Raw genomic sequence first — 144,179 nt, forward strand, 5'->3', positions numbered from 1 at the left:
AACTAATATACATTTCTCTTTCCTCTACCTATGAAGAACTAATAATACCTTGAGATTGAGTCGTTCAATAATGTTTCTTTCCTCATGTTCATTTGGCATATTTTGTGGCCAAATAAATGGAGTCTTAAAAAGTATATGTTCATTTCTTAATCTTGAAATGATATCAATTTTGATTATTGAAAAAAGACTCCCACCAAACTGAATTAGCAATATCAAAGTAATCATATGTATCTCTAATAGATTTTTTAATTTCTTACAAGCATTCAGAATAATTTATATCTCTCTTATGCCTTCGTGCATTATGGATTTCAGCAACTCCTTGTAATAACAATATATTTGATGCAAATATTGAATGATCTAGAATGAACTTCAAAAATGTTAAACCTGATGACGACCCCCATTCTGCAGCAATTGAATACTTCTTGCCCCATATAAGTGTTTTCCCACCAATTTTTTTGATACGAAATTAATGTTGGAAGCTAATTTCATTAAGTTGTTCAATGTATTTCTCCTCACCATGTGATCCTAGAATAAGCCTTCACATGTCAATATTTTCTTCCAACATATGAAAAATAGCCTATGGAATGTATGATTTCCTAATACATTCAATTAATGATGGTAGGCTCTCAACATCCTTCCTCCTCAATGTTACTGAAAAACAATTGAACATCTTATCAATATGGTCATGAGTGTGCCCAACAAGAAGGAAACCACCCTTTACCTTTTGAAAATTTTCCAATTCAACAAACATGTTTAGATATCCAAAAACAATTTGATTTTTGTTTTTACAACTAGTGTTATCTAATTGCATATACAAAACTTAAGGAAGATTACCAAACCAATGAGAAATCACATCATGAATTATGGTTATGGTCATATTTGCATCATAATAAATATTTGGAGTTGTGAAGTAAACCTTTGGCCACATTTTCCCATTAAATTCCATACAACCAACAAAGTGAAACTGAATTAAATTATCCTCCTATAAAAAAAATGTGTTCGAACAAAACGTGGTAGAAGTGTTTTCTTATGGTCCATACCATCAATTATCAAACCCAAATATTTAATTGGATTATCATAACACTTCTTTTGATGCTTATGCAACCTTTTCCTTTCACTTGTTTGTTGATTGTGATGCTCAAGTGCTTTGACAATGGAATCTGCACATAACATAAAAGAAACCTATTAATAAATTCATTTTCATATTTGATAACTATCCAATTTTTAAAAATAATGTTATGAATACATACTTCTTTCTACCCATTGAAATTTATCCATTTTTTATTTAAGAGAAGCACACATATTGCATACCTCCATCCTTGTCTTCTTAGGAATACAAACATTGTTCTTTCCTCCATATCCTCGTAAAATATGAATATGTATTAAAATTACCATCTTCTTCAACACCTTCTGCGTATTCTTTGTATAGTTTGTAGATTTCTCATCTTGAGCAATTATCTGGAATATGTATTGTGTCTTTATTTGGCATACACTCTCCATGCTTTCAAAATAAGTCTTTCATCCATGACATTGCAGCATTTGCTAATGGCCCAATCTCTTGTCTATAACGTACTTTTGAGTTAAATGTGGGATGTTTTTCAATATTGTTTGGATTATTGATAGACAAAAATTACAAATTGAATGAAACATTTTGAAAGCTTTACTATAGAGCAATAAATTCCCAATATGATAATCATAACCTGCCAATGTAGATTGCATGCACCTCACTAAATATGAATTTTGTGTTTTTTTATTCATTGACAAATATCTCTTCCTTTTCTCTAATGTAAACTTGAAATCCATATGTTTCAAGCAATCCTTTTGACAACATTGACTTGAAATCAAATCACTGATAGAACTTATTCTCGTGAGATATTGTTTCCTATGCCTTGTATAATTGGAATATCTTGGATTGATATGAAAAGGTCTAGTCTTACTCCTAGATACAATATTTTCTTGCAACGTCTCCATCATTTCATTATCTTCTCTATAAGAATTTCCATCATCATTAGGAGGAATATTATCCTCACTATGATCATTTTGAACTTAGTTAGAAAATTTGATACCATCATTGCTTGGAAAATATTCATTACCATCCTCACTTGCAGGATATTCTTCACTATCATCATATGTGCTTTTTAAATCCTCCCTTGGAGGAAATTCTTCACCATCTTCATCCGTGCTTTTGAAATCCTCGCTCGAAAGAAAATATTCACCATCTTCATATCTTCCATTTAAATCCTCACTCGGAGGAAATCCTTCACCATCATCATTTGTGCTTTATAATCCTCGCTAGGAGGAAATCCATCATCGTCATCAGTGCTTTTGAAATCCTCACTCGGAAGAAATTTTTCACCATCCTCATTTCTTCCATTGAAATCCTCAATCGGAGGAAATCCTTCACCATCATTATCTATGCTTATGTAATTCTTGCTTTGAGGAAATCCATCATCATCGCCATCAATGCTTTTGAAATCCTCGCTTGAGGGAAATTCTTCACTATCCTCATTTCTTCCATTAAGATCCTTGCTCGGAGGAAATCCTTCACCATCATCGTCTATGCTTTTGAAATCCTCGCTTGGAAGAAATTCATCACCATTATTGATGCCTTTGAAATCCTTGTTTGGAGGAAATACTTCACCATCCTCAATTGTGCTTTTGAAATCCCCGCTTGGAGGAAATCCATCATCATCTTTGATGCTTTTGAAATCTTTTCTCGGAGGAAATTCGTCACCATCCTCATTTATTATGTTGAAATCGCCACTCAAAGGAAATCCTTCACTGTCATCATCCATGCTTTTGTAATCCTTGCTCGAAGAAAATCCATCATCATCAACATTGCTTTTGAAATCCTCGCTTGGAGGAAATTCATCATCATCGTTTGTGCCTTTCAAATCATTGCTTGGAGGAAATCCTTCACCATCATCATTTGTGCTTCTGAAATCCTTGCTTGGATGAAATTCATCATCATTGTTTCTTCATTTCAAATCATTTCTTGGAGGAAATACTTCACCATCATCATTTGTGCTTTTGAAATATTCACCTGGAGGAAATTCATCATTATCCTTTGTGCCTTTCAAATCATTTCTTGGAGGAAATCCTTCACCATCATCATCTGTGTTTTTGAAATCCTCACTTGGAGGAAATATATCATCATCCTTTGTGCCTTTCAAATCATTGCTTGGAAGAAATCCTTCACCATCCTCATATGTGATTTTGAAATCCTCGCCTGGAGAAAATTTATCATCACCATGAACGCCTTCGATATCCTGACTCGGAGAAAATGCATTATCCTCATTTATGCCTCTAAAATTATCATTTGGAGGAAATTATTCATCTTCCCCTTCGTCAGTGGTGCTCTCATAATCCTCAGGATTAGGACTAAGTGGAAAATTGATTCTCTATTCACGGTGAAATAATTTATATTATATTCATCAATATGAATAGAGTTGTTACATGAGGAAGTTGTAGAAAGAGAAACTTCACTATCAAAAGAATCCACGACCTTTCACAGAAGATGTTGAATGACACAAATGCACTCTCTCCCAATGACAATTTATAACTTAGAGAATGAAAATTTCCTTCCAAATTTTCCCCCTAAAAACTTCACTCGAAAAAAATCACTCCAAAGTCCCCCGCCCCCCCCCCCCCACCACCACCACCAAAAACTTTTGGCAAAACAATTTCCCTCCAAAAAATTCATTTGCAAAATTTCCCCTCCAAAATTTATTTGAAAGCATTCTACTAAAATTATGTCTTGAAAATTTTGACCCTACATTTTATTCAAAATTTCCACACAAATTTTCTTTAAGAGTTTTCCTTCAAAAATAAAATAAATATTTTATTTAAATTATCTAACATTAACCAAGTAAGTAAGTTAATTTTATAATTTATATTTTATCTTTTATCCCACATTTAACAAAAGTTAATCTAAACCTATAATATTAACTATATATTAATTTTTCTTAATTTTAATTTTAATCCCACATTTAAGAAACGTTAAAGTAATCTCACAATCTTCGTTATATAATAACTTTCATTGTTTCTATTTCTCACATCACATCAAATCTTCTAGAGTATTCATTAAAAAGATTAGAGCGATTTTGCAGAGGAATTACATTATCATTGTGAAGACATTCAATGGGAGATTTTCACATTTCAAAGGTTAGTTTTCCTTTTATTTTGACCATTTAAAGAGGAATATGGGGGAAATATGTTGTTTTAATGTTTTTATGCTGAAAAATAATTTTCTTTTTTTTCGAAAATATTTTTTTAACATCATATTTTAGGGGGAAAAGAAAAAAAATATCACATTTTTCAAATGTTTATAGGGAAAAATACCAAACAACTCATATTTGTAACATTTTTAGGAGACAAAATTAAGAAAAATTACATTTTTAACAGCTTTGAAAAGGAAAAACCAGTTTTCCAAAAAAAAAATTGAAAAAAAAAACATTTTTTTTCAATTTTTTTTATTCACTTCGAGGGGTGGCTCAATTCGTTAATTCGAAATTTGTGAAATCGTTCAAATGATATATTAAAATATTAAAAAAAAACGAAAAAATATAGTCAGTCGGCGCCAACACAGCATCCACCAACTGGGCCCCTGGCAGCCGAGTGTGGAAGGTCGATTCCAAGAATAAGCCCTCCGGTTTTTTCTAATTAAAACATAATTGATATATTTGTTTTATTTATTTTTAATTTTTTTAAATTTATAAAGTTTTGCATTTTTTATTTTACTATTTGATTTTTATTTTTTTAATTGCTTAATTTTTATTTGTTATTTTTTAATTTTTATTCACATTGATGTTTCTTTTTTTTATTATAGTTTTATGATTTGTATTTCAAGTTTTTGTTTTTGTTTTAATTTTTTTATGTTGTATTTATTTTCCATTTGCATTTTCTTGGACGTTATAATGTTTTCTTATGAACTTTACTTTAAAAAACAATTACTAACATAATTACAATTTTTTTAATTCATGGTGTAAAGAATTTTTATTTATTTTGTGATATAACAATGGTAAAATTTTCTATGAGAATAAATATAAACTTAAAATTTTTTTTATTAAGAAAATGACATCATAGAAAGTATATGTCAATATTTCTAGATCAAGGCGAGCAATTACAGCATCTAAAGTTGCAGTTAGACCCTGTATGAATACTCTTGAACGAAACCAAACTAAGACACGTGGTAAAATTCAAGCAACTAGCCTTAAAATTCATCGAAGACTGTTTTAGAATGGAAGATGGCACGATAAATAAATAAAATGAAACATACATGGTATGTTAAAGATAGACAAAGAAACAAAGATATATATATTGTGGTCGAATGGAATATGGTGGAAATTATGAGGTGATGGCAGATAAGTAAATAAAACGAAATATACGTGGTATGTTAATGATAGACAAATCAACGAAGATGTACAAATATATCTATATTGTGGTTGGATTGAATATGGTGGGATTTATGAAGTGATGGGCAAAGTAAGAGACATATTTTTGGTGTCGAATATAGATATTGTTTATGTTCTTGTAGAACTTCCCAAAACACGTGAGAAGGTTAGATATTGTTTTTTTAAGTCAAATATGACAAGTCAAAATATTATATAGAGATGTGTAATGCAATCATAATCGACATTGCAAATAACATTGTAAGTCTTTTTATTTATATTTATGTGTTATGCATTATTGTAAATATCATTAAATCTTTTACAATGATATTATCATTGACATATTATATTTTGTTTGATAAGATTTTTCTAAGAGTCTTTCAATTATGTTGGAGGGAATATATTATACAGAGTCAAATAATATGATCAACAATTTCCACAGAAAGATAACAGAAGTAGCTTGGAAAAAGAAACTAAAAACAATAGTTCCTTAAACTACAAGAATACATACAGGGGATCAAGAAAGAATTGCTAAAATGCATCAATATGGTAAACTACAAGAATACATACAGGGGATCAAGAAAGAATTGCTAAAATGCATCAATCTGGTAAAGCTAGACATGTTACTTTCAAAGATGTGGAAGTTGATGCTAAAAAATATGTTTCCATTAGTGACAATGAGATTAGAAATCATGTTGAAAAGGAGAAAAATTATAAAAGACAAAAAAGATGAATGCACATAGATGTCTCTCTTCGAGTTGATGACGAGGAAATTGTTTATTTGGTAGAAAAATTGTTAACTGATAGGAGGAAGAAATCAAAAGTTGGTCATTCTGAAAAAATCATGGGTACCAATGTAGATCATAGTGAAAGCTCTAAAGGCAACAGGGAAATCATAACACCATTTGCTAATTTAGAGGATATCATTATTAAAATAAAACAAAATGTTATTTGAAATTAGTGGACGAAGAGAAACTTACTTGATGGCGGTCATGCATTTGTAGATTTTTACTTGTAGATTCATAAGCTTATGTGATATGCTAAAACATAAGACAATAATCTACTCTACTCATCAACGGAAACCAAAATTTATCGATGAAAACACTAAGAAGAAAAGGAAGAATTTCAATCACACTTAACACAATATTTTTCTAGGGAAAGCAACTACTCAAAACCCCGACTATCTATATTGCATTAGCCAGAAGATCTGAGAAGAAAACACAATGCTTGTTCAACTTGAACAATTCCTGCACAAGTACAATATATCTCTTCGCTTCCTAGGCAAGCCTTGGATGAAAACAATATGCTATGCTCAACCTTGAGCTCAAGTATTTTTTATCCTCTACCTGATTGACTTCCTTTGGCCAATACTTCAAATTCCTAGCCTTCCAAGCCCCTACTTCCTTGCCAAATTCCTGAAAGAATTATACCAAATTCAATTGGGAAATTCTCTCTCCATAATTATGCAATCCATCCATAGGCCCTCAACTAATTTCATGCAGCATTTGTACGACTTGAAAAATTATACAACTGATAGTACAATGTCCCTGAACTCTAATCTCAACAGGTTCTTCCTCTGAACTGACATGCATGAGTTATTTTTGAGTGAATTTCCAGTTAACTGGTAGAGCAGTGAATTTGCACTGGTTCTTTTCCCCACTACTAGACCTCCTACTAGTTCCTCCAATTGTTAGAACTAATTTAACTGAATTTAACTCAGTTAAACTGAATTAAATAATTACAACTCAATCATAACTCAACCTGGACCCCTAAAATTTAGTGATCACTCTACATGACTCTAGATAGACTTCCAACTCGAATTTGTTGAGCCAACTATGTCAAATTAATTTAGTTAACTATTATAAGTTGCTATGAGAAGACAAATTAAATTAGAATTTCTAGATGTTATTTTTAACATTTTTTGTTGCTATTTTCAACACTCCCTCTCAACAAGAAAGTAATTCAACTCTATCACAATCTTGTACATTTGGAATGTTCTGCATGCAACACTTCTCTCTAGTGTTGTTGGCTTTATTTTCTTTGCTTACTAATGTAAATTCCTCTTCCAGTTCTTTAGAAGAAGTCCCATCTCTGGTGTTCTGTCGAAACTCTTCTTGTACCAAGTTGGACCACAACCGCTCCCACTCGAGTAGCTTCTGCCTCCCATTAACTGAGTCCTGATAATTGTTCCAACTCTTGGGAAGTCCTAGAAGTGTTAAAATCACCAGAGCATCTTTGGAAATAGTAATCCCGGCACTTCCAAGCTCATCCCGAGATTGGGTGAACTTGATCAAGTACTTCATAATAGAGTCGCACTTCTCCATCTTGATCTTCCTAAGTTTATTCTTCAGTGCCAGCTTCCTGTGGTCACTACTATTCTGAAATAGGTTCATCAATGCCTTCCACATTGCAAATGGAGTTTCCTTACCATGTAAATTCGAGACAATATGATCTCGAACTCCTTCTAAGATAATCCTTCTTGATTTTGCCACACAGTTTCTCCATTCAGCGAGATCTTTAGCATCAAATGTTGGAGGCTTCGGAATATCATGATCTATGAATTCCTTGAGCTCATTATCTTCCAGCATTGCCTCCATCCTTCCCTTCCAAGCTATGTAATTCGAACTACCCTCCAGGGCATACTCAAGTCTCAAACAGTAGAATGACACACTGTTGACTATGAAGTATGAACCTACAAATTCGATTTCACCTGGACAACAAACTTGAATTCTCCTCTTCTATAATTCCTTCAACTTTGATACCATGTAGATTTTTACTTGTAGATTCAACATCCTATGTGATATGCTAAAACATAAGAGAATAATCTATTTTATTCATCTGAGGAAGCCAAAATTGATCAATGAAAACACTAAGCAGAAAAGGAATAATTTCAATCGCACATAACAAAATATTTTTATGGTGGAAGAAATTGCTCAAAACCCTAACTATATATATTGCATTAACCAGAAGACTTGAGAACAAAATACAATGTTTTTTCAACCCGAACAATTCCTGCACAAGTACAATCTATCTCTCTACTTCCTATGCAAGCCTTGGATGAATACAATATGCTCTGCTCAACCTTGAGCTCAACTTGCACAAGTATTTTCTATCATCTGCCTGATTGACTACCTTTGGCTAATACTTAGCCAAATTCCTAGCCTTCCAAGCCCCTACTTCCTAATGCAATTCATGAGAGAATTAGACCATATTTAATTGGGAAATTCTATCTCCATAACTGTGTAATCCATCCATAGGCCTTCAACTGATTGCATGCACCATTTGTACAACTCGGAAAATTATACAACTGATAGTACATTGTCCCTGAACTCTAATCTCAACTAGGTCTTCCTCTAAACTGATATGCATGAGTTATTTTTTAGTGAGTTTTCAGTTAACTGGTGGAGTAGTAAAGCCACACCGGTGTTTGTCCCCACTACTAGACCTCCTACTAGTTCCTCCAACTGTTAGAACTAGTTTAACTAGATTTAACTCAGTTAAACTGAATTAAATAATTACAACTCAATCAGAACTCAACCTGGGCCCATAAAATTTAGGGATCACTCTACATGACTTTAGATAGACTTCCAACTCGAATTTACTAAGCCAACTAAGTCAAATTAACTTAGTTAACTATTACAAGTTGCTATGAAAATATAATTTCGATTTAATTCTTAATTTAATTCAAGGATAAATTAAATTAGAATTTCTAGATGTTATTTTTAACATTTTTTGTTATTATTCAACAACATTTCATCTTAATGTCAGTCAATTCTATAAGCCAAATGAAGGACAATATAAATATCAAATTAGAAATCCACACCACCTGCATGTTCATAACTTGAAAAATTAATGAGGTACAATCTATATGCATATGTGGTTGATTACATGGTTCTTGTTGATCTAATAGAAATTCCCAACAAAAAGGAATTTGATAAGACAATATGTTTTGAATTCAAATATTATGTAATTGGAGGGAACCATCGTGCAAAGGCTAGAAGACAATTGATGGAGGAAAATCTCAATAACTCGCTTTCTAAAACGGTGAAATGTATCATTTATGTGTGTTTAATAGATATAGAAGCAAAGTTATTGGCATGAGATCATAATACAGATAATGAGTATAGAATGTCTATGAATTTCATCCAAAGGGTCAGATTTATTCATAGTGAATTTGAAAAAAATAGTGGTGGGGATAAGGTAAATGTTTCTCCAAATTTTCGGAAACAATGTTGCATGGAAATAGGTTATCAAGTTGAGGAAAAAATCAATGCAAAAGGTGGCAAAGTAAATTCAGACCTATTCAAAGGTATAGATAACATTTTCCAGTTGGCATTTATAATTGGAGATATATGGGATTTGATTGATGAGATTTTCAATATGTCGGAGAATATTCGCATAAAAAATCATAACGTTAAAAAGTCTAAACCCTTAATATGTACCAACAATAAGACAGGTCCTGAAATTAAAAAGATTTCAAATGACATGATTATCACACCTTAGAGAGAAATGCAAAGAGTGAAGGATGACAGACTTATCAAATCAATATTATCTCTTGCAAAGTTAGGTGAATTATCATTGGACGAAATGTGCAAGGAGTTTCAAAAGTAAGTTTGTTGAATTATTTTTACTTATTTTTGGATTATAATTTTCTTTTAAATATAACATATTGTTGTTGGTAGTCTTTATGTTATATATATATATATAAAAACATTTTTTTACTTTATTTATTTAGACATAAGGTTTATATGAAAATACAAGAACATATGGTTAAAATGTTGAATGAAGAGAGTTGGAAAGATGTTGTACTCAACTATCCAGACTCAAGTTTTACAACAACATTAAAAGATTTTTATATTGCATTCAAAAAGGTATGTTGATTTATACATTCATTTTATTCATATATAAACTATTTTTATTTTATTACTTATACATATATTTGTTTATTTCATTAAATATGTCAAAGAATGATGTAGATACAGTATTGAATAGTTTCAAAACTTTTATTGAAAAAATTAAGTTGGAAAGGCAGAGAAAGCAATGTCTTCAAAATGTTGAACTTGATCCTCGTCTTAATCATTACATTTGGAATGGTCTCGACACTGTCCAATATCAAATAATACTAGGTAATTGTGAAGACATTGCAAATTTCATACCTAAAAGAGAATATTCTCTAGTTATTGTATATAATATTCAAGTCATCATTTCAATTTCTCAAAGATTGGATATGATGGCGAGCCTTATAGTTATCAAGCTTTTAATAAAGTGGTTACGGGATTTCAAGAAGTCATAGCATCACCACTTTTGAGATTTGTGACATTTCATTCGGATACAAAATTTGCAATGATATTATCAAGCTCCAAGGGAAAAGTAAACTCAATGATGCAACTTACATGGTAAGACATTGAAATTGTGTGTTTGATTAATGTTTAAAAAATGTATTTATGTACAAGTTAATTTTATTTTTATTATTTCGTGTTAGAGACAAAAATCAAATCTTATTGGTTGTGGAGATGAGCCAATTATAAGTGATTATGAGTTCATTCATGTTGAATCTTGGACAAAAGATGATAGGTATAAGTCTTTTCTTCTTAATCTAGTAGATGAAAAGGGTCATAGCTAAGTATTGGTTCATGATGTTGTTGTAAGAAAACTAACATATGAATATAAAGATTTAAAAAGAGAGATAGTTAACATTTATCAAAAACCACAAGCATTGATTAACTATCGTATAAATTTCTGTTCAAATGAAGGAGATTGGGTTTTGGATTTGTTCTCAGGTTCAGGTAAGTTTTAATATATATTGAATTTTAATATTTTCTTTTTTAATTTTTGTGTGTTTATACTAATTTACTTATTATTTCTTTTGTACATGATGATTAGGTATAACACTAGCATGTTGCCTACAAAAAGGAATAAATCGCATAGTTAGTGAAAAAGACTCATTACAATGCAGTTGTATTCAGCAAAGAGTTAATGTTATTCAATTTCTTCTAGATGCAATGCAAGAAGTTGGTTTGAGGAAAGGAGATTTTGATGAATCACGTGTGGCAAATAAGACAAAGGAATCTCAACCACCGTTAGATGGAATGATTGGAAATGGATACTTTGGAAGATTTGCAGACATCAAAGATCCATCAAAAGAGGAAAATGACCAAACTAAAGCACATAATATTATGGAAGAACACAATAATGACGTTGTGGAAGATGATGAGGATGGATTCTATGATATTGTTGATTAAATTTAAGTTATGTTTGCAAATCAAATTCAATTTTGAGAACTATTCATTAGTTATACTTGTAATGATTTGACTTTGAGATTTTATGATAAGAATGAGTATTCACATTAGAAGAAATTACAGCGTAAAAGTGGCCTCCAAAAGAAAAATCAAGAAATTAATAAAAATGCCATGTAGACAATTTTTTATCTATGTACTACAATATTTATTAGCACGAGATTTAATACTTTTTTAATATACTATTTTTAATTTTTAATTTTATCAAAATCCCTCAATAGATGACATTTTTATTAAAATAACTCTCTCACATGTGTGTGTGTGTGTGTGTATTACTATTTTATATTTAACTATATATTTTATTTTTTTGTCAGAATCCGGTAATTTGTTCTTTTTAGAATATGTTTTTTACTACTTAACTATGTTTATATTTATATTTTATATTTAACTTTCTATATATATTTTATATTTAACTATTTTTGTTTGTTTGTTTTGGGCATGGTTACTAATGTCAAATGGGCCCACATTTTTAATTATAATTTTCACTAATATCAAGATTTCAATATTTACATATTTACATTGAATTAATATTTTTTTTGATATTCCAATTCATATGGGTAAGGTAGGTAAATAATATTAATAAAATATTTCACAAATATCCAAATTTATAATAAAATATTTCACTAATACCAAAATTAAAAAATTAAAAATTATTAAAGACATATACCACTTTTTAAATTTAAGGATTTTGATCGGTTTACATATTATGACATGGAAATTACATGAAAATTTCATGGGCACTTTTAGACTGAAATTTCCTTTAATGATTATTGTTGTTATATGCTTAATATTTGCATTATCTGCTTTTCACTTTAACTTTTACGTGAATCATTATTTTTTGACAAAAAGTTGTGAATATTATTATTATTTGACATAAAAATCATAAAAAAAATGTTATTTTCTAAACCTTTTTTGTTAAAATTTTTCCATAAAAATCATTTATTTGACATGTCATTTTTAGCCAAAAAAAAAAAATCAAAATGTGTATTTTTTTTATATTTATATTCAAAATGTATATTTTTTTGTTAAAGGTTTAAAATTATTGTTTTTTTAGTGACAACTATTTGAAGTATATTGAAATATTAATTAACGATACATAAATATAGGGAAAATCCTAACTTTAAAATATTGACTTTTTTTAAACTACGCAAAAAAAACAAAGATTCCATTACAAAAAATTGAAAACAAAAACAAGAAAACAAAAACCTAAAAAACAATTGAAAAAAAATTCACATGGAAGAAGAAGAAAACAACTACTTCAAAAATGTTAAATTTAAAAAATAATTATCCATACTTAATACATTAGACAATTTAAAGTGTCAAAAGTAAGCCCCCCTAAAAAAATGGTCGATGTTGCGTCAACGCTTTTCGAAATCAGCATGAAAAACACTAACATTTAAAAAAAAATGTTCATTAATAAAATTTGAAGTGTCAAAAATATGCTCCAAAAAAAAGTGTATTTCGAATAAACACTTTCAAAATCGAATGATTTTTTGCTACCTTTAAAAAAGTGAGAACTTGGTGAAGTTCTCATTTGATTAGTAACAGTGTTACTAATGTTCCTAACCAAAAACAATTTTTTGCATAGCGGAACTCATAAAACTAACAATCAGATCACGCACAATAAACACAATTCTTATTAGTCCTTCAACAAGAATCTAAGGCTATCATACAACAGAAAATGGCCCTCGAGGAAATTACATGTACAATAATTACCCTAGATCTAATCCAACGGATCAAGCCCTAGATCCATCCTCAACCTGGCTGATCTGGATCTAATTTGCTACTCTGTGCTCTTTCCTCTGACCTAGCACAACTTAAGTATCTCACTCATAGTAAACCTACAATATTACTCATGCAAATCTCTTGCTTACTTGAGAGAATCTCTCTCTCAATGTCCCATGCTCCCACATGTCTATGTGCCATGTTTGGCCCTCTCGACTCTCTTTCCAAGCCACAAGAATGAATCACTCACCCTTGTATTTATACTTTTCCAAAGGGTGCAATACCATGGGTCTATGGGTGCAAAGATCCATCACTTAACTCACTTTCCCCCTACGTGAGAATACTCTCGACGCTACTCTCAAAACATGAACACTCTCTCTTAACAATGGATGTATTCTCACAACACCACCTAATAGTGACTCTATCTTTGAACCTAGAACACATTTCCACCCTTGATCCACTACCACAACTACTCCATATGACACAGAAAAAATCCCCATTGTATGACAGGGACCCCTCTTCAAAGACATTATGCACCTAGAAGCGTTCCAGTCCTTAGGGTCTATTTTGCTATACAACAACACCCCCTCCCCCCCCCAATTTCAATTTTTTTTAAACTCTTAGTCTTAAAATGCTAAATAAGAAATGGGTCCCCTATAGAATATAAATAAAATCAATAAACTTTTGAATAAAATAAATTTTCCATAAAAGGTCATACAAAAATTTCTTCTAGAGTATTTAAGATCGTTCATCGCAAATCGCATTGCTTTTGAATCTGTGAACTTCCATTTGGAGAGCTTGTGATGCAATCAGACTTATAACAAAACCCTCATCACGAAGTTTTATCAAGATAAGCCATTTATACACACGATGTAATAAAACTATCGCATCTCGCGCAAACATAAATCCCACGGAATGACTTAAAGCGGCATTGAAACTTGGCGATGTGATAATACTATCGCAATCACATATCGCTAATTCATAGTGAAGCGCTCAAAAAACTCTATTGAAATCTCGCGATGCGATGAGACTATCACAATCACATATCACTCATTCATAAGGAAACATCCAATGCACCTTATTAAGGAATTTGCGATGCGATTTAATTATCGCATATCGCACTCTTGATAAAAGCAAATCCTAAATACATGCATTATAGAGATGGATTGATTGTAAAGAAATAGTGTGATTTGCCAAGTTTAAAACCTACCATTTCCCCAATGCCAGCTCAGCACTCATCGCAATCGCAACTATTCAATCAAACCATTTAAGAATGGTGCTTGAAGCTTTCGATTTGTGATACGCGATTATTATACAAATATTAAAATCAATTAATCGTTGATCGCAAATCGCAGAGTCTCGGCACCTATTCTGAAAAGGACCGTTACAAAGTTGTGATGCAACATATGGCTTCAACATTAAAGTTCACGTTGGAAGCTACGGTAAAACATTAAGGAGCAGTGATGGGTAAATCCTTTAAAGATTTCATCTGTGATAGCTAAGTACAATATAATATCTCATGCATCTAATGCGCTTAACTACGTTTTGTCTACAATTTGTATTATCTCTTCTCAAGTTTTCAACTGTTATGCTCCTCTTTCTCATTTTGCAGAGCTAACTGAGAATTACATAGTCAAGCAAGATGTCAAAGAAATCCCGAAAGGAAAAGGCCCCCGTTATAGTGGAAGAGGCACCAGTAAAATTGGCGTTAGTAGTAGACACTTGTCAAGGCCTCGGTAAAATCTCATGGGAGGGCATATATTCTTTACTCGAAGCAGAAAATCCAACAGAGATTGAGGAGGAAGCAACAGCTGATGCAACTGACCAAACGGAAAATACACTCAGTGATTTGGCCAGTTCCTTCCTCCATAGAATAGCAGCCCGTGCTAAAGTTTTGCCATACAATGATCTAGTGAGATGGATGATTGAAAGTATTAATATAACAGACAGAGCTTTCTATATAGCCGATGGGAGGATGTTTGGGACATTCAAGCCTGAAGATGTGAAGAATATCTATCACTTGTCGGATCCCCACCAGCACTACAACAAGGCATTTCTGGAAGCTTTTGCTAAGGAGAACAAGGTAGAGTCAGACCCTATCAAACAGTGGAGGCATTTTCCCAACAAGCATAAACATGAATCTTTTGGTATGTACTCCATGGACTCCTTGGCATATCCATTTTGTTATGTTGCTGCTATGATATGTAGGCTCTTTGGAACCCCTGACTCTACTAGATTTTCTATAGAGATGATTCCTTTGATGGAAGCAACAATCAACTACTTTATTATGGATTGGGAAACCATTCTATCAGATAAAATGGCCAGTCAAATATTAGAGTATAGAAGGAACAAATTTGTCACCACGAGAGTCGTGCCTCCATTTTATATGAGCACCTATATAATGGACACAATCTTTTTTAACTCTGACTATCCCATTCGAGGTTGGAAATGGACAATCCAAGACCCAACCCTCATTCATATTTATCATAAGGATTTATGGAAGTCTGACTATAAGAATCATATATATAGAATTTGCCATGGTTTTATTTTACCTATTCATCAAGCCATTTTTAACAAACCTGCTCCTCGAGTGTCTGACGAGGCGAGCATTGATTTAACTTCAATCGGCAGCTGGTTCGGGGAGGAAAATTTCACTTATATTAGGGTTTTTGGTAGTATTACAGACCCCCATGTCCTTCCACTCTATATTCCAGATAAGCTATTAGCTAGAGAAATAGCATACCAGATAGTGGAAAAGGGAATGACTAGAAACCTTAAAGACTCTAAAAAACAAGTATGGCCTTCATTTCCCCTCCGCTGTGGCACTTATACATTGCATGATTTTAAACATGCTGAGAAAGAGGCAGAGAAAACTAAGGATCTAGGTCTAGCAGTGATTCCTAAAAGACAGTATGATCCAAAAAAGGTCGCTTACAATTTCACCAGTCAGGTGAAAATTAGTAAATTTATACATGAGGAGGATGAGTTTGATGATTTATTCGCTTCAGCACAGCTATTCTCACAAGTAACTCATCTGGTACAATTCAAACTGGGAGCCGAAAATATGGATAAATTCCTTGAATACAAGACACGAAGGTTACAGAAATTGCCTCTAGATTTATTGAATACTACCCCTACTATTCAACAAACAGAGCACAGCAGGGAACTGACTGTTGAAGAGATTTCCAGGGAAGGGGAAACAATTGAAAAAACCAGTGAGCCCCTTAGCACAGATGTTAATATTGACCTCATCTTGATCAGAGAATGGGAGAAGTTTGATCAGCAGATCAAAATCCAGAGCGACCCCCAAAACATCATCTCATCAGCATCGCCCGCAACAAAACGGCCCATTGTTACTGGTAGTGAAATTAAAGGGACACGCAATACAGACATGGCTCAAAAAGAAGTTGAAATAATCCTTGAAAATCCTTCAAGAGAAATTACATTAAATATTGAGGAAATACCACCTTTGGATGTATTTTACAGCCCAAAGCACAGGGTTGTAGTCAAGAGACTGTAGGTTTTAACCCCGTACATAAATTACCTGCATATGAATTCTAAATCACAGAAAAATAAACAATGCCAGAGCATAACACATAAAACACATATACACAGAGATTTTCCCCTCGATCCCAAAACCGAGACTACCAGCTTGATTTTTCATTATATACCTTTCAATGTTACAATACATATTTATAAATGCCGAAGCATCCAAAACCATGGACCGAAAACCATAGGTAGGTTCGCCCAACCTAATATAGGGTCCAAAAAAAAATTTCCCGGGGCGCTGCCCCAAACCCCGTAGAGGGGGGCTACCCGCCCCCCCTCTAACCCCCCGGTTCACTACGTGGGTTAGTCGTGGAAAGAATATAGCACAACCCAACAATCTCCCACTTGTTGTTTTCTTTCCACAGGGGGCCACAGGAGAGCTTAGTCATTTTTCCAGCCCTGAAATGCCCATTGTTTCTCTACACCAAGAGAACTTCTCAGAGCTCACAGATTTTGTCAATGCATCTGCAGTATTCTTCAAAGTGTCCACCTTTACCAGCAACACCTTTTTGTCTTCTATCATATCCCTCACAAAGTGATACTGAACATCAATGTGCTTTGTCTTTGAATGATAAGCAGGGTTCTTTGCCAAGAAAATTTCACTTTGGCTGTCACAGTCTATTCTTATAGCTCCTTGTACTAACCCCATACTTGAACACAATCTCTGCAACCAAACTGCATCCTTGCTTGCATGAGTGGCTGCATGTATTCTGCCTTTGTAGTTGATAGTGCCACTACAGATTGCTTCTTACTCATCCAACTGACTGCACCTCCAAATAGGTTAAACACATACCCACTTGTAGATCTTCTATGATCCAGATCTCCAGCCCAGTCTGCATCAACAAAGCCATGAATATCCAACACTTTTTCCAATCCTGGTCTTCCTTGGTAGCACAAACCATAATCACTAGTGCCACGCAAATACCTGAAAACCCGCTTCACTGTTGTCCAGTGCTCCTTCCCTGGTTTTGACATAAACCTGCTCAATACTCCCACTGCATGTGCAATGTCTGGTCTAGTACAGACCATTGCATACATCAGGCTACCGACTGCACTTGCATATGGAATACGAGACATGTCCTCTTCCTCTTCTTGTGTCTTGGGACACTGTTCAGCAGATAACCTCACACCTACAGGAATAGGAACCTTCACCGGTTTACTATCCTGCATATTAAACCTCTGCAGTATTGTCTCGACATACTTCCTCTGGTTTAACCAAACCTTCCTCTTTGCCCGATCTCTTTTAATTTCCATGCCCAAAATATAGTTTGCAGCACCAAGATCTTTCATGTCGAATTTGGAGGACAATTGGGTCTTTAAATCCTGGATAATTTCTTTGTCATTTCCAACCAGCAACATATCATCCACATACAAGACCAAATAAATAACACGGTCACCAATTAATTTAAAATACACACAATGATCTGCTTTGCTTCTGGTGATGCCAAGTCCCCATATAAATGTATCAAATTTATAATACCACATCCTTGGTGACTGTTTTAACCCATACAGAGACTTCTTTAACTTGCATACCAGCTCTTTCTTACCCTTCACCGCAAAGCCTTCAGGTTGCTTCATGTAGGTTTCCTCTTCCAAATCCCCGTGAAGAAATGTTGTCTTCACATCCATCTGTTCTACCTCAAAATCAAAAGCAGCAGCAATAGATAAAAGTAATCTAATAGAAGTTATCTTGGCAACAGGAGAAAAAATATCACCAAAATCAATTCCCGGCACCTGGGAATAACCTTTTCCTACCAACCGAGCTTTGTATTTCTCCACCTTCCCTTCTGCATTTGTCTTCTTTTTGAACACCCATTTGCTACCAATGGGTTTCCTTCCAGCTGGCAACTCCACCAGATCCCAAGCCTCATTTTTATGCAAAGATGCCATTTCATCAACCATGGCCTCTTTCCAGAGTTTTCCATCCTCTGAATCTACTGCTTCCTTCACAATTCTGGGATCATCATCAGTAACAGACAAAGCAAAATTTGAACAAAAAGCAGAAGGACTATACATTTCTGGCTGCCTTCTTTCTCGAACTGATCTTCTCACAGCCGGAGTTTGTGGCTCTTCATCTTTTGATTCCTCCTCTGCTGCAGAGTCTGATTCTTCCTCCTTTAGTTCAAACTCTATCTTCTCAGGTTCCTTTGGTTGGACTTCATGTTTAATAACATCTTTCACCTCTCTGAACACCACATCTCGACTGTATACAACCTTCCTTGTTATTAGGTTCCAAAGCTTATAACCCTTTAAACCATCCTTATACCCAATAAAGATGCACTTTTCAGATTTACTATCCAACTTGGCTCGTTTCTCCTTTGGAACATGTACATATGCATCACATCCAAATACCCTCAGATGTGAAAGAGAGGGTTTCTTACCAGTCCATACTTCTTGTGGAGTCTTATTCTCCAACACTGATGAAGGTGACCTGTTGACCAAGTAACATGCAGTATCCACCGCCTCTACCCAGAATTCTTGTCCTAACCCGGTACCACTGAGCATGCTTCTTGCCCTTTCCATCAACGTCTTGTTCATTCTTTCTGCGACTCCATTTTGCTGAGGTGTATATGGAGTAGTCTTCTGCCATGCTATACCACACTTCTTACAGAATTCTTCAAATTCCTTGCTGCAAAACTCTCCACCATTATATGTCCTCAGCACCTTTATCTTCTTCTCTGTCTGATTTTCCACCAGAGCCTTAAATTCTTTAAACCTGTCAAAGACTTCAGATTTCTTCTTAAGGAAATATATCCATGTATTCCTTGAGAAGTCATCTATAAATGATACATAGTACACAGACTTACCCAGTGATGGAACTTTCACAGGTCCAAACACATCACTGTGCACAAACTCTAATATCTGTTTCGCCCTCTTAGCACCAGAGGGGAAACTCACCCGATTATGCTTCCCATATACACAATTTTCACAGAAATCAAAATCTGGAGAGCTATTACTCATACCTTCTACCATACCTTTACCATGAAGTATTCAAAGGCCCTTTTCTCCAATATGTCCAAGCCTTTGATGCCACAGCATGGTCTTCTCTCCAGAGACCACTAGATTTTCAACTCCACTTTCAGGAACCACAGAACTGTTGCACCCATCAACAACAGTGTTACCTTGCAGCTTGTACAGATTTCCAGTCCAAACTCCCCGCATCAATACCAGTGCTCCCCGAACCATCTTGCAAGTATCCTTCTCGAACACTGTTTTTACACCTGCATCATCCAACTTGCTTACAGAAATCAGATTTCTGGCCAATGCAGGAATATGCAGAACACCCGGGAGTGTTCTAACCCTTCCACCTTGCAACTTCAACTTTACTTTTCCTCGACCAATGATTCTAGCCTTCCTATCATCTCCTAAGAAGACATCACCACCATCGTATTTCTCATACTCACAGAACCACTCTCTATGGGGAGTGAAGTGAAAGGATGCACCTGAGTCAATCAGCCATGCCTCATGATCTACATTTGTACTTGAAGAAGCCAAGTACACATCCCCACCTTCATCTGAGGTGGTTTTCGCCTCTGCAGAAGGAGCATCATCAGATCCCTTTCCTTTATCAGGAGCAAATTTACAGTCCCTTTTGAAGTGCCCTTCCTTTCTGCATTTCCAGCACACCACCTTTACAGGTTTTCCTGGAGATTTAGATCTCCCTCTAGATTTAGATCTCCCACTCGATGACTTATTTTTGTTTCTATTCTGGGACCGTCCTCGTACAGACAAGGCATCACCATTCTGGCTCTCCATATTTTTCCGTCTCATCTCCTCCATCAGCAAGGCTGAGACTATTTCATCAAACTGCAAAGCAGTTGCATTGCTACCTATTGCAATAATCAGACTATCCCACGAATCTAGTAGAGAACACAACAAACTGATGCACTTATCTTCATCTGAAATTTTAATATCAACAGACGATAACTGACTTACCACAGTATTAAATGCGTTCAGATTCTCTGTCACCGAGTCTCCATCTTTCATCCTCAGGTTATACAGATTTTTCCGTAGGAACAGTTTATTCACCAGAGACTTAGATTGGTACAAAGTCCCTAACTTGTCCCACAAAGCCTTCGCCGTAGCTTCTCTTGATACATTCAGCAATACTGAATCTAAGACACACAATCGTATTGTGCTCTTTGCCTTCCGATCCAACTTCTTCCATTCTTCATCAGTCACTCCCGTTGGTTTAGTACCTAGATCTACCGCGATCCACTGATCTTTATCCACCAACAGATACTACATCTTGAGTTTCCACAACTCAAAACTCTGACCATTGAACTTCTCGATCTCTATCTTTCCACTACTCGCCATCTTCTTTCACCACCAGAATTGATCTCACAGATCTCCCACTGAACAGGGTCTACCACAGGCCCGAGTGAAACCCCTCAGCAACAAAGGCATCCCCTTGAAGCCAAAACAGCTCTGATACCAAATGTAGGCTTTAACCCCGTACAGAAATTACCTGCATATGAATTCTAAATCACAGAAAAATAAACAATGCGAGAGCATAACACATAAAACACATATACACAGAGATTTTCCCTTAGATCCCAAAACCGAGACCACCAGCTTGATTTTTCATTATATTCCTTTCAATGTTACAATACATATTTATACATGTCGAAGCATCCAATACCATGGACCGAAAACCATCACATCCAAAACCATGGACCGAAAACCATCACATCCAAAACCATGGACCGAAAACCATAGGTAGGTTCGCCCAACCTAATATAGGGTCCAAAAAAAAATTTCCCAGGGCGCTGCCCCAGACCCCGTAGAGGGGGGCTACCCGCCCCCCTCAAACCCCCCGCTGCACAATCGGCGCAACGAAGGGGGGGCTCCACCCCCCCCTCTAACCCCCCGGTTCACTACGTGGGTTAGTCGTGGAAAGAATATAACACAACCCAACAGAGACAAAGAAAAAAGAGGGAAATTGATCAGACATCATCCACAGCTCCTCAATCGGAATTCATGAATATAATATGGAAGGATTTAGAGGTCAATCCTTCTGAGGACTTAACTAAGTTGTCCCAATTTGTAGGGGCATATACAGTTGCCACAATTGATAAGGCTACTGAAGTTAATCTATTGATCAAAGAAAAAGATCAAAAGATTACTCAGCTTGAAGAGCAAACAGCACTAGAACAATATAAAATTCATCGGCTTGAGGAACAGTTGGAAGAAGAAAAGAAAAAGAATGAGTAGCTTAAAGTGCAATTAAACCTGGAGAAACAAAAGATTGACCAGCATGCCATCGAAAAACAACAACAGTTGTCCCAACAGCTCAAACAACTTCAATTGACACATCAACAAGGAATGAAAGCTAAAGAGGAGGAAATCTCACAGCTACAACTATATATAGAATAGTTCAGAGATAATCCTAAGGTCGAGGAATTTAAGAAGGAAGCCGTAGAAGAAAATAAGGCCTTATCGCAACAGCTCAATCTACTTTGTCATAAAATATCTCTTGTCGATCCATTGTGCATTATAACTACATCATTGATCGATCAAGCAGTGAATACCAGATTAGAGTTTGAGGACGCAGATGACAAGGTCACAAATTTCCTCTCCTGGCAAAGCACAGCGGAAGGCAGAGCTGCTAACTTACCAAAAATTCAAGAGTCACATAAAGAAATATTATTTGCGGAATGGAAAACACAGTTGATAAAAGCAAAAAGGGCTACTTCCAGAGCCAAGGCTACAATGAACAATGTTTTTTTTTTTTTCTATGTAAAATTAATTCTATTGAGTAGAAGAGAAAGTATTTACAGGGTGACCGAAGTCAGTACAATGCTCTGAAGAAGAGCCATCATTCCAAGAAAAACCAACAAAAGCCTCCCTCCAGAGGCGAAGAAACCCATAACTGAAAACAAAACCACCCATAGAGACCCATACATCCTAATCAAAACCAGGAGACCCGTTCATCAGCAGCCAGAAGAGACCCAGAACCCGGATAACTAAGAAGCAGTCGAGGATATCCAAAACTGGAACAAAAAGAAGGAGGATTACCTCCAGCAGAAGCATGCTACTCATCAGGCTGTTCCTCCACAATTCGAAACCATCCGAATTGCTGTTCATCTTCAGCAGGAGCGTTGAACTGAGCAGAGGGACCAGGATCGGCAGGTTGCATCTCCGTGTCCTGAATAGTTCTTCCTGGTTCCGCTTGTGTAGGCTGTGGCACCATACCAATGCCAAGCTAGAATGCAGGGGGAGGACCATCAGCAGCTCCCGAACCTCCGATATGATCAGCAGTGCCTCCCAATTGCGTGGTTTCATAAAACATCACCGTGATGTGAGCAGTGACTCGTGGCCGATGAAGCGAACTGTCGAAGGTAAAAATGGCAGACCCAGTTGTCGAGGGTGGCCCAGGAGGCAAATTGGTTGCTCGGCGCCTTCCTCGTCCGCTACGGGTGCTCGGATAGCGCCCAGTGAACAGCTCGCTGGTGGCCGGCGAGTCCGAATTGGATTCATTGGGGGCACGCCTGGGTTGGCCACGGCGGCAGCCCATTCTCTGTCAAAGGCGGGCCATAATAGGAGAGGCCTCAGACGGATATCCACCAGACACTACACTGTATCCTCGAAAGCCCACCGCGGTAGGAGAAGACTGAACGATCGCGCACCGAACAGAGTCAATGTCCCGGAGGTTCGAGCTGAGGGAGGAATATAACATAACAGAGGGAATGTCGCCCACCTTATGACTGAAAATCTTGGAGCCAGCGGGAGCGGAGAGGCTGTTTCCTGCGAAGTCCCCTCCCTCCTTTCCAAAACCTTTGCTCGAAACAGGACTAATGCACCCGAGACTCGAAGATAGAGGCCACTGCTCAGAGCTCGAACTCCGGCCAGTGTCCCAGAGAGAAATAGCATAAACCATACACACCAACTCTGCTTCAGGCGCAGAATTGACAGAGAGGACCCAGCCTAACACCTCACCTATCTGCCTCGCGCTTGCATTACCTTGCTCTTCCTTATAGTTGTCTTCCCTCCCTCGATTAACCCACACCATAACTGCCTCATTGATGAAGACCGCCATCGCTTGCAGCTCACAGCATGCGAGAGCCGATGCATTAACAACTGAACCTGCGGCACTTAACGGGAGTATGTGAAAGCCTACATGCCAGGCTGCCTTCCCCCGCTTTACATACCTCTTCATGTACAGGGTGGGCAGGTGTCGAGCCGCCTCCCACCACCCCTGTCCCATCACATTTATCACTTCCCTATTCACCCGCATCCGGGTACAATGAACAATGTAATTACGCTAGTAAATGATAATTTATATGGAGCAAATTTGATTTCCTATTATTCCCCAGGGAAGCTTCCAAAAGCGAAAGTCTTAGAAAATCAATGGAAGTAGGATTTGGCTACTAAAGATGAACAACTCAGCAGAGTACAGAGCCTTACTTGGGATGCTTATTGGTCCTTTTTAGTCAAGCCGCACAGTCAACAGATGACCATCAAATGCCTTGCCGACGTTGTTGATCGCATGGTTCCCGAGCTTTCAGATGCCACGTACACGGGACAGCTACACTCCAGGATGAGTCATCCTCCGGAAATTCAAAGCATGCTCTCAATTTTTCAGTTACAGGTTCAGGAGAAGAAATAGATACAATGAATCTTTTCAAAGGCAATTGCACTACTATTTTTGCAATTCAAATCCCAGATTTTAATGTTTTCAATTTCAACAACTCTAAGCGATTTTTGTTGACATTTTGTTTTAATTCTATGATATAAACCATTTCATGTTATTTAAGAAAGGGTCCTCAATTTGTACCAAAACAAGACTTGAGAATTTGCACTTTTGCACTTCTAAATTTATTTTTTTATGAGCAGTGGATCAAGGTTTCAGATTTTTGTGAAAGAACTTTTTCAAGACCTCCATTTTTGTATCTTCTGAAAGTTTCTCGAATAAAGAGGTGGAACTGGAATGTTATTTACTTAACAAGACTCAATCGCATGTGGTATTTCTATCACTGTTCTTTTGTCTTGATTTAATTAGCATTTCATTTAACTTGCTATTGTTGATGTATTCATACGCTTCAAGCAATTCTATATTGAGTCACTTTTGAATGGTTTAGAATTGTTAAAATAAGAGATATATGTCAGCAATATATATTATCATGTCATGCGATATGTTTTTATAATTACTTTTTTTAATTTCTTAAACAAAGTAATCATTATTTAAATGCATCTTTCTATAGATAAGAAAAATCATCTATATGATTGTTTGTCTACTAGGAATTATCAGAAATCGCATTGTTGTAAGATTACCTGGGTTATATAGGTATATTTGTATATTTTAGAGTCATAGATAAAACCACCTACCATCTTTGATATACATTTGAAAATTCATTCATTAAAACCACATTATTTGGAAACTGGTCCCATAATATCTAGTCGGAGCCACCATCCCAAACAGAAAAGGAGTTGTACTAAGGTCCGAACCGGGTGGTTATCCCCCAATGTTGGTTCTACGATTTTAGAGGCATCAACATTTTTGGCACTAGAAGGAGTGTTGAGATTTGCAACAAGAAATGCTAAAAATAGCACTGTTATAAATAGTCAGGCTATAAATAGCAGTTCAGCCATTGGAGATCTTAGCAACAATGGGTGAAAAGTGAAAGTGCTAAAAATAGATTTTCTAAAAATAGCATTTCGGGATCCCTTCTTATTTTAGTCAGTCCCTGGACTAAACATAGGAAGTAAAATTCGAATTTGATATTAACAGCAGTTTGAAAATTAATTAATTAATTCATCTTGAGTTAATTAGTTAAGGAAAATCAAACTTGAAGTCTATGTGAGGACATGCAACAGTTTCTCCTTTGATTGAGGGATTTATCCATTAGTTAAAGAGATAAGGATGAGTTGTAATTAGTTGGCTCAGTTAACTGAGTCAAGTCCAGTTAGATTAATTTAACAGATTGTTAAATTAATGAGAATTCAGTTAGTTAATGCTTGCATACATGTAACTACTGTATTTCATATAACTGAAGATTCGCTCATGGATAAATCATGCATGTCAGTTCAGTCAGAGACCCAGTTGAGATCAGATGGAGGGACAATGTACTATCAGTTGCTAGGATATTCCTTGGTGAATATTCCTTGCATGTAGAAGGAATATCATTCCCTGAGGATTATGCAATTGGACGTGAGGTTACAGTGAGTGTGATGAGGCCAATTCACACATCTGATATCATTGGACCCCAATCAAAACTGCGCAAGGAAATAGGAGGCTTGGAGGGCTTGAGGAAGACACATACTATGTCTATTCAATCTGTGAGCTGTATTGTTTGATTGCAGAGAGAGCAAGATAGCTTGAGAGTTGATTCTTTTTGTAACTTGAACAAGCTTTCCACTTGTATGATAATAGAGAGTTGGGGTTTTATGCTAGTGCTTTCCCCAGTGATATATCTTCTGTGTTATGGTTGATTACTTCTCATTCTCAGTTATATATGTTCATGCTTGATGATGCTCATATCTGTTTAAGCTTCCGCAAAGTTTATGGTAGAAGTAGATCTAGTATTATGCTTTAGGACATTACATATATCAGGAGATCTACAGTGAAATTTCTATATGGTATCGGAGCAAAGGTGATCAAGGAAGAACAGTATACAAGTAGGAGAAGTACGAAGTTTGGTTTCTGAATATTGAATTGAGTTCTTATCACATCTATTTCACCGATGGCGTTCAGTGGTTTAAGACTCGAAGATGCCCTTTATGGCAATTCGAATTATATAAATCAGAGCAAAGGTGATCAAGGAAGAACAGTATACAAGCAGGAGAAGTACGAAGTTTGGTTTCTGAATATTGAATTGAGTTCTTATCACATCTATTTCACAGATGGCGTTTTGTGGTTTAAGACTCGAATATTCCCTTGATGGCAATTTGAATTATATAGCCTGGAAGGATCTCATGGAGGCAGTATTAGAAGATAACGGCCTAAAGAACTTCATTGATCAAGAAGTCCAGAAGTCGACTGATGCTACTCAACTGGCGAAATAGAAAAAGTTTGTGGCTAGAGCAAGGAGAATCCTCCTGGAGGGAGTTCGAGATCACATTGTCTCGAGCCTCCATGGGAAGGAGACTCCATTTTCGATGTGGAAAACATTGAAAGATATTTATCGGAATAGCAGCGATCAGAGGAAGCTGGCTTTGCAAGATAAACTTCGAAAGATCAAGTGTGAAAAGGGCGACACAATCTCTACGTTCCTGAACAAGCTCACCACCTGCAAGGATGAGCTTACAAGCGTACGGGTCATGACAGCTAATGACGACATGGTGAGTCTAGCACTCCTCGGTCTTCCTAAGAGTTGGCATAGCTACCAGGACTCGGTTAATGGAATAGAGAAACTGCCAGATTGGGAACGACTTTGGTCAGATCTGATGCAGGAGGAGATAAGGCGAAGCACCAGGGATGGATCTTCATCAAAACAAGATGATGAAGAAAATCTAGCTTTAGCGAGTAAAGCTAAGAAAGGAAAAGGGAAAGCGTTCCAATCCAAATCTTCTCATGGTGGGAAGAAGGTTGACAAGTCGAAAGTGCGATGCTTTCATTGTCATGAAGTAGTCCATTATGCTATGAATTGTCCACAGAAGAAATCCAAGAAGGGTTCCTCAAAGGGATCTAATGGTGATGCACTAGCTTCACAATTTGAGGTGGATTTCTTGCTTATTGCATGCATCGTTTCATCCATGGTGGGATGTGTTTGGTACCTGGACAGTGGAGCTTCTTTCCACATGTCCGGTGACAAGAATCTTTTCAGTACATTGGAGGAGAAGGCTCTCCAGATGCAGATCGAGATGGGTGATGATGGAAAGTACTATGTCTCAAGTGAAGGTACAGTTGTGTTTTAGAGGGAGCATGGTGCTCCTCTCACCCTATCTGCTTTTAAGTATGTACCAGGTTTGAAAAAGAATATTGTGTCTGTTTCTATGCTAGAAGATAAAGACTATGATGTAGTCTTTAGTAAAGGAAAAGTTTTTTCTGAGGCATATCGGCACCGGACAAACCAAGAAAACATGGATTCAAGTAAAGAATCTCTACAAGTTGGAGGTAGATGACTGTGCTGCACTGAGTTCCAAAGAAGAGGTGGTGCAAAGCCAAGATGTTGGTGAGATATGGCATAGGAGATTGGGCCACTTGCATCACGGGGCCTTGAAGATCATGCAGCAAATTTCTACTGGCTTACACAAGGGAAAACTGGATCAAATAGATACATGCAAAGGATGCACCCTGGGTAAGTATGCGAAAGCTTCCTTTCAGGATCGGGATAGTAGAGCTGGAGCAATCCTGGAGCGAGTTCACTCAGATGTATGTGGACCATTCTCTACAGCCTCCACCGCTAAGCAAAGGTACTATGTTATTTTTATTGATGATTTTTCTCGTAGATGTTGGATCTACTTTATGCAAAAGAAGGATCAAACCTTCTTGAGGTTTTGTGAGTTTAAAGCCTTGGCAGAGAAAGAATCAGGAAAGAAAGTAAAAGCCTTACGTAGCGACAATGGTGGAGAGTATGTTTCCCAACAGTTTAAAGACTTCTGCGCTGCAGAAGGAATTAAACGGGAACTGACGGCACCTCATAACCCACAACAGAATGGGGTGGTCGAAAGGAAGAACAGATCTATTATGGGAGTAACTCAAGCGATGTTGCATGACCAAGGCCTACCACTTCATCTATGGGCTGAGGCATGCAATACAGCAGTGTACCTTCAGAACATAAGTCCTCATCGCATTTTGGGGATGAAGACACCTATGGAGGCTTTTTCGGGGAAGCGACCAAATGTGAGTCACTTCCAAATCTTTGGATCACCAGTTTTCTGTCATGTGACAAAATATGCTCGGAAGAAGCTAGACCCAACAGCTGAGTTGGGGATACTTGTGGGGTACACAGATACACCCCACAACTATCGTGTGTTTCTGCCTACCAGTCAGAGGACCGTAATGTGCAGGGATCTGAAGTTCGACAAGCAAAGAACCATGCAAGTGTCACTTGAGAGGGAGCTCAAGTTGCATGGTGATGAGGAACTTTTAGTTCCAAAGGAGGAGGAGCCTCCTGATGATGTGGATCAGCCACATGTAGAGGATCCAGTAGTGGAGACCACCACTCCTAGAGAGTCTTCCAGAGACGGGCGGAAACGCTCGCGGGAAGCTGACAGATTGATGCTAGATGCGAGAGAGAATGTGGGGCAACCATCCTCTCAACATAGACAAAGGAGATCTCCCGAGAGATACACTGGCTACATGACCCTGGTTGGGGAGTGTGTAGCAACCGAACCTTCTTCTTTTCAGGAAGCAGCGCAGCAACTAGTCTGGGTTGATGAAATGGTAGAAGAGTATGATTCTATCATACGGAACAATGTGTGGGATATTGTCCCTAGACCTGGGGATAAGTCAGTGGTTAGTTCCCGATGGCTTTACAAGGTAAAGCAGGCAGCTGATGGCAGTGTTGAGAAACACAAGCCAAGTTTTGTTGCCCGAGGTTTCTCACAGGTTGAGGGGATCGACTACGATGAGACCCTTGCTCCCGTAGCAAGGTACTCATCTATCAGACCGATGCTAGCTCTATCGGCTCAAATGGGTTGGAAGATCCATCAGATGGATGTGAAGACGGCGTTCCTCAATGGGAAGATTGAGGAAGAGGTATACATTGAGAAGCCTGAAGGATTTGAGACCTTCGATCGCGAGTCGCATGTTTTCCGACTCAAGCGAGCACTGTATGGGCTGAAGCAAGCACCCCGTGCTTGGTATACCAAGATCGACAGCTATTTCACCGGGTTGGGCTTCACCAAGAGTGAAGCAGATGCAAACCTTTACCACATCATGGTAGAAGGTAATCCATTAATTATTGTACTTTATGTAGATGATCTTATTTTGACAAGTGATGATCAGCTGATAAAATCTTGCAAGGAGGACCTTGCAAGAGAGTTTGAGATGAAGGACATGGGCCTCATGCACTACTTTCTAAGCATGGAAGTGTGGCAGAAAGATGGGGAAGTATTTGTGTCTCACGGCAAGTATGCCAATGAAATACTTAGGCGCTTTCACATGAAGAAGTGCAAACCCATGCAGACTCCTCTAGCTGGGAACTGGAGGAAGGAGGATGCTACTTCAGGTGAGGTAGTAGTTGCTACTATTTATCGGCAGCTGGTGGGTTCACTTATGTATTTGGTGAACACACGACCCGACTTATGCTTTACGGTGAACCAGCTGAGTCAAGCTATGGTTCAGCCTACCAAGCTGTTTTGGAAGGCAGCGAAGCATGTGCTGAGATATCTCAGAGGCACTACACAGTATGGATTATGGTACAGACGGACAGAGGGAGTGAAGCTGCAAGGCTTCATAGATGCGGATTGGGCAGGTAGTCCATCAAACCAGAAGAGCACTTCTGGAGGAATCTTCAACCTTGGTTCAGCTGCAGTTTCTTGGTATAACAGGAAACAGAGATCAGTTGCACTTAGCTCAGCAGAGGTTGAATACATGGCTGCCAGTCAGGCAGCATGCGAGGCCATTTGGATGCGGAAGATTCTAGTGGGATTGTTTGGTCAGATGATGGATCCTACAGTGATATACTGTGATAATCAAAGTTGCATAAAACTCTCTGAGAATCCAATGTTTCATGATAGGTCCAAGCATATAGATATCTGTTACCATCATCTACGGGACTGTGTGGTCAAGAGGATCATGATGTTGCAGTATGTTTCGACCGAGGAGCAGGATGCAGATATTTTGACTAAGGCATTGTCAAAATTCAATTTCGAGTTCCACAGAGACAAGATCGGGGTTACTGATAATCCCTTTCATGTTGAGAGGGAGTGTTGAGATTTGCAACAAGAAATGCTAAAAATAGTCGGGCTATAAATAGTAGTTTAGCCATTGCAGATCTTAGCAACAATGGGTGAAAAGTGAAAGTGCTAAAAATAGCTTTTCTAAAAATAGCATTTTGGGATCCCTTCTTATTTTAGTCAGTCCCTGGACTAAACATAGGAAGTAAAATTCAAATTTGATATTAACAGCAGTTTGAAAATTAATTAATTAATTCATCTTGAGTTAATTAGTTAAGGAAAATCAAACTTGAAGTCTATGTGAGGACATGCAACAGTTTCTCCTTTGATTGAGGGATTTATCCATCAGTTAAAGAGATAAGGATGAGTTGTAATATTGAGTTGTAATTAGTTGGCTCAGTTAACTGAGTCAAGTCCAGTTAGATTAATTTAACAGTTTGTTAAATTAATGAGAGTTCAGTTAGTTAATGCTTGCATACATGTAACTATTGTATTTCAGATAACTGGGGATTCACTCATGGATAACTCATGCATGTCAATTTAGTCAGAGACCCGGTTGAGATCAGATGGAGGGACAGTGTATTATCAGTTGCTAGGATATTCCTTGGTGAATATTCCTTGCATGCAGAAGGAATATTATTCCTTGAGGATTTTGCAGTTGGACATGAGGTTACAGTGAGTGTGATGAGGCCAATTCACACATCTGATATCACTGGACCCTAATCAAAACTGCGCAAGGAAATAGGAGGCTTGGAGGGCTTGAGGAAGACATATACTATGTCTATTCAGTCTGTGAGCTGTATTATTTGATTGCAGAGAGAGCATGATAGCTTGAGAGCCTATTCTTTTTGTAACTTGAACAAGATTTCCACTTGTCTGATAATACAGAGTTGGGGTTTTACGTTGGTGCTTTCCCTAGTGATATATCTTTTGTGTCATGGTTGATTACTTCTCATTCTCAGTTATATCTATTCATGCTTGATGATGCTCATATATGTTTAAGCTTTCGCAAAGTTTATGGTAGAAGTAGATCTAGTATTATGCTTTAGGATATTACATATATCAGGATATCTACAGTGAAATTTCTACAAGGAGGGCCAAACTGTGAATGGCGAGCAAATCCAAATCCATAGACCATTCTAAGAGTGTAACTCCCTCACCATCTCCTCCAACTTCTCCTTCGTATTCTAAATCTCCTATTTCTAAGCGAGAAGTTGAAAAGAAAAATACAACACCCATTATTGAAACCTTAAACACACCATACAATTCTTCTCTTGAACCCCCTGAAGTACAGTCTTTGATTCATAAACTCCAAGGGTTTTCGATATCCCAAGAACAGTCTGAGTTATCCCAAGGCAGTGTGACTTCACAATATATCCCATCACAGCCGCTTACCAGAGCACAGAGTGAAAAAATTGGTATTCCACCAGTTGAATTCCCTCTGCCAAGTCGAAAAAGGGCTAGGAAGACACCATCAGAATCTAACAGTGAGACTTTGTCCTCATCATCATCCATTCCATCTATACCACTGCAAAGTCATCCATCCATTTCCCAACTTCAGATCATAGTCCAAAAAGGTACAGGAACTTCAACATCCTCTACCCAATCACTTTCAACTGTCTCATCACCCTCTTCTATTATTAGCTCAACAATGGTGCATAATCAACCTCAACCAAGGCCATGGACCAATCCAGGAGCAATCAGAATGCCTGCATGTTTGAGCCAATTTCCAACTAATCCTGAAAAATGGTTACCAAAATTTAATCCTGACATCGGCCTGTTAGTAGAAGAACATATAAACAATTTCATGTTATCAATAAACTTGAATGGAGTAACGGAAGGAGATGTTGTTGTTAGATTATTTCCATACACTCTACAAGGAGCAGCAGGGTCATGGTACTTTTCATTACCACTAGGGTCCATCAATAGTTGGAATGCTTTTCAGGAGCAATTTCTAACTAAGTTTGGAGACAATAGGTCTACTGCCACTTTGATTAATGATCTCTCCAATCTGAAATTTGAATCAAAAGAACCCATCAAATACTTCAACTCACGCTTTAATAAGTTGTTGAATAAAATTCCTGCAACATCCCAGCCTAGTGAGGAAGTCAGAAATGAATGGTATATCTTTGCCTTGCCTTCAAACATAGCCATCTTCATTGATAGGGCTACTAAACCAACATTAGCAGAAAATATGAAGGAAGCGATCGCTATTGAAAAACGTATCCTCGCTTTGGAAAAGAAAAACACTCTCGAAGAGAGAAAATCCAAAAAAGTGACCTTTAGAGATGATTCAAAGAAGAAAGCAATCAAGGATCCATATGACATGGAAGGTTTACAAAAGGTTCTTAAAACTATGTCTAATGAAATGGTGGAAATCAAAAAGCAGGTGGTTGAAACTTCCACGAAGAAACCATTTAGGAACTTTAAAAGGAATTAGTCAACTAATCCTAAACTACCTAATGCTATATCTAATGTCGAATCTGATCTTGATGATGACGAAGATGAAGACAGTTTTATCAGCTGAAGAAACTGAAGAAGATGAAACAGTTGAATGTCATGGAATGTGGGACTTTATCTTACCCAATTCGGATAATGAGAGTGAACAGGAAGCTTTCCGAGTAAGTACCAGAAGAAAAGGTATAGTTGAGCCTAATCAGGTAGATTCTAAGAAGAAAAATTCAAGTCCTGTTACTAAAGACAAAGCTCCCACAAAGAAAACTCCAATTGCTCCTCTCCAAAATCAACCATCATCCTCCAATCCTCCCTCATCATCTAAAACGCTAGCAGTTTCAGAATCCATCGATTATAACATTGTGGAAGACATGAAGAAGACTCGAGCAAACATTTCTTTGCATGAACTTAGCAAGTTCAAACATCAACAAACGTTGCTGATTAAAGAATTAAATGCAGTACCTTCTTCTCCTCTTCCAACCAGTGTATTATCCAAGGCAGCTAAAGGATCAGGTAAGCCAAAATATGATAAGGTAGATGCTACTGATGTTGTTTTAGTTGGAGATAGGTAAAATTCTCATACTCCTCCTTTTCTCTTGACTTATGAGATCTATAATAGAAATTTGCATAACTGCTTGATAGATTCAGGGGCTTCATCAAATATAATGCCAGCCTCAGTTTGCTCCAAATTAAATATTGAGCCCCAGAAGTCTACAGTTCACATTGTTCATTTAGATCGAACTAAGGTACAAGTTTTAGGGGAGATAAATTCAATTACTATTAGATTAGCAACCGATCCCAGGGTAGTTCAAAGAATTGATATATTAATTGCTGACATCCCTGAGTTTTATGGTTTGATCCTTAGCAGAGATTGGTCCGAAAAACTTCACGGTTACATTTCGACTGATTGGTCTCACATGTGGCTCCCCTATAATGGGAAACCAAATCAAATTATAATAGATCGTGAAAAACATTTGACTCATACAGTAACTGAGTTTGAACAAGAAAATAAACCAGTAACCTTCAATAATAATATTCATGGAAACTATTCTTCTAAGTCATTTTTTGGGAATTTTAATGCTCAGTAGTCTCCTTTTCCTGTAAATAGTCTCATATCGCAAATTGAAAATTTTTCCCATGCTGATATATCAAAGTGTGTCAGTGTTGTTGATGAACTTGTAAATAAGCCTGTAAATAAGCCTTTGTTTTGGTCTTTGTATTTTGACGGATCAAAATCCAATGACGGTGCAGGAGCAGGATGCATTTTAGTTAGTCCAGGAGGAGAAAAAACGATGTTATCATGTAGATTAGAATTTGAGTGTATCAATAACACTGCAGAATGTGAGGCATTGATTCAAGGGCTCTATAAAGCAATAGGCCTAAATATCCAATATTTGAAAGTTTTTAGTGATTCTGAAATTGTCATTAAACAAGTAAGAAATACTATCCATTGTCTATCGGGTCATCTCAAACATTATCAATCACTTGTTTAAGATCTCATAACTCATTTTCTGGCATTTGACATTTCTCCTATTCCTAGATCACAGAATGCAACAGCCAATATTTTGGCTAATGTCGCTTCTAAACTCCTTCCATCTGAGGATTATAGTCCAGATAGATTTTCAATTGAATTAATATTTCGACCATCTATCCCAGATAATGTCACCAATTGGCATGTATTTAACCATGATGAAGACATCTTAAATTTCTTGACTTCTGGAGCATCTTATGACGAGCAAATTATTGATGAAAGCGATCATGATCTTCAGTTAAAACAAAGACTCAATGAAAATCCTATTCCTAAATCTATGGTCAAGCTCGAAGATCTTTATGATATTAAGGATAGATTCAAAAGGGTAACTAATTCAAAGCTTCAAAGTTCTACTTTAAGGTTTGAATTAATAAATCTTGGTACTAAAGCCAAACCCCAGAATATCAATCTAGGACTTGGGCTTTCATTAGAAGAGAGATTTGCTTTCATCAGGTTATTAAATAAATACAAAAATGTTTTCGCTTGGAATTACGAAGATATGAAAACTTATGATACCTCTATCATCCAACACACAATTCCAATGATTTCTGATGAGAAACCTGTACAACATAAGCTAAGGAAAATTCACCCAAACCTTGAAAGTCAAATCAAAGCAGAGTTGAATAAACTCCTTAAAGATAAAATAATCTTTCCTGTCATACATTCTAAATGGGTCTCAAACTTAGTACCTATAAGGAAAAAGAATGGTGATATTAGGATTTGTATATATTTTAGAAATCTTAACAAAGCATGTCAGAAAGACAATTTCCCATTGCCAACCATGGAACAGATACTTCAATCAGTAGCTGGCTCAGAGTTAATGTCTTTTCTTGATGGTTTTTCAGGATACAATCAGATACTAGTACATCCAGATGATAGACTAAAGACTACATTCCGGACTAAATGGGGAACATATGCTTATCAAAAAATGCCTTTTGGTTTGATAAATGCTGGAGCTACTTTCCAACGAGCCATGGATATAGCCTTCAAAGGTTTGATCAATCGGACAGTCGTTGTTTACTTAGATGACATAATTGTCTCTTCTAAGAAAAGGAGGAATCATCTGCATGATTTAAAACAGATCTTTGAATGTTGTAAAAGGTATGGGATTTCTTTAAATCCCAAGAAATCATTCTTCACTCTTAATGAAGGTAAACTCTTAGGGTTTATTGTATCCAAAGATGGCATATACATTGATCCAGACAAGATAAAAGAGATTTATGATATTCCTTTGCCACACAATAAGAAATCTATGCAATCATTTTTGGGACAGATAAATTTTGTGAAAAGATTTGTTCCTGACTTTTCTCATATAGTTTTACCCTTGCAATCTATGATTAAGAAAAATTCAGTTTTCAAATGGGGACATAACGAAAAAGAGGCTTTTGACTCGATCAAACAAGCAATCATTAATGCTCCTGCATTGAATACTTCGAATTTTTCTAGTCATTTTATTTTGTATACTTTGGCCACTGAAACATCTTATGTTGTTGTCTTAACACAGATCAATTATCAGCAAGTAGAAGCACCCATATCCTTTTTCAATTCTAATTTGCAAGGTGTTGAACTCAACTATTCCGAAGCTGAAAAACAGCTTTTCACTGTATTTAAATCTATCAAACACTTTAGACCATTTCTCCTAGAAACACACACAAAAGTAATAGTCCCATTCTCTGCAGTGAGGCAATTGCTAGTTCAAAGGGAAGTAGGAGAGAAGAGAGCTAAGTGGGTGACATCTTTACACGAGTATGATATTGATATTAAACCAGCGAAAATTGTTAGAGGACAAGGTTTTTGCAGGTTATTGGCAGGAGCTTCTAATATTCCAGACCATGAAGATTCAGACAATACTGCACAAATAAATGAGATAAGTATCAGTAATTCTCAATCACAATATGTTGATCTGATCTTTTAATTTAAAGAATGGATATGCTCCTCCTGAACTCAGTTACAAAAACAAACGTGCCTTGAGATTAAAATCCAAATACTTTGAAATCATTGACAATGTGTTATTCAGAAGAAATTATGATTCAATTTTAATAAGATGCCTTGAAAAAACTAAAGCGAAAATGGTTTTGCAGGAATTGCATGATGGCCCAACAAGTGGACATTTTGGAGGAGACACTACAGCTCACAAAATACTACATGCAGGATATTACTGGCCCACTTTGTTTAAATATGTCCATGACTACATAAAGAAATGCAAGATATGCCAAACTACTAGTGGAAGATAAAGGAAACCAGTCTTTCCTCTACAACCAGTAAACATTCAGCAACCATTTGAGCAGTGGGGGCTTGATATTATCGGAGAGATTGTTCCACATTCTTCCAAGAAACACAGATACATCCTCACTGCCACAGACTACTTCACAAAGTGGGTAGAAGCAATTCCACTAAAGGTAGCCAATTCTAATACAATTATTGAATTTATTGATCAATTCATCATTACAAGGTTTGGTTTACCTAACACGCTTATTTTTTATAATGCATCTTATTTTTCTGGGAATAGTATAGTTGAATTTTCTCTTAAGAGAGGTTTTAAGTTAAAGTACTCTACAAATTACTATCCTCAAGGTAATGGCTTAGCAGAGTCAACTAACAAGAATCTCATCAAGATTATTAAAAGAATTGTTGATCAAAATCAAAAGAATTGGCATAAATCTTTAATATTTGCATTATGGGCAGATCGCATAACTTAGAAGACCTCTATAGGTACTTCCCCTTTTAACATGGTATATGGGAAAGAAGTTGTGATACCTACAAATTTAGCACTCCCATCTCTAGCCCTAGTGCAATTTATTGAAGAAATCCCTTCCTCCTCTATCCACTTGAGGTTTGACCAAATCCTTAAATTGGATGAGGAAAGGGAAAAGGCTAAAATTACTCATGCTAAACATCATCAAGTCATTAAATCTTCTTTTGATACAACTTTTGCCAGGTCAAAAACATTACAGGTTGGTGATCTCGTTTTGAAATGGGACAAAGCACGTAAAGATAAAGGTAAGCATACCAAATTTCAGAAAATGTGGCTTGGACCATTTCAGATCGTTGAAAAGATAAGTTCATCAACGTTTCTACTGCAAGACTTATCAGGAAAGAAAGACTCTCTTCCTGTGAATGGGCTTATCTTAAAGAAATTCTTTTTCTAAGAAGGTAACCCCTTCTTATCTATACATATTCTTTATGCAAGCTAGTTTCTTTTAGGAAATAATGTTGTAAATAGTCTCCCATTCACTTTTCACTATTGAAAAGATCTTTGAAGAATTTTGTGAATATTTGCTTTCAAAAAATAGAGCCTTTCAAGGAAATGATTACAATTTTGGAAGTTAGATAAGAAATGAAACTCTAAGAAACTCTTTAAATTTGTGAAATCTTCCAAACCTTAAAAATACATTAAATCATTTTGAGTTTTATAAAGTTGAGAAAGGTTATCTAAGAAATTGGTAAAGACTTTCTCCAGCTAAGCATCCACAACTCTAGAATTGTCATCCATAAACTCTTAAGGAGTAAGTCAATCACCCCATCCACTAGGTTTATAGTTTTTTAAAATGTAATTCTAAAATATATCTGATATAAAAGATAAGAGGTCTCATTACGAGCCTGCTTACCATGATCATAGGGAACTAATTAAACTGACATTACCAATACTGCATATCAAACAGGGTAATGGCTTATAAGCATAAAACAAGGGGTCTCATTACGAGCTAGCTTGTTCAGTTCAATTACAACCGGTGAATGGAATTGTCATCATCTGGCTGCCAAACCAGGACAATGGTTTTAAAAAAAATATATATATCTTTTTGGATTTATCTTTCAAAATTTATACTCTTAGATGGATGGGACAATGAATGACTCATGGTTAAAAGGTAACCCTGCCGAGACTATAGATGTTCGCTAGTAGCAGAGGCACTACCTATGACAAAAGAGAAAATTTAAAAACTAAGTTGGAAGAGCCCCTTAATTTATCTTTAACAACCAATTGAAAGCTTGAAGAAACCAAAAAACATTTTTATTTTATCATAAGGATTTGTACAAGAAGTTGCAAAATTCATATATTTTTGTTCAGAGTAAATCTTTATCTAAACAATTCTTAAATAGTTGTTTTTTTCTTTAATTGATTCTACATAGGAAAGTTTTAAAATTTTCATTATTTTTTAGAGATGACTGGTTCTCCCAGTGAATCGCCAATTGTTGTGCTATACAACAACCCCCTTGCCCCGCCCCTCCCCCATTTCAATTTTTTTAAACTCTTAGTATTAAAATGATAAATAAGAAATGGGTCCCCTTTAGAATATAAATAAAAGCAATAAACTTTTGAATAAAATAAATTTTCCATAAAAGGTCATACAAAAATTGCTTTTAGAGTATTTAAGACCGTTCATCACAAATCGCATTGCTTTAGAACCCGTGAACTTCCATTTGGAGAGCTTGCGATGCGATCAGAGTTATAACAAAACCCTCATCACGAAGTTTTATCAAGATAAGCCATTTATACACACAATGTAATAAAACTATCGCATCTCGCACAAACATAAATCCCACGGAATGACTTAAAGTGGCATTGAAACTTGGCAATGCGATAATACTATCGCAATCGCATATCGCTGATTCATAGTGAAGCGCTCAAAAAACTCTATTGAAATCTCGCGATGCGATGAGACTATCGCAATCGCATATCGCTCATTCATAAGGAAACATCCAATGCACCTTATTAAGGAATTTGCGATGCAATTTAATTATCGCATATCACGCTCTCGATAAAAGCAAATCCTAAATACATGTGTTATAGAGATGGATTGATTGTAAAGAAATAGCATGATTTGCCAAGTTTAAAACCCGCCATTTCCCCAACGCCAGCTCAACACTCATCGCAATCACAACTATTCAATCAAACCGTTTAAGAATGGTGCTTGAAGCTTCCGATTTGCGATACGCGATTATTATACAAATATTAAAATCAATCAATCGCTGATCGCAAATCACAGAGTCTCGGCACCTATTCTGAAAAGGACCGTTACAAAGCTGCGACGCGACATATGGCTTCAGCATTAAAGTTCACGTTGGAAGTTACGGTAAAACATTAAGGAGCAGTTATGGGTAAATCCTTTAAAGATTTCATCCGTGACAGCTAAGTACAATATAATATCTCATGCATCTAATGCGCTTAACTACATTTTGTCTACAATTTGTCAAATCTCTTCTCAAGTTTTCGACTATTATGCTCCTCTTTCTCATTTTGCAGAGCTAACTGAGAATTACACAATCAAGCAAGATGTTGAAGAAATCTCGAAAGGCAAAGGCCCCCGTTATAGTGGAAGAGGCACCAATAAAATTGGCGTTAATTGCAGACACTACCTGTCAAGGCCTCGATAAAATCTCATGGGATGGCATATATTCTTTACTCGAAGCAGAAAATCCAATAGAGATTGAGGAGGAAGCAACAGCGGATGCAACTAACCAAACGGAAAATACACTCAATGATTTGGCCAGTTCCTTCCTCCATAGAATAGCAGCACGTGCTAAAGTTTTGCCATACAATGATCTAGTGAGATGGGTGATTGAAAGTATTAATATAACAGACAAAGCTTTCTATACAGCCGATGGGAGGATGTTCGGGACATTCAAGCCTGAAGATGTGAAGAAGATGTATCACTCACTGGATCCCTAGCAGCACTACAACAAGGCATTTCTGGAAGCTTTTGCTAAGGAGAACGAGGCAGAGTCAGACCCTATCAAACAATGGAGGCATTTTCCCAACAAGCATAAACATGAATCTTCTAGTATGTACTCCGTGGACTCCTTTGCATCTCCATATTGTTATGATGCTGTTATGATATGTAGGCTCTTTGGAACCTCGGACTCTACTAGATTTTCTATAGAGATAGTTCCTTTGATGGAAGCAGCAATCAACTCCTTTATTATGGATTGGGAAACCATTCTATCAGATAAAATGGCCAGTCAAATATTAGAGTATAGAAGGAATAGATTTGTCACCACCAGAGTGGTGCCTCCATTTTACATGAGTGCCTATATAATGGACACAATCTGTTTTAACTCTGACTATCCCATTCTAGGTTGAAAATGGACAGTCCAAGACCCAACCCCCATTCATATTTATCATAAGTATTTATGGAAGTCTGACTATAAGAATCATATATACAGAATTTGCCATGGTTTTATTTTACCTGTTCATCAAGCCATTTTTAACAAACCTGCTCCTCGGGTGTCTGATGAGGCGAGCATTGATTTAACTTCAATTAGTAGCTGGTTCGGGGAGGAAAATTTCACTTATATTAGGGTTTTTGGTAGTATTACAGACCCCCATGTCCTTACACTCTATATTATAGATAAGCTATTAGCTAGAGAAATAGCATACCAAATAGTGGAAAAGGGAATAACTAGAAACCTTAAAGACTCTAAAAAACAAGTATGGCCTTCATTTCCCCTTCAATGTGGCACTTATACATTGCATGATTTTAAACATGTTGAGAAAGAGGCAGAGAAAACTAAGGATCTGGGTCTAGCAGTGATTCCTAAAAGACAATGTGATCCAAAAAAGGTCGCTTACAATTTCACCAATCAGGTGAAAATTAGTAAATTTATATATGAGCAGGATGAGTTTGATGATTTATTCACTTCAGCACAGCTATTCTCACAAGTAACTCATCTGGTACAATTCAAATTGGGAGCCGAAAAGATGGATAAATTCATTGAATACAGGACACGGATGTTACAGACATTGCCTCTAGATTTATTGAATACTACCCCTACTATTCAGCAAACAGAGCACAGCGGGGAACAGACTGTTGAAGAGATTTCCGGGGAAGGGGAAACAATTGAAAAAACTAGTGAGCCCCTTAGCACAGATGTTAATATTGACCCCATCTTGATCAAAGAATGGGAGCAGTTTGATCAGCAGATCAAAAGCTAGAGCAACCCCCAAAACATCATCTCATCAGCATCGCCTGCAACAAAACAACGCATTGTTACTGGCAGTGCAATTGAAGGGACACCCAATACAGACATGGCTCAGAAAGAAGATGAAATAATCCCTGAAAATCCTTCAGGAGAAATTACATTAAATATTGAGGAAATACCACCTTTGGATGTATTTTACAGCCCAAAGCACAGGGTTGTAGTCAAGAGACAAAGGAAAAAGAGGAAAATTGATCAGACATCATCCACAGCTCCTCAATCAGAATTCATGAATGTAATATGGAAGGATTCAGAGGTCAATCCTTCTGAGGACTTAACTAAGTTGTCCCAATTTGCAGGGGCATATACAGCTGCCACAATTGATAAGGCTACTGAAGTTAATCTATTGATCAAAGAAAAAAATCAAAAGATTACTTAGCTTGAAGAGCAAACAGCAATAGAACAACAGAAAATTCATTGGCTTGAGGAATAGTTGGCAGAAGAAAAGCAAAAAAATGAGCAGCTTAAAGTGCAATTAAACCTGGAGAAACAAAAGATTGACCAGCATGCCATTGAAAAACAACGACAGTTGTCCCAACAGCTCGAACAACTTCAATTGACACATCAACAAGGAATGAAAGCTAAAGAGGAGGAAATCTCACAGCTACAACTATATATAGAACAGTTTAGAGATAATCCTAAGGTCGAGGACTTTAAGAAGGAAGCCCTAGAAGCAAATAAGACCTTATCGCAACAGCTCAATCTACTTTGTCATAAAATATCTCTTGTCGATCCATTGTGCATTATAACTACATCATTGATCGATCAAGCAGTCAATACCAAATTAGAGTTTGAGGACGCAGATGACAAGGTCACAAATTTCCTCTCCTGGCAAAGCACAGTGGAAGGCAGAGTTGCTAACTTACCAAAAATTCAAGAGTTGCATAAAGAAATATTATTTGCGGAATGGGAAACACAGCTGATAAAGGTAGAAAGGGCTACTTCCAGAGCTAGGGCTACAATGAACAATGTAATTGAGCTGGTAAATGATAATTTATATGGAGCAAATTTGATTTCCGATTGTTCCCCAGGGAAGCTTCCAAAAGCGAAAGTCTTAGAAAATCAATGGAAGCAGGATTTGGCTACTAAAGATGAACAACTCAGTGGAGTACAGAGCCTTACTTGGGATGCTTCTTGGTCCTTTTTAGTCAAGTCGCACAGTGAACATATGACCATCAAATGTCTTGTCGATGTTGTTGATCGCATGGTTCCCGAGCTTTCAGATGCCATGTACACGGGACAGCTACACTCCAAGACGGGTCATCCTTCGGAAATTCAAAGCATGCTCTCAATTTGTCAGTTACGGGTTCAGAAGAAGAAATAGATACGATGAATCTTTTCAAAGGCAATTGCACTACTATTTTTGCAATTCAAATCCCAGATTTTAATGTTTACAGTTTCAACAACTCTAAGCAATTTTTGTTGACAGTTTGTTTTAATTCTATTATATAAACCCTTTCATGTTATTGAAGAAAGGGTCCTCAATTTGTACAAAAACTAGACTTTAGAAGTTGCATTTTTGCACTTCTAAATTTTTCTTTTATGAGCAGTGGATCAAGGTTTCAAATTTTTGTGAAAGAACTTTTTCAAGACCTACATTTTTGTATCTTCTGAAAGTTTCTGGAATAAAGAGGTGGAACCGGAATGTTATTTACATATCAAGACTCAATCGCATGCGGTATTTCTATCACTGTTCTTTTGTCTTGATTTAATTAGAATTTCATTTAACTTGCTATTGTTGATGTATTCATACGCTTCAAGCAATTCTATATTGAGTCACTTTTGAATGGTTTAGAATTGTTAAAATCAGAGATATATGTCAACAATATATATTATCATGTCATGCGATATGTTTTTATAATTACTTTGTTTAATTTCTTAAACAAAGTAATCATTATTTAAATGCATCTTTCTATAGATAAGCAAATCATTTATATGATTGTTTGTCTTCTAAGAATTATCAGAAATCTCATTGTTGTATGTTGGGTCCCTATAATACTAGTGATTACCCCATTACTATTGTAGTTATACCCCTTATTTATATTGTTGTGCCCCTATTACCCCCATATTGTTATTTCTGTGCCCCATAGAATTCCTCTATTGTTATTTTTGTGGCTTTATATTATTAGTGTTAGGTCGGCTGGATTATATTGTGACTCCTTAGACTCCTATATATAGAAAGGAGGTTTTGTCATTTGTATCATCCAAGAATTGTTCATTTATGTAATGTAAAGGAGGTTGCCCCCTCGAAGAGGCTGAATTCTAAGGCGTTGATCTATCTTTTCTATCTTTTCTTGAGCTGGTTTCATAACATTTGGTATCAGAGCTTTGGATTCTAGGGTTTCGCTGCTCCAAACAGGTCATCGTGGCATTTTCGCTATAACTTTTTTTCTGTGACGTTTCAGAAGTCGCAAAAAAAACCCATTTGAGAAGAATTGGCGCTGAACCTTGGGTCCGAATTTCAGAGCTTTTCGCGCGATATTTTCGGAGATATGATCTGAGGAAGTTGGTCTTTTTGCAGACTCCTGAATTACATTCAAAACAGGTGACCTGGGGAAAATCGTCATAACTCTCTCTGAGGATCGGATTGAAATTTCGTAAGAAGGTACAGAAAGAGGACGGACTGTAGTTTCTTGTATGTGTGTTTCAGATTCAAAGGTTGAAACAGTGACTCGTGGCACGTCGTACAAGTTCGCTCTACTGAACCAGTCTAAAAGCAAGTCACTGTGGGAGATTTCACATAACTCTTCCTTGGAGAATCCAATTTGGCTCAGACTTGTGGCATTGGAAAGAGGACGCAGAAGGCTACTACAGGTAGCAATTTCAGAACTGGATGATCCGAAATTACAGAGATACATCAGATTCAATATCAGGCTTCTATAAAGTGAAAAAAGGTGTGTAGTTTTTTTTAATTTTTTATGTAAGCTTGGTTTAACGGAATTCAAAGGGCATAGTAAAGCATTATTATCGGTAACTGATGCCCCGAGGAAAGAAAATGCAAACACCTAGTAAGGAACCTGAAAGCTCTAGCATGACTCATGAAGAAGAGGAAGAAATGCTACATGATATATCAAAATTACAAGAACAAGTGCAACAAATGTCACGCTCACAAAAGCTAACAGAAGCTAAGATAAGTGGCGTGGAATCTAAGATAAATGGCGTGGAATCTAAGATAAAGGGCATGGAAGCTAAGATGGAGGATTCGATGGTAAATTTGAAGATAGATTTGAAGACAGACATGGAAGAATTGAAGAAATTGCTACAAGAAAGGGTCACTAATGGTGAAAAGGTAGTAAAGGAAACTCATGATGAGAACAAAAGAAATGTTAATCATGATTCCATAGACTCTAATGTTGGATCGAAGACTCACCATATTCCAAAAATCGATATGAGGAAGTTTGATGGCAAGGATCCCGCCACATGGATATTACAGATGGAGCAATTCTTCGATCTCAATAATGTGCAAAACACACAAAAGGTACGTATGGCAACTTTATATTTGGAACCAAATCAGTTTGTATGGTATCAATGGCTTTGTTCTCGTAAACAATTTATCACTTGGGCAATTTTTACGGAAGAATTGATAGCACATTATGAGGATACAAAAAGCAACACTTTTTTTAGCCAATTGATAAGTCTCAAACAAAAGGGTTCAATAATGGAGCACATTGAGGAGTTCCAAAAATTGAACATAAGGGTAAAAGATATTCCAGAGGAGCATAGGATTGATGTGTTCATAGGGTCTTTAAAGGATAATATCCAACATGATGTTCGCCTTTGGGAACCTGATTCATTAGAGAAGGCATTCAGGTTAGCAAGAAAAATGGAAAGCAAAATTATGGCAACTAGGAAGCATACCACTCACAACTATAAAGACGGAAGTGTTGTTGCCCATAGTCTTCCACAACCTACAAGGTTGACACCACAACAATTGGAAGAAAAAAGAGCAAAAGGGCTTTGTTACAATTGTGATAGCAAATACACAAAAGGTCATAAGTGTGCTGAGAAGAAATTATTCTACATAGATTGTGAAGAGGAAGAAGAAAAGGAGCAAGAAAGGTCAAAAGAAGAGGATATATTCCAGGAACAAAGCCTAGATGAAGAACAAATAAATCCGACCATATCTTGTAATGCATTGGCGGGAATTACCACTCCTCAAACCATCAAGATAGAAGGACAAATCAAGAAGAAAAAGGTAATAGTGTTGATTGATTCAGGAAGCACCCACAATTTTATTCATTGTAGGGTAGCAAAAGAATTGAATTGCTTCCTATATCCAGCACCAGAGTGTCAAGTGATGATTGCAAATGGAGGAACAATAAATTGCTCTGGAAAGTGCCATAATATCAAGCTATCCATGGGAGAATATGTATTGACTAGCCCAATGCTTTCCATTCCAATGGGAGGTGCTGATGTTGTACTAGGAGTCCAATGGCTACAATCCTTGGGTACAATAGCTTTTAATTTTCAAGAACTTTTCATCAAATTTTCTTGGAAGGAAAGGAAGTTGAATTAAGGGGTATTGCAGGGAAACCAGGAAAGATAATCAGCTCTAATGGTATGACAAAGCTTCTAAAAAAGGAGCAAAGAGGTGTAATTGCACAATTATGTTCGCTAGATGTTTCCACATTGGAATCATCTATTTCTCCAGATCTCCAAAAAGTCCTGGACAATCATTCCAAGGTATTTGAGACTCCCAAAGGTCTCCCACCTATGCGTGATCATGATCATGCTATTCATCTGATTCCAGGAAGTGTTCCTCCAAACATCAGGCCGTACAGATATCCCTATGTCCAAAAAAGTGAAATTGAACGTATGGTTGCAGAAATGCTAGAGGCTGGTATAATTCAACCGAGTCAAAGTTCTTTCTCAGCTCCAGTAGTATTGGTGCACAAGAAGGATGGATCATGGCGCATGTGTCCAGATTATAGGGAGCTCAACAAGCTCACTATTAAAGATAAGTTCCCCATTCCTGTCATTGATGAATTACTGGATGAATTGCATGGATCAATTTACTTCACCAAGTTGGATCTTCGTTCGGGATATCATCAAATCAGAATGAAGATTGAAGACATTCCGAAAACGGCATTTAGAACTCATGAGGGTCATTATGAATTTTTGGTCATGCCTTTTGGCCTTACCAATGCACCTTCAACATTTCAAGGTTTGATGAATTCAATTTTCAAACCATTCCTTAGAAAATTTGTGTTAGTATTTTTTGATGATATACTAATCTACAGCAAGTCTTGGAAGGATCATGTTGAACATGTTGACAGGGTGCTACAACTATTGGAGGAGAAACAATTATATGCAAAAAGATCCAAATGTTTCTTTGGAGTCCAGGAGGTGGAATATTTGGGTCATATTGTATCTCATGAAGGAGTTAAGGTAGACCCTAGCAAAATTAAAGCCATTAAGGAATGGAAAATCCCCACATCCATAAAGCATCTGCGAGGATTTCTTGGGTTGACAGGGTATTATCGCAAGTTTGTTAAGAATTATGGGAGAATAGCAGCACCTCTAACAACATTATTGAAGAAAGATTCATTTTCATGGACTCCGGAAGCAACAAAGGCCTTTGAACATCTTAAAGAGGCAATGTGCCAAGCACCGGTCTTAGCTACACCGGACTTCACAAAAACCTTTATTGTGGAATGTGATGCTTCAGGAAATGGAATTGGTGCTGTTCTAATGCAAGATGAAAGACCCATTGCTTTTGAAAGTCGTCCAATCAAGGGAAAGTTTTTAAGCAAAGCTATTTATGAGAAGGAAATGTTGGCAATACTCCATGCACTTAAGAAATGGCGACCCTACCTAATGGGAAGACACTTCAAGGTAAAAACGGATCATGATAGCCTTAAATACTTTTTAGAACAAAGATTATCCTCTGAAGAGCAACAAAAGTGGGTCACAAAGATGTTGGGTTATGACTTTGAAATCATCTACAAAAAAGGGAAGCAAAATGTGGTGGCAGATGCACTCTCAAGAAAGGATGAGGATGTGGAAGCATTGTTGTGTGCCATTTCTATTATCCAACCAGATTGGATAAACGAAGCAAGGGAGGAATGGAAGAATGACGAAGAAGTGTGGGCACTTATTCGAAAGCTACAACAAGATTCCAGTACTTCTGATACATTTAGCTGGCAAAATGATTCGTTATGGTACAAAGATCGCTTATACCTCTGTAAGAATTCCCAGCTAAAACAAAAGATTCTTATGGAATTGCACACTTCTCCCTTAGGAGGGCACTCAGGATTTTTAAAAACTTACCACAGGGTTAAGAAGGAATTTTTTTGGGATGGCCTTAAATCAGATATTCAAAAGTTTGTGGCGGAATGTTTGGTTTGCCAACAAAATAAAGTTGAAACAATTAAGACACCGGGTCTATTACAACCTTTATCCATTCCAAGCCAACGTTGGGAGGAGGTTTCAATGGATTTTATCACAGGTTTACCCAAGTCTGAGGGAAAGAGTGTCATCATGGTGGTAGTTGACAGACTTACCAAGTATGCACACTTTTGTGCATTATCACATCCATTTAAAGCCAGTACAGTTTCTACTGCATTTATGGAAACAGTTCAAAAGCTACATGGAAACCCAAAGATTATTGTAAGTGACAGAGATCCCATTTTCACTGGAAATTTTTGGACAGAATTATTTTCTTGTCTTGGTACTCAGTTAGCTCATAGCTCATCTTATCATCCTCAATCTGATGGGCAAACTGAGATAGTAAACAAATGTTTGGAAGGATATCTTCGTTGCTTTGTATCTGATAAACAGACACAATGGGTCAAATGGTTGCCTCTGGCTGAATGGTGGTATAACACTTCCTTCCATACAGCAACAAAAATGACCCCATTTATGGCACTTTATGGGTATCAACCACCATCCATCACATCATATTTAAGAGAAAATTCTAAGGTTCAGGCAGTGGAACATCACATCGAACATCAACAACAAGTCCTCCAACTCTTAAAGGATAACCTCGTGTTGGCACAAAATAGAATGAAACAACAGGCAGATCAACATCGCAGTGAAAGAAGTTTTGATGTAGGTGATTGGGTATTCCTACGGCTACAACCATATAAGCAAATGTCCCTAAAGCAAGCTAAGAAGGATAATAAATTATCACCAAAGTATTATGGTCCGTACAAGGTGTTGCAAAAGATTGGTACTATGGCATACAAATTGGAGCTTCCTGCAGCTTCTCGATTGCACCCAGTTTTCCATGTTTCATGTTTAAAGAAGGTTATAGGTGACAAGCTCCCAATTCAAACAATATTGCCAGAACTTGACGAGGAAGGAAAAATTATATTGGAACCGGAAGCAGTCACAGAAACAAGAACTCGACAGCTACGAAATCGATCAATTTCAGAGTATCTTATCAAGTGGAAGAACTTATCCGCTGAAGATTCCACATGGGAGGATGAGAATTTTATGCAGAAGTATCCAGAACTACTCAAGCGTTGAGGACAACACTTTTTTGAAGGAGAGGGGCATGTTGGGTCCCTATAATACTAGTGATTACCCCATTACTATTGTAGTTATACCCCTTATTTATATTGTTGTGCCCCTATTACCCCCATATTGTTATTTCTGTGCCCCATAGAATCCCTCTATTGTTATTTTTGTGGCTTTATATTATTATTGTTAGGTCGGCTGGATTATATTGTGACTCCTTAGACTCCTATATATAGAAAGGAGGTTTTGTCATTTGTATCATCCAAGAATTGTTCATTTATGTAATGTAAAGAAGGTTGCCCCCTCGAAGAGGCTGAATTCTAAGGCGTTGATCTATCTTTTCTATCTTTTCTTGAGCTGGTTTCATAACATTGTAAGATTACCCTAGTTATATAGGTATATTTGCATATTTTAGAGTCATAGATAAAACCACCTACCATCTTTGATATACATTTGAAAACATTCATTCATTAAAACCACATTAATGGGAAACTGGTCCCATAATATCCAGTCGGAGCCACCATCCCAAACGAAAAAGGAGTTGTACTAAGGTCCGGACCGACTGGTTATCCCCCAATGTTGGTGCTACGATTTTAGAGGCATCAACAGGGTCTTGCATGGCCATCTTGTACCATGACACAATCTTGGAAGACTACTCTCTTCCATTTGCATGGCCATTTTATACCATGATTTTCTTAACCTGGAGGTTGTCTTCCTTCAAATTGTTGACTCCCTCTAAGCCTATTGTCTCCCTCTAAAAACTAACTCCCTCCTAAACCTGCTCACTCCCTTTGAAGCCTAACTTCATCTGACTCTAGATCACGAGCCTTCTCAGCCCTCAAGGTCTACGGTTGAACTTCACTCCGAGTCTCTCTCTTGGATCTCCAATAGCTATCTTAGCCCTTTGACCATCTAGATCATGCCTTCTCAACCTAGTTCAACCAACTCCCTTGTCTTGGTTCTTCAAAAAACTGTTGCCTGCAACAGTTCCTACAACTCCCTCTCAAAGTTGTCATCTATGAAAGTCTCAAATCCCACCGCCCTTCTGAGAGACCAAGCTCTGATACCATGTTAGATTTTGGGCACTAAACTTAGTGCGCACACGCACACACTAGATCTAGTAACAATCTCAAATTAACTAATTAACCAAAATGCATTGATGTGCTAAACCAAAAACAATTTTTTACATAGCAGAACTCATAAAACCAACAATCAAATTATGCATAATAATCACAAAATTTCAACCCCAAAACACACAACTTATTAGTCCTTCAACAAGAACCTAGGGCTCTCGTACAAGGGAAAATGGTCTTCAAGGAAATTACATATACAATAATTACCCTGGATTTGATCTAAAGAATTAAGCCCTAGATCCATCCTTGATATGGTTGATTTGGATCTCCTTTGCCACTCCATGTTGTTTCCTCAAACCCGACACAAATGGGTATCTTACTCACAGCAAACCTACAATATTACTCATGCATAACTCTTGCTTAAGATAATCTCTCTCTCAATGTCTTGTGCTCCTGCACGTTTGTTTGTCCTGCTCGTCTCTCTTACCAAGCCATAAGAATGAATCACCCACCCTTGTACTTATACTTTCCAAAGGGTGCAAAGCCCCATCACTTAGCCCACTCACCCCACATGTGAGAATACTCTTGATGCTACTCAAAACATCAACATTGGTGATAAATAACAATCAACCCAAAAAACAAACATGGATAAAAGGGAAAAATAGAAAATGTTAAGTATGGGTTATCATGGACACACAACATCAACTATAGCTTCCTATTTGTGCCCCTCCTAGACAATGAAAAGAAAGGCCTCAAAGAAGGTCACACTAAACTAGAGGCAAGCGATAACCACCAAGGTGAAGCACGGGAACAAAAATACAACCAAAAGTGGTCAATCATTCAATTCAACCTATGATCCATGCTAGAATGACCTCAAATATTAAATGAAATCAAGTGTTTACAGATATGGTTAATGTACCTCATATTTGATGACCCACCTTTATCGAATAAGTAGGCTAGATGTAATAAAGCACTGATTGAGGCAAGGATGGGAGGCATCTGAGGCTAGCTATCTCTTGATCACCATAGAGTTGTTGGCTCACAAGCGAAAACAATAGGAGAAAAACAAAATCCTAGGGGTTATCCACTTGGGTGGGTAACAAGGACATCCCACTGTCTTGAGACTTGGTTCACACGTGAGATCATTTTCTTGAAAGACGCACCATGCAGAGAGAGGTAATTATATGGTTAATCTCTCATCACAAGGAGGAGCCCCATTCTCTAGCTCTACACTTGGAGATGGTTACCAGCTAACTGCAATGTTTTATTGTTGTTTGACTTGCCTATAGGAGTTAGTTACTTCAAAGATTTGTTGTATTTATCTCCTTAGATATTTTAGTGTATTGTCCTGGAAAAAAAAAGTTGATCTCAACAATCCATTGTTACCTTTAGTAAGGAAGCTGTTGAAAGAGATATTTTATAGTTATTCCTTGGAGAATTTGATGGATCTAGGTAAACAAATATGTATTTACTTTAAAAAAAAAAAGAGTTGAAACCTATATAAATATTTGCTCTCTCCACTTGTAAGGTGTGAGTTGAAAATGCTCCCAAGATTTAAAATAAAATTGCCTTTGTCTTCGCCTAAACTATTGTGGCAAGGATGTACAATTGTTGAATATGTGGTGGATGTTCTTGGTATATATCAGCAACTTTATTGCAAGTTTTAGATTATCAAAGTCAATTCAAAAAGCCATAGAAGAGAAACCTTGCCATGTTGAAACTTGAAAGAGGTCAAGTAGCCTTTGGCTTCTTTGTTCCTTTGTTCTAACGAGAAAAACTTATGCCCTAGACATCTTGAAAGTGAATGCAAAGCCACTTAAATCAATTTGGAAGTGGTGCGCATAGGAAGACCCTTTCCTTCGTTAATTTGTAATTATAATTGTTATAATTGCTGACCAAATTTGGACTGATTTGGAACATCTTCTTTTATAGCCCAATCAACTCCTAAAACTTTCATAAAATTTCCCTCTAAAGTTGCATACATGACCCAACTCCTAAATCTTTCATAAAATTTCCCTCTAAAGCTGCATACTTTACCCATTGCCAAACAAAATAAGGCATTGGTCTTCTATTTCAACCTTCACCGAAAAATATTTTTTAAAAAGCAAGTTTGTTTTCTATTTTGCAAGTTCCTTTGCTCCTACTTTGTCTACAACACCTTGAACTTAGTTAATCATAGGGGATCCCCCCAAGATAGAGTTCGTCTAGTCGAAAGAGAGAAACGCTAGGCTACCAAGGTGACGGTAGTTTGTCTAAGTCATCCTTGGGGTCTCGTAACTTGTGCTTAAAGGAATTGTTACGCCAAGGGAGAACCTAGCAGGTTAGACAGATTTTGACAATAATGAAGCATCGTAGTTGCTGGGTAAGATAGACTCATCAGACCAGGAATGAATTCGCTCAAGTTAGTATTGTATTTGCTGTGTGAAAACAAGGTAGCAGTGTGTTTGCTAAAATATGTTGCCAGCAGACGGAAATCAGATGTAGGTCATCACTAGAAAAATCAGTTCCCTAGGAGCATGAACATGCGCTGGGAGAGATTCCTAGAATAGAAGAGAGGAAAGCTGCACATGGATAATTTTGAATTTTGGAAATCGATTGGTGATGAATTTTGGAAATCGGTTGGTGAGTGTAACGTATTTTGGTTTCAATAATGGTCTGGTAGATCAGTTTTTAGTACTTACTGTGGTATTGGTCCTTAGACCTGATGACAGCTCAAGGATCTTGTGTTTGGGCTTTGCAATTCAAACACTAGGCAGTGAATGCTATAAAAAGACCAGAGTGTGGCTGGAAACATATGTTTGGCCACCCCTCTTTGGTTGAAGTTTGACTTGAGAGAATCTGTGTTGTAGTAGTAAATCTCCTAGGTGGTTTAAACTTTGGGGTAATCCAATTCAAAACTTGTCAAGATGGTTTGTTGTAAACTGGTTCAAACCTTCCTAACAAATGCAGGGTGATCAACATTTGTTTGGTTGTTGAGAGCTTTACGGAGCTCTCATTCGAATGGAGATAATGGAAGAACAAACAGCAAGCTCCATAATTAACGTTAAAACTTAATATATTATTTATTATGTGACCATAATATAACATGGAACAAATAATGTTAGGTTAGTTAGGTGGTTCAACCACCATAACTGTGTTATGGTATAATAAATGAGGTAATATGAGATGAGATAGGTGAGATAGATATGTTAAATAATTTTATTGATGTCCAATAAATGATAACAAAAATCAATCAATTGGACTCTACTTACATCAGATATAAGTACAATGTGGGAGTGTGAAAGCAACTCCTAGATCAATACTATCAGACGAGATAGGAGAGAGCAACACATGTATTCACTGAATGGGTAGCCTACCTTGGCCTGACCCTGTGGTGTATGCAGCATTATTAAATAATAGGTGTCTTTGATTATCATTTCCATTTCTAGTGTTCAATATGTAGCCTGTGCATCTATAAAATCTTATAGTTCCACCAAAATAGGAAAAACTTAATCACTAAGCACAATGGAAGCCAAAACCATTCCTACAACTTCCATATCATGACTTATAGCTTCATCGAAGACCTTCTGCGTAGTGTGGGGACATTTAATTAACAGTGGCATTACGAAAATAATGCAGGTTTAATAAATAGCAATACTTGGAAGTTGGAACTGAAAAATGAAATGCAGACACGTGAAGATACATCTATTTTGTAGAAACAGAACAAATTAATATGCATGACATAGAAACAGAACAAATTAATATGCATAACAATGAAAAAACTATGTAAATAGCTCATGTAAATAAAGAGAGTAACTTTCTTTAACTCCTGGCAATCCCTTATTCAGATATCATACCCACAAAATTCAGCAAACTAAAAATTCTATATGCTCACATTCAAGTATTACACACAAGAAACTGCAAAGAATGAACTTGCCTGACTAAACCACAGAACCTGCATTACTGATAGGATATTGTAGAGACGGAACAAATTCATATGGACGACATGGGAAAAACTATGTAAATAGCTCGTGTAAATAAAGAGAATAAAATTTCTTTACTCCTGGCAATCCCTTATTCAGATGGTAAACTCCCAAAATTAATATGCATGACAAGGGAAAAATTATGTAAATACCTCATGTAAATACCCATATTAAATGTAAATAGCTCATGTATATATCCAAATTAATATGCATGACATGGGAAAAACTATGTAAATAAGGCTGACATTAAATTAAAAATGTTAAATGTGAAACATTACCAACAACAACATGAAAATCATGTCTTCTTTCATACACACACACAACCACAACAACCAGTAATATAAACATTGATATTTTGTTTCATGTTGTCTTCACAGGATGTTTCACTCTTTCCCCATACAGTATACACTAGTTGCTTCTCCTCACACTCTATTTTGGTGTCTTCTCTGCATAACTTATCTTCTGCACTCAAATTTGTTCACGTGGGTCTCTTCTCCACATAGTTCTAACACTCATGGCTCTTCACAGTCCATGGCTCACACAGATCCTCCAATACACGCAGATTGGGTCTCTTCTCCTTATTCAGATGGTATACTCACAAAATAAATATGCATGACAAGGGAAAAAATATGTAAATACCCCATGTAAATACCCATATTAATATGCATGACATGGGAAAAACTATGTAAATAGCTCATGTATATATCCAAATTAATATGCATGACATGGGAAAAACTATGTAAATAGCTCATGTAAATAAAGATAGTAAAATTTCTTTACTCCTACCAATCCTTTATTCCTGATCGCAGACTAAAAGTTCTATATGCTTGCATTCAAGTGTTGCATACAAGAAACTGCAAAGCATGAATTTACCTGACTAAACTATAAATACTCCATTACTCATAGTATTCTGTATTGGATAACATAAAGTTCATGGAACCTTAATGGCAGCCCCAATGTTTGCACTGTATGGCTCAAAAAGGGGCAAATGACATTTTGGCCATGATTGTGGAATAAACCTATGGATGCATGAGACAACAAATATACAAAGCAACAAAAGAATGAAGAGAAAAATTGTACACGTTACTGCATCTAGTTTAAGATTCCCAATATATCTTATGTCAGGAATAGGCCAGTTTTGGCTTCTCAAACTCTCATCAGTTGACAAAGATTATGTAGCTTCTAGTAGAGCCACACCCAATGTCCACGTTATGCTCCCAGATCCAACAGTTATTTGCTCATCTTTTAAATGCAACCCATCTGTAAGGAGTGCTACTACATATGCTGCACGAAAACAATACTCTTCTACAAATGGCTGTGGAACTACACTTTTCTGAGCATCTTTCCATGTTTTTGAACAGAAATGCTCACCTTTCTCTAATATCTCATGATAGGTGGCAACAGAAGACAGATTATAAAATTTGTAGACAAAAAAGAATCCAGACAGTGCATAAAAACTCCCATCTGGTGGTGGATGATGCTTTTTAAGGGCACAAGGGTACTGCTCACAATTTGTAGCTACAGATGAATGTGACCATAAAGAGGCATTAACAGTGGATTTAGCCAGTGCTTGGCATTCTGCCCAGTCAGAGTCACCAACCAACTCAATCTCTGTTCCAGAAATTTCTTTCCTTGTAATCCTCCTACCATTTTGAAGACTTCCAGCTTGATGTGGATAACATTTAGAACAATGATATGATTGTCTGTAGCCAGCTTGCAAACACGGATGTTTTATCTGCCAATTCATTTGATTGTTGGAATAGTGCAGTTCTTCATGGCTCCTCTCTGAAAGCTTCTTGTGTAGGAGTATGACTGACTTCTCAAAGGAATCATTCAAACCATAAGCTGGAAGTGAATATGCATAAAGTTGGTGCTCCACTGACCCAATGTTTAACTTCACAGCATATTCACCTTTTGTCTCTTCCCCAGGTTCAAAAGTAACTTCCATTGAGGAACCACCTAAGTCAAGTGCACCAAAAGTTTTGTGCCCATGTGTATTACCTATCTTATCCATGTTGTAATTAAGAGCCACCCATCCATAATAGGCCTCTTCTACCCCACTAATAACCCTTACCCAGCTCCTCTGACACATAAATGGATATGACACCAATATTTCCCATGCCTTGTCCAAAATCCACTTTGCATCAGAAATTGGCAGTTTGCGGAGGCCAGCTGTAGCCAGAAGAAAAACAGGAATCTTTCTATGTGCATAAGAAGGAATATGTTTCTCTGCCCAATTCAGAAGAGGTTCTATGGAAACCCTCAATCCAGATTCATTGTACAGAAATTTATCAAGTCCAGGTTCAGTTTGCACCCTGAGATATGCAAGGCCATTCTCATGACCATAAATTTTAGCAGATTCTCCAGATACTGAATGCACCACTACTGGAAGATTTTCTTGAACCTTCCTACTATCATGTGACCACTCATACACATGAACTCGAGTACCTGTGCTTCCACAATCCAAAATTATTATGAAGTGTGATGGCTCTAGAGCCCAGAAAGAGCTTTTCCACCCATATCCTAAATAAGCAACACTTAAAAATAGGAAAAGAAATAAAAACCCTGCAGCTATTTTTATCCACCTTCCATTTAGAGAGAATATGGAGAAAAGCACATTTTCCTTTGAAAGTTTATCCTTTTGCAGATTCAAAGATGAATACGTTGTCTGAACCAATCTTGAATGAATTCCTGGTTCTAAATCAGTTTTACTGGTGATGCTTGACAACTCTGGAAGAGAGGATGCATGATGCAAGCTACATGCTCTTCCATAGTCTACCTGTTTCAAATCAAAAGGGGGACTAGAGAGTGGTAATGGACTAGATGAGTGTGAAAATCCTGAAGTTGGTGTGGATGCTAAGAAATGCCGGGAAATCACCGCATATGCTGTGGCCAAACTATTGAGCCCCATCTAGTATTTCTTTCCACCTTCTGACATGTCTTTCCAAGAGAAATAACAACACTAGAACTTTTGAATATAGAACACTATACTCAGTATAACAAACCTGTAAGTATTGCACAAATAAGCCCTGATCCTTCAGTAGAGTAGTTGAATCCAGCACAGTTTCCTGCCATAAGCTAACAAGTACAATGTTTATATGCTTATGAATGGTGAAGCTTCGATTTCAGATTATCAACAAATACGTTATTAACTTATTTGTAAAAAACTATGTATCCTACTCATAGCTATGGAGCATCCATAATTTCAACTCAATTATGCCTAGTTCCATTCACAATTATTCTCAAGCAAATACAAGACATATGCACAACAGAATACCCAGACGTTTCTAAAAATACAAACTATCCCATTATGTTCTTCAGCGTGCGTTTGAATTTCATAGACCATGGAATGTAATTATGATGTCTGACAGAAGTTGATATTATGGATTAACATATAATATTAAAAGCAAAGAATATACTGCATATGCATGGGAACACAGTGTGAAATGAAGCATGAGTTCTTGACCTGCAATTCATGTAGAGTCTTACCGGTTACTCCTTGTTACATTATGACTATCTTAATACAATAAAAACCTCATCATCCCTGAAAGGGAGGAAACACTTAAATTTCCTCCCAAAAATGGAAGGCCCTTCGAAGATGCAGTATCCAAATTCCAGATATATAACAAAACTGTGCAAGATATAGCTTAAGGATGATATAACACTATGGTCTCCTGGCACTTGCTAGGCTTATGATAACATGTGGTACTTCGAAGGAGCAAAGACAGTCAAAAAGAGATCTTATCCTAATCAGACTGAATCCCTACTATTTTGAAGGCAGTTTCCAGCCCCCAATGGAACAAGGGTGATGGATTTAGCTCATAAATCCTAGGAGTTTGTTATTGGGAAATGTAACTAGGTATCGGTCGTCATTAAATGTATTTAAGTCATCATGTAATGTATTTGTCAAAAGAATAAAGAAAAAAAATTATTATTATTATTATTATTATGACTTATTAAAGCATGGGTTTCATGCTTGGGTCATCATGTTTTAGGTCAAAGTCCCCATTGAGGACTTCTAGGATTTATTCCAAGTTAATCGAGTCATTGTACTTTTAAAGAGGCCCTTCTTGGGCTTTTGAATCATATAAAAATGTTAAGTATTGAGTCAAATATGAATTATGTTGCCTCCACACCAAGTCGGCCCTAAGATGATCAAGTCGGCCTCAAGGAAGGCTATTCGACCTCACCAAAGGACTATAAATGAAGCAATTCGAATTCCATTTGAAACACACACTCAACAAGCAAGTTCGATATCTCTTGAAGCTGGGAAAAAAGTGCGAAATAGAGAACGGAAGACAAAAGTAGTGCGAGTTTGGTCAAAGTGAATGAAAGAAGGAAAATCTAAGTTTTGGTTCATTTGACTCTCTCTCTCGTTCCTTGGTTTGGAAGATTGAAGTTCTCTAGTTGATGATGTAGCCAGTTGTTGCATGTTGTTGCTGCCATAGGTCGAAGTTGTTGGGGTTGGATGTTGCTACCTCAAGAAGCTGTATTGGGCCAAGATTGAAGTTTTTAAGTGAGGATCAAAATCTTTCAGTGAAGATCGAAGTCTCTAGGGCAAGGTCAAAGTTGTTGGGTCGAAGAAAGTGTTGCTACTTGCTACTATTGTTATTGTTGCCAGATCAAGTAGGATCATCTGCAAAGGAAGAAGAAGGCTGACTTGGTGTGGAGGAAAGTTTGTGTCAAGGTCTAGAGTCTTGGAATATCTCAGGAAAACTATTGAAGGAAGAATCATTGACTGGGTTTTCCCCTAGAAAGGGGTTTTTCCCTAGCTGTGAGCCTATAATTGGTGTCCATAGATTCATGTGTTATTGCTTTGGTAATTGCTTAATGAACTAAAAGGAAAGAAGATATAAAGGAATCTAATAAGAATTCAAGAACATCACAAGTAATTATCAAGTATAAGAAAATATTTTTGCCTTTCTGATTTTCTAACATGGTATCAAAGCTTTGGTGAAAAAGGAAGTTAAAGGCGGTCTCAAGCACTTGATCAAGGGATCATTCAACAGAGCTATTTCAAGGAAGAAGTCTACTATATTCAAGGAAGATGTCTAACACAATCAAGGGCGAAAATAAACTTGAAGGAGCCTCAAACTACAGATCCTGGAAGAAGAGGATTGACCTCATCCTTGAAAAGAACAAGGTACTAGACTTGGTGAAAGGAAAAGTAAAGAAACCTACAGAAGACTCTAGTGATGTTGATAAAGCTAAGTTCAGAGATTTGGAATTAGTGGCCATGAACCTAATGGTAGAAGGAATAAAGGACAATCTTGTCCCATTCATAGCCAACATTGACCATGCTCAAGAAATGTATGAGGCCTTGTCAAAGTTATTTACTATTAAGAACATTGGTCAAGTTGCAAGCCTGAAGAATGAACTAAGAACCACAAAGATGACTAAAGAAGATACAATGGCCTCCTCCTTTGTGAAGATAGCAAGAATCAGAGATGACCTTTTGGCCATAGATGAAATTGTTCCAGACAAAGAACTTGTGATCACTGCTATACTAGGATTACCTCCTACTTGGGGTGCATTTGCTGCAAGACTCAATAGTTGGAAGGAAGCTCCCACTTTTGAAGAACTATGGACCGCTTGCAGTCAAGAAGAATTAAGAATTTCATTAGTTTCCAACCCTAAAGGAGTGTCAAATGCCTATGCTGCTCAACACAGAGGAAACTTCAAGAAAGGACCAAGGAGGAAGGTTGACATGTCCAAAGTAGAATGCTATCAATGTCATAAGAAGGGTCACTACAGGAGTGACTGTCCCAACAATCCAAGAAACAAGAAAAGAGAAAGAGATCAAGCAAATGTCGCTAAAGAAGAAAACTTAAAGAAAGCCAAACATGAAGAATCTGATATAAGGGACTTATTCTACTAAGTCCTTTGCTTCTAAGTCTTAGATATTCTATTTTGTATTTTTTATGTTTTAGAATCTGTAGGTTTTAACATATTTTTGGAAAATAAATTTTCCTTTGTTTTTATATTTTTATAGGTATCCCTCAAGCTTTGGAGGGAGCCCCCAACATCTCCCAAAAATAAGTATCTCATTTCTCTTCAATCTTTGTTTTTATGTACTTATTTAAGTTTTGATTATATTAATACTAATCACTATTCTCCCTATACTGCCTTGATTAGAAAAACGTCTGCTATATCCTCAAGGAGTATGGAAGAAGGTCTCCCAAGACACGGCTTGTCAAGAAACAAAGGTATGCTTTAAACTACAAAACATTGATTTCTTTATAATAAATGTTTATTCATTTAACAATCTATTACTAACATCATTATGTCTAGCTATATTAAATCTTAATGATTCTTGTTTTGGGTGATTCATCACTTGATAAATCTACCCCCTCCTCATATTCTTAATTGATCTTATAGAACCCTAGACAGGTTCTCTAGAAAACCTTAACCTAAGGGTATTATAATGTCAATGCTTGAAACCCTAAAACTGCTTAGGGTTATTGGGAATGCTACTTGGAAGTTTTTATTGATGATGTCATGTTTGTGGTTTTGGTATGATCATGAAAAACATAACTTGTTAGGGTTGAAATGATGTTGTATGAAATCCCGCCCCTTTGAAGTTTTGGTATAGTAGGGTTTGCTTTGCTAAGTTATGAAATCCTAGATCTTTAGGATTTGGTTGGGCCTATAAGCAAAACCTTTAATATGTAATGTAAGATCCTAGGAATGTAGCCCTAGGTTTATATATGATTGATGATGAATTTCTAGATGTGCGTTGACCTAATTAGTGTTGGTCATAAGTCTTAGGGTTTAATCTAAGCCCTTGTATGAGTTTTACAGTTTGGTAAATCTAGGGTTTTGCAGCTAAACCCTAGTAGTAGTTAATTTCTCTAGTATCTGAGATCTATTTATATAATGATTGATGAGATTGAGAAAATAAGAAATCTAGGGTGTACATCAAACCTTAGTAAAAGCTATTCATGTTGTTAAGTTGTAATTGATTTTGATTGTTAGAGATCATGTATGAAATCTAGATGTTGTATGAAACCCTAGAAGGAAGTCTAACATATGAATTCTAAAAGTTACTTTGTAGATCTATATTTGTTTGAATTATTTCTAGGGTATGTCATACCATTAGTAGAAACATGGAAACCCTAGATATAATGAGTTTGATATCCTGATAAGTTGTGGATGTGATTTAGGGTTTGTAACAAGACCTGGGCAAGAAGTTGAAGTATTAAAGTATAGTCTCTTGCTAATTATGCTTGTAAAATTCTTCTATTATCATAAGATTTTGATATGGCTAACTTCATGCTTCTATAGATTTGGTTGTACTTGCTATCTAAGTTGTGCAGGTACACAATCTTCTAGGTGGTGAAGATGATCGAAAGAAAGGTTGATGTGATAAGCATGATATGAACGGTGATGGTGACTCTAAGGATGGAAGCCACGAAAGATTCTTCAATGACGAAAAGAAGAAGTTGATCTCCCTAGGTTAAGAGGGAGCATGGATAGAGAAAATCTCCCTGGTTGAGAGGGAGAGCATAGTTTTGATTGGAGAATGAAGTTTGAAGGATATGTTGTTGTATGTGTAGTTGAAAGGAAAAGATTTGCTTGATGGGCCTATCGTGTTTGAAACGAAACATCAGGAAAACCTTGAAGGTTTGTATTTATCTATGAATGTGTGAAAGTATATTATTGATTGGGGTTGTATAAATCTCTCAGAGGTTTTGATAGCATGTTGGTTACCGATCAGTTTGATCGGGAGAGATTTGTTGTCCTTGATATGCTGGATCAAGGAGAGGCTATGTAAGTGAAGCATTGCCTGGGAGGACATCTAACCAGCACTTTGTGTTGATGTCTAGGTCCCGAAGTTGGAAAGGTGGCGTTGGTCATTGAGCTCTGACACGCACCTGGATCTCTGGGTTGATGGTTAGCAAGTAAGCTTGATGGTACCTATAGAGGTTGAAAGCTTGAGTCCATCTTAGTCCCACTTGGATAGATTGCCTTGGTCAAGGAATCTAGTCCATGGCATTGTGGTGCCTAGACTGTTGAGAGACCAATGGATAGATTGCCCTGGTCAGAAATCTAGTCCATGGCATTGCAGTGCCTAAAAGTTCTTCATGGTTCATATAGTTGAGATCTTCCTTGTACTTGTATATAATGAATACCTCCCTAGTTAAGAGCGAGCGTTGGAAAATGTAACTAGTTTCGGTCTTCATTAAATGCATTTGAGTCATCATGTAAAGTACTTGTCAAAACAATAAAGAAAAGAATTTTTATTATTATTATTATGACTTATTAAAGCATGGGTTTCATGCTTGGGTCATCATGTTTTAGGTCAAAGTCCCCATTGAGGACTTCTAGGATTTATTCTGAGTTAATAGAGTCATTGTACTTTTAAAGAGACCCTTCTTGGGCTTTTGAATCATGTAAAAAAGTTAAGTATTGAGTCAAATATGAATTATGTTGCCTCCACACCAAGTCGGCCTTAAGATGATCAAGTCGGCCTCAAGGAAGGCTATTCGAGCTCACCAAAGGACCATAAATGAAGCAGATCAAATTCCATTTGAAACACACACTCCAGAAGCAAGTTCAATATCTCTTGAAGCTGGGAAGAAAGTGCGAAATAGAGAAGGGAAGACAAAAGCAGTGTGAGTTTGGTCAAAGTGAAGGAAAGAACGAAAATCGAAGTTTTGGTTCATCTGTCTCTCTCTCTCTCGTGCCCTGGTTTGGAAGATCGAAGTTCTCTAGTTGATGCCATAGCCAGTTGTTGCATGTTGTTGCTGCCATAGGTCAAAGTTGTTGGGGCTAGATGTTGCTACCTCAAGAAGTTGTATTGGGCCAAGATTAAAGTTTCTAAGTGAGGATCGAAATCTTTCAGTGAAGATCGAAGTCTCTAAGGCAAGGTCAAAGTTGTTGGGTCAAACAAAGTGTTGCTACTACTGTTGTTGCTGCCAGATCAAGTAGGATCATCTGCAAAGGAAGAAGAAAGCTGACTTGGTGTTGAGGAAAGTTTGCATCAAGGTCTAGAGTCTTGGAATATCTCAGGAAAACCACTGAAGGAAGAATTATTGACTGGGTTTTCCCCTAGAGACGGGTTTTGCCCTAGCTGTGAGCCTATATCTAGTGTCCATTGATTTATGTGCTATTGCTTTGGTAATTTCTTGATGAGCTAAAAGGAAAGTAGATATAAAGGAATCTAATAAGAATTCAAGAACATCACAAGTAATTATCATCAAGTGTAAGAAATATTTCTACCTTTCTGATTCTCTAACATTTGTAAGTGGCACTTGTCATCCATCTATTGCATCAATGTTCTCATTTTAGTCCCCAGCGTACTTGCTGCTATCACTCAAGGTGATCCTCTTTCGAAGAGCTTCATGTGGACAGCAAGGAGTACAAAGGTTGTTTCTCTCAGTAACCCTCTCACTTGGGATCAGTTTTAGCTAATCCCAGGAGGGCAGTCCCCAGGTGATTCTTCACGATTCAAACACACAAAATCTTCAAGTAACTCTTCAAACTGGTGAAGAAAATAAGCAAACTCCCAATTGAGATTGCAGATCAACAATTGGATTCTTTAAATCCATGAACTGATCTGTCAAATACACTTTTAAAATCATAAAATTGTACGTTGAAGTTTATATGTTGACCAGCTCCAGGGCTGATAGGTGATTGGGTAAAGTGAATATTAGCAAGGTAATCCAAATTATTTCTTGATTATTGAAGTCTTTTACACTAAATCAAAAAACGAAGAGAGCATTATACATGAATTAATTCTCACAGTAAGACAAACTTTCTAAACCAAACAAGCTTGCCTTCATTACTCATAGATGTAATAAAGTGATTCTGATAGAAATCAGAACCATGCCTGCTCCAAGAAACAAGAGAGGACTTAGAATAACAGCCACGATTGAAGACCTTGTTGATCCACAATGTCATGCTAAAGCAGTCTCGAACCCAGGTATCAAAACTAGAGGATGGAAGGAAAACAGAAGATTGACAATGAACACTGGCCCCCCTTGAATTTGCTTCCTCCCCCTTTATCTATCCTTGGAACTAGTTTAAAAGCCATGAATGCATGCTAGTCTCTAAAAGAAAAGACAATCTAAAAACTCACAGGCGGCCTCACGTGAACTTAAATCACAACCCGGTTTAGATGCCTTCAACCAGTGCGGCCTCCATGTTGGTGATATAACAAAAGTTTGTAGTCATGATAAGTGATTGAAAACTCCCCAATAAGGCATCGTCACTCTGATAATCATAGCAAGGAACAAATCTAGAATAATTGTTAGAAATAATACTGGGGGGGTGAATCAGTATTATCAAGTCAATTATTTTTCATTTCATAATCAGATTTGCATACACTACTTTAGTTAGTAAAAAATGGCGTATATATGCAACTACAGTTAAGGAAACTCGCGTATAACTTGCAGAATTATAATTTAGTTTATTCTTCAGATATTGATCATTAATCTGTGTGTCAGAACCATATAACCAGTAACCAGGAATAGTAAAACAGAACAAACAGTCACACACAAGATATAAGGTGGAAACCCAATGTGGGTGAAAACCACCTGCTGCAATTCGTCTCTATATTCTTTCAAGTAGAAGCTTTTTTTTACAACGGATTTGTACTGGTGCAGTCTTATACCAGTACGCAGGCTTCTACCTGCAGAAGGCTACAACCTTCTCTTTTCTTCTAGGGACCACGTTTCATAAATTTTCAGACTGGATCCATCAATGACAATAATCAACCATCAAATACATCTGCATCAACCAATCTCCCTTGCTTCAATCAAAACTGAATCAAACAATTACTTCTTTGAATGTTGTAACCAAACTACATTGACAGTAACCAGAAACCAATCTTGAACCCAGAACACTGCAGCAATAAACAGAAGTAGCTAAAACATATTTCATGAGACATACGCTACTTCAATATGTATAACTTGCGTACATACGCTTCTGTATTAAGACCAACCAGCGTATACGCTACTTTGACTTACTGAACTGGCGTGTATACGCACCTCTGCTGTGTCAAACCTGCATACAGATCTATAAAAGATAATTTACCCTTTTCACTTATTCAAACATGAGTTATACCCAGATTATCAGATTTATAGATCAAGTCATGCACCAAATATAACAGATCAAAATCACACAAAGATACTACTATTCAAGCCTTAAGATCTTGACCCGACAATAGATCTTATCCTTCTTCTTGCGCTCAGGTTCATCCTTGGTTCAGATCCAGCTATGCACCATAACCCAATTCTAGATCTTGTTCTTCATAAGATATTCAATGCTTAAGCGAATACCTTTGCCAAATGATCTCCTTCCCTTTTTATAGTCTTAGGCCTTATTCAAACCACGGTCCAAAACCATAGAGAATCAATACCATGGACCCAATACCTGGGTCCAACACAGCGGACGAGATACCATGGTCCAAAACCATAGGTCCAAATACCAAGGACTAAATACCATGGACCAAAAATAAGTTTTCCCACATGTATGCACTTTTCCTTGCATGAAAGTGCGTGCATATGTATACGCGCCTTATGATCGTCGAACCCGTGTGTATACGCGACTTGGTTAAGAGGAACCTGCGTATATCTCTTTTTCCTTCATTCCGAGAGCCTGAACTATGATCTGTCATTTGAGTGAGTTGCCATCAAGTACAACACCTGAGTCATAGCGCCAAACCTGAGTCATAATGCCAACAATAATACCTTTAACAAAAGCACCTCTTGACTGATGAGATGATAAAAGTAACTCAAAACATCAAAGATAGCAATGGCTAGAATGCTAGCACATAGAACTGAAACAAACATCAATCAAACTGAAGTAAACACATGCACACTGCACCTTTGTCTATGTATCCCAGGAAAAATCCAAGCACACCCAACAGCCTTTGTTAATGCACATTAACTGCTATCAAAGGACAATGATTTTAGATTGATATTGCTACATATGTCAGCACCCACACAACTTGTCCAAACAGACTCAATAAGAGTTAGAGTAGGGCACTCTTACTGTTGTAAATGGATGATGACTTCATCTTCATTAAGGCAGTGCCAATCAAGTGCACAGATCCACATCAACATATGTCATGATCATCCAATTTTGGAGTGCTCATCTTGCTCTGGAGTTTACTCGAGTAGTGCACTTTAACTGCTACTGTTACATGAATGGATATAGTCTGAAACAAACACATAGCAATGCCCAACCTCCAGCTGATTAATGATACATAAAACTGCTGTCTAATGCTATAGGCAACCTTAGACATAAAACACTTTGTAAAAGAATGATCTTCATAGGCTAACAAATGATCAAGAAGAATAAAAAATGATTCACAAATGACTCTTGCATGTGTATTTATACACAACTCAAGAGACAGGGTGCCCTTCCTGAAAGGGGTTATGGGTCCAGATATAAGTTGAGCAGTTCAGCCTTAACCATAACCTAGTATTATAATAAACATAGCATTAATGCTAAATCAAATGTATTAATGAAAAATAACATAAGTTCACTATAGCCAATATTACACCATTCTCAACACCCCCCGAATAAGTCAAACAAAGGGCTATGGAAAAAAATGACAAATAAAAATGAGAGTGGGTTTATGCATGCCCAATTCAATGTAGAGTTGATTGTTGATGAAATAGAAGTGGGTTTATGTGAATATTCCACTTGATAAAGGTTGATCACAGCCAAAATACAAATGAGACTAGATTTATAAATATCCACCTTGATACAATTGAGTTGATTTATGAATATCCACCTTGATAAAAAGCGAGAGAATATATGAATATCCACCCTGATATAAGTCAGAGTGGGTTTATGAGTACCAAGCTCAATACCAATGAGTGGGTTGATGAATACCCATTTCAATACAAGGTCAATCTGAGCCAAAAATGAAGATTACACTCCTACGTTCAACATTCTCCCTTAATTTGAATAGAAGACCTTGAAGAGTAAAAATTCCATCACAAGCTACATTTCTCCTTGATGTTGAATATGAACCAAATAGATATAGTTCCCCCTAAATACCATATCTCCCGCACTAGTGTGGTCCCACAAGTTGGTGAAGGTGGCTTCTAGCGGAGATATAGAAAAGAGATGCATTGACATATGCTGAAGCCTGAGAATGATCCATAAAAAATAGTGGGATAGATCTTGTAGACCTACGAGTAAAAACAACATCAAGGAAGGTGATGAAATAATTAGCTACCCCACTAGAACAAGTGATCATAGGCACACAAATGTCACTATCAACCAATAGTTAAGAATCAGTCCTTGCATCACAGTAAACCAAAGTATCCACTGTAAAATCACCAACTCCTGGAACATAAAGAACATCTCCAACTGTGGTGGGGTCAATTATGATATCATCACATCCTAGAATAATTAAGGCCTAGTAGGCAAAATGCACCACCAAGTGTCCACTATAACAAAAGTCCTTTGAGTTCACCAACAGCGTAGAGAAAGTCCTTGTAAAAGGTACATCAATGAGAGGAAGTATATCAAACTGTGATAGAAAAGATCCACTATAGTAGCCTTAAAAACATCCAGAGAGAATAATCCTCAGTAAGAGGTAATGGAAACAATCCTAGTGAACCGTGAATAGAAACCCCACCAAAGATAGCATTTATATTGGATGGATCATGTAGACAACATACCAAAAAATATGGGCTCGTGTAATTGATCCATAAAACCCACTATGAAAACTGATAAAGTCATACTCTAATCAAGGGTTTGGAATGATAGATCAAACCCATATGTAGAGTGCATGGGCTATGTGCGCTATAGGCTATTTGAATAGTTTGTCAAAAAGAGCCCTATTGCAACCTGTTACTCGTGCAAGTTCTTCAATTTGCTGATGACAAACCATGTGAGGCTTGGAAACATGTCCCTTCTTGTGATAGAAATTGTATATAGGTTTCTTCCTTATCTAGCTGGACCAAATATAAGTAGACCCATTTACTAGGGGAAAATATACGCATTGAATCTATTATGTTAAAAGATAACGCAAAAAGCCACTTTGTCAATGCCACTAGCCAAAAATATTTGGATCCGTTGCTTAAGCAAATCAAAGCTGGAAACACTAATTACATAGTGCAGCCCTCAAGGGCAATACAACTAGCCAAAAATCTCCAGATCAGCAGCTGAAAAAATATCAGATATGGAAACTCTAGTTCTGCTTCCTTTAGGGAAATGCCACTAGCCAAAACCATCCAAACTATTGTTGGAAATAAGAATAAAAGAGATGGTCAAAAATCCTAAAAAGCAGTCACAAAATATAGTGATGCCACCAGCCCATTGCCACGGATCAGCAAAAAAAGATGGCTGCAATAAATCAGCATGCAAACCCTAATGCTGGACATTCAAATATAATGCCCAATCTATGGACGAGATGTCCAAAACATATGCATAAAATAGGCCCAAATAGCATCAAATAAGGCATTGAAACTCCTCAAGTTGGGCACTCTTCCACATCCTAAAATCTGATCACAAGACATCCCAGCATGAACAGCCAAGAAGAAACCCCGACCAGCAGCATAATAAGTAGGGAAAGGTTCATACCCATTCTAATATCATGTTTAAATTCAAAAGTGACAGCAAGAGTTATTAAATTATCTTCTGAAAAAAGTGGTGCCCAAGCTTCAGAATTTTTATGACTAATTGATGGTAATAAATCAATGAATCCATCCTTAAAGTCTTTGTTAGAAGCAGCTAGAAAATATCATCAAGATGGCTCTTCAATTCTGTTTACTTATGCTTGTTTACAGCATACTTTAAGAATTTAACATTACCATTGATTGTCAGTATTGCTAGGGTTGAGTTAGATTCATTGTTTAGGTTTAGGGTCTAAGAAGGGGAGGGTTGCTTTTATGACCAAGGGGGGTTGTTTTGGAAGAAAAACAACCCCGAGTTTCCTCCAAAACCACCTGAAAAACAGCCATTGGTGTGTTGAAATATGTAATGAGAAACATAAATTTGTTATTATTGTTTTTGAGGCATGGGTTTCATGCTCAAGGAAATTTATTTTATAGGTCAAGCTCCCATTGAGAGCTTCTAGAGCTTATTGTTAAAATTGGCAACTAGGGCCAAACTCCATGTGTGATCCGAAAATTATCTTAAAATAGGAAAGTAAGGTATTACAGACTCACGTGCAGGAATGCCTATATTGTTTAGTGCAACGGATCGAAAAGATTGCGAATAATATAGATAATGAATAGTTATAAGACATAATAAACACACACATCAACACAACAAAATAATCAAGGAGTTCACCAAACTTCCTGACTACGTCTCCTCATCCAGCTTTCAGTGTCAACCTCTATATTATGCCTTTAAGAGCAGAATATTACAAGTGTGAGTTCAAACAGAGTCTCAGCACAACAGTGACAAAACAACAAGGATCTACTCGAAATCCTTGAGCCTAAAAGAGTGCACAGACTCTCCCTCTTGCTCTCTGTCTTCTGCTTTCTCTTCCGCTCTCTTCTCTTGTTGCCTTATGTTCTGCATTTGGATGGCTTTTAAGCCTATCGGCCCTGTTTGTTCGCCTTCCCTCCTCGGGCTTTCTGTCTCCCAGCGCTGTCCCTTCATCTCCTTCCTAAGCATTTAAACAATCATTGTGAAACGCTTGAATCATCAAGGCCACCTGTTTACAAAGGAAAGGCCCACTGGCGCAGGTGAAATCCCCGGGAATATACTCTTCTGTTTACACAGAGAAATACACAGAAATACATAGAAATCCCGTCAAAAGGCTTATTATCGGAACTTAAATTTTATAGAACCGCACCTATAAACCCCATCAGGTCCACCTTGATTGCAATATCGCAATATCGCATTGCATGTGGCCAAACATCAATACACGGGGAAATACAAAGAAATCCACAAAAACCGGACTTCAAATATATTTAAATCGCGTCCATAATCCCTATCGGGTCCAGCCTTTATCGCATGTCGCAAGGCCCGCAGTCCTCTTGGCATCACCACTTTGTTATATTGTGATGCAATAAGTCGCAATCGCATATCACTTGTCTCTGGCCTGCGATAAGTCCTTCCCTTGGAAACCTGCGATGCGATGGTGTAATTGCAGCCATTGATATGCGCGCTCGATCAACGGTTCGCGTTGTGTCACCGATCACAGTGGCATTTCCCCTTGGGCCGTCCCCGATACACTCCGCCGATGCGATATCATTGAACCCTCCAATGCGATCCACCAATTTGATCTGGATCGTTGATCGGTCCGATCCAACGACTCTGATTCAACGATACTTCAACCTTTGCTTTACTCTGTTTTCCGCCATTCTTCATGGTTTTTCTTCTGCGATAGTGTTTTTCGATAGTATTAAAGACTTAGACTTAGAGGTTTTAGGATCCATTTTGGATCATGCCTTCCCACTGAAAAGCTTTTGGACCACCAAAAGTTGGTTTTTAGGCATCGATCAAGTGAGGATACAGCTCCCTCACTTGTTTAACTTCTATCCATCGTGCTTTGCTTGGATTTGAACCTTTGAGCCCTACTCTCAGGTACTCAACATCCCCTTGACGCATAGTTCTCACCTTCTTGTCTAGAACTGTATCTTCATGTAACTCATTGCGATATTCAGGCAACAGATCCTCAATAGAAGGCAACTGACTTTGCTCTTCAAGATCTTCAATCAATGAAGGTTCATACAATCTCAAGTTTTCTGCATTAACGACTGAATAGATATGCATATAAGCTGGTAAATCAAGGCGAAAACCATTTTCACCAATTTTATCAAGTATCTTGAAAGGTCCATACCTTATTGGTTTTATCTTCTTACCTTCACCTTGCATTCTGTCTCTGCTGATGTACAGCTAGACTAGATCACCAACTTGAAAACTATGCTCAACTTGATGCTTGTCATGTCTTGCCTTGTACTTGGCTTGACTTCTTTCCAGTTGTTCCTGTATTGCCTGGTGAATTCCCTAGATTTGTTCAATAAACTTGGTTGCTTTGTCCACATCACTGTGTCCATCAACTGCTATGTCTTTATCAAAGACAAAATCCAAGGGAGACTTTGGTATAAAACTAAAACAAGTCTCAAAAAGAGATCTCTGAGTAGAACAGTGCTTAGCACGGTTGTAAGCATGTTGCACATAGCACAAATGCTCATCCCAAAGCTTGGGATGCTTGCTACAATAGCTTCTGAGCAACTGGATCACTGTCTTGTTGACCACTTCTGTATGAACATCTGTTTGTGGATGAAATGTTGTGCTCTTCTTCAGCTTGGTGTCCATCAACTCCCATAAACTTGACCAATACTTCCCAAAAAATCGAGAATCTCGATCAGATATAATAGAAGCGGGTAAACCAAAATGAACCCATACATTCTGAAAGAACAACTTTGTTGTTTGTTCAACTGTAACCTGCTTGTTACAAGGTATCAAAATACACATTTTACTGAACCTATCCACAACAACATACAAATAATCATGACCTTTCCTAGACTTTGGCAATCCCCCAATAAAATCCATGGAAACACTTTCCCAAGGACAAGAAGGAATTGGAAGTGGAGTGTACAAGCCTAATTTTCTATTACTTGGTTTGCTTGTAGCACACATTGTACATCCTTTGATATATCTAGAAATTGTCTCATGCATTCTTGGCCAATAACAGAACCTTTGCAATTGTGCAACTGTTTTACTTACACCAAAATGACCTGATATGAGAGAAGTATGTGCTTCTTGGATTATGTTAACTCTTTCAGTTTGTGGAATGCATAACTTTCCCAAATGATATAAGAGTTGGTCCTTTACATAATAATCCAATTCTTCTACTTGCTTGCCATGACTTAAAGTTGCATATACATCTTTAAAATCTACATCTTGAGCATATTGTTCAATGTAACTTTCATGCATTACTGAGTTATGCTTAAGTATAGTAGATGCATTTATGATTGGTCTTGATAACATGTCTACAACCTTATTGTGTATGCCCTTCTTATATCTGATGACAAGATGAAATTGTTGTAGAAAACCCATCCACCTATAATGTCTTGATTGTTGCAATTTAGTTTGTGATTGCAAATATTGAAGTGGTTGATGATCTGTATGTATGATTGTTTCTTTACCCATTAGGTAATGTTTCCACTTTTTCATACTCTGTACTAATGCATACAATTCTTTATCATATATGGGATAATTAACTACTGCAGAAGTAAATGTCTCAAAATGATAGCATATGGGTTTTTCGTGTTGCATCAACACTGCTCCCATGGCATAGTCACTGGGATCTGTCTCAATCTCAAATGGATGTTGAAGATCTGGCAGTGCTAGTATTGGTGCTGTACTGATTTTCTCTTTTAAGTTGTTGAAGGCTTTCTGTTGTTTCCCTCCCCACTGAAACACCTATTTCAATCCTGTTAAAACATGTAATGGAGCTGCAATCAATGAAAAGTTAGCAATAAACTTTCTCCAGTATTGTGTTGCCCCTAGGAAAATCCTAAACTTCTGTAGCAGATTTGGGTTTAGGCCAATTCACAATGACTTCAACCTTAGAGGAATCTATCTTCAATTCACCACCCCCTACAATATAACCCAAATAATTTAAAGATGTTCTGCCAAATTCACATTTTGACAATTTTACATTTAGATTTTCTCTTTTTAAAACATCTAAAGTCTGCTTTACATGCTTTACATGGTCTTCCCATGTCTTACTAAAAACAAAAATGTCATCTAAATAAACAATTACAAAGTCATCAATAAAAGGTCTGAGTACATCATTCATAACTCTCATAAATGTAGCAGGAGCATTAGTTAAGCCAAAAGGCATAACCAACCATTCATACAGTCCTTGCTTTGTCTTGAAAGCAGTCTTCCATGCATCCTGTTCTGCAACTCTGACCTGATGATAACCACTTTGCAAGTCTAACTTGGAAAAGTAAACTGCTTCTTTCAATTGATCTAACAAATCATCAATACGAGGAAGAGGATAACGATTCTTGATCGTTATTTTATTTAGTGCTCTATAATCAATGCACATTCTCCACGAACCATCTTTCTTTCTCACTAGCACGATTGGAGATCCACATGGTGATGTGCTTGGTCGTATAAACCCTTTATCGAGCAACTCCTGTACCTGCTTCTTTATCTCTGCACCTGTACATTCCAATGTTAGGTAATGGAGCATCTTGCTGCAAATAAATATCATGTACCATTTCTCGCTTGGGTGGCAGACCTTTTGGTTCTTGAAAGAGAACATCATACTCTGAAACAACTTTAACTAAATCAGCGTTCTATTTAGAATCACAGCCTTCAAATGCATTGGATTTTTCAGGATCCTTTGCCTTTACAACCATTAGTAAAGATTGCTTACTTGAATTTACAATTCTTTTAATCTGTCCTGATTTTATGAGAAAATAGTTATCTTTGAATTTATGAGCTCTTACAATGTATTTTGTTCCATTTTTAGTGAGTTGATACTTGTTCTCGGCTCTATAGAAAATAGCTTTCCTATCATACAAGTATGGACTTTCCAAAACAATACCACATATATCCAATGGAACTATATCTAACTCAACCTCATCTACAAATGTTGATCCAATAGCAAACCTAAGTTTACATTGTCTCGTTACGTGTAGCTTTGTTTTATCACACACCCAACCTAATGGATATGGCTTCTCATGAGGTTTTGTTTGTAATCCCAACGTTTTTACAAGTGTTTCAGAAATCAAATTTACTTGTGATCCACTATCAAACAAAGTATCAATCTTATTGTGCTTGGAAATTACTCTAATACGAAAAAGCTCATTTCTTTCCCTCTCATTACTTTCATTATCAACAGATTGTGCAGAATTACTTGTGGATGCTTCAGAATCTTTACCTTTAATACCTGTGGCTGTAATTGTTGTTTCATCGCCTGAATATGATCCCAAGTCCTGTTGAATAGCTGCAGCATTCTTTTTCTTCTTTCCACCGAACTTCTTAGGTTTCAGTTCTGGATGCAAAAACCAACAGTGTGCCTCATCGTGTCCTTCTTTCTTGCAATGAGTGCATGAAGGTTTATCCTTCTTTACAGTGTTTGCTTTCCTCTCCTTCCATTTCAGTTTCTTCTTTTCCTTGCTCTTGCTTACAGAATATTTAGATGATCCCCCAACCTCTGGGTTTACATTCTTACCTCTAGCTTCTAGATGTGTGGCTTGAACTGATACATCATCTAAGCTAGTGGGATTAAACATGAGAATAGTATGCTTTAAATAGCTATGAAAGCCACCTATATACTTCAATAAAGTCTTAGGTGAATCTAATGATATACCTAGAGTTAAAGCTCTCTTTCTGAATTCCTGAGTATAACTTTGTACACTTTGACCCTTCAACTGACGAAGAGTTTGCCAACTCATCATTGCCTGTTGCATGTAAGCTAAAGGATAGAATTGCTTTTTGATAGCAGAAACAAATTCATTCCAAGTAGAAATGATTTTACCATGTTTTTGCATATCAGCTTGTGTCTTTCCTTCCCACCATACTAGTGCAGTTCCTCCAAGTCGAAGGCTAGCCAGCTAAATCTTCTTCCTTTCTGAATCAACGTTTTGTACCCTGCAATATACATCAATTTGTCTTATCCAATTATCTAGCTTTTCTGCATTGAGTTCTCTATCATAAATTGGCAAATCAAACTTCACATCTAATTTGATTAAAGGCGATGATGGAGGAGATGGTGGAGGAGGTATTTCTCCTTTTCGTTTGCCTTCTGGAGGGGCAACTAGAAAAGGTTCCTCTGCTCCTTTGTCTGGTTTAGGTGTTGAAGTGCTTTCCACTCGACCTTTCTTAAATCCCAGATACATCTCTTCCACCATAGCTCGGATTGTCATAAAACTTTCTATAAACTGATATTCTGATCCCAATGGAGCTTCTTCTGCCATTCTCCTCTGAGAATAGACTCTTCCAATCTCTGGATTAGCCTCAACAAGTTCTCCTTCTCCTAGTCTAAGCTTTAATCTAGTTAGCATTCAAATTCCAACACAAGCTTGTCTAACCTTAACAAAACCTTAAGCTCTGATACCACTTGATCCGAAAACGATCTTAAAATAGGAAATTAAGGTATTACAAACTCATGTGCAGGAATGCCTATATTATTTAGTGCAATGGATCGAAAATATTGCAAATAATATAGATAATGAATAGTTATAAGACATAATAAACACACACATCAACACAGCAAAATAATCAAGGAGTTCACCAGGCTTCCTGGCTACGTCTCCTGGTCCAGCTTTCAATGTCGACCTCTATATTATGTCTTTAAGAGCAGAATATTACAAGTGTGAGCTCAAACAGAGTCTCAGCGCAACAGTGACAAAACAACAGGCATCTACTCGAAATCCTCGAGCCTAAAAGAGTGCACAGACTCTCCCTCTTGCTCTCTGTCTTCTGCTTTCTCTTCCACTCTCTTCTCTCGCTGCCTTCTGTTCTGCATTTGGATGGCTTTTAAGCCCATCGGCCCTGTCTATTCGCCTTCCCTCCTCGGACTTTATGTCTCCCGGCGCTGTCCCTTCATCTCCTTCCTAAGCGTTTAAACAATCATTATGAAATGCTTGAATCATCAAGGCCACCTGTTTACAACGAAATACATAGAAATCTTGTCAAAAGGCTTATTATCGGAACTTAAATTTTATAGAACTGCACCTATAAACCCTGTCGGGTCCACCTTGATCGCAATATCGCATTGCATGTGGCCAAACATCAATACACAGGGAAATATAAAGAAATCCGCAAAAACTGGACTTCAAATATATTTAAATCACGGCCATAATCCCTATCAGGTCCGGCCTTTATCACATGTCGCAAGGCCCGCGATCCTCTTGGCATCACCCCTTTGTTATATTGCGATGCGATAAGTCGCAATCGCATATCACTTGAGTCTCTGGCCTACGGTAAGTCCTTCCCTTGGAAACCTGCGATGCGATGGTGTAATCGCAACAGTTGATTTGTGCGCTCGATCAACGGTTCGCGCTGTCACCGATCGCAATCGCATTTTCCCTCGGGCCGTCCCCAATACACTCCGCCGATGCGATATCGTCGAGCCCTCCAATGCGATCCGCCAATGCGATATCGCCAAGCCCTCCAATGCGATCCGTCGATTTGATCTGGATCGTTGATCAGTCCGATCCAACGACTCTGATTCAACGATACTTCAACCTTTGCTTTACTCTATTTTCCGCCATTCTTCATGGTTTTTCTTCTGCGATAGTGTTTTTCAATAGTATTAAAGACTTAGACTTAGAGGTTTTAGGATCCATTTTGGATCAATGTGGGTCATCTTATTAATGGAAGCTGATATTTTTCTTGGATCCCTCTCATCGAGAGGTGTAGGATTGATCTAAAGATCATCTGATTCCGATAAGTATTCATGGAGATATGAATTTATTTGTGTTATGGGACAATTCATCAAGGTCGTCCAGCGACCAAATAAACCCCACTTGTGCTCAACATTTTAGTATAAATAGAGGTGGTCTTCAAGTCATTTTAACACACTTGGGATCTCTTCCTGTCTACTTGTCTTTGGGTTTTAGTAGGAGGAGAGATCCTAAGGGATAACGCTGCCCTAATCCAGAGGGCAGGAGCTGAAACTGCTGGGAATAGCCGGAATTGCCAGAACTGTCGGAACTACCGGGAATAATCGGAACTGCCGGGAACAGTCAGAACTGCCAGAACAGTCAAGAAAGCTGACATAGAGGGTAGAAGCCGGAACTACCGGAAACTACCGGAACTGCCAGGAATTGCCGGAACTATCGAGAATAGTCGGAATTGCCGGAACTGCCGGGAAAAGCCGGAATTGCCAGAACTGCTGGAACTGCCGGGAATTGCCGGAATTGCCGGAACTATAGGGAATAGCCGAAATTGCCGAAATTGTTGGAACTGCCGGGAACAGTAGGAATAGCTGGAACTGCCGAAACTGTCGGGAATAGCCAGAATTGCCAGAACTGCCGAGAACAACCGAAATTGTCGAAACTGCCGGAACAACCTGAACATCTGTCTCCGAAGGAGAGCAGCATGCAAGGGACAACTAACTAACATTGGGACAATTGTATGGTACTTAGCAGCAAATACACCAAGCATGCAATGTTACAGCTAGCATGCAAGGGACAGCTAGCATATAACAGCAAGCATGCAAAGGACAACAAGCATGCTAGGGACAACAAGCAAGCAAGATGCAACCAGCACATAGGTCAATATGGCAACATCGTACAGCAATGGCACATAATGCAGTACAGTGATGGGTACAGTCATGATTACTGAAGCGTGATGAGATGCAGCATAGTGATGATGGGTGCAGCATGGTGCAGCGCGGTGAGGTGCAACAAATGACGAAATGCAGCACAACGATAGGTGAAGGAATCACCTTGGAGAATCAATTGAAGCAGCATGTCTTTAACTGATCTCATGTATCATTTTCTTAGAGATGATCTATGCTCTTATCTAGATAAGTCAAAGTGTTGACTTTTGTTGTAAACGTACTCTCTCTCTCTCTGCTGAACTATTGAAGAACATATAAGAAGAATTGATCAAGGGTTTCCCCACATTGGGGTTTGTCCCTGGCTAGCGCCACATCTTGTGTCCTCTTGTCTTGGCTTGTCTTCTGCGATTTATGTTTATGTTCTATCTGCAGTTTACTTTAACGCTAATGTGATTGCTAATCTGGAAAAGATATTGAGCTAACTGTGAAAATTGAAATAAATTGCTCTAAACATAGAACATACATAAAATTAACACTTATGAGTCATGGTCATGTACAAATGACCCATTTGGGCATGTTACATATTGTAAGAAAAAAATTATTTGAGTCAAAGTCAAGTCAAATAACCCTCCAAGACCTTGTCATATTGCAATGAACAAGAAAGCCTATATAAGGAAGGACTCGGCCTCCTTCAAGGACACACTTCTCACACTTGAAGCTCGATTACAAGGAAGAGAAAAAAAGCGAAGAAAAGGACCAAGGAAGAAAGGAAAAGGACAAAATTCTTTAATTGGTTTTGGGTTGTTTCTCTCCACACGTGCGAGGAAACTAGGGCACATCCTACTGCTGCAAATCAGAAATATAGTCACCTCAAGAAGACCGAATCAAGACAGAAGAGATCTATCTTGCAAGGGGAAATCACTAAGAATCCAGCCTAAGTCTAGCAAAGGAAAAGAAGGGTTAAAGTACCCTAATCTTGTCACAGGTGCAAAAAGTACAATCAACTACAGGGAGCTGAGAATTGCAATCAAGGAGGCTGAAATTTCAGACTAGAGTTGCAGGGTAGAGGGTTAAGAACAAAGGAGAGGCTACAATAGTATCAAGAAGAAGTTGACTTTGACTTAAGGCAAGATTGACTTGGTCTCGGAGGGGTTGTTGGTCAAGGGTCTAGGTATTGGAATTCATCAATTGAAGATTCTATAAGAACAATTCTTGTGGGTTTTCCTCTCAATTGGAGAGGTTTTGGCCCTGGCTGATAGCCTACATAATGTGTCCTAATGTCTCATTGTTCTTTATGCTTTGGTAGTTGTTTGATGATAGAGAACACTACTAATAATAAGTGCAAAAGAAGTTAACTAAATAAAGTAAAAACACATCACAAGTAGTTACCAAGAATAGAAATCACCTACACTTGTTTCCCCTAGATTTCTCAACATGGTATCAGAGCTAAGGTGACAAGTCAAGGAAGGGCAGCTTAAAGAAGGACACTCAAGGGCCGAAGCACTAGAAGATTTTCAAAAGCATCAATCATCAAGAAGGACCTCTCATCTCAAATGCATCACAAGGACAAGGATTACATCATCATCTTGAAGAAGGAAGTTACTAAAGAAGACCTCAAAACCCTAGTTCGTTCAAAGAAGGACTCTACACTTGAAGCATTCTTGGGAACCTCGCTCAACCATCACATCGAGAAGGAGACCTTAAAGACCCTATCTCTACTCAAGAAAGAAAAGACTTCAAACTGAAGCATCTTGAAGCCCCCACATCAAGGAAAACAAGAAGAGGCATTATCATCATCATCAAGGAATCAAGGTGATCTACCTCTCTTTAAAGGAACACTTTTGAAGGAAGACATCTTCGTCAAGAAGACATACTCTATCAATATCATCTTAAAAATCAAGGAGGCGGAAAATTGAAGATATTGTCATCAAGGAGTATCTTCACAAGTAAGTATCTTTATGTCCACACCTGAATCTATCAAAATGTCTTTTTGCAAAGAAACCAACAAGTTGGTTGGGGCATTAAACTTTCTTACATGGAAGAAAAGGACAGATTTGATCCTCATAGAAAATGCAGTCATGGAGCATGTTAAGGGCCCAATCACTAAACCTCCAAAGGAAGAAGCTCAAGCTTTTGCAAAGTACATGAAAGGGGAAGTAAGGGCTCAAAGGATTCTCATAGAATCCATCAAAGATCCCCTCATTCCCTATGTATCAAAGTTGGAAACATCAAAAGAAATATATGACAAACTTGTAGAATTGTTCTCTGTAAGCACTGCATGAGAAGTGATCTCATTAAGACAAGAACTCTACAAGATGAAGATATCAAAAGAAGAAGGAATATCCTGATACTTTATGAGAGTGTCAGAAATTACAAACCAACTACAAGAGTTGGGAGAAATAATGTCTGATAAGGAAATGACCACCATAGTGCTCAATGCACTACCGGAGGAATGGGGCAACTTTACATCAAGCATCTATGGAAAGAAGGAAGCAACCCCATTCAATGAACTTTGGTCACTATGCAAAATTGAAGAAACAAGATTGAAGGCAAAAAGTGATGTAGGATCAAACAAGCAAGCACAAGCATTTGCTGCCATGACTAAGAGAAAAGGGAAGTTTGGGAAGTTTGGTCCTCAGAAATAGAAGAATAATATGGCTAAGGTTCAATGCTATGGATGTCAAGGATATGGGCACTACAAGAGAGATTGTCCCAAGCTCAAGAAGGACAACAACAAAAGAGGAAGGGAGGAAGCCCATATAACCAAAGAAGTGGAAGATGCTAAGAAGAAGAAGTGAAAGATCTCTATTATTATTGAGACTACCTTCTTCACCAAGTTCTTTTCAATTTTTGTATAATTATCACAGTAGAAAGCATTAGAAGCATTATAGGATGCATCATTTTAGGAGATGGCATGATAAGCACATACAAATGAAGCACGAGCTCGTGACAACATCAACAGAAACCTGAAAGAGAGCTGAAGTAGAAATCTATGGTAGTCATCATTAGAAGGAAGTAGCTCTTGGTAACCTCATTGGAAGCATAAGTAGTACTTATGAATAGAAGAAAGTCATCTAATATAGAATTCATCATACATCATTGGAAAGGAGCATTTGCAGGATGAGGATAATCAAGATCCTCTGCTAGAATCTTCATTAGAAGGTTCATCTCTTGGAAGAAGCAAGTGGCTCGTTGAGAATTCCACCTTGGATGGGATTCATTATTTGGAAGAATGATGATATGATGACAAAGGAATGCAGCATGTCAAGATGATTGAAGTACTTTCAATCAAGGGAAAGAAGTTGTTGAAATTTGTCTAGATGATCAAAAGAAGAAAAGAGGTATGTATGCATATGTTTAATAAATTAGGTCATGTCATCATATAGTTGCAGATAGCATGGATGGATACTCTATCTCATGAGTATGATCAAAGGAAAGGGTTCTCTTCTAGAAATGCATAAAGGCATGGTTCACATATTGACTAGATGAAATCAACATAATATGTCCTCATATGGAATATGAGGTGGTTGACAAAGATGGAGGAACTATAGCTAGAAGTTCCTGGAAAGAAATATGTGAAGAAAGAAAGAAGAGATCATAAAAGATGCAACTAAGATCATATAGAAAAGAAAATCAACATCCGATGACTAGAAGGATTGACCATGATATCTCCATGGAAAGATATGAAGACCTTGGGAAAATCTGGAAAGAAAGAAGACCCTTGACATTAGATACCTTGGAGATGTGTCAATATGAATGCAAGATGTTGATGTTGCTACAAGCAGATGTCATGATGAAGAGCCATCACAAAAGGTAATTGTTATTTAATGTTCACTTTTGATTTTTGAACAATATCTAGATGGGCTAAATACAGGGCTACCAAAAGAGAGTTGTGGATGTCATCTACAACTAAGTGCTCATGTGGAAGGATGGAAGATCTTGAAGGATACATGATGTGGAAAAGGTAGTTGTATGAAGGAAAGCCAGATATGGACTAGCATATCACTTTCCAATGAAGGGAAGGATGACATGACTGACATGGTTCATGAAGGAAAGTGATGGATGGTCGATGCCCTACAAGACAAAGAAGATGAAATTCATGACATCGAATGGAGGAACTCTACAAGCAGTTGAAGGTCCCATGATCTCCACCAAAGAAGAGATAGTTGTTGTTGGAAATAGGTCCCTAGTTAAGAGGGAGCCTGGAAGCAAGTTTCTGGTTAAAACTTGGAAAGCAAGTCCCTAGCTAAGAGGGAGCTTGGACAAGTCCCTGGTTGAGAGGGAGCTTGGGTACATTCCTTTTATAGGAATGGGTACATTCCTTCATAGGAATGGGTATATCCTCCCTAGTTGAGAGGGAGAGATAGGCACATCATTATTGTCTTCACTTGGGAAGAAAGAATGAAGGATTGGGTAAGCATCTAGCATCTGATACTCTTTGAGGATGTGGTAGGGCATCCAAGATAAGAGTAGTCGTAGAGGACCGATATTTTTTTACGACTGGGGATCCAAGATAAGAATAGTCCTAGAAGGATGTACCCTGTGAACAATCGGGTGGGGTATGTTCCTTAAGAGACAATGATGAAGGTGTCTATAAATCATTGGTCTCGTCAGCATTGCGATCTGATCTTATGGAGAGATAGAGTTATTAGTCAAGGCCTTGCTATGTGAAAATGTTGAATGATATGACGATATACAGGTGGGTTACCAATCCGACTCTTCTTATGAGAATTCTTTAGATTGAGAATACCCAAGCACCTTGTATGGATTATGAATACCTCTCTAGTTAAGAGGGAGTGTTGAAATATGTAACTAGGTTCAGTCTTCATAATGACACATGTAATCATGATTTTATGTATTTGATGTAATGAGAAAAATAAATTTGTTTTATTGTTTTTGAGGCATGGGTTTCATGCTCAAGGAAATTTATTTTATAGGTCAAGCTCCCATTGAGAGCTTATAGGGCTTATGAGTCATTGTCATGTATGAATGACCCATTTGGGCATGTTACATATTGTAAGAAAAAATTATTTGAGTCAAAGTCAAGTCAAATAACCCTCCAAGACCTTGTCAAATTGCAATGAACAAGTCAGCCTAGAGACAGTTGCAAGTCGGCCTCAAATCATGGACAAGAAAGCCTATATAAGGAAGGACTCGGCCTCATTCAAGGACACACTTCTCACACTTGAAGCTCGATTACAAGGAAGAGAAAAAAAAAGCGAAGAAAAGAAGGACAAAGGAAGAGAGGAAAAGGACAAAATTTCTTCATTGGTTTTGGGTTGTTTATCTCCACACATGTGAGGAAACTAGGGCACATCCTACTACTGCAAATCAGAAATATACACCTCAAGAAGACTGTATCAAGGCAAAGAAGAGATCTATCTTGCAAGCCGAAATCACTAAGAAACTAGCCCAAGTCTAGCGAAGGAAAAGAAGGGTTAAAAGTGCCCTAATCTTGTCACACGTGCGAAAAGTATAGTCCACTGTAATGGGTCGAGAATTGTAGTCAAGGAGGCCGAAATTTCAGACTAGGGTTGCAGGGCCGAGGGTTAAGAATGAAGGAGAGGCTACAGCAATATCAAGAAGTTGACTTTGACTTGAGGCAAGGATTGACTTGGTCTTGGAGGGGTTGTTGGTCAAGGGTCTAGGTATTGGAATTCGTCAATTGAAGATTCTATAAGAATAAGAATTCTCGTGGGTTTTCCTCTCAGTTGGAGAGGTTTTGGCCTTGGATGATAGCCTACATACTGTGTCCTATTGTCTCATTGTTCTTTATGCTTTGGTAGTTGTTTCATCATAGAGAACACTAATAATAATAAGTGCAAGAAGAAGCTAACTAAATAAACTAAAAACACATCACAAGCAGTTATCAAGAAGAGAAATCACCTACACTTGCTGCCCCTAGATTTCTCAACACAGTGGTCCTATACTCCCCTACAAATGTGAGATCTAATCAGGTCAGTTAGGGTTGGAGTTGGCCCTCCAACCAATTTTTCTACCGGTTTGTTACCTGGGCCTATCTAGCCAGTCGATTTGATTGGTTTCCAGTTCAGACTATCCAATTATTAAAACTATGTATGTACCCCGGTGTTGGTGGTGTTGATTGTTGATCTCCTTTCTCATGGCATTAGCAAAAATGTAACCTTCATTCAAATCAAAATCATTGATCATGCATGTTAAGCTTTTTTTGCGATATTTAAGGCTTGGATTAGGCAACTTGATCAAAATTGGGTGGTGTTGATCGATGTGCCTAGAGGATCAAGGTCGAGGCAAAGGCTAGACAAGAGGAAAAGAATGCAGGATGATACTACTATTGAGGATCCCGATATAATTCATGGTGGAACATTACTTTTCAAGGAGTGGTGGATGTTGGAATTTCAAGGAAGATGATGAAATTCTTTCACTTGATAATTACTTGTGAATATTATGTTTTTATTTTAATCTTTCTTCATCAAGAAAATACCATAAGAGTAAGATCACAGTACACACGAAAAGAGAATAATTTATCCTAGGAAAACCGCCTGTGGGGCAAAAACACAACAACCTTCTTCTCTAAGAAATCTTCAAATCAAAAAGAGAAATCAAAGTCAATGTAGCCCTCCACAAGTGCTGAGCCAGTTTCTTCAATTCTTCAATACCTGGTCCACCAAGATCATCAAGAGGATAGTCCTCTGGAAATTCCTTTAAGACAATGTTGGAGAGATCTCACTTCTTGATTTCAAAATACTTCAAATCACTATTCTGCAAGACTTCAAACTTCTTCTATCAAGACTTCTGATCTTTGTATTATAACAAAACCCTTGTCGTATATATTTTCGGATTTTTGTGGTATACTTTTAGGATCTCTATTCCTTTTGTGCACACAAACTATTACAGACCTCGACTCTCATTGTGATTTCGTGCTTCCTGTAACTTTGGATGCTTCAACAGACTTCTTCCAGACTTCAGGTAAACTTGGATCTCCTTTGAGACTTCGGATGAACTCAGATTTCTTTCCAAACTTCGGATGAACTCAGATTAGTACAAACAAACCCCCTCTACTTTGATATACTCCTTTTGTGATTCTCGTGGATAGTAGAACAAACTTTTCTATCTTCAGATGACTTCGGATGGCATTCAAAAATGAATTTGAGAAAGACTAGTATCTGTTGTTCCAATTGCAGACCTTCGCATTAGATAGATGACTAAACTGAATTGATGCTTAATGTGTGAACTGAATTGTATATATATATATATATATATATATGTATGTATATATATATATATATATGTATATATATATATATGTATATCTATATATATATATATATATATATATATATATATAATTCATCGACTGGCTTGAATGGGTGCGAATGAGGAAGCAAGCTGACTTGATCTTGATGTTGGCCGACTTAGCACTTATGGAGGATCTTGAGACTATGTAACAAATAAATATCGTTTTCTTCTTTTCTTGCATGAAAAACATGACTTACAAGAATATAAATTAATCAAAATTAAGCATGAAGAACATGGTGACAAATATAATAAATTGTTTTTCCAAATACAAAGATAACAATGGCATTATGAAGACCAACCATAGCTACATTCTCCAACACTCCCTCTTAGCGAGGGAGGTATTCATAATGACTATCTAGATATTCTTTGTTGTAAGATTTCTTTAAGAATAAGGTTACACATTTCATAGTACCATTATCCAGGTTCCTAACCAATGGTACTACAACATAATCAATACATGTTGATATATGATCATGGTTCACCATCAAACAACTAATCTTCATACATTGTCTAGGTGAAACTTGAAATACCTTATCCTAGGTCTAATACTAAACAAGCTCACTTTAAAGAGTTTTGAGCAAGATACTGGGAGGAATCTGTTTATCTGAGCTACCTTCATAACTACTCTTTGACCAAAATCATAATGATAGGAGCCCTCTCTTCATAGTCAAGGTGCCAATCCATCAGACATTCTTTTCTCTAGGACTTTAGGTGTTATCTAGGCTATTGTTAAGACACCAATCCAAAAGACATGTTGATCTAGGGATCCAGGTAACATCTAGGCATCAACACATACAATTAAAGGGATCTAGATACCATCTAGGCTACTGCCAAGGTATCAACCCAAAAAATATTGTTTCAGGGATCTAGATACCATCTAGGTTGTTGCCAAGGTATCAACCCAACAAATATTGTTTCAAGGATTTAGATACCATCTAGGCTACTGATAAGGTATCAACCCAACAAATATTGTTTTAGGGATCTAGATACCATCTAGGCTACTGCCAAGGTATCTATTAAAATTGGCAACTAGAGCCAAATTCCACTTTGGACAAATCATTTGATGAAGATAATTATTGCATTAAATTACATTCTTCGAGAGGACCAAAATCAACCTAAAGATCATCAAATTCGGTCAAGGAGAAATTTGTTTTTGAATTAAAGTCATCACATGTGCAAATTGATAAGGTCGGCTTGGGATAAAATTATCAATTGGAACCCCTCTCCATCTCCTATAAAAGGAAGAGTCCTCCTACCTTATTTCACACATCCAAATCCCTTGGGTGATACTTCTATGAGAGCCGCAGCTTGGAGAAGCTAGGAGGACGTGATGTTTGGGTTTGTTCTTTAGCTACTTTGTCTCCCCCAGGTTCGAGTTAATAGAAGGCAACTAGCCGCAGGCTTTAGGGCAAGTATGGATGATGTTTTGGCATGGCTTTTGGGCATGGAACTCTCCTTCAACAAGCCGCTTTCTTTGTGTGGTGTCCCAGTTAGGCCACAAGCCTATTTGTCTTGGAACCAGAAGGCCGAAAGGTATTTTAGTGCTACAGAATAGGTCGTAGGCCTATATCCCTTGCTCTGGAAGGCGGATGTCTAGTTGAAGGGCTAATTACTAGCCTGTGTTGACAGCAAAGAAGAGAAGAGATGATTAGAGCAGTGTTGCGAACATCTCGATAACATCCCGATTTTATCTCGAAATCACGATTTTTTGGCCTAGCAGATGTTTGCCGATTTTTACAAATATTTTTATGGTATCTTAATTTTGCCGATGTTGTCGATTTTTACCAATATTTTCCCTATTTTTACGATTTTTTGGTTTCCTGGACCCTTGCCGATTTTATCCCGATGCCGATGTTCGCAACATTGGATTAGAGGCATAACCACAGTGATTGAGGTCTGAAAGAGGAGAAAAGAAGGTATAGCAAGTTAACAGTAAACCCTAACCAATGATCAGTATTGCAAAAAAGAAGGCACCAACTCTTGAAGCATGTTTTGCCAGAATTTAGGATTGATTGGGCGATCTCCCTGTCTATGGACATTGTTATTAGATCGTCAAATGGCAAGTCAATTTTATTGTACTCTCTCTCTCTACTAAATATTAGATATTAATAAAAAGAAGAATTGATAAAGGGTTTTCCCCATCTTGAGGTTTTTCCCTGGCTTGAGCCAATTCCTGCGTTCTCTTGTCTTGGCTTGTCTTCTACACTTATGTTCAATGTTCTTTCTTCAGTTACTATCTTATGGTTAATGTGATTGCCAATGGAATAATGGAATTGTTAATGGGCTTATAATCTAAAGAAGTAACTGACCTAAGCAAAGAACATGTTAACTCCAAAATTTAACATGGTATCAGAGCTCAGGGGAAGACAAGCCCAAGCTGGAGTAAAGAGAGAGCAATCTCTAAGGAAAGTTCGTTGACAAGTTTCCATACTTCCTGCACAGTCTTGAGCAATGGCATATGGAGAATTTCTGAAGTGTGAACTATGATTCCAGTCCTGGTTAGGACTCAAGATCATTCGAGTCTATTTCAGCCCTTGAACAAAAGCACTTGATCAAATTATCTTGTGATATTATCTTCTGAAAATTGATTCGGTCCTATGAAAGCATTGATCTGACGTGAGGCAAATTGAAGAGGTCTTTTATTATCTTATCTTGCAGAAGGGTCTCGGCTCCATTCACAATTCAAATTCTGAACATAAAGAGCGCATATGTGGTGAAAAGTGCAGGGCTTTACAACAACATCTCTCTGTCCTGTGATCCTAAGGTATTTACAGATTGTCCCTGCGGCCTTAGTCTAATCATTAAGAGTAATTTGGTGACAAACATGTGAAACATACGCAGCCCCTTGATTTATCTATCCTGCGACCTAGGTCTTGTTCTAAAATACTCCTGTGGTCTTGTTTTACTAAACCTGGGCATGATTCCTGAATCACCTTAAGGTAAATCGCATGATTGATGTCTATACTTCAGCAACCTTGATCTACTCCTAAGGCATCCTTATATATGCGGTCTCATTTTTGGACGATTTAGATGTTACAATGGCTTGATGGTTGCATCATTTGGATCTTTTCTCAGTGCCTCGTAGGCCAGCAAAGGAGGTGAAGTTTGTGCATGATCCATAGCATAATTGTGATGTGTTTGAACTCCATAAAAGAGCAGAGACTTATCTCGCATTCCTGGATGAATTTTGTGGACAATCTCTGAAATTGAAGTGTTGTCTGAGGCTCAGTTTAAGAATAGCTTCTGTGATAGCATTTAAGCCTTGCAACCTTGACTGGTTGGCATTGGTCCCTCATAAATCACTCGCTGGTTGGACCTTGCGTGACAATTCTTATATAGCGAATTTGATTCTCGGCCTATTCTGAAAAGGTATCACCCTATAGCAATGTGTTTTCTCTTCAACGGTGAAAGGTTGTGCCTTATCTACAGCGATATGGATATGTAGTGTCTTGTATATATATTCTTGTTTTGTGTCTGCCCAAAGAAGTCGAACTGTGCAAATTCTATGCTTTCAGCTTATTCTTCAGATCGGCCTATGCACATTTACCTATGGTCTAATTACACTCAAATAATTTCAAGCGAGAGTTGATTCTTGTGATCTAGATTCAAATCTAATATATTCTTGTGGCCACATTCCAATCTATGATATATCACATGTACACATTAATGGCATGCCTGTAGGCAGCGCTGAATGTGTGCACTGCACCAGCCTACAGTCTGATCATCCAATCATCAGCATTAATTTTGTCTCCCAGCAAAGCGGAAGGTGTCACTTGCCAGATCGAGTCCCATCATTACCTTGCAGCAGCACTAGGATTATATGTATACCTGACAGGCATCAATTCTGAGTGAAAATTCAAAAGACAGATCAATAATAAGGATGTCAGCAGTCGGGCCTTCACCATTTCACTATATCATTGTTATAAGCCATTCTCATCAAAGAATAGGCAGAGAAGGTATGCTTGAATGTTGCTTGTTGAATTGTTTCAGTTTCAGTCCCGTAATTGAAAGATGCCTTCCTGTAGATGTGCAAATTTGTGGACAGATTGTGATATATGCGTAGACCTGCAGTTAACCTTATCACGATAAAGTGACCGAAACTTTTCATAAATAACAGTGACATATCTCCTTGAAGAAATGATTGTTATAAGGTATATAAAACCTATTCTCGTGATTCAAGTATGAGAAGGCGTCCTAGTGATATACTTAAGAGTAACATCAGCTAAGACATATTACCTTGCTGTGACAAGATTAAAATCCAGTTCAAGCAACAAAATTTGAGTCACTTTGTTGTGGTATATATATACATCAAGGAAGGGACCAGAACTATGAAGGCCGAGATCTTGACTAGGTAATGAACACTATGGCTACATCAACCAATGGCAAGTATCAAATCCTTGAGGCAGAAGTCAGTACATCGACTATTATATATATCTCAAGCATATTGACAACACATTCTGGAATTTGGAGTTGTGGCTGAGAAATACCTTGACACATCTTGATTTAATGATATACATTTCTTGGTCTCCCTCTGGTCCATCTAGAGTGTGACAGAAGATATTCAGAGCAGTACCAATAAGAACTATGAACTAGTATTGCTTAAAGTCATCTTGGCTCATTCAGGTTGGTAGTTGTCAGTTCAAAAGCAACAGAGCAGACCTCTCCAAGGCAAAATTCAGAACAAGTCTCGTGGTGTCTTCATATAGTTAAAAGTACATGTATGATTCGGCTAAGTTGAATTCATTGTTGTTTAGAATCACTGTTGGGCAGAGCATGTTTGGACAAGTTAGCTGATATAATTGCAGCATGATAAAGCCTCACCTTAAAGATGAGGAGCAGAGTGATGAAGGCCTAATGATCAATTGAAGTAAGACTTCAGAGGGAGCTATAGAATAGCACGATGACTCTTCTTGCCTGATAAAGGCAAGACATGAGCACTGATTATGATGATTCTGACAATGCCTTTGATATATCCCTATTACTTGAAAAGCTGCATGATCATGATTGATGACTTTGGCACATAGACCTAAGGGTCTATAGCAGGAAAACAGACAGGTTTCAGGTGGGTCAACGATTATGTTTTGGCAAGGTCACTGCCTCTATATTTAGTGGGAGTTATGGACAAGCCATGTAAATTAGATTATTAAGATATTGATTTATGACCCTCTCGTTTATTAATAGTGAGTTGATTTTCAAAGTCAATATAGAAAGATCCGGTCTTGTTTTCTACACTTAAAGGTCTGATGAGGTGGAGAAGTCGTTGATCTGCATATGTATACCTTGTGGGATCCCTGTTGTTCTTGATTAATCACCCTATCAGTCATATGCCTCACTATGAATTGATCTATGGATGAGCCTCATATATTGGATAACTGCTCATTGAAATATCTTTGTGATTTTATTATCTGCTGGAATCTAAGACTCCATGAATATTTTGATGCTAGCCCGGTTGACAGTTTGATATCTCTTGATTTGGTTACACTGGAAGCACTGTTGAGGCTAAAAGTTCTTAGCAGCAAGTTTGTCTTATGAAAACAGAAAACTCATCCATGAGCCATTTGGATATAATACATTGGAGAGCCTCCAAGCTTTATCATTTTTGATGAGATGAGCAGATTTTTGACATCCTTTCATAGCCTCTTGGAAAGAAGCTGGAAGTCATGGATAGACCCTAATAAGAGGGTCCCAGTTGAACATTGAGCTCTGGGAGCTCCTGAGGGGGTTTGGGGTACTTCTTGATGCTATGAGCAACACATCGGATGAGTGGTTCACCTTCCCCTATGGTGGTTGTCATGTGTGTAGGGTGAGTGGTTCACCTTCCCCTATGGCATATGAGCAGGATGAGTGGTTCACTTCTCCTGCAAATACCCCAATGAGAGATGCATATAGGCATCTGCTTGTTGTCACATGTGGACATGTCGATGGGACATGGTTCAACCTTTTCCCACGTGTAGGATGCTTATTACCTACGATCTGTGGTTGACATGTCGGTGGGATGTGGTTCATCCTTTCCCTACGTGTAGGATCCTTCCTAAAATTGTTGGTTGGCATGCATGTAGGATGTGGTTCATCCTTTCCCTACTCTCAGTGATTTGCATGTGTGTAGGATGTCGTTTATCCTTTTCCTACGATGGTTGTGATATGTGACTATAGGATGTGGTTTATCCTTTCCCTATGATGGTTGTGATATGTGACTGTAGGATGTGGTTCATCCTTTCCCTACATGTGGTTGTGAGCAAGATGTGATTTATTCTTTCCCTGCTATTGCTCCAGTATCATCCTACCCATGTAGTTTGGGACACATGGGAAGTACCTCTCATCTGGCCAATAAGTTGGGAAAAGTGGATAGGGACCATAGCACTACTGATGGACGCATCTGTATGGTCATACTCCCTATGTCTAGGATGCATGATGCTCAAATAACTTGATCACTTTGGATCAAGTCCGATTGGGGTTCAACCCGTGGTTATGTGGACTGACTTTTGTCAATGGAGAGTGGCAAGATCTTGTAACTCATTCTCAATCAATTCTTCTTCATTATCTATATCAGTGTTCAACAGAGTTGAGACGAGACACAGAGATAGTATATGACGATAGGATAGCATGATAATGGATGGATTGGCAGGTGGAATTCTCCCTAGTTGAGAGGGAGTGTTAAAATTGGCAACTAGGGCCAAATTCCATTTTGGATAGCTCATTTGATGAAGATAATTATTGCATTAAATTCCTCTCTTCGAGAGAACCAAAATCGACCTAAAGATCATCATATTCGGTCAAGGAGAAATGTGTTTTTGAATTAAAGTCATCACATGTGCAAATTGATAAGGTCGACTTGGGATAAAATTATCAATTGGAACCCCTCTCCATCTCCTATAAAAGGAAGAGTCCTCCCACCTTATTTCACACATCCAAATCTCTTGTGTAATACTTCTGAGAGAGTTGCATCTTGGAGAAGCTAGGACGACGTGATGTTTGGGTTTGTTCTTTAGCTACTTTGTCTCCCACAGGTTCGAGTTAATAGAAGGCAACTAGCAGCAGGCTTTAGGGCAATTCTGGATGATGTTTTAGCATGACTTTTAAGCATGGAACTCTCCTTCAACAAGTCGCTTCCTTTGTGCAGTGTCCCAGTTAGGCCACAAGCCTGTTTATCTTGGAACCAGAAGGCCGAAAGGTATTCCAGTGCTACAGAATAGGCTACAAGCCTATATCCCTTGCTCAGGAAGGTGGATGTCTAGCTGAAGGGCTAATTTCCAGCCTATGTTGACAGTGAAGACAAGCAGAGATTATTAGAGGCATGTTGACCACTGCCGGTCAACTACCCATGCAGTACACCCCCTTTCTTGGCAGAAAGGGGCAGCCCCTGATCAGCGTGTCCGTGCCATCCTGCCATCATCAGCAATTTGATCATTTTTTATTGTAAACCCAGTCTGCATGTATTAATTGTAAATAATCTTAGCAGATCAGAGTCATGTATGTAAAATTGCCTAGGTGGACCTAACTTTCTAATGATAATCTACGTCCCGGAAGGTTTTTCGTCTCACCGATCTACGATCGGCAGAGTTTTCCTTCAAACCTGACCCCAAAGCCGGGATGGATTTTGTCATTAGAACTTTAGGAGAATCCTAGTGTGTTAATCTGCTAGATTATAGTTGTGTCGCAGAACTGGGTGGTTTATGAGGATCTGTATTAAGTGGGTTTGTCCCCTTAAGATGTAAATTGTAAAAAGTCATGATGTAATGTGTCCTGAGGGTCGAAAAATGTTTTAAATCCCCTCATGAGTCCTAAGTCCTAGGTCCTAGGTGATGTTTCCGAAGGCTTAGTTCGATGATCCATTTTAAAATGAATTAAGAAATTAAAAAATGAATAAAAATAATAAAATAATAAAATAAATAAAAATTAAAAAAATGAAATAAATAAAAAATAATAAAAAAATAAAGCAAAAACCCTAACTAATAAAATAATAATATTTTAAGTGAATAAATCGACGGATGAGATCAAGAGATGTCTTGATCCTCATCAACGGTCGAGATCATTTCTACATGGATCACTCGAACTAGCCGTTGGGATCATTTCCTTTAAGTAGGGTGCTAGGGGTCAGTTCAGATCATCGGATCTGTGAGTCTTGTACTGAAGAAGCTCTCTTGTAAATCTGTTCTGGTTAATAAAAGAAGACTTTGGGGTCCATATCTTGCTGGTGTTACTCTCTTGAAATGCTGTGAGATTGTTTAAGTTTCTGCATATTTTATTTTCAGCCATTAATAATAGCTTATTGTAGAGTAGTGTGAGCACAGGTATCTTGTTCACTTGCTAGGGTTTGAGTGCTGTTAGAGTTTCTGGAGTAATGGCAGGTATCTCGATTACTTTTTGAGACCTAGCTGCATTCTTGCCCTCTTTACTGATGGTTGAAGTGAGCTGTGCAGGAAAACTCTTACTAAAGAAGACTGCCGGGCGTTTGGGGAAGTTCTCGGCTGAACCAGCCAACTCCCGCAAGCATTTTTTTTGCTGAGCCCAGTTGGATTTGATCCTGGGTCTATCATTCGGTTTATTTTTCTAATTCGCATGAGAGATTTTCTGAAGTTCTTCACAGTGACAGTCTGAAATTTCTTTTCTTTAAAAATTTTCTGTGCTTATTGTTGAACCTGGCTGTTAAGGGGCCAAAATTTGTACATTAATTAGCTGATCTAGGGTTTCAAATTTTTGTTTTATTCAGTTTTCATTAGGGTTTTGTTTTTTGTGTACAGGGTGTTCATCAATATCAGATTTTCAGGAGTTTGCGGCGGCCCAGATTTATCAAGTGTCATCATCGTGCATCCGCCTACGCGCAGCTGTACCATCTACCACTGTATTCAGCAAGCCACCAGCATGCGATTTCTAGTGTGGGAGGCTCGAAAAACATTTGAAACTACAAATTTCTTGCTATATTCACCATCAGCTTAGGAAATCATTCCCGGAAATCTGCGTGTCTTTATTTTGAGTTCTGAGGAAGGCGTTTCGTTCATTAAACGTCGGCTTGGAAAGAAGAAAGTTGCTGGTCCTGCAGCCGTCAAGCTCTTTGCTAACACAGACGAGATACCTGCAAAATAACGAGAGAAGAATTAGTTCCATCCATACATTTTCTGCGTTAATTGCCATTGAATCATACAGAAACGCTGGCGTATTCTCTTGTTGTATCCGCATAGGGTATCGGGATGCAGCATCAATTGATCAGTCGAGAAATTTCAGTTGAATATCGGGCATCATTCAACACCGAAGTCCGAAAGCAGCGCCAAGATTAAATGCTGGCTCATCCGCCGTCCAGAACTGAAAACCGCAGGTAAGTTTCAATCCAAACGCACGTAGACGGAGTATAAAAAAAAAAAAAAACGAAATTTTTTTTGGGTATATTCATGAGTTGCAGGCGTATATTGTGAAAGCATTTGAAAGTCTTAGATTCTATCATATCGTCGTCTCTGGTTTGCGTGGTTATTTTTATGACGGCCAGGGTTTCCATACAATATCTGTGCTCAGTTTTGGATGCGTTTTGAGGTTTTCCGTCAACATTTTGACTCGATTTCCTTAAGTTTTTTTATGCGTTCGTGCCTTTGGATTTGGGTTCCGTCGTAGGGTTTCCATATAATTTTTGTGCCCCATTCCATTTTGCGATTTTGTTTTGACGCAGTTCAGTCTTTCATTTCCATTCATGCGTTTCACGTATTTACATTTAGACGTAGGTTATTTTTTTTTGAAGTTTTATTTTTTAATTCTCATAAAAATAAAAAAAAATGTCGTATATGCCCTTTTTTAGGATTTAATTTTTTAGTTTTATATTATTTATGTTTTAGATTTAACTTTAGTTTAGATTTTAATTTATTTTTAAGTTTAGTTTAGGATTAAGCTTAGTTTTAATTAGATTTTGATTTAGTTTTTGTTTTAATTAGATTTTATGTTTAAAGTTTTCATAAATTTTAGATTTAGATTATTTTTATAATATAAAAAAATAAAAATAAAAATAAAAAAAGATTTTTTGGTTTAGTTTAATTTTTTATTTATAGTTTAGTTTTAGAATAGATTTTAAATTTTAAATTTTTAGATTTTTAATTTTCATTTTTATAATATTGAAAAAAAAAAATTAAAAAAAAAAAAAAAAAGATTTAAAATTCTTTTGAAAAAATATTAAAATATTGTGGAAATTTTTAGATCCAGTGATTTTCGGGAATTGTCATATCTTTCATGCTGAGATCTAAATTTTCAAGTCGAGATGCGAAATTGATATCTGGTTAATGGTTTATGATTCGTGGTGGTTTAAAGCATTCATTTTTTTAAAATTCTCAATTGCTGGATATCGTTTTGGTCATTCTAAGAGCATTGTGTTTTAGCTAATGATAGATGATTACTGTTCATGGTCCATATTTTTTATATATCATTTAACAAGTAATCGTTTTAACCACAATCTCTTAAGGCACTGGTCTGCTAAATTAATCAAATCCATCGAGTGTTTTTTATATCGTATCTCGTGTCTCCCAACCAACTGGTCGACAGTTGGTCTCATCATCTCACAGGGACTACCCCCCTTAGCCGCGGGAGACAGGCTTAAACGGAGGGATCGGGGATCAGAGTGACAGCCCCCGGTCTGAGGGTTGTCGTGTCAATCCGCGCGACAACATTTTTTGGCGCCGTTGCCGGGGACTTTGTTTTCTCGGCATTTCAATGACTTTTTCGTTCATCTTTCTATCATTCGTTTGAGCCGGCAACACCAACATTTTTTGGCGCCGTTGCCGGGGAATACTTTTTCTCGGTGTTTCAAACGACAAATCATTTTTCTCATTTCTTATCTCTTCATCTGGCCCGGCAACGCCAACATTTTTTGGCGCCGTTGCCGAGGAATAGAGTTTTTTTGTTCCTGGAGGTTTCATCGACATTCACCTTCTCATCTTTCTCATCTCTCATTTTGAGCTGGCAAATTCAACCTTTTGGGTTATCATTTGGATCTTTTATTGCCTTATTTTTCGCCATATCAGTAGCATCTCTTCGGTTTGCTTCTTGTTTGGGTGGCGACTCCACTTTCTCATTTTTCCCAGACAAGAAGCTTTCCTCATATCTGCTTGTGGTTACTTTTTGGATCCTAGAATCAGATTCATTGTTCAAGTGGCGACTCCACTTCTCTCATCTCTTAATTTTCTTGAGCAAAAATCTCTTTTTATCATCCATTTGATCCCTTGTTGTTCATCATGGATTATTCATGTAAACCATGTCATTTTACTGATAATCTCCATGATCTTCCGAAAGAGGCCATTTCTAAATTATTTAAGTTCTCGGGTGATGATCCGGTCGTTGTTAGACATCATTTAAACATGTTTACTTGTGTAATGATCATATATTGTAGACTTCCTCAATATAATCATGAAGATTTCAAGATGCGTCTATTTGTCCATTCTTTAGAGGGTGATGCCTTGAATTGGTTTAATAATTTTCCTAATGATTTTTTCACTTCTTTACAAGACATTCTCAATGCTTTTAAAGATAGATATGATAGTCCAAACAGCTTGCCTTCTACCTCTAAAATTGTGCAAACGAAAGAAAGTAATCTTATAAAAAATCCAGCTGTTGAAGAAAGTTTTCAAGATCAGAATGTGTCATCCACCGGAAATATCGCAGACCAAGTTCATGATAGTGAAAAATCAGGGACAAATGACAATGAAAAGGAAGAGCAAAAGCAAATTATACAAGATCTAATGGAGGCTAATCAAACTAATTATGTCAATGACATGAGAACTTTGTGCACCCACCTTGAAAAACGTAATAGGGAGATAGAGATTATGCAAAATCAGCATGCTAAGGAAATTGAGGCCATGAAAATTAAATATGAAACAGAAATTAGAAGCATGCAAAGCAAGATGTCAGTCTTAGAGGAAAATATGGTGACCATGAAAGCTGATCATGATAGGGAAATTGACTCTATGACGTTCAATCATAACAATCAGTTGGCTGACATGCAAGCGAATCATAAAGAAGAAATAAATTTCATGCAACATTGCTTGATGGACATAAATGAAAAGAATGATAAAGTAATAAAACACATGCAAGAAAACCATGCCATACAAATCAGTGCTATAAGGGATGAATGCTCTAGTCAGATGGATGCCATTAGAATACAAGTTCAAAAGATTCAACAATGGTCAGATGATAAGAGAAACCAGGAGCCTTCTCATTTGCCGCAACAAGTTCCATCTTATTATGAGGAGGTCATTAGGTGGTTAATTGAAGATGATCCAGATAAGCTTAAAAACGATAAAAATCAGATGCAAGACACAAAAAGACTTAGCATGCATATCTTACACACTTCATCTGATAGTTTCGAAACAGAAAGTTCCCGGTCATCAGTGATTCGACCTACCAGAAAGAAAAAGCGCAAGAGAAAGAAAATAAGAAGAAGATTTGATGCATCAGACGGCCGCGAGCAGCTTGATTTTCGGATAGGAAAGAGTCCTACCATATGCAAAATTGGACATGGTACATCCGACAAACAGCCGACAGATTTGCCTGAAAGCAGGCAAATGCTCAGTATGCACTATATTGAACACATCTGATGCCGTAGGGCATCCTTTGTATCGTATTTCTAACCCTACTCCTTGTTTTTTCCGCATTTTTATTTCTGCTTTAGATAGTTAATAAATGAAGAGCTTTTATCTTTCATGTGCTTAATGTATATGATGATTTTTTGGATGGACGCTACTTATTTTTGTGTTGTATGGATGCAGATTCTGGATTCTCACATTCCTGCAAGCAGCAACGTGTCCCCAAGTAGAGCCAGATGTTGACCACTGTCGGTCAACTACCCATGCAGTACACCCCCTTTCTTGGCAGAAAGGGGCAGCACCTGATCAGCGTGTCCGTGCCATCCTGCCATCATCAGCAATTTGATCATTTTTTATTGTAAACCCAGTCTGCATGTATTAATTGTAAATAATCTTAGCAGATCAGAGTCATGTATGTAAAATTGCCTAGGTGGACCTAACTTTCTAATGATAATCTACGTCCCGGAAGGTTTTTCGTCTCACCGATCTACGATCGGCAGAGTTTTCCTTCAAACCTGACCCCAAAGCCGGGATGGATTTTGTCATTAGAACTTTAGGAGAATCCTAGTGTGTTAATCTGCTAGATTATAGTTGTGTCGCAGAACTGGGTGGTTTATGAGGGTCTGTATTAAGTGGGTTTGTCCCCTTAAGATGTAAATTGTAAGTGGGTTTCAATCCAAACGCACGTAGACGGAGTATAAAAAAAAAAAAAAAAAAAAAAAAACGAAATTTTTTTTGGGTATATTCATGAGTTGCAGGCGTATATTGTGAAAGCATTTGAAAGTCTTAGATTCTGTCATATCGTCGTCTCTGGTTTGCGTGGTTATTTTTTATGACGGCCAGGGTTTCCATACAATATCTGTGCTCAGTTTTGGATGCGTTTTGAGGTTTTCCGTCAACATTTTGACTCGATTTCCTTAAGTTTTTTGATGCGTTCGTGGCTTTGGATTTGGGTTCCGTCGTAGGGTTTCCATATAATTTTCGTGCCCCATTCCATTTTGCGATTTTGTTTTGATGCAGTTCAGTCTTTCATTTCCATTCATGCGTTTCACGTATTTACATTTAGACGTAGGTTATTTTTTAATTCTCATAAAAAAAAAAGAAATGTCGTATATGCCCTTTTTTAGGATTTAATTTTTTAGTTATTTATGTTTTAGATTTAACTTTAGGTTAGATTTTAATTTATTTTTAAGTTTAGTTTAGGATTAAGCTTAGTTTTAATTAGATTTTGATTTAGTTTTTGTTTTAATTAGATTTTATGTTTAAAGTTTTCATAAATTTTAGATTTAGATTATTTTTATAATATAAAAAAATAAAAATAAAAATAAAAAAAGATTTTTTGGTTTAGTTTAATTTTTTTATTTATAGTTTAGTTTTAGAATAAATTTTAAATTTTGAATTTTTAGATTTTTAATTTTCATTTTTATAATATTGAAAAATTAAAAAATTAAAAAAAAAAAATAAAAAAATAAAAAAAAAAAGATTTAAAATTCTTTTGAAAAAATATAAAAATATTGTGGAAATTTTTAGATCCAGTTATTTTCGGGAATTGTCATATCTTTCATGCTGAGATCTAAATTTTCAAGTCGAGATGCGAAATTGATATCTGGTTAATGGTTTATGATTCGTGGTGGTTTAAAGCATTCATTTTTTTAAAATTCTCAATTGTTGGATATCGTTTTGGTCATTCTAAGAGCATTGTGTTTTAGCTGATGATAGAGGATTAATGTTCATGGTCCATATTTTTTATATATCATTTAACAAGTAATCGTTTTAACCACAATCTCTTAAGGCACTGGTCTGCTAAATTAATCAAATCCATCGAGTGTTTTTTATATCGTATCTCGTGTCTCCCAACCAACTGGTCGACAGTTGGTCTCATCATCTCACAGGGACTACCCCCCTTAGCCGCGGGAGACAGGCTTAAACGGAGGGATCGGGGATCAGAGTGACAGCCCCCGGTCTGAGGGTTGTCGTGTCAATCCGCGCGACAACAAGGCATAACCGCAGTGATTGAGGAGGTCTGAAAGAGGAGAAAATACGGTATAGCAGGTTAACAGTAAACCCTAACCAATGATCATTATTGCAAAAATGAAGGCACCAGCTCTTGAAGCATGTTTTGCCATAATTGAGGATTGATTAGGCCATCTCCCTGTCTAAGGACATTGTTATTAGATCGTCAAATGGCAAGTCAATGTTATTGTACTCTCTTTCTCTTTGCTGAATATTTGATATTAATAATAAGAAGAACTAATACAGGGTTTTCCCCATCGTGGGGTTTTTCCTTGGCTTGAGCCAATTCCTGCGTTCTCTTGTCTTGGCTTGCCTTTTGCACTTATGTTCAATGTTCTTTCTTCAATTACTATCCTATGGTTAATGTGATAGCTAATGCAATAATGGAATTGCTAATGGTCTTATAATCTAATGAAGTAACTGACCTAAGAAAAGAACATGTTAACTCGAAAATTTAACAGTATCAACCCAACAAATATTGTTTCCGGGATCTAGATACCATCTAGGCTACTACCAAGGTATCAACCCTACATCTCATAGGGATCTAGGTACCATCTAGTGTTCTGCCATGGTACCATCCCTACGTCTCATAGGGATCCAAGTACCATCTACGCTTCTTGCCAAGGTACCAACCCTACGTACCATCATACAAGTTATTCAGCCTAAGGTACAATAACTAGTCACCATGATTTAGTAGGCACCTTAACCTCATGGTATATAGACTAGTACAGGTTTTTCATCATCAAGGTCAAACCTTCAAGAACATCTGACATTCAACTCCTCATACCATAGGGTCAAAACCCTAAAGGGTTCTTATATTACAGGGTTGCCATTATCTTGGTCAAACCCTAGACCTATCACAGCTTTATAAAATATAATATAATATAAAGATAATATTGAAGGGATAATATAAAGATAATATTGAAGGGCATATACCTCAAAATTTGAGAATTGGATTGCTCCCTCTGAGTCCAAAGCTTAAATTCAAGGTTCTTCAAAGCTCTTTCTGAATCTATAGTCCTTTCAAGATTCAAAGCTCCCTCTGAATCCAAGACTTGTCACAAACTTTGTTTTGATATTATAACTTCTTCTAGCTCAATCATGTACCTACAATTATCTTCAAAGAGATCACAAAAGAATAGCTACAATCAAGTAAAGGAAATAAAACAAGAGACTTTATTTACTAAAGAAAAATCAATAATAGTAAAAGAGGAGAGATAGAGTACTTAACTTTTATGAACAACAACAGCTCCCTCTTGATCATGTATTTCTTGTCATCATTGATCTAGATATCATAAGGGTTTTTCTTCATATCAAAAACTCATCCTAGGGTTTTGTCCAAACCATAGGAATTCTCTTATCAAGCTTTTCTAGACTCGCAAACCCTAGAAATCAAAAAGTTGTAAAACCCTAATTGTTCTTTTTGCAAATAACAAATCCTAAAGTCAATTATGCATATGATTCAAAATCCTAAATATATATTTACACAAAGGATATATATTACACTAAGGTTTTGTCAAAAACCCTAAACCTTTTGTTGTTTAATAGTACAAATCTTTGACATCAGAATCTTTTGTTTTGGTCTTCTTTGTTGGTTCGCTAGTGTCAGCAACAGCGACCTGATCTCTTTCTCTTTTCTTATTGTCATTCTTTCTTTCAAGACATTGGTTTCTATAATTACCAAATTTGTGACAATGGAAATGTTGTAGCTAAATCTAGCACCCTGTGGCACAAGTGTTGTAGGGGAGATAGAAAGCCTCCTAGAGACAACCTCTAGGTTGATTGTAGACCAGTGCCTAGGACATCTTAAATAGAGGAGTGCTTAAGAGATTATCTATGAGGGGTTTTCAGCACTCCAATTGTCACGTAAAAAAGGTAATAGGAGGGGCTTGGTTCAATAAGCCTTCAATGAGGTAGATTCAGGTCAACTCATGGATCCAAATGTTGGGGGTATATTGGGGCAATCTCAAAGAGAAATGACTTCTTCTTCTAGTGGTCGACACATGAAAATGAGACAGCTTAAAACTGAAGTTGTAGTAATGGTGGAGAGAAGGAGAGGAAGGAGGGAAATAGATGCATAGGGTTGTAACAAACAGAATCCTAGGCAACAATGTTCCAACAGAAAGTGGAATTCGATGGATAGGGTTGTAAACAACATAGAATCCTAAACCATGGTTTTCCGGTGAAATGATAGAAGTAGAGGAGTGCAAAAGAAGGTTTCAGATCAAACATGACATGGGTATCATTTTCTGCCAAAAGCTAACGTAGATCTGGACTAATACAGGTCCTACAGGTTAATCAAATGCACAAGTAAATCTGTAATTTTATAGGTACTGCAATGCTAGTGAATAACACATATAAGTCTATGATAAGCACAGTACTGTCTTCTATGAGAAGCTAAGATAAATCCATAGATTGAAGAGGAACCAACTGCATTCATTATACTATTTCAAAGGAAGAAAAAGACAGATGAAATGAAATTACCGAGAGGAACATGCTGCACATTAATCATCCTTAGAATCAATAGGGAAACACCATTTATCTCAAAGGGTCCAAATAACCAGTCCATACATTCAGCACGATATCAATGAAGCCCCCCATGAATAGACATATTAGAACCAAATGGCATCACAGAACTCAAACCCTGTGGGTGAGAAATTTTGGAACCTCTATATAATATTGCTTCCCCATATTTATAAGAAGAGAGGGCGCTGGAATAGCTGTTACAAAATATCTTAGCCAAAGGCCAACTGTTTGATGTATTAGCTGCCCTGGCCTGTGATAGCTCCTGCTGCCTAAAAAGATTACAATAGGGATCTACTCCTTTTCTTGGAAATGAATGCTAACTGCAGAACTAATGGAAGGAGGAAAAAGGAAAGATGGAGGAGGAGGTGTCCCCTTGCTGTTCCAGTGGAGGCCCCTGATCAAGCCACGTCCCGTCATCATGCTCTTTTCTGCTACTGAGGCAGTCCACTGTCCATTCTCCCTTAAATGCCTTCGGCGCCGACTCTAGATGCGTGCTACGAGAGGGCCTTATCTTGAATGCACCCATACATGACTTGAATGCTCCATACTTCAATTCAACACCCCAGCGACCGACCCATACGTTCTTTAAAGCTCTGCGCAATCCTTTTCAGCGCTTTGATACACCTGGGGATGCGTTTTATGATGTAACAAGAAGTCTGTCGGGTGTGGGCCTTTAACACAAAAATAAGATGAAACAGGCGAGCTCTGATTTCCCCTTGGGCCCCCTTTTGCTTCAGCCCCTTTCTGCTTATTCATATCACCTGACTGCGGGCTGTGACCGAGCGCTTAGCCCTCAGGGGCTAAGGCTCTCAACTGATGTTCGGGGGGCCTTTTCCTTTGTTATACCAGAAACGCCTTTGATAACTCTTTATACCGCATCAGCTGATATCCCAGACGCGAAATGTTTATAGACCATGCTGTAATAACTTATCGCATTCGGGGGCCTTTTTCCTTATCGCAATCGCAATCGCAGGCCGGGAGGGATATCGGCGGGGGAATGAACTTTACTTCACGCGATCGTCAATTGTGGATCTGTGGGGTGATGTCATCACTGCCACGTGTCACCTTGTGAGTGGTGACACGTGTCACCCAGAAATGGTCCCATAGGACCCCTGAAAACGCCGAAACTAAGAGACACGTGTCCCCCGTACAACCACGTCATTGATGACGTTAGCTGCCATGTCAGCCATCAAGACAAATCATATTGCGCCACGTGGCCCCTAGGAAGAGAGAGAAAATGGCCTGCCCGGCCTTGTTTTTGCATGGGTTTCCTTTGTTAAATAATTTCGACCTTCCCCAGCAACCCCACAAGGTTTTTGGTGAGGTAGCCCTTCTGTTCCTGCAATCGCCGATAATGCAGGATTTTCTATCGTCGATATGCCATACTGCCATGTGGAGGAGAGAGAAAGGGTTCGCCTAGCCTTGGTTTTCCCATGCATTTACTTTGTTAATATTTTCTAGCCTCCCCCGGTGCTTTTACATTGGATTGCAAATCGGCGATATCGCGTGATGTTGCGGGACTGCGGGATCGCGGGACTGCCGGTAGTCTACCACGTGGCCCCCCGAAGGAGAGAGAAAGGGGGTCCGCCTATCCTTGGTTTTTTCAGTGATTTTCAGTGTAAATCAGCCTCTGCCCTCCCCGGCGTTTTAACACTATCAGTGTGTTTTCCCCCGCAATTCCTTAAGGATGGCCCATCAGGCATTGTGGGGGCCATGCGGGACTATGGGGTTGCAGCGCTGCGGGACTGCGTGGTCATGGCGCTGTGGAATTGTGGGGTCGCAACATTGTGAGATCGCGGGATTGCGACACTGCGATGTGCGGGATTGCGACACTGCGATGTGCGGGATTGCAGGATGGTCGATTTTCGTACCGCCATGTGGAGGAGAGAGAAAGGGGCTGCCCGGCCTTGGTTTTTCATGGAATTTCCTTTGTTAATTCCTTTCAACGTTCCCCAGTGATACAACACCGCATCGCAATATGACCCCCGCAAGGTTTTAGAGTGGCAGCCCTTTGCTCCATCGATATGCCAATATTGCAGGATGTTCTGTGCCCAGGGCCCCCCCTATTGCAATTTGCCTTTATCTTTTGGCATTTTTTCCTTTGCTTGTTGTGCTTTCCAAGGGTAATCTTCAAAATGCTTTACCTTCTGCTCTAGGAGTCCATTTTTGGACTTCCATATACCGTTGGAAAGCTCTTTCCGATCACTAGGCAATAGAGAGGGTCTGATTAAACTCTGATAGCTCCTATGGCTCAAAATTAGCATCAAACTTCACTGCTATTGGGCATTTGAAGCAACTGATCTCTGATAAAGCAGTGAGTGACAACAGGAAACATTGAATCTTTGATAAATCTGTCCTCCTTTGTTGATTTTTATTTGAGCATTTTTGAGAACCAGATTTCTTACTATCTCCTTTCTTCTTAAAGCGAGTTGTATAAGCATTAGAGATAGAATTTTCTTCTTCTTCTAGTTTTCCTTCCATTAGTGTAAGTCTAGCTTCTTCTTGAGAGCAATCTGTCCACAATTCTTCAAAAGATGGAGCTTATTTCCAGCTATTTATACCAACTACAAAAGCATTCCAAGATCTAGGTAATCCTAAAAGTGTTGAAATTACAAGTTCTTTATCAGGGATGATCTCATCAATTGCTTGAAGTTCATCTCTTAGACGAGAGATCCTTACAAAATATGAAGACACGGTGTCATCTTTTGTCACCTTGATAGTTCGGAGCTCATTCTTTAAGCTTGCTACTTGACCAATATTTTTTATTGTAAACAGTTTAGAGAGAGCATCATACATCCTCTTTGAAGTATCTAAGTTGGAGATATAGGGAATTAGATTGTCTTTGACTGAATCCACAATGAGGCTCATGGAAATTATGTCATTTTCCTTGAATTTTTCTTTCCCTGCATCATCTGATGGTTCTGTGATTTTGCCTTTCACAATGTCCAAAACTTTATTTCTTGCAAGGATAAGATCCATCTTTGTCTTCTAGGCTCTAAAATTTGAAGCTCCTTGTAATTTGTTTTCTGACTTCATTGAGGATGCCATTAGTATAAATAAGATTAGAATATTAGTGTCTCTTCTATAAAGATTTAGTCTCCAAGAAAGATCTTGATCTCACTGTCCCTTCCTTCACAGCTTTTCAACCATAAGCTTTGATACCATGTTGGAATTTCAAGGAAGATGATGAAATTCCTTCACTTGATAATTACTTGTGAATATTATGTTCTTATTTTAATCTTTCTTCATCAAGCAATTACCATAAGAGTAATTTCACAATACGCATGAAAAGAGACAACAATTTATCCTAGGAAAACCCCTGTGGGGAAAAAACCCAGCAACTTTCTTCTCAGAGAAATCTTCAAATCAACAAGAGAAATCAAAGTCAATGTAGCCCTCCACAAGTGCTAAAGCCAGTTTCTTCAATTCTTCAATACCTGCTCCACCGAGATCATCAAGAGGATAGTCCTCTAGCAATTCTTTTAAGACAATGTTGGAGTGTTCTCACTTCTTGATTTCAAAATACTCCGGATCACAATTCTGCAAGACTTCAAACTTCTTCCAGCAAGACTTCTGATCTTTGTATTATAACCAAACCCCTGTGGTATATCTTTTCGGATTTCTGTAATAGACTTTTAGGATCTCTATTCCTTCTGTGCACACCAACTATTACAGACCTCGGCTCTCACTGTAATTTCGTGCTTCCTGTAACTTTGGATGCTTCAACAAACTTCTTCCAGACTTCGGGTAAACTTGGATCTCCTTTCAAACTTCGGACGAACTTGGATTTCGTTTCAGGCTTCAGATGAACTCAGATTAGTACAAACAATCTCCCTTTACTTTGATATACTCCTTCTGTGATTCTCGTGGATAGTAGAACAGACTTTTCTATCTTCAGATGACTTCGGATGGCATTCAGAAATGAATTTGAGAAAGACTAGTATTTGTAGCTCCAATAGCAGACCTTCGCATTAGATAGATGACTGAATTGAATTGATGCTTGCAGCTTGATGTCTGAACCAAATTGTGTATATATATATTCATCAACTAGCTTGAATGGGTGCGAATGAGAAAGCAGTCCGACTTGATTTTGATGCTGGCCGACTCGTCTTTGATGCTGGCCAACTTGGCACTTTTGGAGGATCTTGAGACACTGTAACAAATAAAAAATTTGTTCTTCTTTTCTTGTCATGAAGAACATGACTTACAAGAATATAATTTAATCAAAATTAAGCATGAAGAACATGCTGGTGACAAATATAATAAATTGTTTTTCCAAATACAAAGATAACAATGGCATTATAAAGACCAACCATAGCTACATTCTCCAACAGTGGAGGCATGGCAGTGCTACCCCAATAGCTACAACATTTGACAACATGAGTGCTCTCAGAATTGAACACTTCTTCAGTGTGTAGATGGCCTATTCTATAAACATAACTATTTGGTCACGTTATTGTTGACAGTTACTAGATAGCCTATTTCATTCCATAAGATAATGGCCTACTTTCTATTATATGGCTTAAAAATTTGTATGTTTGTTTGTAATTGATGGAATCTAGATTCTAGATGGTTGATGCTTGAATGATTAACCATTAATATACTATGAATGTCATTTCTATCTTCATTGCTGTGTATGTTTTCATATATTTTGCAACTAATTTGGCATTTTAGATGCTTTTCTGAATATAAACGCAATTCTCAAAAATGCTCCCTTATATATATATATATATATATATATATATATAAGGGAGCATTTTTGAGAGCAGGAGTGTCATTTTCCAAAACTCCTCAGGAGCAGAGTGTCATAGGAGTGCGACCTTGCTCCTAATGAAGTCCAAGAGCTTGTGAGATGTGATAAGCCAACCTTTAACTATCTCATAGTCTCATGATAACAGTTGTGAAAGACTCAAAGATGTCAATGATAAATCTACTAAGACTAATTATTTGTTCCTTTCAAACATGTCAAATGCTACAAAGTTGTACCACCCACCTCCACAAGGCTTTTGAGAAACTTTAGTTCCTGACCTCAACAGATATCATCTTAGCTGTTGGCATGGCCAATGTTCAACAGCCCACTTCATGACCCAAGCTACCAAGTTTTTCCCACGATCTCAAGTGTAAGGAGAGTCTCAACAGACTGATCTTGCCTACCCCCTAGGGTTTCATAGCCCAACCCTCTTAAAATTGGTCTCACCTTAAGGACATCAGTGATCAATATTTTGGACCCTTCTCTTTGATTGACAGTCCAACAAAGATGCCTTCTTCTTCGTCTTCCTCCCTTTTTGATGTTGGTGTATTGAGTTCCTCCTTCCCCTCCTATTTTGCACCTACTTCCGATGTTGTGTAGCCCCTTTATTTCATTGGGGTTCTGATTTTGATTTTTGGTTACTGTTCTCATGCAATAGTTTAGCTTCTTTATCTTTATGTTTTACCTTCAGCTTATGGGAGATGGCACTCATTGTATATGTCTCTACTAGATTGTACTTTTGAGTCCCATTGACTTACTTTTTGGTCATTTGTGGACATTAATAAAATTATCTAATCTCACCTAATATTTTCTTTTTCTTTTTGTGTGTTTTAACTTTTCTATAAGATACTTCAACGTAAATGTATAATGTGATGGTTAATGAATGTGGTGGCATGTGCAAGGGAGATCCTAATTTATCCCAAAGGATTAAAAATAGCATCCTATGCATGGGAACTTGGAACGGGTCCAAATAATATAGCAAAAGCATATGCCCTCCTAAGAGGACTCCTCAGAGCAAAAGAATGCAAGGTTGAATCATTAATTATCTTAGGAGATTCCATACTAATCATCAAGGTGATGCTTGGGAGATCATCACCTAACAAGTTCGTTACAGCTATAGCTCGTGCAACTAAGGAGGCAAATTCAATAGACAAAATCATTTGAAATGAGAACATAATGCAGAGGCAGACCTAATGGCCAAGAAGGCCACCAAAATCCCCAAAGGTAAGCTTGAAAAAAATAGGGTGCATCTATCTTGCAACATCCCCTAAGGTTTCAAATTCCTTTGGCACATCCATTGCATTAATTATCCAGATGGCTTCAAATCAAACATATCCAACATATCACCTCCATTACTTCAAGACTAGAGCATCAAGGCAGGCACCCAACCTCTGTTGCATTCAAGAATTAATGCCAGCCTTGACTAATGAATGTTCCAATATGAAAATCCATCAGCTCTGTCGGATAATGGATCAAGGAAGGCAAGGATTTGAGGAAAAGAGCATTAGGGATCCTCAGGGATTTGGCTCTCATGTAAGCAATTCCCCAGGAATAGGGCGGCTTGTTTAGAATCCAGGCTGTTTGATTTCAATTCTGAGAAGTGGTTTCGCCATTGCCTTTTGCTTCCGCTTTTCTAGTCCTTGTGGCAATTTAAAAAGGTTTTCCAGGAAATTGTTCTCACATCTCTGCTTCAAGTAGATTTTATATCCAAGTCTGTCTTTCCTGAGGTATGTCTGTTGCTGCGTATTTTGTGAAGGGGATTCTGCAATTTTGTGAAGGATCTTCTCTTGCAGGGACTCTGTTCTGGTAGCATGTTTTTTAAATCTGAGTGGAGGGGAATCCTCATTATCTCTCTGGAATTGAGGCCTTTTTTTGGTCTTATCCTACACAATCTGGTTTTATTTGAAGTTTGGCTTGGCCTTTTGAGGACAGCCATGGATCACAGGGAAGTGTTGGAATTCAAGAGGGCATTGAGAAGGCATGAAGGGTACATTAAGTCCAACAGAACCTCCTTGCTCTCAGTCACAACCAAAGTGTATGAGAACAAACATCTCTGTGTTCCTCAACATATATCCATAATGAATTTGCTGGTTCAACAAAAACAGAGGATTGATATTCTGGAAGCCAATGCATTATGCTGAGAAATCTGGCACTTAATCTTTTGAAGGATACCCTCTCCTCCGCCTCAAACATCAATGTTTCAGTCAACTGTACCCAAGCTGACTTCAAGGAAGAATAGACAGTTCACCAGCTCAAGGAACCGATGAATATTGAGCAGCAACACCCCCCCCCCATTCAGATATCGGTCAGAATGAGGCAAATAGACTCCATGTTTTACACTAACTGTCATGTTTTGTGAAGTCATCCGGATACCAGGGGTTTTTGTTACACAGACTACATGCAGGAAAGGCTGGAACACTTATTTCAGTCTGTTGTACACGTTGCTATGTAGTATCAGAGAGCTGTTTAAATCTGAGCTCTGAAACTCCTGAAACTGTCTTTTTGTATATCGCTGTTAGAATTAGCGACACCCTTTTAATATAATAAATATTTTACTGTTTTGGTTTTAAAAAATAAAAAGATATTTTGCTCGGGCTTTTTTCCAGCTTTACCAGCCTACTTGTTTTAGGATTTTTGTCAAAAAACTTGCAACCTCTAGACTATGGCTTTCTTCCTCATCTTTTGCGGTTTTCTTTGTTCCACTAAATCTCACTATCTGATTTCGCTAGTGCTCCTCCCTGTAGTAAAGGTTTCATAGTGCCATTATGCTGGAAATATTAAAGTTGAGAGAAAAAATTCAGAAGCCCCACCTCAGCTCCAACACTGGCCATCTTGCTCCTTGTTGCTTCCTCTTACAAATTTGTCAGACTCTGCAAAACAGCAGGCTTGTGGGCTCTCCTTGAGACACTGGGATTTCACAAATTTGTGCAAAAAGGAAAAACACGGTCCAAACACAAGTATTTGATTCTCACTACGTTTTCCGTTGTCATGCATAGCAGAAATCTCTTGCTGATGCCTGTTGGCATAATCTATGTATCCCCTGATATTTCTGGGAAAGCATTTGCCTATGGATTCTATGTGGACCCAACATTAGCCTCTGTAGATTCTGTGTGGACCCAACATTTTCGTACGGGTGTGGATACAAGGCTGCCCTGACCGGACTATGAATCTTACATTTCACTAGCAAACAATAAATCAAAAAATTTACATCATAGAGATCTCTCCCAACATAGACAAGGAGAACTCGCATGTCAGATTCGGCTCTGAATTCAAATTATGAGCACTCGGTAAAGGTGTGCAATTGTTATTAATATTACATTACGAGGCCTTCTAAAAATGCTAAATGTTATGATGACCATTTGGCTATTGCAGTCGGACAAGACACAAAAGAGTCTTACAAATTCTCTGTAACTATTCTAATGCCATCACAATCCCGGTAACTTGTGGGTCAAATGTTACAAAATTAGCCAACCTTGCTAAGGCAGCATTAAGTAGAATTGGGACAAATGGAAGCAGGACCAGGACAAAAAGTAGCACAGATCCATCTAAACCCCGGTATGATATGCCCTCGAGCTTGCATATCTTTGCAACCTCCATGGGGATATTATATGGGATCTGAGTTTACAAGGATTTCCGCTAATGCCCATATTTAGTGCACCCAATCTACCATCTAGATCCAATGTCCCGTTACAGAGGCGCATACACACCAAGAGAATGGATCACGCCACCTTCAGCTCCTCTCTAGCTGTAGAATACACCTGGCTTCTACCCGTGCAATAATAACAGCGAGAATCCAACATGGATGCCTAATCATTTTGGAAATCTTATGAATCTGCAAAAGTAAGCATTGTTAGAGGTCCGAGGACCTGAAGTGTACGTCCCACGAGACTAGAAGAACCCAATTGCCAACATTAAAGCTTTGTTTATTCTAACATAAAAAATTGTTTAATTGGGTACTACAATTCTCTTGACATCAAATTAGACAGGATTGTTCTTTGATGGTTTTCAAGCTACTGTTAATATCTATTTGTGTCAGAGGAATTGCTTTCAATACCTAATTGTAAAATTCTCTTCTAGCAGTAACAGATCATGAAATCCTGTTTACACAGCACTCTATTTCATTGCAATTGTAAATATGGCCATTAAAAATTCGCCCGACTTAAACTAAAATTAGCTTTTTGCGTGGGAATATATATTTCTGAACTATACCTGAGCTGCAAGTAAGCTATAGAGGCCGTGGGATGAACAGTCGATTTACAAATTGGCCTCTCCAGGTTGGAAGAATTTCTCCAATTTTGGGATAGATGGGGATTCGGCTTTCCACTCAAAACAGCCGAACACCCCACCTCGTCTCCGTTTCTTGGCAAAATGTGATTTAGAGCAAAGGTATTTGTATAATGCCTCAAACTATCGCAATATTGGTCGGTGGAAAACACGTCAATGTTTATGTAAACGCTCAGGCATATATATGAGTAATGTCAAATAAATTATTTAAATAAATAAAAATAAAATAATAAATTATACTTTATTTGAATGTAATTTTTCAATTAGTATTTCTGTTTGGTTAAGAGTTCGTCTTTATCGAACATTAGGAAACAGGGTAAAGGCCCAAGACCCAAAGGCATATTGTCGGAGTGAAATGAAAGCCTGTCCAACTGGTTATTCCAGGTGGTGTGGTTTTCCTTGATTAAAGGTGATGAGTCAACTAGCATTCACCTTTAGCAAATAGAGACACTTGTCCTCACTGTTGGTTTGACAACTAGTTATGATAAGTTTAATAAGATATTAACATTGTATTTATTCACCATTCATTATATTTATTCACTATTAGAAGGGCCATTTTTTTAGGTACAAATTTTCTTTAAACACTTAATTTGATCTCTCACAACACTTTATAAATGTGAAATTAATACACATACAAAAGAATTACAGATCAATTAATAAAATAAAAAATATTTATGTCTCTCTATTTTTTCTATATAAAATTGGTTTTCTCTCTCCCTATATATAAATAATGTTAAAATATTTTTCAAAATGATTTTTTCATATATAGATATATATAAATCATTTTAACTTTGGATCTATCAAGCTCAAAGAGGGATCAAATTTCTTGAGGTGTAAACCTTTTTGGAAGTGCAAAATTTGAAGAAAGGTTTGCACATCAATAGATGTGATCCCTTTCAGCACTTGATAAATCTTTGGTTAAGATGGGTTTACACTAGTTTTTTATTGTTCCAAGTGGGGCTCTCTAGCCTAGTAAATTTAATAATTATTATTATAATTAATTATAATTAATAATTAAACCATCATATATCCATCTTAATTCTTGATTTACTAAGCGCCAAGAGAGATCAAATCTCTTGAGATACAATCCCCTTTTAAAATAAAAAGATATTTGATCCCCATTCGCACTTGGTATGTATTATGTTTTAACTATACAATTTTCTGAGAGTTTAATTTTTCTTTATTTTAATTGTGTTTTTGAATACATAAATTGATTCAATGCCTTGAAAATCCCCTTGGCACTAACATTGTTTGAATTATACAACTTGGAGTTCCAACAAAAATTTTTTGAATTTTGGATAAATTGACTAAAAATTATATATGGAAAAGAGCCAAATTTTAGAATACTTAAACTATGGGAAATGAGAGAGATATAGACATTACATTAAAATATTTTAGAGAGAGAGAGAAAGTACTTCCCACATTTAGTGGATGTTAAACCAAGTAGACCATCTACACTAATCAACAACAACTAGGACTAATCAAAGAACTTCGCCTCTAGTTCTATACCACGTGAGTTACCCCTTGGACTTCTTTTTCAATATATATATATATATATATATTATTTAATCGTGCATATTAAAATATTTTATGAATAATCTATATTAAAAAAAAAAAAAAAGTATTAATATATTTGAAATGTTCAACTTTATATTAAGATTTGAATTGTAGACGGATCTTGTAATATATTAGTTAACATGGATATTCAAATATTTTATTTAAGTTCTACATTGAAATGTTTTTAATAATTAAAAGAATTACATATCTTTCTTATACTTGAAAGTGAAAAATATAATTTGATTTTTTAATTATTTTATCTCTATATAAATTTGAAATAAAAGTATGTTACTTAATACATCTAAAAATTTTATTTATGATTGAGGGTGAAATATTTTTTGTTGTCAACATTCTTTTAAAATATTACATTTTGGGGTGGCACGAGCACGAGGGGTTATTCTTAATCTTGATGGAAAAATTGCAATTGATTACAGTTGGGGGTTAGACAAATGAGTAAATAATGAGGCAAAGGCATATGGATTACTACAAGGGCTCCTTCTAGCCAAAAAAGAAAACATGGAAGGTTTGGTGGTGTTGGGAGATTTGTTATCCATCGCCTTGTTACTGGATCTTTGCCTAAGAATTTGCAAGTTGCTAAGCATTATTGATACAATCAAGAATTTGAAATTAGCCTTGTCTACTACAAGCTTCTTTCATGTGCTGAGAATGAATAATTATATTGCATATGATCTTGCCAATAAATGTGTAAACTTGGAAGTGGGAGTTTTAATGAGAAATCGTATTCCTTCTCTAGCAACTATTCCTTAACAAGGGTCTCCTATGTAGTGTAAATTTTGTATGTATCTACAAGTCTTTTGGAGAATCTACACCTCCAAAGACCTTGTGTACTTTAGGATAGTAAGACGGCTAATAGATATTGAGAATAAAGATCGTTGTGAGGCTACAGATATAGTCGTCCTCCAAAGATTTTCATTGTACTAACTTTTTGTACAGGCCATTTTCCAATGGTGGATTTTGAATTAATACAATATTCTCTTGATAGTTTCAATATATGTGTGTGGGGGGGAGGGGGGAAAGAATTACACCTCTCTATATAAATTTGATATTATAAAAATTATTTTAATATTTGTATCAAAATATTTTATTTATGGCTGAGAGCGAAATATTTTTTGTTGTTAACATTTTTTTAAATATAACATGTTTGTGTTGGAGGAATTGCATTTGTCTATATAAACTTGTTCTGAACTTATGTGTGTGTGTATTATTTATGGCTTAGAATGAAATATTTTTTATTGTTAAAATTTTTTCTAAAATATTAGATGTTAAGTGTGGAAGGAATTAGATGTCTCCTTCATAGTCGGTTGTAATATCAACAATTAATGAAAGGAGCACATGAGAGTGAGATTATTGATGTTTTATAATGCTTTTAATTAACTCTAGTCAAATATGTATATTTGTTTTTGTTTTTAATTATACTCAACATTGTTTTTATTTAGTGACTATTTTATTTTTATTTGAAAGGGACATGTGTCAATTCAAGGTTGAGCACGCAAGGAATTACACCTCCTTCATGTTGGGTTGGCCTACTTATGTTACTAAATATAGACAATGAAATATTTTATTTATGGCTGACACAAAAATATTTTTTTGTTATATATATATATATATATATATATATATATACCACATGTCAACTAAACTTAGAATGCTCAATTGTAATATGAATATTATTTTTAGATACCACATGTCAACTCTATATTAATTCCATATTAAATAGTGAAGGAATTACATATCTCCCTCATTTTAAAAAAGTATAAAAAAAGTACATACAAATTCGAATTTTTTAATTTAATTTCAATTAGCTTACCTCGCAATATAAAATTGATGTAAAATTGAATTATTTATTTATGGCCCACATTGAAATATTTTTTTTGCTATTACTATTTTTAATTTGTTAATGTAAGTATATTTCAATATTAACGTTCAGTAAAATATTTTAATATGTATATATATATATAGAGAGAGAGAGGGGATTCTCATTCCATTAATATGTTATTTCTATTTCAAGATATGATAAAGATTTGAAATTCCTTCCATGTTTAATATGGGGTTGTAACATTTTAAAAAGTATTAATAACAAAAATAATTCAATGTGTGTGCGTTGTTAGATTTTGGGTAGCTCGGAAGGTATTTCCAGGAGAGGACAACCCACCAACAAAGAGTTTGTTGGGTGATTTACCCAAAAGTGGGGTTTTGGACCCAAAGTGTGGGTTTAGGACCAAAAGAGATAATTATTTATTCTAAGGGTCAAGAGACGAAAACCCTAAGTCTAGAGGGTTCCTAAATGACCCAAGGAAAAGCATAAATAGAGGAGGCCTAAGGTGAGGTCACACACATGGGGTACAAGAGAGATGTGATCTCTCTTGTGTTAGAAAATCAGAAAGGCAAAAAGATTTTCTTTTTGTTGATTATTACTTGTGATATTGTTATGTTCTTATTAACTTTCTTATGTTCTTCTTTTACTTTAGTTCATCAAGCAATTACCAAAACAATAACATGAAGACCACATACACCAGATGTAGGCAGATAGCCAGGGAAAAACCCTTATCTAGGGAAAACCCAGTCAACAACTCTTCCTTTAATAATTTCATGAGATGATCCAAGAGTCCTTGACCTAGACACAGACTTACAGCCCTTCCTTTCTTCTTCAAATGATAACCTTCTAGCAACAACTTTGACATAGCACTTCAATCTTGCAGCAGCAGACTTTAACCCAGCAGAAACTTCGACCTCTCCAGCGAAACTTCAACCCAACAGCAGAACTTTGACCTGCAATGGAACTTTGACCCAACAACACTTCGGCCTTCCAGTAAATCCACATGTGTGAGAGAGAGACAACCCATAAAACTTCTATTTTCCTTCTCCAGCAAGTATTCTCCTTCTTCTGCATTTTCGCACTTTTTCTGCTTCCTCTACTTGGATATCGAACTTGTGTGAGAGTGTATTCCAAATGAATTGAACTACTTGTATATATACTATTTTCTATAGTTCGAATTACCATCATGTAGGCCAACTTGATCAGGTAAGCGTCGATTCGGTGTGGAGGTGACAAACGACTTGTTTTACTCAATATTAATTATTTTTACATGATTCAAAAGCCCAAGAAGGGTCTCTTGAAATGGAAAATGAATGTAATGACTCCAAGGCAAAACCTAGAAGTCTTCAATGGGGACTTTGACCTAAAACATGATGACGCAAGCATGAACCCATGCTTTAATAAGTCATAACAATAGTAATAACAATTTATTTTCCTTTATTTTTATAAATACATTTCATTATGACTCAAATACAATTATGAAGACCACCTAGTTACATTCTTCAACACTCCCTCTTAACTAGGGAGATATTCATACATACATATACAAGTACATGGAATATCTTAAAACACATGAACCATGAAGAGTTTAGGAACTCATAGTGCCACAAACTAGATTCCTGGTCAGGGAAATCTATTCGAGTGGGACTAAGATGGACTAAATCTTCCAGCCTCTCCAGGTACCATTAGGCTTACTTGTTAACCATCAACCCAGGGAGCTAGGTGCGTAATGCAAGGTCAGAGCTCTATGACCAATGCCACCCTCCCTACTTTGGGAACTAGAAATCAACACACAGGGCGACCATATGTCCTCCCATGCATTTTACACACACAATGCCTCAACACATCAAATCGCTCTTGATCAAACAGATCGATAATCTCAAGCATGCTTTTCAAAACTTCGAGAGATTTTCCTGAACAATCACAACCCCAATCGCTAACAAACTTTCAAATATACATACAGACCTTCGGGATTTTTAATCATCTTGATGTTGCTTCACAATTTATCATAGTAGGAATTAGAGGCTTCCCAACAAGTCTAGACAGAAGTTTCCTCAATCATATAGCTTTCTTTCCTACTTCACATGTAACAACATTTTGTACAACAAAATTTTCCTTTCCTTCTTTCAGCAGCACCTTAATATACATTCTCCAATTTCTTCTTCAAGGTATTCATCATGACTATAATATGTCCTTCTCAACTTGGGAGATATACTCTTACTGTTGTCCATGCTCCCTCTTAACTTAGGGAGATTAACTTCTTTCTATGACATCGGAAAATATTTCATGGCTTCCATCCTTCTTATCAGAGTTATATTGATCATCATCATTCATATAACTTCCTTTATCATGCTTATCAACCAAATAAACTTTACTTATGAACAAGGTTACTTGGGAGCGGGAGCGAATCGGGGAGCAAATTTTTATATAATATATATTTTTATATTTTGATGCATATATGTCAACAAAAGCATGTAGAATGATGAATTAGATATAAAAAGCATAAAAACATAGATTGAACCATATAACATCAATCATCTAGAAGTTATAATCTTCATCAACCACGTCCACAAGTTAGTAACATACAACATATTGAGTCTCATGATTCATCAATATTAAAGTTTCAAGCTTTCAAAATTCAATATATAACATTTATCATCAAATCACCAAAGTTGTACTTATAAGCTAAATGTAACCATTACAACAAAGAATATCTAACATGAAATGAAATGTTATGAAATGAAATGAAATTAAACAATTTTCAACTTTCACGAAGCATCATATTCATAATTCATTACCAATGAGTTATAATTGCCAACTTCAAACTTAAATTGTCATATATTGTTTACAAAAAATATCATAATAAATATGAAAGAGTCAACAGTTATAAAAACTACTAGAAACTAGAAAAGACAAGTAAATCTATTATCTATTGCTAATGCTTGGGCCTCTTGCTGCCACGAGAAATGTCTAATTTTTTAGTCTTGTTGGAAAATCAAGATCTTTGTCATTAATATCACCCTCTAAGCATTAACATAAGATAGAAAAAACATAGCATGTCAAGTCAAGATTTTGTTTGAGTGATGGGTACATTTTTAGTAAGGTCATGATAGAGGAGTTCGACAACCAATGTCACTAACATCAAGGTATATATAGGGATTAGTGCTCTTGATTAAATACAAGTTCCATACCCTAATACATGACAAAATCCAATGGAAACATTGCAATCCCCCCAATCCTAAACTCTTGAAAAAAGAAGAAAAAAAAAGTGATAATTTTGTTGGATTTTGAATGAGATCTAAAATTCTACTTTCTCCATATGAAATCCAATGAAGTCGGAACCACTCTCAAACATCCTAAGTCATTTCATGGTAATGTTAAAAATTTAAGTAAAAGGATGAAAATGAAGATTAAGGAGAATGTCACTTTTACTGTAATAATTTAACATTACCATGAATCGCATATCAATATTATAGGCTTGATCATTAGGGTGCCCCACTCAAAAATTATTTATTTCTTTGAAAAAAATTGCAAAAAAGGCTAGGGAGCGAAAATTTCGCTCCCGAGGTCGCGGGAACACACTCTGGGAGCGGGTTCGAGGGGGGGGGGAGTTGCTCTCTCACAACCCTGCTTACGAATATCTTCAACATCTTGAAGATTATGTGCCTAAACAACTTAGACAGAAAGTACAACTATATATATATATATATATATATATATATATATATATATATATATATATATATATATATATAAGCATGAACTTAACTATATCAAAATCATACAAAAATGGAAGCATTATACTTTAGACATCAAATGCCTAAATTTAGTTAGGTTCATAATCAACAAGAGACACATACTTTTATACTTCAACTTCTTGCTAGGGTTTTTTCATAATCCCTAGACTTCATCATCAAGACTTTGAGCAACTCAATCAAGATAACAATCTTCATTATATCTAGGGTCTCAATATTTATTCCAAAAATATGATATACTCTATTATAATATATTTCAAACTCTAGAAGCAATTCAAACAAGTATAGATCTACAATCCATCCAACAAATTTAGAATTCATATGTTAGACTTCTACTAAGATTTAATGTAAACCGTAGATTCCATCTACGAGACACTAAGCCTTAGATGTCTATAATCAAAACCAATCACAACATAATCTAAGGTTTCAACTAAATGGCCAACTTCTACTAGGGTTTGTTGTAAACCCTAAATTTTATCATAATGGAAACAATATCACCATATCCTCGAATATCAAATTTCGACTAGGGCTTGGTTACAAACCCTAGAACTTATGAACATTAATAATTAGGTTAGCACATATACATATCTAGGATAATCATGCACAAGCATATCATATATTGGATGAACCCATAACACAAATATCAATACATTTAAAGTCAGACATATAACAATCTTTATTAGGCTGGGGTTTTGATCAAATGGACAAACATACACCTAGGGTTTCATTCCTAGGAGCTTACACTCGATACATAAGGGTTTTGCTCATAAACCCTAATTTATCAAAACCTCAAGGTCTAGGAATACATGATCCTTAATGACTAGGGTTTCCATAACAATACTAAGACTCCAAACATGACATCACCATCAAAACCCCAAACAACAAAATAATAGTATTTTTCTAGATTTCATCAATAACCCTAAGAAGACTAGGGTTTCACAAACAATATTGACACACGCTTAGGTTATGGTTTTACGAAGAACCTTTTTAGGGTTCCACAAGAATGATCAAATGTATAAAGAGGGTAGATTCAATATAATGATTAATCACCCAAATAAAAATCTTTATGATTCAAAGGTCCTAGACATAACACTTGTTAGTAATGTAAAGTAGATGAATGAATATAGCTTTATCACGAAGAGAACAAAACTTATGATCTAAAACATACCTTTGAGTTGTTTTCTAGACAACCCGTAAAGGACATCAATTTTAATGCTTTATCTTGTGAGATCTTCTTCATAGCCCTTGAGCATATCAACAACCTAAACAAGGAAAATATAAAAGGAAATGTTATTAGCATCTAGTATAAACACATCTAGATAAGAAAAGTAAAACCAAATATAAAAGGTAATACAAGGAGTAAGATACTTATCTTTGGAAAATTGGTGAGGGATCCCTCTTAATCCAATCTCGAGGGATACCTATAACTTCTTTTTTTGTAAGCTTAGCAATACCTTTCATTCATTCATCTATAAATAGGCAGGTTACAAATATATGGGTTGTTCGGTGGCCTCAACCTAACCAGTGGGAAACCAGGTCTGTTGGTCACCAAATCGCATAAATAGTTTGTGTCTTTTTAGCCAAGCCTTATAAGGTTGATAGCCTGGAAACCAACTAATTAACATCATGTTGGAATTTCTAAGTCTAACTCATTAGAAATTCTTCATGTACTATCTAGTTTATTTATTCCTACTTGTTTAATTACTTAAAAAGTTATTTACCATGTAAATATTGAAAATAAACACAAGTATAGTATCAACATCTACATATCATCAACTGAAAGAAAACAAGCACACAAGTGACACCGTTATTTTTAGACCAATGTCCTTGGAAAAACCCAATGCGGGAAAATCAGTGTAGCTATTCAGAAGGTTTTATTATTATGCATTTTTCAAAATACAACTAGGGTGCCAGAAATGGCTCACCCAATAGGGAGTGCCCTCGGCAGTAGTACCTCTCCTCCGAGACAGATATTCCGACTGAATAATCACAGATGAATGATCCCACAACAACAATTGCAACTTCCACTGCTCTACGTCACTCTGATAGGGACTACGTCACCCTATCCGGCTCACCAGCACCCAATTTTCCCCACGAAAATCCTCCCAGCGCTGCCTCTTGGCCCTGCATCAACTCTGCTAGCCTCTGCACAGCGACTGAAGCTTCTGTGTCAACCCTTAGACCCTATGCATCACCCACACTTGCCTCTTCTGGCTCTACACAGCTCCCAGCTGCCTCTGCGTCAACCTCTCTAGGCTCTGCGTTGTCTCTCTGGTACTAACTTTGCCTCTCTACTATATATTTACTACCCCTCGTTGTTGATCACCAATTCACTTTTGCTTAGCAACCCCGCTCTAGCAAAATGAATGACTGATCACTTTGGTGTATTATCCAACTGACCCTCAAGCCTCCTCTTATACTTTTCTTGTTGGTCCTTCAACGGCCGAGATTAAATCTCTAATCAAACGCTAAGATTATATTTGGCTTGATCCATGACTTTTGGAACCTTCTAACCCAGTTTTATATTAATACCCATTAATATTTTGTTTTTCCTAAGTTTAGACTTAGGAACTCCATCATAAAGATTAATTATTTTAATATCTTCCAAACCGGTTAGAATCTTCCCAAACCATTTATGGGTCTTGGATATCTCTTCTGCTTTAGCCTCTCCACCAATTTTCATGGCTAGAGCACATCCGATGCTACCCCAAATCAACACATCAGACTGAAAACATAAATGTTACCTGACATAAACAAAAAAAAATAAGCCAAAATTAACAGTCATAGCTTCGACCCATTAATCATTTGACGATTCCACCAAAGTAGGATCTTTAGCACTTGATCTTGGTAATTCAGATTGCAACAGACATGGGATATGCCACTCGATGTGGCCCAGACAGGCATTCTGATTCTGCAACTGACGTTGGATAAGATGGAGCTCGTTTTGAATGTCTTGTAGACTCGGCTCGGCCTCACTATGTGTCGTTGTGTTGGTGGTCGCAACCATTGCTTTGGCCACTATGCACTTCATTAACCAGTAAAGATGAATGGACTGTCTAAAAAGGGTGAGACGGTCACGCATGTACCCACGGTCTGTGATTAGTTTCCCCTAGTCTTCGACTAGTGGTTCAAGCTCAACGTACGAATTCAACTTTACATCCCAGTTCATAATCAATTGTTTCACCTGCGTAGGGATCCCTTCGCATTAAGCCTTGACCATGCCCTGAAGATTCTAAGAATGTGTTTTTTGACCCATCTCTCGCGCAGTCCCCCTCTGCATCATCCCTGTCACGTAATCCTCTGTCGTGCAGTCCCCTGTCGCGTAGTCTTCCGCTGCTCAGTCCTCTATCATGCGGTCCTCTTCCACTCAGTCTGACCGAAAGATGGATCTACATCTTTTCCTTTATCTTCCAAGTGTCTTCTGCCTCGACCTGAGGCTCCATCATGAGGCGAAGACTTCACCATATCTGTCAAGGTTGAGCCCCCTTTCTTCACCCAACTCCCACTTTCTCATGCTCGTGACCCAGCCCACTGTATAGAGGCTAGAAGTAAAGACAACGTAGGCGGACCTGGAATATAATTTGTACAGAGAGCCACCCGATTTACAAAAAATAAATAAATAATTAACTTAATGAATGGCCAGAAAAACAAATGCAACACTGGACAACACTATGTCCCTTCAGAATTCCATCCGAGCCAGCAAGCATATATAATTAATAACCCTCCAGAGGTGGGAGGTATCACCAGAATAAGAACAGTGTCCCCCATACCCCCCTGAGCCCTGAGTCCATAGACTTGGCCCTGATCATTTTCCAAAACCCTTGCTCTCCACAGGGCTTGCCCCGAAAATTCAGGCTTAAATCGGGAAACCCAATTATCAACATGCAAAGAAAACATCATGATAAAAAACCGGAAACCAGTAAACATGCCCATGCGAGAAAGAATATTTCCAAAAAATATAGAAATCAACATTACATAATCGAGAAGGCATATATTTCCAGTCACATAAATTTCTAATTTACCCAGTGTTTCCTTTTCCCCCATGAAGTTTATCCCGAGTAGCCATCCCGCACCCAGGATACAAAGATAGCATTATAACATACCAGGCTATACACCAACCTTGAGTAGAGACAAGTAGTAGCTGGATATTCATCTCGCGTTCCTGGTGCCGCAAACTTGTAACCAACAAACTTAGGCTCCTTAAGAAGCCGAGGACCCAATTTTATATGCTAGATATATGGTCTTAACTCCACCTTCGCTCCCACTACCTGTAGGCGCCAAGGATTACCAACTTTCACATCATGGATCTACCAAGATCTGCGATGCTGCATATTATCATAGTGAATACGCGTGTGAGGGCATGGGGGATACCACCCACCATCCCAAAACATTAAAAGCTTTGTCATGTCAATCAAGCCCAAGCGGGCCTCCAGCTGTCTCACACCCCGATTGGGGGAGGGATACCTATAACTTTAAAAAAAATATTCAACAATGTTTTTCCAAAGCATGTTAAACCTATAAGTACTAAAAATCAAAATACAAAACAATTCAAAAACTTAGAGTATAGGGTCTTAGTAGTATAAGTCCCTTATTTCAGATTCTTCTGTTTTTTTCTTCTTTGGAGATCCTTCTTCGACAACATTTGCTTGATCCCTATTTCTCTTTATATTCATTGGATTATCAGGGCAATCACTTCTATAGTGACCCATCTTGTGACAATTGTAGCATTCGATTTTGGATACGTTTATCTTCCTTCTAGGCCCTTTAGACTTCTTGAAGGTTCCTTTGATTTTGTGATGAGTTGAATAGGCATTTGAAACTTTCTCCTTTGCATTATTTTTGTTGCTCACTAAAATTATGACTTCTTCTTGACTGCATGCATTTAAAAATTGTTTGAACGTAGGAATTTCCTTCCAACTGTTAAGAATTGATGAAAAGGCACTCCATGATGTTCGTAATCCTAGAAGTGCAGTCATTACAAGTTCTTTTTCAGGTACTATTTCATCGATTGCCTAGAGTTCATCTTTGATTCTAGCTATTTTTACAAAGAAGGATTCCATAGTGTCTTCCTCTGTCATCTTTATTGATCTCAACTCATTTTTAAGACTTGTTATTTAATCAAGATTCTTGATTGTAGAATCTATGTTGGATATATATGGGATGAGGTTATCCTTTATTCCATCCACCATTAATGTCATGGTCAATATCTTTGTTTCTCTAAACTTTGCTTTTTTTGCATCACTTGACTCATTTGTAGGCTTCTTTACTTTTCCTTTGACTAGATCCAAGACTTTATTCTTCTCGAGGATGAGATCTATCCTCTTTTTCTGTGCCCTATAATTTGATGCTCCTTCTAATTTGTTTTCTCCCTTCATTGAGTTAGACATTGTTCATGAAGATGGTAGGCTTGACTTCTTATATGATCCCTTTCATTGATGACCCTTTATTTAAACTTCTTAAAACTCCTTATTCTCCTTTCAATAGATCTTCAAGTTGTTTTTTTCCTTCTTCTTCACCTTAGCTCTGATACCATGTTAGAAAATCAGAAAGGCAAAAATATTTTCTTTATGTTGATAATTACTTGTGATATTCTTATGTTCTTATTTTACTTTTTATCATCAAGAAATTACCAAAACAATAACATGAAGATCACAGACACTAGATGTAGGTGGACATCTAGGGAAAAACCCTTATCTAGGGGAAAACCAAGTCAACAACTCTTCCTTTAATAGTTCCAAGACTCCTTGACCTAGACACAGACTTCCTCCATTCACCAGATCAACCCTTCCTTTCTTCTCAGATTATAACCTTCTAGCAACAACTTTGACCTAGCACTTTGATCTTGCTTCAGCTTCTAGGAATGCCCTCAAAAATCTACTCAAAAGTATCTACATATCTACTTCATAAGAGGTCAATTAAGTCTACTCCAAGGCTGAATATGTCTGCTCATAAGGTAGGCTAGAATTGTGTTTTGTCTCATCCACAAGAGGACTGAGGTTGTGCTATATTGTTGGTCTCCACAGGCCCGAATTATGTCTTATCACAGGTTTCCATAGGGCCAAATTTGTAGGTTTTAAGCAACTTGAGGTCTAAGACACAGAGGGTCAAACTCATTGTTCCCAACAACCTGAACTTTGTTCCAAAAGAAGGTGGAGCATTTATGCTCCACAGGTCGAGTATGTTTCTCTACATGAGGCCCAAAACATGCCCTATATTTGACCTGAAGTATCCCCATAAGAAGGCTAAATTTTATTCAACAAAAGGTTGAGGTCTTGTTCCCCGAAAGAAACACAAGGTAGCATGAAACACCCACAGAAAAAGATAATAAAAAAACCACAAGAACCTCACCTTGTTTCAGCTCCTAGGTTCACAAGTTGTGAACCTCAAATTCTTCTTCGCTTTCCTCAAATTCATGTGTTTTGTCTTGGATGGATTGATGGAGGTCGAATGAGACCCTATCTATGCTCGTTCAATCAACCTATGCATGTTGCAGCCGACCTGTGACCTTTTTATAATTATTTGTTCACGTTATTTTTTATCATACTTTTATGTTGTCTCTTTCTCCATTTGACCACAATGACACTGTCATCGTTTTATAGTTATTTGTTCACGTTCTTTGTGGCTAAAATATCATTGAGCTACTGTGTAAATATGCAAAAGTGAAGAAGGGACCCCAAACATCTTTGTATCAAGAATTGGTTCTGCAATAGTGTTGGAGGAGATCGTTGATTACATATCTCAAATCTCTTGAAGACATTGTGAGGTAGATTGATAGTTTTTCACTATATTCACTAGATTTTCATAGTTTATAGATGAAGAAAACAAGAAGACCCAATAAATAAATGCAAAGATGGAGCAAATCAGAAGATAAACCCATATACCTCATAGATTTGATGGATGTTGGAGCCAGGAAATAATGAATTTCATATCTATAGACACAACGACTATATATATTTTTCTGATAAATCTTGATCACAACACATGTACAATACTACACACTAATGATAATATATATTTTAAGAATAAGTACCCATCTCACTAGTGTTAGAGAGCTCTAGTAATTGTTATGCCAATGAACCGATCTAATGTGATGTCAAGTAAACCAACAACACAGACTAAACATGTTGACTTTTAGGTCTACCAGTAAGTGTTGACAAGGTTAATCCTCGCGGCAGACAGAGACGATGCCTCTAGCCCAATGAGTGGGTCTAGCAACTGAAGGGACAATCAACTAGACATCTGCCTAGACTATGATTGAAAAATAGAACAAGAGAGAAGGCCTACCTTGCTCTGATGCTAATCTGATTTCCTTCGTTGAGATCCTCAAACTGTTTGTGTCGCGGCCTTCTTCCTACTTCTTTCAGCGCTTATGTACCTGCACAAACGACCAAGAGACAACAAAGCATGCCAAAACCGATAGAAAATCCAATAATAATCTATTTAGCTGATCAAGGAATGCCAAACCAATACATACATGAACATATCTATTTTGAGAAGATGAACCAACAGTTGTATTATTATTTAAAGAATAAAGGGGAAGCTTACAACCATAACTTTGATGTTGAAAGGCTCTCCTTGAGTGGTAATCCAAGTCCAAGCCAAGAAACTCTTTAACACTCCTTCTCCAAGTATAATGAATAACCTCTAAGCACAAGCTTAGCATAGGAGTGCAAATGGACATAGATCAACCAATTGGGAATGGTAGAGGGGGGAATTTATAGGTTGGGAGAGGGAGTTAGGGCTTCTCCAAAGATAGGATTAGGCCCACATATTAAGGAGGTAGCTCATAGGGATGAGACCAAGAGGTCAAATTAGGAGGATTCAACCTCACCCATCTGAAACCACCTCCAGCTCGCCGCTCTGGAAGCTTCTAGATCACGAAGCTTCTCATCCTCTTTGGGAAAGTTTCCTTTTTAATACCATCGTGAGTATGAGAGAGAATAGAGCGATGCCAATGCTGGCTTAACAAGGTGCAATAGGTGATCATAGCGGTTTTGAGTTTCATAAGAGCGATGATTCTCATTTTAGGGTTTCATGAGCTATTTCTTCTAGGAAAGCTCTAGATATTTTCTACGCAAGGTTAAAGGAGGGATTTGAGTTGCATACATTGATGAGTATATTATATAATGATCATGTTTCAGGCACTTCAGGGTATATCACAGGGAAGTGCAAGAGGCATGAAAAAATACTATGTAATAGATACCCCCTAAAGCATGAAGGTAGAACGAGGAGGGATGGTTGAGATGCTTTACGAGCTTTTGGTAAGGACGAGGACACGCACTGTCAGGAGACCTGCAAATCAAGGACGCATATACACATACATATATGAGATCAAGACATGAACCCACGGCATGGGCGCAGCCATTCGGATGATGAAGACTAAATAAAATATCCATGGCATGGGCGCAACCATCCAGATAACAAGGATCATCATGAATCTAAAGTCTCAAGTATGGTCACAACCATCTGTATAATAGAAACATGTGTACAATCATGAATAACATAAAATTCCATGCAGCTTGAGCCATAACAAACAAGACTTAGCGTCTTGCACTCCATCCCGACCCGATCAATGTATGAATCCTAGCATGCGAATAAATGTGTTGAAGTTGAACATGCTAGAAAACCACCTGATTACCGACCAATCATATGGACCGTTAAAAAGTACAAGAGAAACCACCAATAATGACAATGGCCCTCAAGGTACAACAATACAATCTGTGAATGTGATAATGAAGTTGAGGTCAAATACTCGTGGAATCACCCGATCGAAAGCCAATAATGAAGACTTGTCATTGGATGTGAAGCATTGACCATTAAGGCGTGCCAACTCTAAGGTACTGAAAGGGAGTTCCTAAGTCATCTTCTTGGATAGTGAGCTGAAGTCAACAGGAAGTGACTCGTCGAAGGAGGGCAATGATGAATCCCCCATCATCGACACAAAACAAGGAATAAAGTGGTATGATATTAAGAACTTTAGAAATGACTCAAACAATGTATAGGTAAATAACTGCAGCTTGGACTTCTCTTGAACATATTGGCGACATGACTCCGGAGTGTGGTAGCATCTGACTCAACATGGAACTAAAGGTCATGATGAAAGAGTAGAATAGTCAAATGAGAGGCAAAATGGATCACCCAAACCCGGGAGGACAAGTGACTGAGTGAGGATATCTCAAACCCGACACAAGAGCAAAAGAGTGTCATGTTCAAGAGTGACATGCTGCCTATACAAAGGATGTCTCATCTTCATTTTCCCCCGCTATTTCTAGTGAGTACCCCAATTATTTTTTATCACAATCTTGAAGGAGATAGCTTATTCTTGTTATGTAAGTTCATTCTTTGAATGAATCCATCCTAGTAACAAGCCCTAGGAAGGAGAAGCTCGGTCTCGTCATGATGACGAGTCTTTCATCGCAAAATTTTAATGAGCCCGGTGTAAGAATAACTTGGTATATTTTTCATGTTTAAAGAGTTTGAAAAAGAAACGAAAAAGAAAACTCCATCATGTCCCTTTTCGTAATTTGTCCCTTGAACCCGAAAAGGTAGAAAAAAATATCTGAGGGAACCTCTTGACCATGTCGACCAAGGTGTACCTTTTTTGTAAATAGTCAGTCTCAGCCCAAAAAAGGGGTAAAGTGACTTCGATTCATTTACTTTAACGAGTTCAAAACGACAAGTACTTAACAATCTTTTCAATTTTCGAGAGTCAGAAAAGAGCTGAAAGATGACTCTAGGGGGGTTCCTTTTTCGTTTATTTAATGAATCCGAAAAAGAGATAAAATAAAACTCCTAGAATCAGTTAATAATGATCACTGTTCACACTGAAGGCACCTGTAACTGCACAAGAAACACACCCATCACTAATATCGAGAAAATATTAAAATATTACAAAAATATTTGACAAAGTGACTTTCAAAACTTATAAATAGGTAAAAGTCATTTCATTTTTTACCATTTTACCAAACGGAGCTCTAAGAGTGCTTTTATGCCCTAATTTCCTTCATTTTCCAGTGGCTGCTACAGGATATCCAGGGTACCATTTCACGATTCGTCTGCGACAGGTAAGAGCCTCATCCCTACTCTTGCATTTCATTACTTTTTAATGCATTTTTAATGGTAAATTTTAGGTTGGAAAGGAGGATTTTAAAATTTTAGTTGTCAGCGACCATCACAGGTATGGTCGTTGGACCTGCAATGGTCGCGCTTGAGCCCAAAGGCTCGCGTGATGCTATCGCACTGTTTTGAAAAACAGGCGCAATGGTGCCGAGAGAGATTCTTTAAAGTTAAAATCTTTCTTTAAGCAATCATTAATGAATTTTATCCATGTAAAAAGTAGTAATAAGTGTTTAAATGTTGTTTGCAGGAGAAATATGGTCTTGGAGTGGAAAGAAATAGGCCATGAGGCTAAGGAATTCCAAGCATCTCAGGATCTAGCATGCATAAATGCTCTGAGGGATTGTGGCCTACTGAAATTCTTCCAGACCACAGGGTTGAGAGCTAAGATGGAGTTGCTACCCTACCTGATCAGCCTTTGGGATGTAGATGGAGAGATCTTCATCATCAAAGGGCAAGAACTAGAAATGGAGGAGATGGAAATCTATTTCATCACAGGATTATCCCTTCGAGGAGAGGCAGTTCAACTCTTTGGATCTCGCCAAGGAGGTGAGAGTACTAGGAGTCTAGTCCATAGATATTATCCTGGTGCCGAGATAAATATCGGAGGTAAGGTGAAGATTGCAACAATAACCAATAACCTTGTTTTGAGAACAATTTTGTTCACGATGGCGTGTGTATCTGGCACGCAAGCTTGGCATGAGGCTTCCAAGTCTCAGTTTCAGTATGCTATTGCATGTTTTACCCCCACCATCTTCAATTGGTGTGGAGGCATTTTGGCAAATATGAAGCGCTAACTAACCCAGGGTAAACACGGACACTTGAAGCAATTCGGGTTCGGTCCTATACTGGTGACCTTCTTCTTGGAGTGAATACCGCTCTTGTGGTATCAGCAGGCAGAAGTACCACATCCTGCCCCCCGAGATCCGAGGCTTGTGAGATGGAGCCAACTCATTCCTCGAGGAGGCATAGGTCAACATATGCATTATCCACCACAATTCTTCGCTTGGATTGAACGCCAACTGCTTATGGTAGATGACTATGCTTATGCCGACACAAATTTCAGAGGGGATCCAGATCTACCTCTGCCACTAGGCGAACAGTGGACCGACGCAGGTAAAAACTTGTTTTTGTATTTTTTTTTCAAGTTTTTATGATTTTTATAAAAGTGTGAACTAAGACTCAACTTATGATAAATGTGCAGATGTGGGACTAATGAAACCACCAAGCATGTTTCCAATAGCACAGCGAGCTGCCCATCCGATAGTGGGTGTGGACTACGAGGAAGGGGCTGAACCCTTAGCAGAGATGAAGTGCAATATGGAAGCAATCACTCGAAGGGTTTCAGATTATGCCACTATCGATGATGTTCCACTATGCTGGCAGAGACACATTGTGGGAGTCTCTGCAAGACTATGTCGGCTGCTAGGCCGAGTGATCAAGGCGGTCTCATGCTATCATGAGCACCATGCAGTTTGATAAATCATCTAGTATTTTACACATTTTGTAGGCTTTGAAAGCCAAGTGTCTCAGAACACTCTATTTTTTTACATTTTGATGTAAACACTCTGGTAGACGTGAGATATATATATATATATATATATATATATATATATATATATATATATATATATATATATATATATATATATATATATATATATATCTATATATATATATATATGTATGTATGTGTTATTTCTACTTATGAGTTCATAACATGATTCAGTTTTACAAATGATGCAAATGTCTATCAAGAACAAAATTTTCTAATGCATTAGTCAATGTATTTAAATTACATGGAATATGTTGATATGTAAGGTAATAAAAAATTCTTTCCAGCAATCTAACACACAGATACATATGCAATATTTGTGGATTTCTTACTAAATAGTGATTGTTTAATTGTAACACAACGAGCTGCGAATCCAACTTACCAACTAAATCCCTAATGCCAAGAGCAACTGCTTCTGACAAGAGTTCAATAACTGCACTATATTCAACAATATTATTGGTTGTTCAACCAAGGTAGATACCTTGTAAGTTAATCAGCTCACCATTGGGGTCATAAAGTACCCATGCTGTGGAAGATAGGTTTTGTGTGCTACGACAAGCACCATTAGCAAAACCAACATAATGACCTGAAGACATCTGCAAACCGAGTGGAACACAAGGTAAGCAGAAAAACATATGTTTGCAAAGAAAACAAGCACACCAAAAATCAAAACGCACACTAATGAATTAACACACTAATGTACAAAAGTTATCATATGAATCTCACACATAATACTTTTTGAGGTACAACCCATTACGGGGTTGTGACAATGCATTTCCCTCATAATCACATAGCTCATAGGCACCTTTCTGTAAGACACACTTGACAATGTAGGGCCCATGCCACATGGGTTCGAACTTGCCTGCCCCCAATTTATTGTTGGCTTGATCGTAAAGAAGGACCAAGTCGCCTTCAGTGAAAGTGCGAGGAGAAATAGTTTGGTCAAAATGAGCTTTGACCTGTTTCTTTTGAGCTTCGATGACCATCGCAGTGATGCGACGAGTCTCGTTGAGTCTCTCAAGATATAGTAGCCGCTCCTCTTCAGGCAAGGTATTCAGAAGAAGTTCGATAGCTAGCTTAAGCGAAGGGATTTTGCATTCGATTGGAAGAGTTTCCTCTAAACTGTATACCAGTTGGAATGGAGTGAATCCAGTGGCCGTCTTAGCAGAAGTTCAGTAAGCCCAAAGAGCTGAGAATAACATTAAATGCCAATCTTTTTTGTGCTTCCCAATGGTACGCTGAAGCATAGTAATCAAAACCTTATTGACTACTTCAACTTGGCCATTGGCCTGTGGATAATATGGAGTTGAGCTATCATGTTGAAGGCCCAACTGAGCAATTAGCTCTGCCATCATGTGCTGATGAAAATGTGATCCATGGTCAATCACGATAGCTTGAGGGACACCAAAACGTGCTATAATGTGGTTAAAAAGGAATTGCGCGGCAGTAATACCGTCAACATTGTATGTAGGCATCACCTTGGCCCATTTCGTAAAATAGTTGACGGCGACGATGATATAACCATGCCCCCCGACTAAGCGAGGATTACATGCCATGAAACCAATGCCCCATTTGGAAAATGGGCCAACAATAATTACTGGGTGTGGGTGGGGCGCGCTACTTGCGATTGAAAATCTGGCATCCATGGCATTTTTGGACAGCTAGAATGCAATCTTCAAAGATAGAAGGCCAAAAATATCCGACGCGAAGGATCTTCTGAGCAGTGGCATATCCAGACATATGACCACCACAGGCACCAGAGTGGCAATCATTTAAGACCCACTTAGCCTCTTCAAGGGTGAGACATCTGCTAAGGACAAAGTCCACACTGACCCGATACAATGTATCACCGATGATCCGATAGGGTTGGGACTGATGTTGGATGCGGCATCTGTCGTATCAGGACAACTCAGATCATAAAGTCTAGGTTTGGAGATAAACAATAATTTCCCCATACCAGGGGTCAAGAGTGCTGATTAAAAACAGAGTTTCATCGGGTAGTTTCTCAGTGAAATCGGTTGGGATGCTTGCAGACGGAAGAGAACATAGTAACTCCGTGAAGACAAGCGATTTCTTTAATTTGGCAACAGTAAATTCCAAATCAAACTCCTACAGGATGACGATCCATTTGGAGTATTTTTCCCCCAGCAACTGACGAGTCAATATATATGTCATGGGGTTGTAATAAAAAATCACAGTGGTTTTCCGTAAAAGGATATAGTGTCGAAATCTTTGGACGGCATGAACCACCGCCAAAGCAAGCTTCTCGACATGAGCATAGTGAGACTTAGTATCAAGAAGATTCCAGCTCAGATAATAAACCACGTGCTCGTTGTCGTCATCGTCATCCTGAACTAACACCATAGCAATAGTGGTATCAGTTGCAGCCAAATACAGGAAATAATCACAGCAGTAATCAGGGGGATGCAGTAAGGGAGCACTAATCAGGGCTTTATTTAAAGCATCAAAGGATTCTTGGGAAAATTCATCCCAAATAAAAGGGATCCCCTTCTTAAGTAAGTGAGTATAACCTTTGGCAAGTTCAACGTAATTCAGGACAAATCGACAGAGAAAATTAGCTTTTCCTTGCAAACTCTGCAATTGCAGCAGTGATGAAGGAGGGGGAAGATTGATCATGGCCTCAACTTTCAAAGGATCAATCCTGATACCTTCACGAGACACAACAAAACCTAAGAGCTGGCCAGACTTGACGCAAAACACACACTTGTGTGGATTGAGACAGATATTGTAATGCCGACATCGTAAAAAGATAGCTCTTAAGTGATCCGAATGGTCATGACGTTTAGTCGAATGAGCAAGCAAGTCATCGAGGTATGACTGAATAATGTGTCGAATGTCATGGAATGCATAGGACATTGCTTGTTGAAAGGTAGCGCCAACATTCTTCAGACCGAAAGGAAGCTTTTTGTAAGCAAAATTACCCCAGGGACAGATAAAGGGTGTTTTATGCTGATCGGTGGGTGAAATGTTAATCTGGTTATAGCTAGAAAACCCGTCCATGAAAGAAAAAATCTCACTCCCTACACATTCGTCGATGATCTGGTCGATAAAGGGAGTAGGATAATTTTCTTTAGGACATGCACGATTGATATCGCGGTAATCAACAAAAACACGTATCGTACCCTGCTTTTTGGCAACAGGGATGATATTGGATACCCAATTCGTCAATGGAATAGGATAAATGAAACTTGTTTTCAAAATCTTTTTTACTTCTGCTTTGATAGCAACAACCTTTCAAGGGTGCACAGGGATAAGTTGGGATCTCATGCACCACTATGGTTGGATCAATACTAGGTATTTCCTCGTATGACCAAGAAAAAACGTCTAAGAATTCTTTAAAAATATGAGTATAAATCTTGATCTCATCTAGAGAACAAGAAACCCCAATATGGATGTTCTCAACAATCCTCGGCTTAACGGAAATGTTGAGAGGCATCGTAGCAGTGATGTTTCTCATATTACCCTTTGACAATACTTCATTTACCCGGATAGGTGTCTGAAGTGGAGGTGTAGGATAATGAGAAACATACGCTTCAAGATAGGAAGGCATCCCATCGAGGCAAGGGAGAAAGGAAGAACAATGATGTAGACCATTCCACGGAACTTCCTCCATAGACATGACCTCGGCAATACTCTTGTTAGTGGGGAATGTCTCGAGGGTGCACAGGGCAAAGCCATTGCTGAACAAGCCTAGCACCAGGATAAGTCAGGATCTCATGCACCACTATGGTTGGATCGATACCAGGCATTTCCTCGTATGACCAAGCGAAAACGTCTCGGAATTCTTTAAAAATACAAGTATAAATCTTGATCTCATCTAGAGAACATGAAACCCCAATATGGATGTTCTCGACAATCCCCGGTTTAACAGAAATGTCGAGAGGCATCATAGCAGTGATGTTTCTCATATTACCCTTTGACAAGACTTCATTTACCCAGATAGGCGTTTGAAGTGGAGGTGTAGGATAATGAGAAACATACGCTTCAAGACAGGAAGGCATCCCATCGAGGCAAGGGAGAAAGGAAGAACGATGATGTAGACCATTCCATGGAACTTCCTCCAGAGACATGACCTCCACAATACTCTCGTCAGTGGGGAATGTCTCGTTCAAGGGATTCAGAGAATCCCAAGAACCAAGCCAAGGGGATGGCACATAAGTGTCCAGGTTCATACTGAAGACAATATGACTTTCTGAAGCGGCCATCGAAGCTAAAACAATTTCTTGATAATTTATCTCCAATGGACTTAAAGGCATAGCATCGCCAAATGAGTCAATTTGATCTTCGGTAGGGATAATCCAAGGATCTGCAGAATCTGAGATCATATTGACTGAATGAACATTTGGAGGTGGGAGAGTAAAAGTACCCATTAAGGCAGAGTCTTTGAAGAGACCTGCCCCCATGCTCTCATAAGGAATCTCAGTATTGCCCATATAAGGAACATTACCATTGGACGAACCAGAAGAAAAGAAAGACAATTGATCAACCGTGAATATTTTTCCTTCATGAGGAAAACGAAGTACACAAAACAAAGAAGACACCACACAAAACATGGTGTGAGTCTAGCTTTGCCCAAGAAGAAGGTTGTATTTGAGATTGGCATCTACAAATTCTACTTCTAATTCAACAATCTTGCCTTCTAATGTAATTAGTAAGTTTGTGAGAATATTGTATGGTCGCGAACCTCTACCATCAAAGGCTTCCAAGGTGTTCAGAGATTGGTTAAGAGGAGGAGAGCCAATGGCTTTCCAACACAAAACTGACATGATGCAGGTAGAGGCACCTTCATCAATAATCGTTCTATGAATCGTCTTTCCTTTGATAAGGACCTGGATCATAAATGCAATCTGATGAGGAAGACAAGGTACATGATTCTCTAGATTGAAAGTAATCAGACTCGAATCAGAAGGATCAATGACATCTATGGCAGACAACAGTGACTTCCGCTGCATTGGAGAGGATTGAAGAATCTCCAAGGCAGACATCGCCGAAGGTGCCTAAGATAAATCCTCTACAATATTATAATGTTGTGTAGCTCAAGCATTTGGACTGGAAGATGACTTCCGAAGAACACCTTTGGGGGTGGCTGGATGACAGACTCACTGTTAGGGCACTCGATATGGAGCGGACTAGAAGTAGAAGGAGTATCAACGATTTCTTTATCCATGGTCTGCTTAGACGAAGCTTGATAGTCCTTGGTTTGAGTGGCGATCGAGATAGGTGATGAACCTTGCATCATGAACACTTGGGAAGCTGAGGAAGCAAAAGACTGAGGCTAGTCTACCAATTGGGTCTATTGTGACGGAAAGGGTTCTTTTAAGACAGCTAGAGTCCCTTTCAGTAAGCGACTAACTTTAGATCGTCGGGGACAATCCTTAGTGTAATGATCCTCCTCACAGATGAGGCAAGGATACTTTGGTTTTCTTCGAGAAGCGTCATCAACAGAAGTTTTAGGAGGGTCCCGTTTTGGGGCACCCGCTTTGGCCTTACCTTTACCCTTCTTTTTACCCGTAGAGGACTTATCTGTTGCGGTAGACTAGATAACATGAACCTCAGAGGTTTTACTAGGATTGGATGAATTATTAGAGGAATTATTGGAACCAGTGTTTGAGACAGATTTGTGCTTCGAAGAAGCTTAAGCGAGAGTCTGAGACACAGAACCAATCACACCATCAACAGGTGGTGTATTCGGAGACTTCGATGTTGTCAGATTCGATGGCGGTCTCAGAGCATCATACAATGTGCTAGATTGTGAATAGACTAGGTCTAAACACTAGGCACGGGTAATAGCTTGCTCTTCGGTAACACATCCACCCATGGATATGTCCTTATCAATTTTGCTGATGAATGATTTTGTGAACCATTCTATCAACAACTTATCAACAATCTCAAACTTGATTAGGCGACACAAACATCTCCATTCATGGATATCATTAGAGATGTGGGTCGTGGAGTCTTGCTTAAGTGACGTAAGCAAATGGGTGCCAGTTTCAAAGTGAATCGACAATTGGAAATGAGTGAGGAAAGCCATAGCGAGAGAGTTTAAGTCACCATAGGTACCTCAAGGTAATTCGATGTACCATTTAGTGGCAGCACCTGTGAGAGTTCTTTGAAAGAGTTGAAGACAAATAGAATCATCGACATACAAATTGGAGGAGCACCAGAGGTGATATGTCATCACGTGGGCTTCTGGATCCTCCTTCGATTTTCCCTCGAATTTGGGGCAATCGCTTGGAATCTTCGTTGGAACTGAAGGCCAGTACAATGAATGAAGAATGGGATTGTTCGTGAGCCTCGAAACATTAGGTAGTTCCAACATCACCAAGAAAGGAAATTGCATGTTAAACGACATATAGGGCCTTTGAGGAGACCCGAATTGCAGAGTCCATCCTTTTTGGTAAGGCTTTTGCCCCACAATGGAGGATTTTGTCCATACAGAATCTAGTTTTGTCCCCACTGAGGGTTACCTTTCTCGTAAGGAGGATTTGGTCCCAGGTAGGTTTGATAATGCCCTACCATAGGTCGCTGATGAGCATTGTTTGCAGCATACGGGTTATAAGGCTACTGAACCTATTGACCCTTGAAGTAAGGATTTAGAACTTGCCGCTGCAGGGGTTGACCTCGACCTTGCAAAGGTTGACCTTGCTGATACGCATATAAGGCTTGTTGCTGCCAACGCTGACCTTGTTGCTGCAAAGGCTAGCTTTGTTGCTATAAAGGTTGGCCTTGCGAGGACAAAGGTTGGGAGGATTTTTAAACAAAATGTGTCTGTAGTTGCAAAGGTTGCCCTTGCAGTTTTAACAGTTGTCCTTGCTGCTGCAATACTTTCCCTTGCTACTGGAAAGATTTCCCTTACTTCTGCGAAGGTTTCCCTTGCTGCTACGAAGGTTTTCCTTGTTGCTACAAGGGTAGCTAGACAGTTCCTAGAGTTATACCCTGAGGGTATTGATAGTTCCCGAATTGGATCTAGTCATATCCACCAGGTACAACGGATTGACCAAGCTGAACATAAGGTCCAACTTGAGGAATGTAAGGTAGATTTACCATAGCTTGTGAACCATATGGTACATAAGCTAGTTGGAATGGAACTTGAGCCATATATGGCTGCTGTTATTGGACGTTACCTGACCTGGATGGACCAACAGGGTTAGGAATAGCATCGTAAAAGGGTTGATTCATTCCAACCATGTGAGTTTGTAATCCACTCACACTGGTTTCGCTAGACATAATGGGGATATTTAGATCTTTCCCCCCAGGTGGTGGCACAGTCTATCCACTCACTGGAGGGATAGAAGAACTTACCGAGACCTGACCTGAGATAGTCGATTGAACTGGAAGAGTCCATCAAAACGATGAAATAGGTTGAGATGGAATGGTAGGTTGAACCAGAACTAAAGTGACTACAATTTTCAAAATCGGTCGAGAGGTTGTGTTCTGAACAAACAGACCTGATGTAGGCATAGCGCCGGAAGACTAGATGGGGTTCTGATACAATGACGAGGCACTAAGGGTGCCCGAAACCAATTGAGCCAAAGAGGTATAACCATGCGGTAATATGGGCTCATTAATCTCAGGATAAGAGAGAGATGAGACTCTTCCCGTAAGGAAAGCCTTCTAGAGGGAACTCATATCCCTACTCATCATCTATGTGAGGGGTATGGGTAGCGAATACGTTTGAATGACCTGGAGAGGAGACTGGGATCTCACCTTCTGACTCCATAGATGGAAACAACTAGCAACGAGGAACTGGAGATGTATGAGGAGATAAATCCAAAGGAATACCAGGCCGATCGTACGGACTGTATGGACGTTGTGGAGATATCACAACAGGATCGAACAATGGGTTCGGTGGATAAACAACCAGTCTTTCTAGACTTTCTAGAGTCTGCGGACTCTCGGGTGTCCGGATAGGATTATCAAAGGAATTTGGATCATATTCTTGTGGTGACCAGGAATCTAATGGAGGCATACGAGAACACAAAGGTTGGATACTCAGAACAATTCCAAGTTCAACACCTTGATCCTCAAGCGACTAAGGAAGTTCTGGATGAACTCCTTGGGAGGACCCTTTAGTATCAAACAACGAAGGGGAACTATGAGATGGACTCAATGGTTCAGCCACGATGGCTTCCCCTCAATAGAAAAAAGGAAAGGAAACAATTTGATTAAGGTTTTAACAATCTTGAAATTAACAGGGAATTACTCAATTTGGTCTAAGAAGCAACTGCTTGGGATTGACATGTTTACCGTGGGCAATTAAATTTTAGAAACAAAAACATTGCCTTTTCATCTTTTAAGAGTCGAGAAAAGGGAGAAAAGGTGACTCTAGTCACTTTCAATAGTTTTGCGAGCGTGAAAGGACAAGTTTCTCAATGATCTCTTCAAATTTAAAGAGTCAGAAAAGATCAAATGACTTCTCAGGTGAATCTAGGTAAAAGGAGTACCAAGTAACTGTGAACTGCAATATACACCTTAGCCAATAAATTGACCAAGGACTTGACATACGTGCAAGAAATCTCCCCGAATGCTGTGTTCGGTGTATCACATTTACAGGGCGGCAGACTCGGCTTCCTACAGATAAAGGATTGCAACCTAGAGGGGTCTCCCTTTATATATGCGACGGTACGGGGAGCACAAGTTCGTGCTAGCGTTGTCTAATGCTGAAGCGAACGACAACTACTAAGTTTTAAAGACGTCGGAACACGTCTCTAACCTAGACCACTAGATATGATCGTTAATGTTTCAAATTCTCCTTAGGTTAATTGATAGATTTTAAAGTTGATCTTGTAATTATGTCTCAATTTCAAGGCCTTAACGATGTTTTTTCTTCCTAAAATGCGAACTAGATGATGAAATGAAATCTTTCAATTTGATGAAATTTATCTATGTAGGGAAGAAAATCACTCAAATCATGCATCAAACCAAATGCAAAACGAATCTATGACCATCTTCAAATGCTAAATGCAAAATATGAAATCTAATATTTCATATGATAAGCAAATGCAATGTCAAAACAAATCTTAAAGCAAAAATTTCCTTAAGATGTAATAATGATTTTTCTCTTTTTCAAAAATGCAACTAATGTAATCTAGTGCAAAGGAAAAGAGAATGCAAGAAAACTCAGAAGTATGAAAATCTCTTTCACATCAATGATTCGAATGCAACACAAAATGTTCTAAAAACTAGGAAAAGAATGGCACTTTCAGTTTCAGTTCAAAACATAAAAAACTTCAAAGCAAACACGTTCTTTTGATTCCAATGAGACGATCAAATTATAATCTATTGTTCGTCAAATGAAGCTGAAGTAACTTTCACTATATCCACTAATGAAAACAACTTAAGGAAAAAGAACCAAAAAGCAATTGGCAAAGCATGTTTGAACACACAAAGACTCTTAAACACAGGCAATCAATTTCTGATCTCTGATGAGAAGACCAACGAGTGTACGGAGGTTGACCTCGAAGACCTAGAACCCTAAAAGGCTAATCAAACTTCAAGGACACTCAAGCCAAGTTAAAAGACAATCGCAATCAGACAAGAGGGAGACAATGAAAAACACACTGGTAGATCATAGGGAGAAGACAACTAGAACTGAAAATTAGAGAGAAAACCCTAAATTTCTTAATTTGCAGCAATCATCACACCTGTCAGGAGCAAAGTAGCGATAATCGCTACTGTAACTAAAAATCATGTGATATCATCGCGAATGTCAGACTCAAATCCGTGATGGTCGAGGAAAAGGACAAAGAAATCCAAAATTTTCAAAAACAACGAAAGTTAACAATCTTCAGGCATCTACCAGACAGTGACACTAACTACAAGTAAGAAATGAAGTCTAAAAATCAATAGTTGACCAAACTCATCAAATGACAAGGTCAAGGAAATAAAGGAAAGGGTCATAGGCTCCCCAAAGGAGTCACCATTTTGTTGACAATGTTAATCCTCTCTGCGGACAGAGACGATCCCTCTAGTCCAATGAGTGGGTTTAGAAACTAAAGGGACAATCAACTAGACATATCCCTAGATTATGATTGAAAAAAAGAACAAGAGGGAAGGCCTACCATGCTCTGATGCTAATCGGATTTCCTTTGTTCAGATCCTCGAACAGTTTGTGTCGTGGCCTTCTTCTTACTTCTTTCAACGCTTATGTACCTGCACAAACGACTAAGAGACAACAAAGCATGCCAAAACTGATAACAAATCCAATAATAATCTATTTAGTTGATCAGGGTATGCCAAACCAATACATACATGAACATATATATTTTGGAAAGATGAACCAGCAGTTGTATTATTATTTAAAGAATAAAAGGGAAGCGTACAACCATAGCCTTGATGTTGAAAGGCTCTCCTTGAGTGGTAATCCAAGTCCAAGCCAAGAAACTCTCCAACACTCCTTCTCCAAGTCTAATGAATAACCTCTAAGCACAAGCTCAGCATAGGGGTGCAAATGGACATAGATCAACCATTTGGGATTGGTAGAGGGGGGAATCTATAGGCTGGGAGAGGGAGTTAGGCCTCCTCCATAGATAGGATTAGGCTCACATCTTAAGGAGGTAGCTCATAGGGATGAGACCAAGAGGTCAAATTAGGAGGATTCGACCTCATCTATGTGAAACCACCTCTAGCTCGCCGCTCTGGAAGCTTCTAGATCACAAAGCTTCTCATCCTCTTTAGGAAAACTTCCTTTTTAAGACCATCGTGAGTATGAGAGAGAACAGAGTGATGCATCGCTAGCTTAACAAGGTGTAACAGGCGATCATCGCGGTTTTGAATTTCATAAGAGCGATGATTCTCATTTTAGGGTTTCATGAGCTATTTCTTCAGGGAAAGCTCTAGATATTTTCCAAGAAAGGTTAAAGGAGGGATCTGAGTTGTATACATTGATGAGTATACTGTATAATGATCATGTTTCAGGCACTTCAGGGTATATCACAGAGAAGTGCAGGAGGTGTGACAAAATATTGTGTAACAGTAAGACAATCAATCAAGCAACTCATTAGGACAGAGATTTTTTTCATTTTGCTTGGGGCATCAATGACAACAATCATGCCATCTCAACAATGAGTTCTACATGAGTGTTTCAAAACACATATCTTTGTATTTTATTTTTTATTTTTTTGTGAAATATAAAATATGCATTTTCTTTTTCTTGGAAAAAATGTTAATTATTTGATCCATAACTTCTATTTAGGATTTCAACAAGGGTCTAAAAAATTAAAGCTCTTATATTTTACCATTTCAACTCATCCATTTTTATTATTTACTACTATGGTTTGTCTTTTGAAACCTTATTTTTAAATATGAGGGGAATGATTGTTAATGGTATTTTGATTTTGCATTTGATTTATGATCGAATTTGTGGTAGATATTATTTCATGTTTATAGCTCTTCACATTTTTAGATCATGCAATGATTGTGAAGAGCATACGTATGTTGACATTTTCATTAGAGAGCTTGCTAAATGTCGAAGGAAGTTTTACATACTCCCAAAGTCTAGCCCCATGTGGGACCTCTTATGTTACTACCCCATCTCCAAATCCTATTAGAAGAGACATATGGTCTGTGTCAACTTTCAATAGAACATTCAACATCAAATATCATCAACAACACAAAGCATAGATTATGGTTAGAGTGTAGATTCATTGGAATATATTTCTTGCTTCTTCTTGGCTTTAAATGTTAAAAAAAAACTCACTAACCTTATTTCCTCATACAAATTTGGCCTAGCTCAATATTATAGTTCTCCATTTCTTCTTTCATCATGTTTTTCCAATGCCTTCTCAAAACTATCATTCATGTATATTTTGTTTCTTCTTTCTCTGAAATCACTTGAAATGCTTTTTCACTTTATTTTGTATACCTTATTTTGCTAGTCTCATTCCTCAAGTTTAATAACTTAATAACAACAATGTTAAATTACCTAATTGGATATGTTGAACTAGCTACAATTTAATTAAGGAGATTTTTTAATGGTAAAGGATTGGATTTTATAGTAATTGTAATAAAATGTCTTTGACCAATCAAAGTAATGATGTGAGGCTAGAAAGGATAGATGAATCAAGCCTATGATTTTGAAATTCAATAATTCAAACGTTGTCGCAATCTCAAAATAATTATTTTAAATCAAAGATCACTCATACATCTCAAGTGATAGCATATTTCATATCCACCACATCAATGCCTTAGTATTAATTGACAATTCCTTAGTATTAATTGTAGTTGCAATGTAGAAAGCATGAAAGTAGAGTAGAGAATCAAAACTCGAGTGTTTAGAGTGTGATGTGTAGAATAATGAGGTCCTTATGGAGTTGCTAAGATAATGAAGGTCCTTGTGTTTTTTTACTTCCATAGCAAGGCATGTTTGATAGTAATGTTTCAAGTACCATTGTGTTAGCACTTCTTTTATCGACGTTTTGAACCTCACTCGGGTTCATATTTAGGAATGAACAAATGAAAAGAAAGATACACCTAACTAGTTTATTAATATTGATTAATTAATGAAAAAGAACAATCAATAGGGCCTACCTAAAAAGAGAGGCAATTAATATATTCAATAAATAGACCAAACTTACCTACATCCTAAGATCTAAAACCAATCAACCCATAGGTGTTAAGTCAACTGAATAAACCAAACAATTGGAGGACATAAAAAGAAATTCAAGAGAAGTTATTTCAATAATAAAAAAAAATTATAGCCTATGAGATGATCCCTCCATTGGGTCCTTGGATCATTGAGGCTAGTTGAGATATATGAGTCAATGTAAGAAGTCATTTAAGTCATGCGGTCATCCATATTGTTAGATGACCCTAACATAATTTTACTATATCTAGGACATCAACCATGATCTCTATGGTTAAGACGAATTTGGTCATTAATTATATAGATATTTGATTTGGAAGTCCAAGACCTAAAAATAGCACAAACTTTTGAGTTAAGAACTAATCACAATGGATTGTTTTAGTTGATATAAATATGAGATTTATCTCATATAATATTTGAATATTACGAGGAAAAATGAGAAAAATATATATATAGGTCTATATTTTTGCAGGGGCGTTAATGAAGAGCAATATAGTCTTGATGTTGACATAAGATCATACATCGCTTGGAAAGAGTGAAAATGTCATCTCAAATAGATGGAGTGAAAGAACTTTGAAAAATGATATCCAGGTATTCAAATTGCAAAAGGATAAAAATGAGCTAAACGAAGAACTTTCAAATAAAGATGACGATTAAGATTCTTAAAAATCATGTTCATTATCTAGTCATATTCAACTGCTCCATCATATTTATGTCATTGCTTATATTTATTCATCATCAACCCCTTTACACACCAAAATCTTGTTAATGAAATGAGATCCATAGGTTTTTCACTTATGAAGCTTCTTAAAATGTTGTTCTATTGAATCAACAAAGATTTGTTCTTAGTAAGGTGGTTACTCTTAATTTCTAGGGTCCTTTCAATTGATCTTGTTTAGTTTTATCCTATGAAACTAATGCCTACTTCCTAATTCCTCTAGTAAAGTATGACATTCTTACTTAGGAATTCAAGTAAATTTTCCATTAAAAAAGAGGAGTTTCTATAATAAGTTTGTTATAGACATTTTTGTGCCTTACAGCATAGAGCATGAAATGTCAATAATCTAAGGGATCCAAAGTCCCTAAACATGTTGTTCTTACCCTTAGAGGAACAAGGTCAGCAAACCACAGCACTGCAAATCAGTTCTCCACTGAAAAACACTCAAAAACAGGTCAATTTTGGATCAAAGCAGCTGCTCCAAAGGCTACCTGCACTGCATCGCAAGTGCAACAAAGGCTACCTGCGCTGCATCGCAAGTGCAACAAAGGCTACCTGCGCTGGGCGCACTTTGACATGTGGAGGAATCTTTTTCTCAATGTGCCAGTGCCCAGGAAGCTTCCAAAAAGACACTTGATCATAAGATTCGCCTAATGATGAGTTAAGAGCTTCTAAAACTCCAAGTGGAAGACAGAAACTCCAAGTGAAGAACTGAAGAACAACTGGAGTTGAAGAGGACAACAAGTCACACATCCAGCTGACTTATCTTCACTCCAAAACTCTATATAAGGATCTCATCCCATGGGATCAAGAGGAGGCCGGAATTTAGTGCAAAGAATTGTTGTTGGTTTACAGTTGTTAGTATTGGGTGATTGCTTGAGGGAGGTGAAGAAGAGATTTCTCTCCGTCGGGAAGGTGATGCTGGATTGGACCTCTCATGGTTGTATCACCGCCTGAACCTTACTTCCATATATTAATAAAGCTTTTGAGGTTCTTCTATTCGCATGTGTTTCAATGATGTATTGTCTTACTTGCGTATTTGATTTATGCTAATCCTTGAATCAGTTATGCATGCATGCTTCTTGTAGTTTCCTTTTCTTGTCTTATTTGCAGGATCTCGTGTAGCTGGGCCCGTGAAAAGACTTGGAGCTGGGAGCAAGCGACAATCAAAGGAGATTGGATCGACCATTTGCACAAGACATCGGTAAGTGGATCTCTTCCTTTTATCTCTTGCATGTCATAAAGAAGAAACTTTAAA

At 37.5% G+C, this 144,179-nt stretch overlaps 1 pseudogene across 10 annotated transcripts; it reads right to left on the minus strand.

Annotated features, from left to right (window-relative positions):
• Positions 1-54,954: 54,954 nt before the first annotated feature.
• LOC149247090 (putative apyrase 7 pseudogene) lies at positions 54,955-110,929 on the minus strand (annotated as a pseudogene). 10 transcript variants are annotated; one of them, XR_016266595.1, is made up of 4 exons: positions 110,705-110,929; positions 66,199-66,364; positions 66,031-66,096; positions 57,188-65,849 (listed from the first exon to the last, which is right to left on the minus strand). The product of XR_016266595.1 is annotated as a putative apyrase 7 pseudogene, transcript variant X9 (transcript). The 10 variants fall into 10 exon arrangements; XR_016266594.1 differs by having other exon boundaries at positions 66,031-66,093; positions 110,705-110,928; XR_016266591.1 differs by having other exon boundaries at positions 57,188-65,868; positions 66,031-66,093; positions 110,705-110,928.
• Positions 110,930-144,179: the final 33,250 nt, after the last annotated feature.

This window comes from Pinus tabuliformis, chromosome 7 (genome assembly GCF_031772625.1).
Source record: "Pinus tabuliformis cultivar Carrire ecotype Pingquan chromosome 7, CPIR1, whole genome shotgun sequence".
Taxonomy (NCBI): domain Eukaryota; kingdom Viridiplantae; phylum Streptophyta; class Pinopsida; order Pinales; family Pinaceae; genus Pinus; species Pinus tabuliformis.